Here is a 144179-nt window from a genome sequence, read left to right on the forward strand (position 1 = left end):
GTATAATTTCAGGTATGAAAGTTTTCAGTTATCAATCATCAAAAAGACAACATTCTTGAAAAAAAAACCTTACATATAGGTTATGATATCGATTGAACATGTTTTATTATGCTGCCGTTAATTTTAATCTTTAAAAACTGTCATTGTGACTGCAAACCGAGCAAGTTTTCTTTTGTGTGGTCTGAATCCATAATCCATTAGTCAATCCTGTATTTATAAACACTACCTAATGTATCAAGAGAAATCGAGAATTCTATATGCATTTTTTTGTAAAAATTATGGCTAACTTCAGCAGCTGTCATTTTTTGCATACATAATCAAAAATCAAAATCAAAGTAATATGAAAATCTCTGATATATGACCAATTAATCTGCAAAACAAAAGTATCCTATCTTGAAATTTGAAGGAGGAGTTACATGTATCAGTACAATAGGGGTACCTTATATGCAGTTTAATGCACACAAATGACTAAGTTCAATTTTTTCGCAACAATAAACAAACAAAAAAATCCAAGTTATATACTAATCTCTGATATATGTTCAATTGATCGGGCCCGCCCGCCTTTTTTTTTTATCTTTCAACAACTTGATGTTTCTAATGGAAAATCCGGTTAAAAATTGAGACTTTGAAACTAAATTTAAATGCAAAACGGCAGTCAATTTTTTTTCAGTTATGTTTCTTTTTTCTTTAGAAGAAAAAACAATTACAATTCCACGTACGACATTTAATGCAACGAGTTTGCATTTGACGACTGTTCCTTTTGGGTTACTCGAGGAAGATGATACAGACAATAATATTCGTATTCCGTATAAATGGCTTTTTATAACAACGTTCCCTTTGTGCATCATCTTCGGAATTGTCATTGTTTGTTTATCGTTTCAAAAATATCGAAACAGAAGAGACATTGACACCACGTACATTGAAAACAGCACACCAGCACATCAAAATGTTACTCATGTCTACGATTTTTGCACTGAGGAAACCGAACATGAACGACGACAAAGTCAGAGTGACAACTCACCGACGACTACAAGTGAAAACATTTATTTAACTGTTGTAGAAAGAGGGGATTCAAATGTTTATGATTAGAGTTATTCTGTAACATGATTAGATTGCTTGCCAATGACTTAAATATTAAAAAAAATAATCATACACTGTGGATTTGTCATAGTTTGAAATGATCCAATATTCGTGGATTTCTCTGAAGAGCAGATCAAAATGACATGTCAAATGAAACAAGAAACATAACAATATTAATTTTATGAATCTTAAATACTCAAGATCATTTTGTGCTATGAGCATCCTATATAGCAGAATACAAATTTCAGTTCAAAAGTTTACATTGAGAACAACCAAACAAATGAGTGTGGGTGTGTTTGTTTCTTTATTAAATTGTCTTTGAAGGAAATTTATAAAGTGTACATATTTTACAAAGATATCGTGCGCGTCATATTTCCGCTGATGCTAAATGGATGGGGACCATATTTCCACTTGGTGATCTTTAAAAAAGAAGAAAAATTACATCGAAATTAAATTATTGCGTCATAGCTCAAATTGTAAAAGATAAACATATCATCATATCTTTAAAAAAAGAACAGAAAATGAAATTTAGATAAATCATTGCAAATATTTTCCATAAATTATGAATAATGGAAAAGGTCTGTTAGAGAAAAAAAGCATTATTTAATTTTGCTGGTATGATAAACAGAAAATGCCAAATTTTAATCACACTGTGGTTTGATTTGTCAATTGAGGAGTTTAACATATAGGACGGAGATGTTGAAGGAATTCAGAGAATGAACATTTTACGTCGGAGTATGTCTGATTGAGTCTTGGATAAGTCGTTTATGATGCTAAAAATAGGTGTTTATTTGGTATGAATGTGTCAATGAGTTAAATACAATGACTTTTTGTTTATGTAGCTGCAATCTGCCGTTCTGATACGCTAACATCTGAAACAACCCACTTAGAAGTCACGTCCGAACGACCTTTCGATAAGCCATTCAAATTATGGCTAGCAGAACTCTGCCAGCAGATGATTTCCCATAAATCCGTGCGGTTATATATACATTTATCCAAGATGGCTGCTCCGTGTAAAGAGACGTACACTAAAAAAAAACAACTTATAGTTTATGCAACATGTGCATTATATTTGAGTTCACATTTATCCAAACAAATAAAGACTCGTTTGGAAAGGAGATCACAAAAAAAAAATATTTCTCGGTGTTGAAATCTAAAATGTACATGTAGGTAACGACACAAGAGTCTGTCAGAAATATTTCCGTAATGTTAAAAAAACATGAACTTGAAAAGGAATCGACAGACACCAAAGATAAACTCAAACAATCAACACAAGGGGTGAAGGAGAATTGTTTACTTTCTCTTCCGTCACCCATACAAGCAGATATGTATAAAACTAAGCAAATGCTACCCAGTCCTGGCTTAAACTTTTGAGAAATTTTCAAAAATCTTCTTTTTAAGAACCATTAAGCATTGAAAGCTGAAACTTGTTTGGAAGCATTCTCAGGTAGTGTAGATTCAAAGTTGTGAAAATCATGATCCCTGGGGGTTGGGCGGGGCCACATTGTGGGGTGTTAAAGTTTAATATAGGAATACAAAAAAGTATTTCTTTAAATGTCTTCTTCTCAAAAACTAATCAGCCAGGAAAGCTGAAACTTTTTTGGAAGAATCCTCAGTTGTTGTGAAAATAATGACACCCCCGAGAGTAGGGTGGGGCCACAATAAATGTGGAGGGGGGGGGGGTGGGTGGGTGGAGTTTTACATAGGAAACTGTAGAGTAAATCTTTAAAAATCTAATCAGCAAGATGATTCTTTATAATTGTTAAGACTTTGGCCCCAGGACAGTTCTTCGGCCTCACAAGAAGGTTCAGAGTTTGATGTAAGTTTATATTCCATATATAAACAATTGTTAAGTATCTTTTTGAGAACAATACTTATGTGATATGACTATAAAATCATCCTGTTAGAAAATGGACTAATGATTATAAACATAAGAATATCCAGGGGGGAAATGGATTTTATTTATACAGAATCTACATGTATTATTGCACATTGTCCAAATAGTTTGTATTATGACTCCATTAAGCTGATTTTATCATTCCGATTGTTCCTCAGGTGAGCGATGTGGCCCATGGGCCTCTTGTTTATATTGTAATAGTCATTGAATTATTATTAACTGTTTAATATTCATATATCAGCCAATAGCTTACTATGTGATCATATCAAAGCTTGTAAAATTTTCAGTGAAGAAAAATTTTTCTTACAAATTTGTTAAATAAGCTAGCAATTAATTAACAAGAGGCCAATTGGCCCGACGGTCACCTGAGTAGTATATAACCCACTTATATAATAATAGTATATAACAAACTTGTCGGGAAGTCTCATATATGCATTTAATTAGGTTTCATTCTGGAGTAGAACAATTATAGACTAGTAATGACGACCACCTCTCTGCCTGGAATAAAAATGAACTGTGAAACTTATAATAAAATATATAAATATATATATATAAAAAGATCTGGTCTACAAAATCATAAATTCAGTTTTCCTTTCAGGTGTGTGGGAGTGAAGAAGATAATTTTTAACATTATATGTATTAATAACACATATACATCCATTTTGGCCCTGCCCAAGAGTCAAAACCCATACTCCAGGGGACATGGAAATTAAAATTTCAGTAGAAACTTCCTGGTAAACATAATTATAAGTCAGTTTTTTATATACCGATGTGTGAGAATAGAGAAGAAATTTGTAAATATTATATGCATTAACACCATATTGCAATACCCCCCCCCCCCTTCCATGTCCTGAACCACTGACCCAGGGACCATACATTTCACAATAAAGGTAGAGGAGTTAGTGGACATCATAACCATGTATTCAGTTTTTTGCCCACATGTGAGGGAGTAGAGAAGGGTATTTATTTTATGATTTTAAACATTTTTACTATATGCCCATGCATATTGACCCCACCCTAGAGCCTGAACCGCTAATAAAGGGGTCAAGAATTTCACAATTTTGTAAGAGGGCTTCATGGGCATCATAACCAGGCATGTAGTTTTAAACAAATATATATGGGAGTAGAGAAGAAGATTTTCCAAGATGTAATACATTTTTACTATATAGCCATATTGGCCCCACCCTAGAGCCTGAACCCATGACCCAGGGATGATGAATTTCACAATTTAAGTAGAGAACTTCCTGGACATCATAACCAGGCATTTAGTTTTTAACAAATGTATATGTGAGTAGAGAAGAAGAGTTTTCAAGATTTAAAACATTTTTAAATATGGGCATATTCGCCCCGCCCCTAGAGCCAGAACCCCTGACCCAGAGGCCATGAATTTTACAATTTTGGTAGAAAGCTTCATGGACATCATAACTATGCAACCAGTTTTTTCCTCACATGTGTGAGAGTAGAAAAGATTTTTGAAAATGTTGGCTTTTTTGCATATTTGGCCCTACTTGTGGCGCCCTGTGGTAGAGCCATGAATTTCACAATTTAAAATCCTATTACCATAGATATGCCTAAGATAAAAATGGTAACAATCAGCCTTGTAGTTTTTAAGAAGTTAGAAATGTAAAATTGTTAACGCACGTCGCAAGACGCACGACTACGGACGAAAACGAATAGCAATAGGTCAACTGAGTTTACTCAGGTGACCTAAAAATACAACCCATGACATGTTAACACTATGTTAACACTTGCACGTTGTTTTTTTAGAGATAGAGATTAATATCAGACACTATTTTATGCTGTATATGATCATATTTTGTATTATACCTCAATTTTAATACAATTTTACAGTTTTTATTACCTTTTTACAGTTGATTTAGATAGAAGATAAATATTTTGTGCAATTAAGTGTGACTTGTGCATTTGTATTTTCAATAATCGACCAAGTTAACTGATGTAAAAGAAGGCATCTCTACCCCCACCCCCTACCCACCATTTCCAATGTAAAGTTACACCCCCCCCCCCATTACCAACCTGTACTCAGAGGATAATATTTTTATATTAAAACATTAATTTTTTCTCAAATGATGAAACTATTTTAAAGCATGAGAATAAGATAATTATAAAATTCCCTCACTGAACAGTTTGAACAATCATTTCATGTGATGAATAATCTGTTTGGTGCTCTTGCATAAAATTATATTTATGATGTAACATTAACAAAATCAACTGTCAATAATCTAGGATATCTAAAGACTAACCAAAATCGGTCCGTGTGTCAGATCTGTGTCTGTACATAACAAGTTGGCATCCTTGATTGACAAGATTAGACAAAGAATATTCGTTTGAGAGAAGAATGGGCAAAATGAGGGCAAGTGAAGTATCCTTTGGTTTGAGACAACTGGGACCAAAACATAATCCAAGCTTTGAGGTAAATTCTTCTGGGTCGCATGTTGAGTGACGTTGTTGATACTTTTTGTTCGACCGTAAATACTCACCTAATTGTCTAAGTAATATTTCGCTTAATCGATTACGACAAAGAGCACACAGCGGATGTGACTGGTGTGACATATTTAAAGTACAAGTTAATTACATAATCACTGTCAACCAAATGTTTTATTATATGGTAAAATGTACTGTTATGTAAAACATATTATTGAAGCTGAATATAATAAACAGTCTACACACACACATGCGTTGTATATGACATGGTGTCAGAAGTGGCTGCCAAAATCGGCCAGAAACCCAGACCAAACGAAAACATCCTTCAAGGAAATTAAGTGTTCGACATTTACAGTGACCATTTGAAGTCATATTTCATGTCATTTTGAAAAGATGGCATCGGACAAGGAGCCAAATCCGAAGATGGCCTGGGAATCTCAGGACCTCCCGAGTGCATTTAAGTCATTCAAAGCTCACTGTGAATTTATGTTTGGTGGACCTCTCAAAGGGAAATCGGAGGAACAACAGTGCAATTACCTGATGTTATGGGTAGGTGAAAAGGGCAGAAACATTTATTCGACTTGGAATCTGCAGGGTGATGACAAGAAAACTTTAAAAGTTTATTTTGACCGTTTTGAACAATATTGCAAGCCTAAATCTAATGTGATATATGCACGTTACAAGTTCAAGTGTCGCACTCAAGATGAAGAAGAAACTTTTGAACAGTTTTATACCGATTTGAAAGTGTTGTTCAATGACTGTGGTTATAATCCTGATATTGAGGATGAGATGTTGAGAGATCACATTGTGTTTGGTGTGAAATCAAAGAAAGTTCGTGAAAAACTCATTAGTGAAGGATCAGAGCTGACCCTACAGAAATGTACAGACATTGTAAGAACATTTGAGCTGTCACAGAAGCAATTGAAATCTATGAATTCATCAGGGGAAGACCCTAATGTGAATGTCATTGTAAAGAAGAAGCCGCAAGCAGTCAAACCTCGCGCATTCAAGGCAAAACAGAAGAAGTGTTCCCGATGTGGATACGAACATTTCTATAAAGATAGATGTCCTGCTATTGGTCAGTTGTGTAATTTGTGTCAGAAGCCTGACCATTTCGCAAGTATGTGCAAAACTAAAACACAGTCATACTCCCACAAGCATGTTAAAACCAAAGAATATCATAAACAGAAGAAGAAAGTGAATATGGTACAAGAAATATCATCAGATACAGACAGTGAAAGTGACGAAGAAAGTGATACATCTGCTGAAATATTTATGGGCATGATACATGAAGTTAACTCTGTAAATCCAGAATCAGACTGGACAGTAAACTGTAAAGTGAATGACCATAGTGTAACAATGCATGTGGACACTGGAGCCAAATGTAATGTCGTTAGCCGGAATGTTCTACAGCGCCTGAAATTCAGTGAAACAATACAGAGATCAGAAGCCGTATTGAAAAGTTTCAGTGGACATACCATGAAATCCACAGGATTAGTAGTACTTCCATGCATATTTCACCATGAAACATTCAACATTCCATTTGAAGTTGTAGACATCAAAACTCCAACAATACTTGGATCAGAGACAAGTCAACAGATAGGACTAGTTCAGAAGATGTTTAGTGTGGCACAATTTGAAACACAGGCCTCACAAAACCTTACCGAACAGTTGATACGCAAGAACTATTCAGATTTATTCATTGGTGTTGGTCGTTTACCTGGCAAACACAAGATACACTTGAAGGAGGATGTGCAACCAGTCGTCCATCCACCGAGACGTATCTCAGTAGCACTTCGTCAAAAGGTGAAGGACAAACTTAGAACCATGGAGAAAGACGGAATCATTATTCGGCAGATAGAGCCAACTGAGTGGGTCAACAGTCTTGTTACAGTCATAAAACCCAATGGTTCAGTGAGACTTTGCCTTGATCCTAGAGATCTCAACAAAGCCATAAGAAGACCCCATTATCCTATGCTTACCATTGAGGAAATTGTCACTCGCATGCCAAATGCCAAGTACTTCTCCAAGTTGGATGCAACTTCCGGTTTTTGGCAGATTCAGCTGGACGAGGACAGTTCCAAACTTTGTACATTTAACTCACCACTTGGAAGATTCAGATTCTTAAGGATGCCATTTGGTCTAAACTGTGCATCGGAAATATACCAAAGTGTGATGTCACGAATGGTGGAAGACATTGACGGTGCTGAAGTCATCGTTGACGATATTCTTGTGTGGGGTGAAACTCTAAAAGAACATGACGAAAGATTAAAGAAAGTCTTAGAACGAGCAAAAGACTATAATTTGAAATTGAGTTCCGAAAAATGTGAATTCCGCAGAAAGGAAGTGACCTATGTTGGACATGTTCTCAGTAGTGAGGGTCTCAAGGCAGATCCAGAGAAGATCCGGGCCGTGACAGAAATGACACCGCCAACTAACAAAAAGGACCTAAGGAAATTCATGGGATTCATTCAGTATCTTGCAAAATTTCTTCCAAACTTGTCTCAGGAATCGGCACCCTTAAGACAATTACTCTCTAAGGATGTTGCATGGCATTGGGATGGAAACAAGCAGAAAAGTTTCCAGAAACTGAAGGAGATGGTAACCAATACTCCAGTTTTGACATATTTTGATCCTGAAAAACCAGTCTTACTTACCGTGGACAGCAGCTCAACAGGTCTTGGAGCAGCAATAATTCAAGATGGTAAACCAATTGCATTTGGATCCAGAGCTTTGACTACAACACAGCAGAAGTACTCACAGTTGGAAAAGGAGACCCTAGCTATAGTTTATGGCTGTCAGAAATTTCACCAGTATGTCTATGGAAGACGAATTCAAGTTGAAACTGACCACAAACCTCTTCAGTCTATCTTCCGTAAACCATTACATGACATTCCAGCCCGACTGCAGAAAATGGTTCTTACATTACAATGTTATGACTTGGATGTAACATACAAACCTGGGAATACTCTTGTTGTAGCTGATCATCTATCCAGAAATTACTTGAAAGAGACAACAGAGAAGTTAGTTGATGAATTCTCCGTCAATGCTTTGTCGTACTTACCCCTATCACCTGGAAAGTATGCAGAATTACAAAAATCAGCTTCCGCAGATCTTGAAATGATTCTACTCAGTAAAGCTATTCTAGAAGGATGGCCAGAGAGTCGCGATCAACTTCCCGTGGAAATACGCACCTACTGGAATTACAGAGATGAACTTGCATGCATAGATGGCTTGATCTACAAAGGTCTTAGACTAGTGATACCACAAACCTGTCGTAAGGAAATGTTAGCGAGGATACACGAATCTCATTTAGGCATTGTAAAATGCAAAGCAATGGCACGTGAAGTCATGTTTTGGCCATCAATGGGAAGTTACATTGAAGATATTATCTCCAAATGCAGCATTTGTGCTACCCATCAACGACAAAATCCAAGAGAAAGTCTTATTCCTCATAAAATACCAGACCGACCTTGGTCTAAAATAGCCATGGATTTGTTTGAATTCAATGGACACCAGTATCTCCTGTCAGTAGACTTTTATTCAAAATGGCCAGAGATAGCGAAACTGGAACAGCCTAACTCCAGTTGTGTGATTCAACATCTAAAGAGCCTGTTCGCACGATATGGTATTCCTGATGAAGCCTTGTCTGATAATGGACCTCAGTTTGCTAGTGCTGAATTTAGGAAATTTGCCCAAGAGTATGAATTTCGCCACTTGACGTCTAGTCCCCATTTTCCCCAATCAAATGGACAAGTGGAACGAATGGTTCAAACAATCAAACACTTACTCGAAAAAGCAAAGGATCCTTACCTGGCAATCTTGGATTATAGGAACACACCTTTTGAAGAACTTGGATTATCGCCAGCTCAGTTATTTCTAGCGAGACGATTAAGGACAAAGTTACCTGTATCAGCAACACTTTTGAAACCACAAAACGCTGAATTTGTCAAAGAAAGCTTAAAGACTCGCCAGGCCAAGCAGAAGAGGAAATTTGATAAACATGTTCCAAAATCTGACTTGAAACCATTGATTCCAGGAGAAAAGGTTTTGATCAAACACAATGATCAGTGGATACATGGATCAGTTGCAGAGAAACATGAATTGCCACGTTCATATGTAGTTAAGGGAAACAATGGCAGGAAATATCGCAGAAATAGAAGGGACTTAAGGCCAACGAACTCTAATCCTGCAGAAGTGAGGGAAAAAGAAGAAAACCTGGAAATTACACCATTCCTGGATCATGCCGCCCAACATGGATCGATGGATCGTGTGGATAGGAAACCCGAGAGGAAACCTACTATTGGTAACACAGAGGAGATACAGAAGGACGCGCCTCAAAAGATTCAGAGTCCAGTGAAGACCAGGTCGGGACGTGAAATCAAACTTCCATCAAGATTCCGTGATTAGTTGTGAAATCAGTGATAATGTGTTTAATATTTTATTTCTTTATTTGAAATTATCAGTGAAAGTTGTAGTGGCTCAGACAGAGCATCGGTGCAACTTGTGTATTGATTCATAAGGATTCAGAGATGGAACCTATGACAGCAGAACAATTTACAGAATAGTAAATTTTCATTTATTAGACTTTTAAAGTAAAATTCGAAATTCTTTTCGTTTAATATAATTGTATGTAGATTGGCTTAAACTAAATTCTTGAAAGAAAGGGAGATGTGACATATTTAAAGTACAAGTTAATTACATAATCACTGTCAACCAAATGTTTTATTATATGGTAAAATGTACTGTTATGTAAAACATATTATTGAAGCTGAATATAATAAACAGTCTACACACACACATGCGTTGTATATGACAACTGGTTAGTTTGGGAACCTCAATCCTCCATGGCACCTTGTCTAATCTCTAATTGTTTTAAGAGGTAAGTGTCCTCAGACCCTGTTTTGTATTTCCTCTGAACTTTTTATTCTACACTTTTTATTTATACACTGTTTGAATTCGTCATCGCCACTTGTCACCTTTAATTACTAGTAACTTCTTGGATCAATAATGTCCACATAAACGTCATTAATATTCAATGAATACCAATATTTGGTCATAATTTTGAATTCTGTGATATACACTGTATTGTACTTGAGAAATGTGTGAACGTAGGTCTTACGTAGTAATTATTGAGTCGAACAATATGTTCATTCTGGGTCACTATGTTAAACAATCTACATAATGGACACGAGAAGAAAATAACAAACTAGGTTTCAATCAATTCATCATCATTCATTTTATAAATCGTACTTCACTTTTTTTAAAAACAAAACTGTAATATCAGATTAGTACCATGTGCATATCTCACCGGAAAATGTTAAACAAATATTGGTTATTAAATTATGCATCAATTTAGACCGAATTTTAATCAGATATCACTATGAAATACATGTATCTTGAGATCACATTTTTAACAAAACTGTAATATCAGATTAGTATCATGTGCATATCTCACCGGAAAATGTTAAACATTGGTAATTAAATTGTGCATAAATTCAGACCGAATTTTAATCAGATATCACTATGAAATACATGTATCTTGAGATTACATACTAAAAAAATCTAAACTAACTTGAATTCTTTTGAATAAATCATAGATGATATTGAAATATAATATTTAAAAAAAATCAAATTATATGCATTTATATTCCTTTTACATATAAGAGCAAATAAAGTTAACGTTACTATGGGTAAAAATTAAGTTTAATAGCACAAGTATTAGATTTTAATTTTTCAAATTTCGCTTGGAAATGTTCCCTCAACTAAAGAGTCTGCAGTCCGAAGTCCGCTGTTGGGTGTCTGGGTTCCGTAAATGTTCAGTAAGTCATTTAATGTTTGACAAAGAATAAAAACTGATCATGATTGCATATAAAGAAAGAAAATCTATCTATCCATCTATCAAAATTTTGAGGTTCATGTTTTCTAATGAAGGGTTGTGAATCTAGTGCGGTGCCAAATTAATCATATAGTTATTAGGGTAGGAGCTTTTAATGCAAGGTGCGGTCATTTAGTGTTATTGAATATAAAGTTTACATGAAGGAACTTGGACTGAGTTTCGGGGGGGGGGGGGGGGGGGTAATGGAGTTATCTTCCCTTACTTCTTCATAATGGAGTAATCTTCCTTTGCTTCTTACATGTGTAGTAGTTAATCAGTAACGATACACGATATTGTGTCAAACCACATTACAGTATATAATACTGTGGAATCATTAGATTTCGTGGTGGCTCAATTTTTGTGGAATTCGTGGGTACCTCTCATTAACACTGTGGCACGAATTGACATCCTCAACGAATTAATTAATTAGAGTAATAGTCACAATTCCTTTGTAGGTTTAAAAGAATACACGAAATTACGTCCCCACGAACCTGTAAAGTTTAAGCAATCCACAAAAATTGGCCCCCACCATATTTAATGATTCCACAGTATCCAAGATCATTAATTATGATCTTAATATTATAAAGGTGGTCTCATAAAAATGGTGCTTCATTAAGGTGTTGTCTAGTCTCGGTGAGCTTCATATGGGTCTCTTGTTTATACTGAAGTCAAAACAAGGTCGAGATCTTCGAAGAATGGGGCATAATGCTTGGCTGCTGTTTGTCGGTCGGTCAGTCCACCAACACTTTCCGTTAATTTTCTTCGCAGAGGATAAACATATTGAAATGAAATTGTGTACATGTATACAGGTTAATCATGATAATGTAATATCTAGGTCAAATTTGATATTTGGTAAGATCGAGCGGCGTTCGAAAAAGTTATGCCCCTTGGACGTAGATAATTCCAGTCATTTTGCAGTTTCCGCTCACTTACGTCACACAGGATGCACATGTTGTAATGAAATTTGGAATATAGCTTTGTTCTGATATTATCTAGGTCAAGTTTAATTTTAGGTTCAATTGACCAATTTTTGACAAAGTTGAACGCCCTGGTATTTTGGAGGGTGGGGGTAATCTTTACAATTTGTTTAGTAAAATCTACACGCACACACACACATACACACACACACACACACAGGCTGTTTCAAAATTGCATAAACTGCTGGCAGAAATTGATTCTAATCTCTGAATTTCATCAAAAAGGAGTTGACAGTTGTTACTCAGGTGAGCAATGTGGCTTATTGTTTTATCTGCGGATTGAGTTTTTCTTAGTTGCTTGTCCACTTAAAACGTGACATTAACTAATTTTTATTTGATTGTGCTACACAATATTATTTATCGTATGGATTATTTCCTCACAAAAGCAAAGACATTTCTACTTGTTTAATTTTAACTTAAAATGATTTCAAGATATATCAAATCTCTTTTTTTCGTTGGTCGTTAAAGATAGTCGGGTTTTTGAATGCTTGTTAATTTCCCAGTACTTAAAAAAGACGAATTCAGGCGCTTTATTTCCTTATATAAGTTGATTGTATTTAACAACGGCGGAAACATTTCATCTTCTACTTCTATTCAACATTTGCGTATCAAATCATAATTTTGTTGTATTTTGTAAACTACATAACTGCTTTTATTTAATAAATAAAAGATACACTATTTAATCAAGTTGAAAAAAGCCAGCTAAGGAAATTAAAATGTCCTTATTTTGAAACATAAAATGTTCAATGCAAAGATTATGCTACATGTACAAAGTTTTATAGATTTACCACCTTCTCAGTATTGCAGTACTCAGTATCTAAGAACAAACATTTTTTACAGTAACATTACAAATTTTTAAGCAAAAATCTTATACACGACCCATATTTTACTCCAATAACAAAACAATTCCTAGATTATTAAACTTAAACTAGTGGGTATTGTTTTTTTTTTCTACAAAAAAGACCCACATGTCTTCGCTTCTCCCCAAGGATTGTAATATGGGGCAAATTTAATAAATGAAAAAGAACGATGTCAGCTATATGTTACATATCATCCATATATGATACAAGTCATTATTGAAAGGAATATTTTCATGAAAATTGACCCCGAGATCTAAAAAGGTCAATGTCAAAAAGTTGGGTTTGGTTCACTTTTTCGCTAGATCATCAAACTTTGTTTTAAGTTTAAAGTCTCTGTGTCAAAGAATTTTGAAGTTATGGTCTGACATTTTTTTTCTTAATAATAACTACTCCATTTCAATAGCACCTACGTATGTTTCTAGTTTAAAGTTTTAATGACAAAGGGTATTTAAGTTACGGCGTGGACAAATTTACTATTCTTAATTTTTTGAATCAAGAAACCATACTATTATATTTTCGTTAAGAAGTCTAAACTGTGAAAACTACTTACGGAGTATCGGGGGAGAATGTTTCAAACAGTGAGAGTTAAATTTATTAGTAAACTATGTGCTTAATATAAATGTAAAATAAATTGACCGGATATTTTGCATGTTTAGAATGCACACATTTCGGTCTTATGTCTAAATTATTCTCAATATTTAACATAGGACTTTTTAGCGAAAATGGGATTATCATTTTCAATTTCATATTTAAAAACATTATCATTACAAACATTATGATACGATATTCTCTTAATTTTCAGCAATTAAAGCGAAACGCACAAGCCAACTTTTGGCTAAATTAAAACGAAATTGAACGGATTTTGTTGATTTTCTTCGCCCTAATAGTTTGGTCCTACATTGTATAAACTTATCTTGCCAGCCAGTGTATAGAGTAAAAAGATATTTATGGATCAAAATCAAATTTTTGGTAACCGATGCAAATTCTCTGACATAGAACATGAAAGGATTCCCTTTATATTTAGTTTGCAAATCATAATTTTAATTTTTTTGATTCTGAAATTCAAAAATAACGTCATCATAATACTTTAGATGACAATTGTGAAAAAAAAAACACCAAAGTGGATACTTATGTATTGGGCAATTGACTGAAGCTCTGCACATTGCTAAACCCGTTATCGGCTATTCGGTTGTTATTTTACATTCATACAACTGAGTAAATTGTTGCAAATGATCACCGTGGAGATATAAAAAATATTAATTAAAATTTTGACATGTCCGATAGGGAAGTAAGTTTATACTTTCACTTTCCCGAAATCATTTTACTTCCACGGGCAATCGGACAACCGTTATTCTCTCTCTCTCTCTCTCTCTCTCTCTCTCTCTCTCTCTCTCTCTCTCTCTCTCTCTCTCTCTCTCTACACTCAATTAAATTCGTTATTATTGATTTCTCAACATTTTAATGTTTATTCTGAAAAATTGTGAATTGTACAAGTATTTGTTATTGAACAAAAAGGGTATATCTTTGAGGAAAAAATTCAAACTGGCAACATAAAATAATTATTTTCCATTATACGAGTATATTTGTTGTCTTGTCCTGCCTTTTATCTCTTTACTTCCTCTAAACTATGTTTTTTTCAAAAGACATTTTAGCAAAGAATAATTTGTTCTTTCTCTTGGTTAAAAGCATCATGATATACAATCAACGTTCTTCCGTATGTGTTGAAAAATAGTAAACGTTAAGGAAATTATCGTTTATTTGGGTTTTTTTTTAAATAGTTTGCACTTAGTTAGTTTGCAAATAACCACATTAAATTTTTAATCTTTGTATATGAAACGCTTTCCTCTTATATAGATCTATGTACCTTATATCATTGTCAACAGTTAAAATACAGCTCATAATTCATTAATTAATTTTAGATTATTAATTTATAATAAACCAGGAATTTCAAATTTAACGCACGAAAAACGAAAACCAACATATTATTTTAAAATTTGACACTTGATAGTTGTTTAGCTATGCAGGTGATGGTTTTGAATTTTAAAAGCATGTAAATGCATACTCATGACATGCACCTCAACCTCTTGATTTTTGTTTCTGTCTGTCTGTTAGGTGCACAAAGAGAATAATGAAACCGAATTAAACTAGAATTTGTAAGCTGACATAATTATGTTAAGAAATTATTGATGAATTGTGATCAGCTAAAATAAATAAACCTTTTAAGTTGTATATTGTCATTGTGCAGGACTCTACTACTTGCACTGTCTGATATCAATGTTTGTATTAGACTTGGTAGCTTGTTCAAAATCTTCAAAATAGCTGTGATCAGCTAAAATAAATACACCTTTTAAGTTGTATATTGTCATTGTGCAGGACTCTACTACTTGCACTGTCTGATATCAATGTTTGTATTAGACTTGGTAGCTTGTTCAAAATCTTGATTCCAAAAGCTGCCACTAGCTTATTACATGTATAGTTGTGCTGTTGTGATTATTAAGCTTTGATGTATCCATACGAGTAAAAAAAAAACCCACCAGCGATGAAAGATTCCGCTTTTAAAACGTTTCATTGAGGTATGAGGCCTTTGATATTATTGGTCAGGATTGCACCACGCAGTAATCACATGATCATGAAATCATTTGGATTTCGTCTCATTACAAATGACATAGAAGTAAGCAGTGGTGAAGAGGTCAAAACTTTCAAAGGTACACTTATGTAAGTACTATAGTTTAATTTTTTTTCAATTTAAACATTTAAACGGGAAACAAACTATACTGTTTTCGTTCAAAACATTTTCATTCTGATTATGGCTTTAAAAAGCATTGTTTGTCATATTTTCGTTACCCGTGTCTATTTCAACAACCGATTTGTAATGCTAAAATACATGTAAAGAAAAGAAAATTGGGAATCCTCGCAGAGCTTGCTCTTCAAATTCTGAAAAGCGCTTTTGTGTAACGAATGCTTATGGCTTTATATCCACGTACTATAACTAAAAAGCGTACGTCTATTTATCATACACCCATCAATTTACAGTCATTTCATGCATATATTTTACAATTTTATGCTATGCTATGGTATGCGATTTTAATGGTATGCTATGAGATTTGTCTGCTTTGCTATGAGATTTGAATGCTATGCTATGAGAAATTGAAATGAAGGGCTTAATGATATGGTATGGTATGCTATGCTATGGTATGCTATGAGATTTGAACAAAAAAACCTCCATACACAGAAGAGTTCCACACATTTCGAAGTACACTAAGAAGCCAAAGTTTATCACAAATTAATTATGTGAACATTTATTTGTTCAAATAAAAACATTTAAAACCGAGTTAAAATAAAGTTGTATGGTATGCTATGATATGATATGACGAATGCAATTCTATAAGATTGTATGATATGGTATGAGATTACAATGCTATGCTATGAGATTTCAATGCTATGCTATGAGATTTCAATGCTTTGCTATAGCATACTGAATGTTGTAAAAGATATGCTTGAACCGACTGTAACTCTATCCCTCATACTGTCCGATATGCTTGGTGTAGAAATCATGGAAAATAGAACAATGCAATTCATTAAAAAGACACTTTATTTTTTACAGGTAATAACTTATAATTTAAGGGGATTTAGAATGTCTCTATCAAAACACAAATCTACCCCGGAAACTACAAATTTTGCTCGTGTAGCGCGTATTATCTCGGGTCCTTGCACAGATGTACTGCGCGCTGTTCTCACAAAGGATACAACCCCACCTAACTTGATTAAAAATGTTAAAACTTATATTGCACACAACAAAAAACCAACTATAAGCAAACAACAAGAAAAGCTAATAAACCAAGGAAATTTCTTTGAATTCGACATCACATTGCTATACTTTCTGTTTCGAAATATATCTTCTATCAAACCACATTCAAAGCAGTGGGGAAACGAGCCCGATCCGTCAGATAGGAGTGTATCAGCAAACATAGAAAGGATTCGCCGTATAAGAAATGATTACGTACATAAAAGGCACCCTTCCATCTCCAAATCAGATTTTGAACGGGAATGGAAAAACATTTTTCGAATTGTAAAGGAGTTAGGGCGTCCTCTCGAATCCTCCACTGCTCTCCAGGTTGCTATGGCAGAAATAAAGATGTGCTCAATGGACCCTGAAGCAGAACAAAGCTATATACAAAAACTTGGAATAGTTGAAAATCTACAAGAGGATGTAAACATTTTGAGAGGTAAAACACTTTTAAAAAGACACATCAATTTGCATTGTTACACTTATCTAATATAATATCTAATTATTCGTTTATTGTCAGTCAAATCTAATATATAGATATTAAGCCAGAAAATTGAATTTATAACGCACTAAAATGTAACGAGTTTACTCCATTATTTTCATTTATTTTCTAAAACAAATTACGAAACATGTTTTATCGTAATATATATCGTTTTATAAGATGAAAACTTAACCAACTCCGCAAATACACTCTCTCATCAGATACGGTATTGTTATCGATTTTATCAAAATGATTTCAAAATTGAGATTGTTGCTTGCAACGCGATCGATTAAGTAATATATTTACATATAAATCACATTTTTTTTTTTCAAATGTCATAATTACTACATAAAAATATTTTCATCCTGAATGTAAAACATACATGTAATCTACTATACAATGATTGTTTTACAGAACAATTGATACAGGTGAAAAACAAATGCGTTCAAACGCGTTCGATAGGTAAGTAAATGAAAAAAAATGAGTACCAATATAAAAATTAAATAAATGCAAGAAGAGAGCAGTCTGAATTTCATTTATGAACTACATGTTTGTATACTTTTATACACTGTTAGGCCGTTAGGTCAGGTAATAATATTAGAAAACAGAATACGCATTTTGCGCCAATGTTTCAATTTATTCAAGATTTAACATTTGGACGTGGACCTCTACTTATAGAGCTACATCAATGTACAAACAATCAATTTTTTGTTAAATAAACTGAAAGAATACGCGTACGTTTTAAACAATATGTTTCAACATGTTTAGCGTTATATCACTGGATTTTACTTTTGAAAAATCACACACGCATTTTCATACATGTATTCAAAAAGTACAACGCTTAATTGATTTGCCGGCAGGTACTTTTGATTCTCTACATTTTGTACATGTACAACTTGTAGAATTGCGTGAAATGCATAAAGTATCACGTAATGCGCCGAATATTAGATAATTCCCAAGTTGCACGTACTCGTTCAAATGATTAATCTCAGAGTCTTTAATATTGTTTTATTAAGTTTTTATCGGTTTCGTTTGAGTTTTTTGTTGGCTTTTTATAGCCACAGATCTAGATCTATTGAGACATCCTAAAAGATATATATGTATATGTTAAATATCTATGACTTGGGTATTTCTTCTATATACATTTTTGACATAAATATGCTATATTATTTAGACAACGTTTACCGTTAAACGTACCATGTATTTTGCCCATGATGTTAAGTCATCGTAACTTTTCATCAGCAGTATAGGGACTTATTCAAGAAACTTTTCTGGTATTATCCGGGTCCATATATACAAATCAAACTTCTTCACCATTAACACAATCTGCCGAAACAAATATTTTCTTTGTTATAATAATACACCTATTTGCCAACCTTTCGGAAAATAGTTGCTGTCCTCATAGAACTGTTGTTAGTGTTGAGAATAATTTCGTCAAAATTCTTTGCTCTCGTTCAAGGTTAAAATACATTTTTGTAGTGCGTTTAATGGCTGATCCGATGAGTCTTAGAATAATATCAATTTCTCTCTACTTTCTTCTTCAATGAAGCAAATTACTGTTTTTGTGGTTTTCCTATGTCTATCATGTGCGAATTCTTTGAAAAAAGGACTTCGAACTTTTCATTCTTGATTGATAAAAGTTCAATGCACAAGTTTTTTTGGCCGAAAACCATGGCCTGAGAGGGGGAGAGGTGGTACACGCAAGTTCGTAAGTCATGATTTACGCTTTCTGATCGTTTGGAAAGAGTCAATCACTATATTTAGAGCTTGCTGGTTTTTTGGTTAAGCTTAGTGCATGGACGCTTACTAGTATATCACGAGTGATTTTTGAAATAGTCAAAGATGGGCACTAGTTTTTGCACGTTTGCTGAGTGTGTCTGCAAGCTATTTTTAAAAGAGATACAAAGGATTTGTTTTATCTTTAAAATAGTAAATCAGGTTACAAATTGAATTAGTCATTATTAAAATTGTTTTCTTCAAACTTCAAAAAAGTAAATAGTATGTAAAAATTAATAATTTTTTCATGTTTAAAACTGCTGGAAAATAATAAGAGCAACTCGTTAATTGTTTTTCTGTCGTAATTTTAATTTTATTTAAATATGAAGCAAAGAAGATACAATCGATTCAGAATGCAACAAATAACTTTATGTACATATTTTAATTTGGTTGAATTGAAAATAAAATGTAATTATAGTCAAATAAAGAATGAACTAGAACCCAAACTCCCAGTTTATCTTTCCTGCCTGTACATATATACGAATATGATAAATGATAATTAAAATATACAAATATGATAAAATGTAAACCGGACACGAAGGTATACATCAAACTAAAAGAGAAGCATCATGTACATGATCTATCCCCCCCCCCCTCCCCCGAAAATTCATATATGCATTAAAATTCATACTAAAAGTTAGATAAAATAAAAAAAGTTGAATATGAAAACTAAAAGATAAAGATAAATAATGATAAATAGTGTGCATTTATCAATATTCTAAAGAAGTTATAAACTTTATTTCAGAGATGAACGAAAATGAAATTTCCAAATGGAAAGAAGATGAAACTATTTTTCTAGAAACACACAATTTTCCAGCTATGCTAGAACAAGTAAGAAAACAATCGTTTGTGACGGCTCGGGAAAAACAGTCACTGCCCGCCACATTGCACTAATTCTGCAGACAGAAGGGTATGACATTTTACCAATTAAAGACATAAGAAAGATTGAAACTTTCTCCAATCCAAAACAACCACAGGTTTTTGTTTTTGATGATATGGTGGGAGTTTTTGGATTAATCGTCGGAGAGATTGATGTGATGGACAAGTACAAAGATTTACTTGAACATCCATCACATTCAAAAACCAAAACTATCATGACTTGTCGAGAGGTGATTTACAGAAATGAAAGGTCTTTAAACTCTTTTTTGTTTAAAAAAGAGAAAGTCATTATGCTGCATAGTGACGAAAACGCATTAAATGATAAAGACAAGTTGGATTTATTTGAAAAGTACAAACTAGGCAAACATATGTTATCGTCAGTCGATCTCTCATCGGTATCGAAAATGTTTCCCTACTTATGCAAACTGTTTTCAAGGGAAAAAGAATTCCTAAGATATGGCCCAAAATTTTTTATCTGTCCATTGTCTTGCATTTTAGAGGAACTAGATGGAATGCAATTGAAGAACAAAGTACAGTATGCCTCGTTGGTCCTGCTAATGGCATCAGGCGGCATACTATCAGAAAAAAAATTAGACAACATTGACAGTGAGAATTCAAAATTTAATGAAATGAAATGTCAATTCCTGAGACGATGTAAAGTAAGACAGAACACGGATTGTTTTGAAATAATTGATGCTTTATCCGAAATGGAGGAGACGTACACAAAAAAGCGGGGAAATGAGTTCACCTTTATTCACAACACCATGTTTGAAATTATTGCATATCATTTTGGTCGTAAATTTCCGAAGTTAATTTTGCAGTATTTGAATGCTGATTACATTGCTCATTACATTAAAGTAGAAACTATAGGTATAAATAATGAAAAAGCACACAAAGACCAAACATACCGAGAAAAAAGTGCAAAACAAGAAGGTGTTGTTGACTTAAATATAGAATTGGACGAATCCTATTGTAAGATGTTTGCTGAACGTTTATTTCGAGACGTAGAGAATGGGGAATTGCATGCTGTTTTCGAGAATGAAGCGTTGAAAAACTTGTCCGTTCTTTCCCATTTCATCAGTGTGATGAAACAAAAGTCATATTCAGATTTGTATTCCATATATCTTTCACAACTGAAAGAAAATTTCAAAATAAGTAGACACGAACTTGCTTGTGTTCGTGATAGTAATCATTTTTACATACATATGCTTCTATTAAACGAAAGAACCACACGATCAAATTATAAAAACAATGTCAGGGCAATTAGCTGGGTAATATATCATGGCCATTATCAAATTTTAAAGTTTATAATCGAAAATATTATGAAAGAAAAAGGAGAAATAACAGACCTTTTTCAAAATTCTTTCAATAAAAAGCGCCGACGTCATTCAGTAAGTGAGTATGACACTGACAAGAGTGCAGTTTCTGATGATGCAAGCGTTTTAAACCGTAAATCGGAAATCCCTTTTCGCAAAATAAGGGGAGCTAGTGATATAAGAAATGAACCGGTGACAGAAGAGCAATGTCGCCTGCTTTGTCTTGGTTGTTACAGTGGTGATCTAAATACCGTACAATTATTACTGGAATACATTCAAGATGATGCTATTAACAAGGAAGAAACACACTGGAATATCAAACCGCTGGTAATTGCGTGTAAATTAGGGCATTCAGACATTGTCAATATATTGTTAAATGCTGGCGCAAATGTTAATCAGAATGATGCAACGCATACACCTTTAACAGCTGCATGTGAAAATGGGCATTATGTTGTTGTGAAAGAGCTGATTAAAGCACGGGCTGATGTCAATAAAAAATATATGCATAAAACACCACTTACATCAGCATGTTACATGGGACATTTAAATGTAGTTAAAGGGTTGTTAAAAGCAGAAGCTGATATCAACTTAACTGATGAAAACTCAACGCCACTGGCAGCTGCTTTAAAGAAAGGTCATTTGAGTGTTGTTGAAGTGTTAATTAACGCAATGTTCAACGTCGATCTAAAGGCAGACGGTAAAACAGCTTTAACAACTGCATGCTGCAAAGGTAGTTTAAGTGTTGTAAAAGAGTTAGTAAATGCAGGGATTGATGTAAATCAAAGAGACAAATATAAAACACCACTTAATATTGCATGTTTCAGTGGACAACTTGATATTGTGAAAGAGTTGATAAAATCGGGGGCAAATGTTAATCTGAACGATTTATCCTATACTCCTCTAGCCGCCTCATGCGACAAAGGGCATATAAGTGTAGTTGAGGAGTTGATAAAAGCCGGCGCCAACATCAATGTCAACTTCAGATACAACACACCACTAAGAGCTGCCTGTTATAGGGGACATTTGAGTGTTGTCCGTGTGTTGTTAAAAGCGGGAGCTGTTGTCAATCAAAGAGAAAGAGATAAAACACCATTAACAACAGCATGTTATAGGGGACATTTGAACGTAGTAAAGGAACTGATAATTGAGGGCGCTAATGTCAATATGCATGTTACATGTGACAAAATATCAGTTATATCAGTGTGTAAAAATGAACATTTGAGTAAAAACCCACACATGGTTAAAGTGTTGGCTGATATTAATCTCAAAAGAGTGTTCAAAACCCCATTAACAGCAGCATCATATATGGGACATTTGCATGTAGTTCAGGAGTTGATAAAAGCGGGGGCTGATGTTAATCTTAACATACCAATAACAGCAGCATCTTACATGGGGCATTTGGATATAGTCAAGGAGTTGTTAAAAGCAGGAGCCGAAATCAATTTGAGTGATGAAAATTCAACACCACTGGCAGCTTCATATAAACAAGGTCATTTGAGTATTGTCGAAGTGTTAATAAACGAAATGTTCAATGTCGATCTAAAGGCAGAAGGTAAAACAGCTTTAACAATTGCATGCTGCAAAGGTAGTTTAAGTGTTGTGAAAGAGTTGATAAAAGCAGGAACTGATGTCAATCAAAGAGATAGACATAAAACACCACTAAATATTGCATGTTACAATGGTCAAACAGATATTGTAAAAGAATTAATAAAGGCAGGGGCAAATGTGAATCTGAATGATTTATCTCATACCCCACTAACAGCATCATGCGATAAAGGGCACTTGAGTGTAGTTGAGGAGTTGATAAAAGCCGGCGCCAACATCAATGTCAACTACAGATACAATACACCACTAAGAGCTGCCTGTTATAGGGGACATTTGAGTGTTGTTCGTTTGTTGTTGAAAGCAGGAGCTGTTGTCAATCAAAAAGATAGAGACAAAACGCCATTGATAACTGCATGTCTGAAAGGACATTTATGTATCGTTAAAGAATTAATAAACGCGGGCGTTGATGTTAATTTAAAAGGAAACAAATCACCACTAAAAATTGCACTTGAGAACGATAATTGGAGCATTGTGAAAGAATTACGAATAGCTGGGGCTAAAGATAATGGAGACTTTTGAAGTAAAACAGCATTAACAACCTTGCAAGCAATTTGAGGCTTGTTAAACTTTAAGTTATAATGTGTTTGCATCATAGAACTTGTTTTATTATCATAAGAGTAAAACAATTGTGTCATTTATCACTGCATCATGTATTTTAAATTGAGAATTTTATATCATTTTTTTCATTTTAAAACTAAATTTTTTAATATCATTTACTTTTTAAAAAATATTTTTTTATCGCCCTCTGCGCTACATGCATACACCGAAAATTTACCTACCCGTATGCTATTAACTTCAAAGATGTCTAATGAAATTTATTTCACACCCCATTCCGTCAATCATCGGCTATTGTGGCGTAGAGTTCGGTTTGTTTCGCTAAACTTTGATGTCTGAGTTTGACGTTAAAAAAATTACTTCGACGTCCACTTGATATACATACAGCTGGTGCAAACTGACAAGGAAAGTTTATACAAGTAGACATCGATCAATATGTTGATATTAATCATGCATCGTATGACATTTTTAATGTTTCTTTGATATTTTTTTTTTTACAAATATAGGATATTAGAATCATGACATAACATGTTTATATCGCATCCAATATTTGCCCTTGGTCACTGTTCATGAGTCCTAGAGCCTATTGGCTCGTGTATTGAATTACAGTGACCTCTAGCTAATATAGGATGCGATATAAAAAAAAATGCCATGTAATAATCTCTAATATTTTTCTTCGTATATGTTTGGGATATTCTTGTATATGAGATCTGTTTGATTGATTTTTATATGTAAAAGGAAATATACATGTTCAAAATGTGTTCTTTTGATTGTTTTCCTTTATAATTGACTTGATTTAAATGTATGTAAATTAAGAGTTCAAATCCGTTCTATGTATTGCAGAGAGTGGGTATTTAGAAGTATTTTAGTTTTTGTGTTAAGATAAAGACACAGAGAGCCATGATATAAAAGATATAGGAACTCGATGGAAGTATCATGTTTTTAAAGCTGCTTGGTCCGATTTTTTTGTAATTACAGTAGTAATTTTTTTGTACTCACCGTAGTAAAAGTAAAATATTTGAAACCATGATTTCTTATTAGGACTGTTGTCTCCTCGAGAGTCTGATATTTCCTAAAAGTACCAAATATGATGCTAAAATGTCATAAAACTAGGCTATTTGTGTAAACAATATAAAACTAAAAAGACTTATTAAATATTTATAATCCTGATTTGTTTGTAATGGGTTAGCTGGTCAAATATGTACATTTGTACGTACATGCATATGTTAATTAATAATAAATTACAATAAACACATTTGTTTCGTTCTATAATTGCTAGGCAATGTCATTGGCTTAACATGGTGTTTTAGACCAACACTGAGCCAGAGACTCAAGTTTTTTAAAAAAAAATTTCTTGTCTGCCTTGGCGTCGTTATCTTTTCACATTTTTCATCTAATTGAGCACAACTAAACCAAATTTGCCGTAATGTACATGTATTCTTTGGAGAAGAGCTGTCAAGTTTGCTCAATTAAAGAGATGATCTCCCTACATGTAAAAGGGGAGAAAGAAAAAAGAGTGTAGGTTATAAAAAAACATTCTCAAGAACCAAATAGCCTGCAAAATCCAATCATGTTTCCAAAGGGACAGGATAGATCCCTTAATGAGTTAAAGTTTATTATAACATAAAGCATATAAACAAAACAGATAAGTCGACAGGCTCTATATGTGCAAATGTATTGAAGAAAGATATAAGACAAAATTCAATGTTTACTATTGCTTTTACCACTATGTTCAGAAAGAGGCGGATTCAGAAAGAGGCGGAAGGCTGGGTTGATGGCGGTGAATTTTAGAACTATTTGTAAGTCACAACCAATCGATAAACGGGGCGTGTAGATTCTGTAGAGCTATGAATTAACAAGAAGTTTCCGTAAGAAATAGAGGGATTCGTACTTGGAAAATGCAAATATATTATAATAAGTAAGGAAACAAGGTATAAGATTATTACAATCGGGTAGGTATTGAGGAATTTATAGTGCTATATTATATATATATACATAATTACAGGTTAGAACACATGTTTTTCTTAAAACGGACGTCAAAATTGGGGCCAATATCCCCTAATGCAGAGACTGTAGTAAGAACTATTGCAAGATGCCACGATTTTGCCTGTTAAAGTAGTTCTTATTGATTTCTCTGATGGCATTAAATGTACGCGTAAGTCCAATCAACTTTTTGCAAAAGCTATTCCCCTTTGCCGGGTCAACCCAAAGGTCAAAAGGGAAAAAAGACGTGTCCTTTCTTTACGCAACCAAAAATGTGGGCGCCCTGTGAAGAAATCTTTCGGAATTTTATATATTCCTTCGATGTGTGGGTTGCCCCAACTTTGGGCAATCCAAATTCACAGGGGAAACGGATTTTAATGTCAGATTACGAAGTTTCAACCCTCTAAACTACAAAGGCTATTGTGAGATATATATGGCTCTTTCCCCAAAACTGGCGGCCGAGGGACATACTTTAAGTTAACGAAGAACACGAACTGTGCATACACAATGTATACAATAATGTTGAAAAATCGGCGGAAGTTGATGTGCGTTTGTTTTGGAAGTACTAAACTAAACGCAAGAAGCCCAGATCATTGCGCATTCACCCTGACGATCGCGACAAAAAGGGTGTGATCCACACAAATCCGTGTGGTGTAGCTTAACCGTTCACATTATTTTATAAAGATCTATACACGCCTCTTCAAGATCACATTGTTGACCAAGAACAATTTCCAAAAGCTTACAACAAGCAAATATTATTCAACTTTAGTACCAGCTTCAAGTGGCCAATTCAAATCGGAAATAATGTCTGCTATAAAAACGTTAAAGCCTAACATAAACGCTTGGAGAGGATTTGATTACTAATAAACACTATATGCATGCGTAACAACACTCGCCTATTGGCTTTTAAACTTTTTCACTCCTGTTTTTGATCATATATTTTACTCGTTTTGTTGATAACATGGTTTCAAAGTCCCATTGTGCACAGGCGGTGTTAACCCGTAAGATTCCTGCAGCAACTGTAGGTCATTCGCTTTACTACCATGCGTTTTTAAACTTTTTTAATGTAGTTCACAATCGTACATATTTATTTTCAACAGAAAATAAATTTTCCACATGCGCAACAACGTTTTCAGAGAGGACGAGGCTGTCTGACAGCATCATTTAATCTTTAAGAAACTATTATACAAAATTTAGAGCAATGTTGTAGAGTATATGTATGTTTCCTTGATACCGTCTGAAGATCTGGACATAAACTACGCAAACTTGTCATACCTGGAAAATTATGGTCGCTTATCAACCAGTTGCCACTAGAATGGTGTGAACTTAATCGTATTGAACCAGACCCTTTTAGAATGGTTACCGATAGATCAAGGCGTTAGACATGGTGGTGTCATGCCTACCTTTCTTTATCTTGTTTACATCAACGACTTTATTCAAGCGTTACATTTTGGCAGTCCAAACACAGGTATACATAACATACAGCAGATGGCGCTACTTAGCAGACGATTTGTCTTTAATTACTGTCACTCTGCTTCATAAGGCTTCAAAACCTGTTAGACTTCGAATATAGGTACGCATTCAAGTGGCAATTCATGTTCAACGCATCCAATAAATCGTACATGTCGCAATTCATAGCACAAGGAGCTAAACTAGATACATGTAACATATCCTGGCATCTTGGTCCAGCGATGGTATAATGCGACCGTCTTTCAACCATCTAGGGATAATCATAAATGAAAAGTGAAAACTCTTTGACCGAATACAGGAGATTAAAAAAATTAACAAAGGGCGAAAGTCCTATTTCGCACTATCCGACCATGGTATAGCATTCCTAAACCCTAGAACACTGACTTATCTGTGCAAAGTAGTTGTGCTACCATCGGTTCTTTATCATATGGTTGCGAACTCTGTAACAATATGTCATTAGAGACAGAAACCAGCTGAATACAATTTTCCTTGGCCAATTGTGTCGTCTCAGCTCAAAAAAGCTAAAAAAAAAAAGAACATTTTCTTCATAAGATTATTTACTTTTTTAAACGATCTTTGGACAAAATAGTTTGGGCATATACTGGATATTCTGGATGTTCTACGATTGTTTAATCTAACTGATCTTCTGTTGACATTTCTGGACGAATGATTCCTTGAAAAAACTTCCTGGAAAAATATTGAACGTGACAAAGTGACTGCATTACATGTTTGCCAGAGACAAACACTTATGTTTCACGATCATGACTTTCACTTTTCATATCATTAAAATATTGGGTTCCAGGGAATTTTACTTTAGTTTGAGCACGCATTGCGCTCGCACTACTCTGTTTCCTTTGCAGTGACAGCTTAAAATAAATCTTTATTAACATGATTTCTTTTTATGAAATCATTGATGTTTTATTTCAATGAAAGCTCAAAATAGTTAATATGATTATTCTTATCAGTGTTGTGCCGGATTTGTCTGGAATTACTATTGGAAACTGTACAGGTGCTTCAGTGTTGTCTTGAAACCACTATTTTACAATAATGTTGTATATCCGCTAAATATTGATCGTCATTTGTTTCGATGTTTACATGTAAAAAGCTGGCAAAGATGGATTAATCGGAGATAACTGTGAACTGTGTCCTGAAATGTACTTTGTTTCAGGCTGTACATTACAATTTAATTGTACGAAAGGTCAATGGTACCACGTTACTGGATGTTTACAATCTCCTTCTAAAAGTACATGCACGATTTTGTTTAAATTGTTGAAATTAACTTCATTCTATGTGTAAGAGGAAACACAACAGAAAGGGGCGATTTTACCTAAAAATCCTGAATAAAAAATTCATGTTAAAGAGGCATAGTCACGATTTTGGACATTTTCTATTTTTCTTTTTTTTTTCTTTTTTTACAATGCTTTCGGAATGCATTCCTAATGATCAAATGAAATTTGAGAGTCAGTCAAAGAGCTAAAAGAATGACACAGGGTTCACAATGTTTTGCCATGTAAACAAGGCTCGTGGCCTGTTTTTTGTTAACATCGGTTCAATATACCAGTAAGATTCTTTTTCTAGCTGATTTGTCTATGTTATCATTCATTTTAGGCATAAATAAACAACTCTTTATGATTAACATATTCATTTTAATTCAACAACTGCAATTTTTGCTTTAACGTTCAGAATGTAAACAGAAACTGTTGAGATAGCAGAGAATTGTAACTCGCTTATAACTGAACGAATGACACCCAATCTTAATTTTCATTCTGAAAATGCTGAACTGAAACATTGTACACATTAAAATCGAAAAAAGTAATTTTTGAGTAAAACCGTGACCATGTCTCTTTAAGTTTATATTGTAATTCCTTATGAGTCAAGGCGGTCAGAATTCCAATGTGGATTGACAATTTAACGCTCAAAAGGTCTCAAATTTTGCATAAAATTACACCTTATTTTTTTAAATTTTTTTTTGCCTAAGTTAAAATATTTAGCATACCTATTGCACAAAGAAAGGCGAATCGGATACGAATATTACTCTTTGTTTTCTATTTCATTCTTTCTCTCTTTCTCTCGGTACAAAATGTACATTTAAAAAATTTACTTTTTGCTGACTGAAATATGTTTTGTTTTAACTTCAAATTATGCAATATCTCACATTAATGTTTTAAGGTTTCAAATTGATTTGTGTGAATAAAGCTGGCTTCTTCCTCGTGCTTAGACGTTACGGAAATGTCTTCAAGTGAATGGAAAGGAATGGGAAGTATGCAACCACCTTGCCCAACTTGAAATATACTTAAAATTGATTAAGAGCTCTCACAAATATAACTGATATAATCATGAAGAAATATTCTCTGACATAATAGAGATAGAATATTGATACAGTGTTTTCCAAAATGTTATATGAAAAACGTATTCTGGTATCCATCTGGATTTGCCTTCTTACCTTTATGTTCAATGTTTCAGATGTGTGCTATGTAGGGTATGTATCTTAATACTTTTCTTTATATAAAAGAGTAAGATGAGAAACTTTGAATAGAGTCAAATGGCATATGACTGAGTGTTAAAATGAACTGAACAAGTTTTCATAAGAGTCACATCAAACAATAGTGTAAATTATCATGTGATGGAAAAATGTGATGTTAGAACAATTAGAACAATAAAAGACTGAGTTCGTAATGATAAATTTATTTTATTAATTACAAAATTTGGCCAGTTTTGTACAAAGCTAACAAACTATGACTTTTACCCGACAAATGTCATCATTAATCACTACATACGATTGTTTGGTTGTTACATGATAGCCCTGAGAAGCGATTTATTGGCATGATTTACAATTGTAAACTTGCAAAATGCATTTCAATTTTTTTCTTTAAAAATGCATTATCATGTAGTCAGTTATTTCGTCGTTACCTTTCCACACTGTTCAGTTTACTAATCATAACGGACTAGTTTCATGAAGTGAATACTACTGTCATTCTGGGAAATGTTAAAACAAGTTAAGTAAACCATTTTCTGAGTCGATCATTTTAAACGCTAGTGCTGCTAAAGTTTTACAAGTACAAAAACTGACAGAGAAAGTTTAGCTAATCAGAATCCAACAATTCGCTCATCTTAGTGAAATTATATCTTAAACATATACTTTATCGTATGACTATCATTAAGATATTCACTTGTGTGTCGAACCACTTTCATTTTTTCTTAAAAGTGTAAACAAATCGTAGCAATGCAGTGGGTTTTTTTCAAAATGAAAGAAATAAGCTATAGGCTCGCATAACCTACGCTCTCCTGTTAATTGACAATTCTATTCATAATGAATGGTAGGGTACGTATTATTCAATAAAGGGGCATAACTCGCACAAAAACATCAGATCAAAAATTTCTGATAATATGCACATTTATACTTTGCATTAACATCAAAATTCATTACATCATAAAGATCTGAAGTTCCAAGAAATATTATGGAATCGGAATTTTCTGACAAAATGCTCATACACGTTGTGTTCTAACTTTCTAAAGTTTTACGAAATTCTGTGCGGCGATTCAAGAAAAGTGCATTAACACAATGTTAATCACTATATTCAATACATTGCCAAAGTTCAAAAGTGCCGAAATTTCCAGAAAAAAACCCCGTAATCTAGTATTATGTATGGTGGCATATCTCTGCCACTTGTGTGCAAGTTATTTTTCTATTAATTATGTGGACATGCAAGATAAATATGTTGACATGCAAAATAGTTATGTCAACATGCAACATAACTATGTTGACATGCAAGAAAACTGCAATCAGATAAGAGTTATAAAAAATCTCAAATATCGCCAACATGTGACATTCAAGATGCTAGATACGCTATCTATTGATGTCAACATGCAACTTATTTATGTTAACATGCAACTTCTTTATGTCGACATGCAACTTATTTATGTCAACATGCAACTTTTTTATGTCAACATGCAACTTCTTTATGTCGACATGCAACTTATTTATGTCGACATGCAACTTAGTGATGTTAACATGCGACTAAGTTATGTTGACATACAACTTATAAGTTGCATGTCAACATATTTATCTCGCATGTTAACATAACTAAGTTGCATGTCAACATAGTCATCTCGCATGTCAACATAAGTAAGTTGCATGTTGACATAAATAAGTTGCATGTTGACATAAATAAGTTGTATGTTGACATAAATAAGTTGCATGTCAGCATATTTATCTTGCATGTTAACATAAATAAGTTGCATGTCGACATAAAAAGGTAGCATCTAGCATCTTGGATGTCACAAGTGGGCGATATTTGAGAATTTTTGAGATTTTGTAAAATTCTTATCTGATTGCAATTTTCTTGCATGCCAACATAGTTATGTTGCATGTTGACATAATTATCTTGCATGTCAACATATTTATCATGCATGTCGACATATTCGATGGAAAAATAACTTGCACACAAGGGGCAGAGATATGCCACCATAATTATGCACATCTACACTTTGTGTTCTAAATACCTACAAACTTTTACGAAGTTTAAGCAGAGTTGCGCTTACAAAAAAAACGGAACTAGCGGATCAAAAGCATTATATCCCACGCAACATTTTGCCTGGGGTATAATTAAAGATGTACTTTCATTTCTATCCAAAGAAAAGTGTATAGCTACACATGCAGAGAATAGATTGTGTGAACATAAAGCAATTTTAAAAAGGAAAATATTACGTATCGAAACACTGAGAACTGCTTTACAAACCTTATTAGTCACGATTACAAATATACAATAATTAAGTTAAATGATACCTAGCTCTGAGAGACATACGCTAAAAAATCAATTAATATCGATTTTTTTAATGCCTAGATGATTAGTGAAAATGACTGTTTGTCTTAACATTGAAGATATAATTAAAATTGTCTTATATAATGATTTCAAACATTTCAACTTGCATTCTTAATTTTCATTTCGTATAGATCAGGAGTCCTACAGTGCTGTTTTTGGATACGTTTGGAATAGGATAGAGAACAGATGTATCCGTGAGAATAATCTGAATTTTTTTTTATTAAACCTCTTTTTTTATTATTATTCTTCTGAATATATTTTTTTTCAATGTCTAGCATGTGAGGCTGGTTATTTCGGACAAAACTGTAGTGATCCCTGTCCTCCACCTAATTTTGGTCAAACCTGTCGATCAAAGTGCAACTGTACTGATGACCAATATTGTCATCATGTGCGTGGATGTATTCAACCACACGGTAAATATCTGATTATTAAGTGGATTCGTCGAGTTTATTTAGCAACACAATTTTGTCATACATGTATCAAGTTCATTTTTAGCATCCGATTCGGTAGTTTACGCGCAAGAAAAAGAATTATTCGTTGTGTAACAGCATTGTTGTTCTTGAATTTTGATCGCCTTTGGCTCTGTATTTGTTTGTATTTGCATGTACATGTAGATAACATAACTAAAATACGGTACAATATTATTCAAGGTGCAGTTGATTCCTGTCAAAAACCAATGCTTAAACCAAAAGAAGACTCAAGTTTCACGTCTCTTCTGTGGGCTGCAGTAGTTTGTCTGTTTATCATATCTGCAATTTTGTTCACCTCTTATATGTACATTAAATTAAGAATAAAACCATATGTAGATGTGACACAAGCTTTGTAAGAAAAAAAACTTGCCCCACTTTTTTTTTTATTATTATTTATTCATGCGGCTGATTATACAAGCAATTAGCGTTAAAGAGAAAAAAAAAATTTCCAATTTTAATTATCGTTACTAAGCTTTTTTGCGAATTTTTGAATTCTGATCAAACCATTTTCTATTATATTTTTTTAAAAAAGTGTCTTTGTTTTAAGCATGTTGCAGTTGTGTCTGACACACAATACTGAGATTACATGTAGAGATACCATTTTTTAACTTAATCAGAACTGCATATTCAGGAAAAGCCCATCCAATTGAATGTTTACAGTACTGTATTGAGTGACGGACATGTAATTTGTCATGTCGCGTACAATAACAGCGACTGCTAGGGCTAGGTTTGTCTGTCACTTTAATAGGTAATTAGGAAATTGCTAATATTGATCAATACTATATTCAGTTTGAAATTCATGAAGTGAATATACGAACTTAAGGATCTAATTTTAATCAGTTTGCAATGACCAAGAGGTCATAAAATACTTAACTTGTGTAGACTTCATTGCTAATCTAACTGTATATTACAATAAACTTACCTTGAATTAATGATGACTTGTTCGAAAGGATGTTTTGCAAATAATAAATACATTAACTACATGTACATGTATAGACCTACGTGCATGTTTCGCGTCTACTTCAGTAGTTTCAGCATCTGTATTCCATGGATAATCAACGTTAAAGCTAATCTTCTTTAATATGCGGTTCATTAACAGGTTCTATAATGACTCCTGCACCCATGTGACTAGATCAGATCACGTATTATCATTCATTTTAATGAACACTTCAAAATGTTGTACTAATAAGTTAAGAAAACTGGATGGCCGTGGCCATTTCTATACTTTATAAGTATTCTTACAAAGATATATAAAGATATCGGAAAACATCAAGATTTTAAATTAAAAATAATGAACTTTTTCTTAATAACAAAGTATATCTAAGCAAAACATTTTTGAAAATATAAGACGGATATGATATTTACATTCTTGACCAACGGGCCCCCTTAACCAAGATCAACCGAATTTAAGTTATTGCAAGCTGATTTAAATATATCTTAAAGTTGATTTAAATATATCGTATATCTGATATTGAACATCGGCCCTGATACACGTGGTCCGGACTAGGTCTGACAGCAGCTTGCCCTTGGGAATCTCTGTCCGTCGTTAAGGGCCTGTTTAGAGAGTTTCTCGAATTACCTTTTTTTCAATGAAAGATTATTCACTTTCCACACAATCCTGAATAGACCAAATCTCTTCAAGAGATTCTTCAAATCATTAAACATTTTATTTAAGAAATAAACAGCAATTTAAAAAGTTCATCGGGATATGAAGTTAGTTGGTCACGTGATCAAATCATGTAGAGCCCGAAGGGTTTCTCAGCAGATTTGATCATGTACCAACCAACTTCATATCCCGGTGAACTTTTCATATTGCTGTTTATTTCTAAACAAATAAAAGACAAGAATACCGTATAAATTGTTGATCTCTTACAAAGTTCAATTTTTCCCAGCGATGAGAGAGTTGGGAGAATTTAATATGTATTTGTGGTACCTTATCCGATTTAATGGTGTGTTTTTGTATTGACGATGTTCATTTCTTCCTAAATTATGGATTTCATAATTTGATAGACATGGACTGTAGGCATCTTCAGGCATTTTGTTATTTGATTAATAATTTTTTTAGTTAAATCTTACTAATCGGCTGATATCCGACATTCTAGCAAAAGTCAATCGTTATATTTACTACATGTAGCACGTGGCCTACAAGGTGAATATCTGAAATTGTACAACATTTGACATGGTGTAGACCCAGAATTTTCACAATGCTTCGGTAGCTTACCATTTTTATCTACCACTGAAATATACGTTTTTCCTTGTTTTCCGTTACTGGGATGCCTTAAACATGACATTTAAACAATCATCGTTTAGACCTAAAATCAGCATCTATCGTATGGTATCGTACTGGCCTCTATCATCGACGATTTATAATAAGTATGTCGCTTTGAAGCATCGTTGTTTTAAACATTTACCAAATATAAAGCTATTTTCAATCATTCGGAAATATATACTGCACGCGTACAAAAGATTATGATGTAATATTTATTCATTTTATCGTTCAATTTAAGTGTTTAATCTCATTACGTTTACATTTCCTTGTTTTATATTAATATGTTTATTTATGTGCAGAGTTTTCAACGGAAATCAAATTGAAAAATTATACTATTTCAAAATCAACGAGGAAGACGGAAACGATTAAAACAATATTCCACATTCATTTCACTGCAAATATGCTGATAGTCGTCAACATATATCTTGTGTTTTTACATATTATTTATACCTATTCACAAGTGTGTCAAAGGTAAGTTTATATTATTGTACTATATTGACCAAAACCTCTTTTTACTCTCGATATTATATTCTAAGACAAAACAAGATGCAAATATAAATAAAGATTACCATAAATATAACAGAAGAAAAATATTTTATTCATTTTCTGTGTGGTTTTTTTTTAGTCCAAATGGTCCGATATGTTGTATTGGATATGTTTGGAACGAAACCCATAAAAAATGCACACGTTAGTATCTTTTGTTAATTTTCGTTTTCCTAACACCAAATTCATCAGATTAATCTGTGCTATTTGGTAAAAGGAAAGGTTGCTGAAAAGCATTTTGCTGCCCTTCCAGGCCCCTCAGTCAGTATTCAGTTGTCTTAATGGCACAGCTTAATCCTGTAGTTATTACTAAACAAGATATTTTTTTAAAAGGTTGTATGGACGGGTTCCATGGAAAAGACTGTAGTGAACAATGCCCAGCTCCTACGTATGGAGTCAACTGTCAGTCCACATGTAATTGTAGTAATGACAAATGTCACCATGTATATGGATGCTTACGTTCATTATCAGGTAATTTGTGTTTTAGACTGTTGACTTTTGATTTTGATATTATGGTTATTTATTTCCCCTATTCATTTTATCTATTACGCTTTCAAAGGATGATTTTTAAACATGTATCTAATATAAAAACTAATTTTACTCTGAAGAATGTGATATCGGAAGAATAGGCTGGTATTGTGAAATACTGTGTCCATACCCAAATTACGGAAAAGAATGTCAGCTAAAATGCAAGTGCAAGGAGGATCAGTGTGATGCTGCTGATGGATGTTCAAGTAAGGCAGTTTAAACAGATATACCTCCTAAAGTAAAGATATCATTACCTAGAAAATTTGAACACGTATCAACCAATTGCAAGTTCATAATCGTGTGACTTTTTAACTTATCATAACTATATAATTATTTAATTTATTTTGAAAATGTCGTCAGAAATAAAAACAGAACAGTGATATAACGTTTACAGAATTGCAAGTTCTGTCAACGTAATCTACGGGGCGTCATGAACATGATTTTTTACCCGTTAAAGAAAAATTCAAAAAGGTATCAACATTATTTTCCTTTCAGGGGGTTCATAAAGAGAGATATTTGCAAAATTAATGCATACCTTTTTATTATGTTAAATGTTGTCTTCATAACGACGATAACACAAATCAATACGTTATGCAAAATAATATTTTGTTTTTCTTTATAGATTTGACTAGCACACCGAGTACATCGTATCTGAAGGAAAATACTGGAATTTCACATTCAACTACTTCAACACATCTATTCAGAAAATATAGTAAAAATCTTACATCTCTGTTAAATTACTCTTGATAAATATACGATAGGAAATATTTTGATTGACGTTCATTAAACTAGGATAAAAGCATTTTAGAGTTATAACCTTGAGCGTTAAAAGAGTTACAATTTTTATTTTATCGAGAGAGTACCAAACTGATAATCAATACCAGTAAGAAGCCATCTTTTCAGATTTCTATGTCAACATACGTTTATCATCTAGTTGCAGGAAACAGTAAGATTTTTCATTTTGTCAAAATTAGTTTTGTTAAATCGCTATTCTGTGGTACTTTGTTTTTACAGGGTGTATCATTATCAAATAAAGAATCACTTCACATATATAGGCAAACTATTAAACTTTCTTTAACGTCAATCTTTACTTTTTTATTAGGGCCCCACTCTGTGGGCGCCTTATAGTAATCAGTCTGTCCGTTCGTCAGTCCATCCGAGATCTCTTGTCTGGAGCATATCTTCTTTTCCCTTGGCCCAAACTGGCTCATACTTCACCCACAGAGTGCCTTTGGGTAAAGGGTGTGCAGTGACAAACACACATCTGGCTTTTAAGCTCGTATTTGCAAAAAAAAAAAACATATCCGAATAACAAAGCAAAAGTGGCTGCTATAGGACATATGCTTGATACATTTATACCTTTTTTAAATTCGTTGCCCCGAAATGAAAGTAGTTTCCACGGAAAAAGTCGTCCCAACGAAATAAAGGTCGTGGCCACGAAAAAAAAGCTCGTTCCCATCAATTAAATTTTGTTTCCACTTTAATTTGTTCTAACAAAATGAGAAATGAATGGCTTTGAGAAGTGTTGGATTCTTTGAAATCAGCGAACGTCCTTTTTTGTTTTACAAAATGCAGTGCCTCTATAAATACAATCATCTTATGTTTAATTTGGTGAATAAATCATAATTATAAATATCATATCTATTATATCTATCTATCTATCTATCTATCTATCTATCTATCTATCTATCTATTTATCTATCTTATAAATGGTACATCAGACGAAGTTTTCGACAAATCCCTCCAATTGTCATATTATTTGAATATATACGATTCGTAGGAAAGAATTATTTTTCATGTCCATGATTTTGTGGAAATGACTTATTTCGTGACAGAGAATTAAACTCACGAGTTATATCAGCCACCGTGACCAGCCGAAGTTTCGGCAGCGATGATTTTATTAAAAGTAATTAAAAAGTTGCTTCGAAATGCCCCAACGGTTGCCGTTCAATCTTTTATAGCGTACCACAGAATATAAATTTAAAAAGTCATATATCATAATAATTGATGTTTTTTTTGTTTTTTGCTTCTTTTTTATGACTTTATTTCTGGCCGTGATCGCCATGTCATAAAGTTATTTAAAGAGTCACAATTATTGATTTCTTAGATTTCTTAATCATTTTTTCTACAAGTACACTTATATCCAATATCAATACCAACTTTCTTCTTCATTGTCAGAATGATTTTATTATTTCAATCAACAGGTCTGTCAACACCCTCCAGTTCCAACGATGGTTCAGAGAACAGCTTTTGTAAGACATCTGAAGGGTCTAATGCTTTGCTTTATCATGCTACAATCAGCTTAACAGTTCACAGGATGAATGACCATCTTTAAGTCCTCCTTAAAGACAGCTTAAAGGTGTTTAAAGGTAGCTTAAAGACGATCTTTAAGCCACCTTTAAGCTACCTTTAAGCTATATGTATTGCTTAAAGGTGGCTTAAAGAAAGCGTAAAGATGGCTTAAAGGCAGCTTAAAGACTATCTTTAAGCCACCTTTAAGCCACCTTTAAGGACAACTTATAGGTCCTTAATGTCCAAACTTCTTTAAGCCACCTTTAAGCCACCTTTAAGCTACCTTTAAGCCACCTTTAAGCCATTAAAAAAATTTAATTCAATATTGTGCCTAATTTCCAACAAAATGTATTAACTTTATGAAAGAAAAGGTATTAAAACGGTTTTTGTTTGAGAAAGAAAAATGAAAAAAAAAAAACACAAAAAAAACCGGCATCGGCGAGAATTGAACCCGCGACCCTTACTTTACTAGCATCACCACACATCCTCTGCGCCACGGCAACTTACATATGTATGAGTGTTTTTATATCCTATATATCAGTGGATATTGAATCACTGCATATGTTTACTTAAAAAGATTTTGACAAACTATTTTGACAAACTATTCATTTTGTAACAATCAATTATATCTAATTTATAAATTACATGCATGCATGTATTTAGAATGAAATACGGAACTTGGTCTTCAGTGAACAAAAATACATTATATCTAAATGGAAACCGTTAGGTTCACTATAGTAGGCTTTCATAGTTAATAAATTTAAACCGAGTAGATATACGTTCATCTAATTTATAGCTATAAAAATGTAAGAAAGAAAATGGAATCATTTCTTTTATCAAATGCATTGATACTATTAGGGTATTAATTTTGTTCAATTTCCCGCAATTTCCCGGTTTTCATGATCGCGGCGCCGTTCCAATACGTTTAAATATTTACATGTAATTGTATGTACATGATTTTTAAACTATCAATTCTATAACAAACAAAATTACCAATTACCGGTGACGTATTTACTGCATGTGGCAATTGCAAATGACTTGTACATACAATTGTATGATGTGCCAGGCCGGGTATATTTGACATATTTACCCTTATACATATACAAATGTATTTAAATAATCAACCCCTATTTATGATCACCGGTACATTAATTAATTAGCCTCAAGATTTTACTCTTACATACATGTATCGTTAATTTGTAGACGTAACATTTTTGAAACCCAGAGCTAGGAAATAATACTTTGAAAATGAATTACAAATGTAAATTAACTTTTATTCACTAGACTTATCGTATACTCGTACATACTAAGATTCAACGCCTTTAGAAACCCTGACGTGCACCTGGGCACACGACACACCTGTTGTGTATATCTTGTATATTCTGTGTTAGTTCCAGGGGTTTTCTTAAGTTGGACAAACAATAGACTTTAATTAGATATACACAAACATGCACCTGGGCACACGACACAACTGTTGTGTATATCTTGTATATTCTGTGTTAGTTCCAGGGGTTTTCTTAAGTTGGACAAACAATAGACTCTAATTAGATATACACAAACGAACAAAACTATGTCTAAACAAACACAGCAGTAATATCCTGCCCGATATAACAAAGGCAGATGAGAGTCTTTTCATCTTTAACATGTATCTAGCAGATCTAGAGTTAGAAATAATGAAAATTGAAAAAAAAAATACAAACCTTAAACCGATTAACAAATTAAATCATGCATTTTTGGTTCATTATCTTTATTTTGTTTAATAACCGGATAAACTGAGAGAGAGAGAGAGAGAGAGAGAGAGAGAGAGAGAGAGAGAGAGAGAGAGAGAGAGAGAGAGAGAGAGAGAGAGATATTTTTTTCACCGATTAATTTATAATAGGAAACAAACATACTTTAATTAGTTTTATGCACATATTAAGATACAGAGACTGCGCTCATCCCTACAATAATTTTGAAACCCCCAAAAAATTATAAAGAATTTTATAACGGCAATCTGTGTCCATCGGAGCGGTGCTGATGATAGCGATCTGTGTTTAATGGAGCGACGATTAAAACCGCCTGGAACACCCCCCCCCCCCCTTCCTTGGAAATTATATTATCACTCGGATGACCCCCTCCCATCTCTATAAAAGAGCTTTTGCATTTAATAATATGTTTTTATTGTTCAGCTTGATCAATATTGACTTAAAGACCACTTAAAGACAGTGTAAAGGCAGTGTAAAGAGAGCGTAAATGCCACTTAAAGATGCTTAAAGGTGGCTTAAAGGTGGCTTAAAGAAGTTTGGACATTAAGGACCTATAAGCACTTGCTTAAAGGTGACTTAAAGGCGGCTTAAAGGTTATATAGCCTTTAAGCTCCTTTAAGTCACCTTTAAGCCACCTTTAAGGACTTGCTTAAAGATGGTTTTTCGCCCTGTGGTTGTCGCAGCTGTGTTTCTTATATCGTACCTTGGTTTAACTATTTATCAATGTATGTTCAGAAGTTCTTTATCAAGTACGTTGCTATATTCTGAGGAAGTTTAGCTGACATGATTCCTCTTTTATTATTGTATTTACTAAGACTCGAAAGCCAAAGTTTATATAGTTGTAAATGTTTAATCATTTAAATAAAATGAATTGTGTAGTAAATTGAGGATAAAACTTTGTTGATTAACAAATATGATACACATTTTTTATGTTTTAATAAAACATCACATTATAAGATAAACTATAGAGTAAAAATCAAAATGAATGTGAAATTGTAAGATGAAATAAATATTTTGATTTAAGTAAAAAGCTGATAGACTAGGATAGATTAGGAAATCTCAAAAATGTTAAAATTTCACAGAGATCACACACGTTTAGTGTTTGCATCTATTTATTGAAGCATAGTGGGCAATAGGAAGTAACCAGTTACATAAGGGATTTTGTTTTAAGTAATTTTATTAGTAACGGTTATTGTTTGAGTGATTCAGCGTTGACAGTTCACTACTAGCTTTAACATCTACAGATATACCAAAATCTTGACTTTATATATATTACTGCTGTTCTTTCTCCCACCCTCATTATATGCCTTCGGTCTCCGCGTTTTAAAGGGGGAGGGGTTGTCACCTATCTGCGATGGCTTAGATAAAAACTAAATTCGAATGTTGTTTTAAATGCATGTGTTCTTATGTGTTTTACAATGTTAGGTTTTAGTGAGATCAATAAATGAAAACAATTTTGCAACCTCCTCCCTCTACCCAAATCCACGCATGATGACGGGTGCAGTTCAAGTTATACCTGTGGTCTTCGCACGGAATGTTTTGTCCTCTTTAAGACATCCTTTTGAATGATAAGCCAATTGCAACCGCTATATGCAAATTAAAAACAGAAAACGTGGATCCGCTCAATTAACTTAACAACCCAAAAAAGCTAACAGTCAAGAAGATTACAAAGTTAAAATAAATAATGGTTCCGATTCTAGATTGTGATAAGTCATTTTCATCGATAATAAATTAATGAACACTGAGATAGAAAAAAATCGGTGCTGATTGGCTAAATCAGTCAAATATTCTTAAACAATAAAATGCTTTCTTTTGTGATTCATTCGGGATATGAAGGTAGCGACATTGCAGGAAATATACATAACCCGCGTTATCGGGTTATGTAATTTTTTTCTGCGATGATCGCTATCTTCATATCCCGCATGAACCGTAAAAGAAAGCATTTTTTTGTTTATATTTACATCTTTCTTTAACTAATTAATAAATTGATTATGAAAAGTTAGTAAAATTCACTAAATTACTGTTAATGTACATAAGTGCGTAAGCTTAAAGAAACAGACAAATTGTCTCTTTTGAGACTCTGAGTCTGGCATCATCAAGATTATTTCGTGCAGTCCGTGATTTTACTTAGGTTGCTGTAGCTTCAGACCAATCGATAAATAGGGCGCGTCAATTTCAGTCCTGTCACTTTCAGCCGCTGTAGATTTCGACCAATCGATAAATGGGGCGTGTAGATTTCAGTCTGGCTGTTTCTATACAGCTATGAATTAGCTATAACTTTCCGTAAGAAATAGAGGAAATTATACTTGGTAGATGTAAATATATAATAATAACATCATTCAAAACAATATTACCTTTTCTGCAAATATACCTGTATTGAAGCACAAGAAGTGAATCCATGATTTTAATATCGTGGTAGAGATAGTAAAATATCTATACTGAATTGTTTACTTTATTTATTCTCTAAATGATGCATACATGTATATGTTTTGGGTGCATTTTACATATCACTTTATTAAAGTTTACACGTAATAAAAGAATTATACCAAACAGAATTATTAGAAAGAGTTTTGTAATAAGCAAAGAAAATTGAAACAGATAAAAGAGAAATGAGAAGAAAGAAAATATTTCAGATTTGTATTTAAATTTTAGTTTCTGCATGTAAAATTACGACTATTTCTCGGTTACAGAGATTTACTTTGTTTGTACGCAGTATATGTAGAGAGAGGAAGAATGAATAAAGCAACTGTTAAACTTTACGGAAATATTTGTATTGCTGGCGTGAGCTATAATGAATTCCTTACACCTTCATGTGGTTTTTATCAATATAATCTTTTTTTGCCAACATGATATTTCCTCAGACACAAATCTATGTGACGGGTAAGTATTGTTTCTTTCTTCTTATGACGGATTTTTTCCAATCAATATAAATTTACTATGGTGTGCAAACTTGTATTTATATTAATGACTGGAAACACAAAATTATACTGTCAATGTCACTGATTTATAATCATCCTTGTGATTTCAATTGACATAGTGGTTTGAAATACGTATGCTGTGACGGATATATTTGGAATGAAACACTAAATAAATGCATAGGTTTGTATGCTTCAAACATTTATAGTGAATCTTGGAATTGATTCTTATTCAAAAAGAAATTCATTTTGAACAATGATGAAAACATTGCATTTTAAGAGTGTCTCGAAGGATTTTATGGACGGAACTGTAGTTACCGTTGCCCTGTTCCTTCTTATGGTGGGAAATGTCAATTCTTATGCGAAAACTGTAGTATTGACGTATGCGATCATGTTCATGGATGTCCTCCTTCAGAAATTGGTAAATATAACGCCAGTTTCTATATTTTTTTTGATCATTTCGATTGCTTAGCCAATATATTTCATATCAGACTGTTTAGAATTAAAATATGTTCCGTCAATTATTGATAAAAATAAAATGCTGCTTTTACCTGCGGTATGCAAGCTTTAACAACAAAAGCAAACGAACAATTTCAATCATGACGATATCATGTTTCATTTAATAAAAACTTAATTTATTTTTAAAAAGTCACAAATCGTAATATATAAGTATACGTTTACTCAGAATGAAAAAAAATCCACATATGATGATGAAAAAACATCTATTGTGTGTTAAAGACCTACAACGGTATTGCTATTTTTCACTTTCAAAAAAGTAGGTCAATGAACCCAGTACGTTAAGAAAAATCACTAAAAATTTTACACTATGATTAAGATTTTCTTAATTGTGAAAATAATACAAATTGCTAGACTCTTTAAAAAAAGAAAAATAGTTAATGAATGGCAGTGACACAAAACATTAAGTTTTTATTCACATTTTTTTCATATAATTTATCTAGTCCGAATTTTGTCCATTAGGTTTAAAATCCCTAGCCATTTTTTATTCCATTTAACAAAAAACTGAATGATATTGATACTAAAACATGTATAGCATTAAGAAGGGATATTGACCTTACTCTGCAGGCATAAAAGTTATATAAGGTCAATGATCAAAATTTTGAGATATGGTGTCTTTTATCGTTTTTCAGCATTTTCGAATATTTTTGTATCGTGTGATATTTGATTGTCTAAATGAAAAAGTGAGATAAAACCAACAGAAAATATGCAAACTTATGTTGACTAACAAATAAAATCTTAATTTTGAATATAACAGTACTACCAAAAATATTTGAGTGAAAAACAATTTTAGTTTGAATTTCCTCAGTTTTGCTAAAAGTCCAACTGTGTTTGAGTCTTATTCCAAAAAAAGGTGAAAATGTTGAATGGTATGTCAATAATTAATTCATTTCATAAATACTCCCAGTGTTTGGAACAAATATTACCCATGACATTGAACTTTATAACAATCCGAATTTGAGAACTGTAAGCATGAGTAAACAACGTTCTTAAAACTGTTTCTAACGCAACATTTAGTGTGGAAATATAAAACGCACATTGGTAGCTACAATTTAAAGTAAATAAAATATAGGATGAATTGTATATTTATAAGGTAATGATATTGAAATCAAAATAGTTTACTGTTTACATCTTGTATATATGGGAAATTGAATTAAAAAAGTTCTGACATGAACAAGGTTTCGTTCAACAAATAGTCAGAAGGAAATCCGTTCCGATTTCAATTAAAGCTTATATATTCTCCTTAATAGCTAAATACAGTTGAGTGATGTCTCTAAAGAAAAAATTTCCTGATGCATCTATATATATATTTTTTGCGGTACAAATGACAAAGTGCACTTTTCATATAATATTTAATCAAAATATATTTTTTGACATTCAGGAATGCAGGCTACTACCAGCCACAGTAATACATCTATCGCCTCAACCCAGGTCAAAATTCAAAAAGAAAATAGAGGACACTACATGCAAATCATAGTTGGTCTATATATTCTAGCAGTGTTACTTTTTATTATATATATATTACTTATTAATTATCAATATTAATGTTCAAGAAATGGGTTCTGTCGGAGTAAAGGACCGTCCAATTGTGTAGATGTCTAAAACATTCATCATTATAATGTGTTTCATCATAGATTGGTGATGAAATATATTGTACATATAACTTATTATGAATAAATGTAAATGTATGTAGAGTCTGTAATGGGACTTGTGTTATTACTATAAACTAAAAACTGGTTCTTCATATTTGCAAATATTGTTCTTCTTTTTACATTTGTTTGCATTTCTTGAATATCTAGCAAATGGATCCAATGACTTTGGCATGAATCCTTGTCATTATAATTGATGTTGTATTAAAAAACATACCTGATTCCATCACATACTTTTTTTTAAGTGAATGTACAAATGTGATAACAGCATTTGACAAAATAACACTTCCTGTATGTACATTTATTCATAGTTTAAGAATATCGGTTTCAATATAGAAACCTAAAGTTATCAACATCAACAAATTTTCACCGATATCAAGCGTTTTTAACAGTGATGGAAGTGAGTGGACCCAATCTTTCTATACGGTATTCAAAATAATAAACAGTTTCAGCAAAAATACTTATGAAGAATCTCTCCAATCAAACTTACGTTTATAATTTTATTATATCTTATTATGATGCCTCTAAAATTGCAAAGTTGAACATTCAAAACCCAAAATGTTCTGTGATTATATGATGTGTGCGTGCTTAATATTAGCAGTAATATTATATACTGTAGATTCCTTATTTTACGCGAGTACTTAATTCCGCGATTCAACGATTTTCCATCAAATCGCGAGAACATAAAATCGCGAATGCCGAAATTTTATCTTAGTTTCATGTAGTTTACATGTGTCCGAAAATTAAAAGCGAGATTTTAGAATTCGCGAGACGGGCTTCTCGCGATTTTACGCGGATATTAATTCCTCGCGTTTAATTAGGAATTTACAGTAATCAACGTGTAACTTGAAACCGGAAGATAAATACTGGAAATATATATACATTGTATACAAATTAAAGATATATAATACTTCTTCTGATCGTTTTTTTTTCTTTCTCAAGTTAAATAACGACTTTAATTGGAACGCAAACAAAATGTACTATTCATATTAAGGACGGGGTCTTTTATGGTTTTCGACTTGTCGAACGTAAATTTGATTAATTGGTCATTAAATCAAGATGAAAGAAAATAAAAATAATATATTTTTGTTTCTATTTTACTATCATACAACTTTGCATAGAATGTTTAGAATCTAACAAGGACTATATTTTCCGAGAAATTTTGGCATAGGAAAATATCACATGTTTCGCAATTCAAAATTGCTGTACATCAAGGAGTCTGTTTTAGCACTTTTAAAACAATCACATTAATGTTGGATTTCTTAACTTATGTGAACTAATGAGAAGATAATTGGTTTCAGAATCTATGTTCATAATATGATTTGCCAATTAAATTTATTTACATGCTTACAAGCATTATAAATTGCCCATTCTATACATTGATTTGTGTGAAAAAATCAATAAATTTAGTTCTTCACTCTTATAGCTTGGTCAATATGTTAACTATTCTGTCATTTTATATCTTTATATAAAGTCTTCACTATACGTAAGAATCAGAACTATTTAAATATTGGAAGCATAAAATAAATAATCAAAATATCTTCAAAGTTTAAGAAAATTAGAAGAAATACGGGCTAAGTGTAAGTTGATAGATATTCTGATATTCTATCATTTCATTGAATATTAATGTCTTAAACAAATGTCTACATAACTGCTAAGAACTACATTGGATTTTATCATTCTTTAAGGTGAGGAAAAAGGTAGTGACCTTGATCTGCAAAAACAAGGAGGTCAAATTTGATTAAGATAATTGAATCATTTGGTTATGCGACCTGTTTCACTGTGTCAAAATTTCATGAGTTTCTTATCATAAGAAGTATGTTTGAAAACGAGATGACTCCTTCCTTAAGTTGTTTAGTTTTTCTACCACATTTTGGAAAAAAAGATCGTAATGATATTAAAAATGCAAGACATAAATGTTCTTCCTGCTCGTTATTCCTTGCATATAATGAATACAAGTGCCAAAGACGGTAATTGTTTTGAAGTCTTTTTAAACTGTCCCGATTCATGCAACATCGATAATAAACATGCCCACACTGCAAAACTGATAACCGAAGAAAAAAAAACGGAGACACCAAAAGACCATCAGTTCCATGTGCATGATGTACAACCACGATACGCATTCAAGTTATAGCAAACTTTTTTGATATACAGGCACCGCCAACATGTGCCAGAACGTTTGCGATATGTACCCCATACATGCTCTTGTGTCATCATTAAACCATAATATTACATCCAAAATAGAAATACAAAACTCCTTACACTTAGTCTTAATGAGCACAAACTGGTGTACAGTGCTTAATTGTGTTTTAAATATGAGTTTGTGGTCGGAGATTTGCGGTAATGGTCAAATCATTATATCTTTTTAGAAAAAAAAATGTCACATCAATAGTAAGGTTCAAGATGCGAATGATTTTTTTCTCTAGCAAGCGTTGTAAAAACCCTGTTTTAAACCATGACCCAAAACGTCATTTACTGTTTTGTGGATTATCGTAAATGAGGATGGTACAGCATATTAAATCATTTTTTTTTCTTCGTAAAAAAGGGCATGATTTACAATATTATTTTTGTTATGTTTTTGTGTTTTTTTCTGGGAGTTTTTATTGTATATTTCTGTGTTTGTTTGTTTGAGATTTATTTCAATTGTTATATGTTAAGGTGATTGTTTATACTCAAATAAACTATGGACACCAATTGATTTTATTTCCTTGTTTGGTTACAAATTTAGCAGTGTAATAGTTTAAAAGGGAACAGAATTAGAAAACATGTGAAATTTCAAAGATGTAACTAAAATCAGCTATGAAGACGGAAACACTGACCGATTAAAATATTCAGTTGCAGACATGTTCAGAGTAAGCACCATATTGTTTGTGATCCTACATGCCATTGATACATATTCACAATTATGTGAAGGGTAAGTTTATTTCATAATACCAACTTGCTCGTAAAATCATCAAACTATTAATGATTCAGATAATCTAAACACCAGTGCTGGCTTTTTTTGAAAATTAGATTGACTTGTTCTTTAAAAATCATTCATTTTTGCTGTTCTTTTTGAAGACCAGGTGGTTGGAAATGCTGTTCTGGATTCTTTTGGAACAACACCAATAACAAATGCATTCGTTAGTATTTTAAAATAAAATTGATTTTCTGCATGATAGAAAATTATATTTCTAAAAGGTATTGTATTCAAAGCTTGCAGTGATGGGTTTTATGGTAATAGCTGTAGTCAACAATGTCTATTTCCTACGTATGGAGCCGGCTGTCTGTCTGAGTGCAACTGCAGTTATGATAGCTGTCACTTTGTGTTTGGTTGTAAACGGTCAGTCACAGGTCATTGAATTTAGTATTTATAATCAATTATCAATTTATTCGTTTATCTATAATATCTTTAAAAAATATTATTTGTTAACACCAACAATGTCATCGATAATTATACTTTCATACACTGTACTTTTAAGATTGTGCAATTGGGAAAACAGGATCGTATTGTGAATTATTTTGTCTATATCCAAGTTACGGAAAAGAATGTCAGCTAAAATGTCATTGCAAGAAGGATCTATGTGATCCTGCAAATGGATGTAAAAGAAAGATAGTGCATATTAAATATTTAAAACATATATTAATTAGAGTGATATACGAAACTATTCTATAGAATGTTTGATCACGAATCAACCAAGTTTATATCCTTGTGAACTGTTTACATGTACTGTAAAAGAGAATTTTTATTTCAATGCGCGAGCACGTCAGACCGTAAACTTAATAACATAATTGTGTTCTTTTAAAGTATTCTTGCTGTGTGACTTTTTTTTATAGATTTAACAGACACAACAATACCATCACACTTTAAGGAACATACTGGTATTTCACATCTACCGTTTGAATTAAGAAAATGTCACAGTAAACATCTGAGATCCAATTTCAGTTGATTCTAAAGATAAATATTATGAAAAATTATGCTGTGTATTACTTCAGGAATTTGAGCTAGAACACGGTTTTTTAAAATCTTTTATTCATGTTTAATGTGTTCTTCTTTAATCTAGAGAGTACCATATTTACCATCATAGCCAGTAAGGAGGAAGCTTCTCAGATGTCAAGGTCAAGATACAATACTAATCAAGTCATGATGAACAGTAAGATTTCTAGTTATTGACAACCAGATATTTAAAAAACAACTTGTTTAATCACTACATTTCAATAGGCTTTTGAAGGTTTAATAGTATCTCATTAAGTTAAAGGATAATCCAAAATTACAGTTTAAGCTTTATGCATAAAACTGATATTGACGAGTTGTTCAATTTACGTCACTTTAGGATGTCTTTCAATTGTTGTTAATAAAGTCGATCCGATATTTTTTTTTTATCCATAATTCTTACTTACAACAAAAAACAAGTGATTATCATTTAAACATGCACTTTATCATACACTTAAAACTTATCTCATCTCTAACAGATTCATATTTTCAAAATAGAAGAGTTTGCCATCGATAATTTTTTTCGGTAAAAAGTTGATCTGCAATGTCTCTTCAGTTGTTTTTGTCAGATAGTGTTTAACATACAAAATCAATATTGGTAGTTTTATATATAATTTTATAATCAATTTCCGCCGATCACAGCTGTGTCCGTTTGATGCATCCTACAAACTTTGCACACTTTACGCCTCCCACTACTTTTTTTAACTACGTAGTGACAGTCTAATTTAAATCTTAATTGCTTATTTATATTTTTATTACTATGAAACATTATTTTAAGCATATGGTTTTAAAAGATTTAAACATTTAAGCATTTATACTTGATGAATTAAGTAATTAGAATCAATTCTTTCCTTTACATTACTTTAAACTTTTGTCTTTTAATCAACAGGTCTGTCAAAACAATCCATTCATAAGTTCAATATATCAGTAAAAAATCTCGTCAGGCTGATTTGTCTTTGTTTTCATTTATTTTTGCATATATAAACAGTTAAAAACGTATAACACACTCATTTTAGGTCAAAAACTAGGATTTTCACTTCAGTATTCAAAATATAAACAAAATCTTTGTTAAAATAGTAACGAATTGTAAGCTCTGTAACTCGTTGATAACTCAACAAATGACACTTTAGCTATAGTTGACAAATGAAAAATGCCTTACTAAAGCAATACAAACATCAAATCCGAAAAGTAATATTTAACCAAAAATATAACGATGCACCTTTCAATCTTACAAAAAAATCTTTTATTACCGAGTTTTTGGGGGTGGGAGCGACTGTCATCTTACTGTGGGGGCTTATATGAAAATTAAATTCGAATGTTGTTTTAAATGCATGTGTTGTTATTTGTTTTACAATGTTAGGTTTTAGTGAGATCAATAAATGAAAACAATGTTGCAACCTCCTCCCGCTTCCCAAATCCACGCATGATGACGCGTGCAGTTCCAGTTATACCCGTGGTCTTCGCACGGAATGTTTTGTCCTCTTTAAGACATCCTTTTGAATGATAAGCCAATTGCAACGGATATATGCAAATTAAAAACAGAAAACGTGGATCCGCTCAATTAATTTAACAACGTAAAAAAGCTAACAGTCAAGAAGATTACAAAGTTAAAATAAACTATTGTTCCGATTCTAGATTGTTATAAGTCATTTTTATCGATATTAAATTAATGAACACTGAGATAGAAAATATTAATGCTTATTGGCAGAATCAGTCGAGCATTCTTAACAATTATATCATTTAAAACAAAATTACCTTATCTGCAAATACACTGGTATCAAAGCACAAGAAGTGAATCCATGATTTTAATATCGTTGTAGAGATGGTAAAATATTAATACTGAATTGTTTAGTTTTTTTATTCCCTAAACGAAGCCTATGCTTTTTTTTGGTGCATTTTATTAATCACTTTATTGAAGTTTACACGTTTTAAAAGATATACACCCTAACATATTGACCAGAGAATGTTTTGTAATTAGCAGAGAAAATTGAGACATAGCGGAGAAATGAGAGAAATTAATATATCTTGATTTTGAATTTGAGTTTCAGTTTCTGTATGTAAATTACGACTATTTCTCGGACACTGAGATTTACTTTGTTTGTATGCAGTATGTAGAGGCATTGTGTACGTTAAATTGAAATGGTCTGCTCTCTAAGTTGGGCATTGCAGAAAATGAACAATGCTTGTATGTATATTAAAAGTAAGAAATCATAACAAAACTGTTAAACTTTACGGAAATAATTTTATTGCTGCCATTCGCTGTAATGAAGTCCTCACATCTGCATGTGGTTATTATCAATATGATCTTCTTTTGCCAACACTGTATTCCCTCAGACACAAATCTATGTGACGGGTAAGTAATGTTTCCTTCTTCTAATGACTGATTTTTTTCCCTAGCAATTCGAATTTACTATGGTGTGCAAACTTAAAATTATATTAATGACTGGAAACACAAAATTATACTGTCAGTGTCACTGATTTATAATCATCCTTGTGATTTCAATTGACCAAGTGGTTTGAAATACGTTTGCTGTGACGGATATATTTGGAATGAAACACTAAATACATGCATAGGTTTGTATGTTTCAAATATTACATTGTAATAGTGAATCTTGGAATTAATTCTTATTCAAAAGGAAATTCACTTAAAACAATAATGAAATATTTGCATTTTAAGAATGTCTCGAAGGATTTTATGGAATGAACTGTAGTCATCGTTGCTCCGTTCCTACTTATGGTGGGAAATGTCAACTCTTATGCGTAAACTGTAGTGTTGACGTATGCCATCATGTTCATGGATGTCCTCATTCAGAAATTGGTAAATATAACGTCAATTTCTATGTATATTTTTTTCCCATTTCGATTGCTTAGCCATTCATATCAGACTGTTTACATTTGAAATATATCCCGTCAATTATTAAGAAAAACAAAATGTTGCTTTGCACTGCGGTATGCAAGCTTTAACAACATAAGCAAACGAACAATTTCAATCATGACGATATAATATTTCATTTAATAAAAACTGTATTTATTTATAAAAAGTCACAAATCGTAATATAAAAGTATACTTTTACTCAGAACGAAAAAAATCAACTGATGATAATGAAAAACCATCTATTGTGTGTTAAAGACCTACCACAGTATTGCTATTTTTCACTTCAAAAAAAGTAGGCCAATGGACCCAGTACGTTAAGAAAAATCACTAAAAATGTTACACTATGATTGAGATTTTCTCAATTGTGAAAATAGTACAAATTGCTAGACTCTTTTAAAAATGAAATACAGTTTATGAATGGCAGTGACACTAAACTGACACAAAACATTAAGTTTTCATTCACACTTTTTTTTATATTTCTAGTCCGAATTTTGTCTATTAGTTTTCAAATCCCTAACCATCATTTAACCAAAAACTGAATGATAATAATATTAAAACATTTATAGCATTAAAAAGGTATATTGACCTCACTCTGCAGGCATAACAGTTGTATGAGGTCAATAATCAAAATTTTGAGATATGGTGTCTTTTATCGTTTTTCAGCAGTTTCGAATATTTGATTATTTAATTGGAAAAGTGGGATAAAACCAACAGAAAATATGCAAACTTATGTTGACGGACAAATTAAATCTTGATTTTGAATATTATACTACTATCAAAAATATTTCAGTTAAACACAAAATCTGACAATTTTAGTTCGAATTTCCTCAGATTTGCTAAAAGTCCAACCATGTTTGAGTCTTATTCCAAGAAAAGGTGAAAATGTTGAATGGTTTGTCAATAAATAATTCATTTCATAAATACTCTTAGTGCTTGGAACAAATTTTACCCAGTACATTGAACTTTATAACAATCCGAATTTGAGAACTGAAACCATGAGTAAACAACGTTCTTAAAACCGTTTCTAACGCAACGTTTAGTGTGGAAAGATAAAACGCACATTGGTATCTACAATTTGAAGTGAATAACAGTAAAAATTCACAAACCCAAGAAAACATAGGATGAATTGTATATTAACTAGGTAATGATATGAAAATCAAAACTGTTTACAGCTTTTATACATGGGAAATTGAACTAAAAAAGTTATGACTTGAACAAGGTTTCGTTCCACAAATAGTCAGAAGGAAATCCGTTCCAATTTCAGTTAAAGCTTATATATTCTCCTTTATAGCTCAATATAGTTGAGTGATATCTCTAAATAAAACTTTTCCTGATGCATCTATATATATATTTTTTGCGGTACAAATGACAAAGTGCGCTTTTCATATAATATGTAATCAAAATATATTTTTTGACATTCAGGAATGCAGGTTACTACCAGCCACAGTAATACATCTATCGCCTCAACCCAGGTCAAAATTCATAAAGAAAATAGAGGACACTACATGCAAATCATAGTTGGTCTATTAATTCTAACAGAGTTACTTTTTGTTATATATATATTACTTTTCAAGTATCAATATTAATGTTCAAGAAATGGGTTCTGTCCGGGTAAGGGACATTGCAATTGTGTAGATGTCTAAAACATTTATAAATATAATGTGTTTCATCATAAATTGGTGATAAAATATATTGTACATATAACTTATTATGAATAAATGTTAATGTATGTAGAGTCTGTAATGCGACTTGTGTTATTACTATAAACGAAAAACTGGTTCTTCATATTTGCAAATATTGTTCTTCTTTTTGCATTTGTTTGCATTTTTTGCAAATCTAGCCAATGGATCCAATGACTTTGGCATGAATCCTTGTCATTATAATTGATGTTGTATTAAAAAACATACCTGGTTCCATTACATAATTTTTTCAAGTGAATGAACAAATGTGATAACAGCATTTGACAAAATAACACTTCTTGTATGTACATTTTTTCATTGTTATAAAAATATCAGTTTCAATATAGAAACCTAAAGTTATCAACATCAACAAATTTTCACCGATATCAAGCGTTTTTAACAGTGATGGAAGTGAGTGGACCCAATCTTTCTATCGGTATTCAAAATAATAAACAGTTTCAGCAAAACAACTTATGAAGAATCTCTCCAATTAAACTTACATTTATAATTTTATTGTATCTTATTATGATGCCTCTAAAATTGCAAAGTTGAACATTCAAAACCCAAAATGTTCTGTGATTATATGATGTGTGCGTGCTTAATATTAGCAGTAATATTATATAATCAACGTGTAACTTGAAACCGGATGACAAATACTGGAAATATGTATACATTGTATACAAATTAAAGATATATACAAATTTAATACTTCTTCTGATCGTTAAATAACGACTTTTATTGGATACGAAAACAAAATGTACTATTTATATTAAGAACGGAGTATTTTATGGTGTTCAAATTAATTGGTCATTAAATCAAGATGAAAGAAAATGAAATAGTAGATTTTTGTTTCTATTTTACTATCATACAACTTTGCATAGAATGTTTAGAATCTAATAAGGACTATATTTTTCGAGAAATAATGGCGTAGGAAAATATCACATGTTTCGCAATTCAAAATTGCTGTACATCAAGGAGTCTGTTTTAGCACTTTTAAAACAATCACATTAATGTTGGTTTTCTTAACTTATGTGAACTAATGAGAAGATAATTGGTTTCAGAATCTGTGTTCATAATATGATTTGCCAATCAAATTTATTTACATGCTTACATGCTTTATAAAGCGCCCATTCTATACATTGATTTGTGTGAAAAAAAATCAATAAATTCAGTTTGTCTCTCTTATTACGTGGTCAATATGTTAACTTTTCTGTCAGTTTATATCTTTATAAAAAGTCTTCACTATACGTAAAAATCAGAAATATTTTAATATTGGAAGCATTAAAAAAATAATCAAAATATCTTCAAATTTTAAGAAAATTAGAAGAAATACGGGGTAAGCAATATAAATTTTAGTTTGACTATTTAATTAAATTAAGTAGTGTAAGCTGATAGATATTCTGATATTCTATCATTTCATTGAAGAATAGAATATTAATGTCTTAAACAAATGTCTACATAGCTGCAAAGAACTACATTGGATTTTATCATTCTTTAAGGTGAGGAAAAAGGAAGTGACCTTGATCTGCAAAAACAAGGAGGTGAAATTTGATTGAGATAAATGAATCATTTGGTTATACGACCTGTTTCACTGTGTCAAAATTTCATGAGTTTCTTATCATAAGAAGTATGTTTGAAAACGAGAATACTCCTTCCTTAAGTTGTTTAGTTTTTCTACCACAATTGGGTATAAAAGATCGTAATAATATTAAAAAAGCAAGACAGAAAGGCTCTACCTACTCGTTATTCCTTGCATTTAATGAATACAAGTGCCTATGACTGCAATTGTTTTGAAATCATTTGAAACTGTCCCGATTCATGCAACATCGATAATAAACATGCCCACACTGCAAAACTGATCAAAAAAAAAAAAAAAAAAAAAAAAAAACCTGGAGACACCAGAAAACCATTCAGTTTCATGCGCATGATGTACACGTATGATACGTATAAAAGTTAAAGCAGACTTTTTTTGAAATACGGGCCCCGCCAACATTTGCCAAAACTTTTGCGATATGCACTCCATACATGCTCTTGTGTCATCATAAAACTATAATATAAAATCCAAAATAGAAATAAAGAACTCCCTTCACTTAGTCTTAATGATCACAAACTGGTGTACAGTGCTTAATTGTGTTTTAAATATGAGTTTGTGGTCGGAGATTTGCGGAAATGGTCAAATCATTATATTTTTTTTAGAAAAAAAATGTTACATCAATAGTAAGGTTCAAGATGCGAATGATTTTTTTTTTCTACCAAGCGATGTAAAAACGCTGTTTCAAATCATGACCCAAAACGTCATTTACTGTTTTGTGGATTATCGTAAATGAGGATGGTACAGCATTTTAAATCATTTTTTTTTCTTTGTAAAAGGGCATGATTTACAATAGTATTTTTGTTATGTTTTTGTGTTTTTTCCGGGAGTTTTTATTGTATATTTCTTTGTTTGTTTGTTTGAGATTTATTTCAATTGTTATATGTTAAGGCGATTGTTTATACTCAAATAAACTATGAACACCAATTGATTTTATTTCCTTGTTTGGTTACAAATTTAGCAGTGTATTATTTCAAAAGGGAACAAAATTGGAAAACATGTACAATTTCAAAGATGTAACTAAAATCAGCTATGAAGACGGAAACACTGTCAGAATAAATTATTCAGTTGCAGACATGTTCAGAGTAAGCAACATATTGTTTGTGATCCTACATGCCATTGATACATATTCACAATTATGTGAAGGGTAAGTTTATTTCCTAATACCAACGAAATGTTGGACTTGCTCGTAAAATCATCAAAATATTAATGATTCAGATAATCTAAATACCAGTGCTGGCTTTTTTTTTTTTTAAATTAGATTGACTTGTTCTTTAAAAATTATTTATTTTTGCTGTTTTTTTTTAAGACCAGGTGGTTGGAAATGCTGTTCTGGATTCTTTTGGAACATCACCCATAACAAATGCATTCGTTAGTATTTAAAAAAAACGTTTGATTTTCTTTTTTATTTATATTATCATATTTCTAATTATATTTCTAAAAGGTATTGTATTCAAAGCTTGCAGTGATGGATTTTATGGTAATGGCTGTAGTCAAAAATGTCCATTTCCTACGTATGGAGCCGGCTGTCTGTCTGAGTGTTACTGCAGTAATGATAGCTGTCACTTTGTGTTTGGTTGTAAACGTTCAGTTACAGGTCATTGAATTTAGTATTTATAATTAATTATCAATTTATTCGTTTTATCTACAATATCTTTTAAAAAAATTATTTTTAACACCAATCATATTTAATTATACTTCCATACATTGTACTTTTAAGATTGTGCGACTGGAAGAACAGGCTCATATTGTGAATTATTTTGTCTATATCCAAGTTACGGTAAAGAATGTCAGCTAGAATGCCAATGCAAGAAGTATATATGTGATCCTGTAAATGGATGTAAAAGTAAGATAGTGTATATTAAATATGTAAAACATAAAATACATAAAGCGATACACGACATTATACTATAGACGATCGAGTGTCAGCTAAGTTTTTATTCTTGTTAACTGTTTAACTTACCGTTGTAATTCAATGTACAAGAAAGTTAGGCTGTAAACTCGCAAAGATACGTTCTCAAAATACATTGACAGTTCGTTATTATCATTTTATATTTTAGCTGTGTGAAGTTTTTTTCATTATAGATTTAACAGACATAACAATATCACCACACTTGAAGAAACATATAGGTATTTCACATTCACCGTTTCCATTTAAAATATTATAGTAAACACATGAGATCTATTTCAGTTGTTTCTTAACAGAGATATAATTTTTAAAAAATATGCTGCGTGTTTCTTCATGAATTTGCGTTATAAAATGTTTTTTCTAAATCTTTTATTCATGTTTAATATGTTCTCCTTTTATCTAGAAAGCACCATATTCACTATCATAGCCAGTAAGAAGGAAGCCTTTCAAACAAGTCTGACAAAACCACCCACTTCCAACAATGGCTCAAAAAACAGCCCATGTACCAAAGCTCCTGATGGGTCAAATACGTTGCTTTATTATATTACAGTCAGCTTAATGGTTATTGCAGCAGTGTTTCTTATATCGTACCTTGGGTTAACAATTCATCATTGTATGTTCAGAAGTCATTTAACTAATAGGTCGTCTTATTGATAAGTCGTCTAGCTGACACAACTTTTCTTTTGTTTTTGTGACTTTCAGAAAATCACATTCTAGTTTTTAGATATTTCAACTTTTGAAAACGTTCAAAACAAAGATATAAATAATTTTCTATTGCATTTTTTTATCAAAATAGCCATAAAAATTGCAAAATATAAACATTGCTCATACACATTATAAAATACACCATAAAATACAATTTAGAAATTTTAGGAAAAAAAAGTAGTTTTTCTGAAATAATTATCGAAAGTTAGATTGTTCGGTCATTTTATATTTCTTCTTAATTGTTTCTTCTCAAGTTAAATGTTTGTATTTGTCAACTATTGTGAACTCTTGGCGCATTGTTGGCCATGAGAGACGTTGCACAGCCAGTCCTGGGCTGTGTGGATTTCAAATAATGCCGTACACGAAAGTCCAAGTCTGTTCAATCAGAAATTAAGGATATATGTGTATACACCGAAGAGAGTCGTCAAATCAAGAAACCAAAGATTAAATGAAAGACTAGAAAAGCAGTTGAAACCTTGTTTTCAATATGACTAATGGTTCTTTCATATATTTCTATCTGTATGTACACATTTTAACAATGCAAGGCTCGTAAAGATGAAACAGGCAGCTATATTGCAACCACTATTGACAAACAGCTACTATTAAAAACAAATTCGTTCTATATTTTGTGATTGGGAACATATTTTGTTATAAGGATTACAATGCAACCACTACTATTGAAATACACCCACTATTAAAGTTTATTGTCTGTTTGAATAGTAGTTGGAAATGTATTTCGTTATATATATATATATATATATATATATATATATATATATATATATGTGTGTGTGTGTGTGTGTGTGTGTGTGTGTGTGTGTGTGTGTGGGTGTGTGTGTGTGTGTGTGTATTGTCTACTGTTTTCACCGAGTGGTTGCACCACAGCTATAATTATATTCCATTTTAATTTGTATGTATTTTGGATAAGATATTTCCTTTTGGTGTTTAAAAATTATGATTAATGATTCCTAATTTCATTTTTTTACTACATATATGACTAATACGTTTTTATCAAATAATGAATATTGTTTGTTGGTCATTTTTATTGAAATAATTTAATGTGATTCCTGAGTAAATTAATTGTTTAATTTTTACTGTTTGCACTTCATGAATCATTATAGACCTCCAACTATGCAAAGGATGGCCATGGGTTACCTGTGTCAACAACAAAACTTCAAGTAACCATTTTGCACATTCCATTGCAGTTTGATAGTTACAAATTTCTGGAAACTATAAATGTAATAGACTAAGATATTGGTAACTGTAGGAAAATGATGGCATGTTACCTCTCCTTGTTAACGTTTTGCATGATTAGTGGGAAAATACACTACGTAATTAGACACATATCTTCAATTAAGAAAACGTACGATTTTAAATAAGTTGTGGTAAATACCTAATCATTATAAGTGATTGGTTTCTATTACTATCAGTAAGGCACGAGAAAGAAGTTTAAAAACACTTCGCAAAATACCTTTCAAAAATCGAATGACCCACACATCGCGTAAAAGACTATTCAATAAAATGACAGTTTATGGTTTTGTCTCATTTGATGATATTGATGGTCGTTAATAATATCATATATATATCTGCATGTGAACATATGCTAACAATTGTGTTCTTTAGTTGAATTCACAAGTTCGGTGACACTGTAGTTGGGATGTTTTCTTCCACAGACTGAATATATTTGTCATTGTCTTTTTACAAAAATGTGCTGATTTGATTCATAGAACATAAAATATGAACGTTTGTAATATTTAACATCTAAATGTTTACCGGCATCTTTGCACATTATCTCTGTGAGACTTGCTGTACCTGTTAAAACACTTTAAAAAAAACTTAAACTTAATGTCTAGTTTGCTTATAAGACCCAATCGTCAAATATTGATTTTGTTTCTTCGGAAAAAAGGTATTTAATGTATTGTTTTGATTTAAATAAACAACCCCAAGACAACCCGGTTTCTCGTGTACCACCCAAAATTCTTAGTCTTGTTAAAACGATTTAAAGTTAAAAAATATACAACATGTATTGATCTTTTTTTTAATTTGCAATTTTCTTTGTTATTGGGTATTTCAAAATGAATAGTTAAGATTAGTAAACGTTTATCAACATCTCTTTCCTCACGGAGTGCAGCGTTTCAGCTGTATCTGCGCATTCAAAATTGTTTTTGTTAATCTAAAAAACATGGCCATTTGACGCAATTTTGAACCGCTTGTGACAAAGGGTCATGTTGAGTACTTTTATTTTGACCAATACTTAAGTATTTTCTTTATTTTCTATAAAAAATCAAATACCAACGAGTATGAGTAATGGATAACTGTATCAAATTTAGATTAAGAAAGAAGGAAAGATCATGCCAGGAACACGTAATCATTTGTAGTCCAATTATGGATCAGTAGTGAGATCTTTCTGATCAAAGACAGTGTTTTTTCGTATTGTTTTCATATTGTCGTTACAAATTCAAATCTTAGTCAATGGTAAGCGACTTTTTAATCCTATTTGACAGTCTGCTTACACGTAAACTGTTATTGATAACATAAAATTGTTTTAAAATATATCGTATGTACAGATATATATGATAAATAGATGGCATACTCTCTTTTTGCTGTAACATATGATATTCAAATGAAAATAGTAATTCGCAGTTCCTAAAATAAAAAGCACTGAAAAAGTCAACATACAGGCGGAAATTATATAAGTTATTTACATTTTCTTTGAAATATTATCAGACAAAAAACTCTATTTCTAATCAAAGTTGAAGGAACAAAACAGTTTTAGTTAATTCCTGTATATACAAGTGTAGAAAATTTAGTTTGATACCAAGAATTTAACATCTTACGGCAAGGTATTTTCAATATAGATATTTATCATATTTTAGATATTGTGACAAAATAATTTATCATTGAAAATCATTACAAAGATTATGAATCAATATTACATATTCCGTTCATACATTAACACAAACCACGCATTAAATCTAAAGAAACAATAATTATTCACGAAATAACCTTACTAGATAGATTTCCTTATGTTTGCTCTTTTCAGGAAATTTGACAAGTGACTGAAAATCATTAACTAAGTTCATTAATAGACGGAACGGTGGTGGCTACCATTTAAGACTACTGCCAATGCCCGAACTTCGCTGTTGTCAAAAGAGACCTGCGCCTGCAACGCTTACACTCTCTAAAGATTTTCGGCAAGGTTAACTTTATCAAGCGACTTATTGCAAGAATTTTATAAATTGCTATTTGCATCTATAAATACAATTAAATGTATGTACAAGTAAAAGTCAAAAGAGCAAGTGAGGGATGTAAACAACTTTTTAATTCCACGTTTTGAGTCATTCGGGTGACATGAAAAATGAGACTGTTCCTCTTGTGACAAAGAAAATATGTCCGATTGTTGTGAAATTCCGCAAATCATGGCAAAATCACGATTGTAACGTGATTGTTTATACTTCCCTGAAATTCCTAATACGGTATTTGATGAGGCTTCATTTTTTTCCTTTATTATAAAGCAAATTAGAGGAACTGTATCTTGTTCGTGATGTGTTTTAATGGAGTAAGTATGTTATCCCATATGATATAGTTGCAACGTATTTATCCGAATAACAATTGCCTTTCACATCAGTGCAAAATAAATATCATATAATTATAACAGATAATAATTATTATCTAATTTTTTGTATAATAGTGGATTAAAAAGTGATATTGATAATCAATACGTGACTTTGAATAAAAGAAGATCGGGTATTTCCAAACTAATACGGTGAGTTATCTAAATTCAACACTTTTGTCATTGAGTTCGAGTATGCATACAATCGCACATTGATAAACGTGAGAGTAATGATGAAGGTTTCCTCGGTTGATGATGTACAATTTAATACGTCAGTGACAATGTGTGGGGTTGAGGAGTCAAATCAGTAATTATAATACATGTAATTTAGCTACATTTGAAGTAAACTGTTCCCCTCGATCTTCATGCTTGTTGAATATTAAAATTCTAGTATAGAAAAATCATCGGTTGACGCGAAACGGCAATAATTGTATGGCATTGAGTTAACCTTAAAGAAATCGTCAATAATATACGATTTATTACAAATATGTTTGTATTAAGCATTAATTGTTTATAACGATTAGAAACATATGTTTATTTTAAATATTATAAATGATGTTAAGATTCAAGTGATTATGATGCAAGATAACCTAATGTTATTGATTATTAAAGCGTTCAGTTCCTTTAAGTTTACATTTATTTTTTCCTTGTTTTATATGAAATTGTATAAATTGAGTATAGAGTTTGCAACAAAAACAAAATAATCAGAAAATATATCCAATTCCAAAATCGACAAGGAAGACGGAAACGGGGACGGCAGTTATTTACATTTATTTCGTTCCAGATATGTTAAGTGTATACATCATATATGTTGTGGTTTTACATATCATTGTTACTTCCTCAAAAATATGTCATGGGTAAGTTTTTATCATTCTATCGAATGAAATAAAATTGATTTTACTTTAAATCTATTATCTAAAGCAATATTTTATGCCATTGATTCAGACATTCCAATGAACATTCAAATCTGATTTTAATGCTAAATAGTGGACAAACTTTGATGTTTACTTTTTTTTCTAAGACCAAATGGGACTGTATGCTGTTCTGGATATACTTGGAACGAAAGCCTTACAAAATGCACACGTAACCATATTTTAAAATATGTTTCATTGTTTAAAGAGAGATATTACGTTAAAGTATTTAACAATAGTTAAATTAAAGGTTGTAGGGTCGGTTTTTTTGGAAAAGACTGTACTGAAAAATGTCCAGTTCCTTCGTATGGCGCTGCCTATCAGTCCATATGCAGCTGTAGTCATGAAAATTGTCATTATGTGTTTGGATGTAAACGCCCAGCATCAGGTAATATATATTTATGATCATTCACTTTCGATTTTATTCATTGTTTTGTTTATACTGTCTTAAAATAGTTATTTTCTACATGTCTCCTTTATATATGATTACAATTTACTTTTAAGATTGTGAGACTGGTAAAATAGGCTCGTATTGTGAACTACTTTGCCAATATCCAAGTTACGGAAAAGAATGCCAGCTAGAATGTCATTGCAAGAAGGATTTTTGTCATCCTGCGAATGGGTGTAAAGGTAAGAGGGTGTTAATTATTATTCATTGCTTGAAACGCTCTTCTTATCTATCTGTTATATAAGGTATGATTACGTATCAACCTATTTAATACCACCACTGACTTTTCAGTTAAACATTGCTTTATTTTCATCTTGCATGTTATAAAAGCAACTGCCAACCAAACGCTCCTACGATAATTTGTGTGACGCCAAAAATATAATTTTTTGACCCGTTAAAATGTTCATACAAATATTGATTGGTGCTGCTCTTTAGAAATTTAATTTACTAAAGAAAATAACTGCAAATGTAAAGGAAATGTTTTGTTAAACGTTTTCTACAGAAGACCCCGAGTATGAAATATAATGCTATGGAAACATTTTTTTTAGATTTGACAGACACAACAAAAACACCACTCCTGAAGGGAAATAGAGACATTCTACATTTAACTGATTCAATGATTTCAATAAGAGATAACAATTATAGTAAAAATCTTATTTTAAGTGTTTCTGGAGTTAAATACATCAATTAAGTATGCTTAAATGATATTTCATGAAATTGTGTTATAATGCAGTTTGATATAATTCATCATCATTTATCTTTAATGTGTTCAACTTTAATCCAGAGAGCACCAAATTCACTACTATAACCAGTACCAATGAAGCGTCTCACATCCTTAAGTCAACATTTAAGACTTCTCCAATTATGGCATACAGTAAGATTTCAATATACTAGTATGACAATCCTCTTAAACTTGACTTGTAAAATTCAATGGACTATACAAGCTTAACTATAACATGTCCCATAGAGAATCATTTAAGAGCATAATTATTTCAAAGCTGTTCGCTCATAAATTCTATGAGCTTAGTGTTTTTCGTCAATGTTAGTGTTATTTTACTAAGTTCAAAAAGGCCGTCCGATTAGAGTTTTTTTAATGACTTCTACAAACAACAAACACAAAAATCTAGCATCTAAACCAATTTCATAAAGTCAAACAACTGTTCTGATACGCTATCGCTATCGAACATACGAAGCAACTCGCTTAGAGCTCACGCCCGAATGACCTTTTGATAAATCAAACAATTCAATTGGCCGACAGAACTCTGCCAGCGAAATTTGAAAATGTATTCAAGGGGGCAGCCCCTTCGAAAAAAGTAATACTCCCCCCCAAAAAGTATTGGTATGTAAAAGCTTCTGCAGACATTTAAAAACTCCACTTAAACGTTCGAATACACGGCCATTTTGTTTTTGCTGTTTCCGTTCAGAGAGTATGTAAGAAAAACGAGTTTTGATTAATTGAAAAAGACAATTACCTCATTTTTAGATATTGAGATTTTCAAGTCGTTTGAGCTCTAAGCTGATTGATTTAGATGTTCAAGAGCAGCAGCTCATAAGAACAGCTGGTTTAAATTAGATTGCAGATAAGCACGCACTTAACCATGACTTTAATGCTAGTATCCACAAGACACACCCTTGGCCTTAATATTTGTCTTTGAAAAAACAAACGTTTACAAACTTAAAGCTAAGATTTTGGTAGCGGTGATTTTTTGGATAATTTCAAATCTGTATTTTCGATCAGTTGTCATTAGATCTTGCATGAAGTACCATAGAAGAACGATTGTTAATTGTCTTTTTAATCGATTTGATTTTTTTTGTAGCTGAGATCACCATGTCGAAATATATATATATATATATATATATATATATATATATATATATATATATATATATATATATATATATATATATATATATATATATATATATAATGGTCTAAAATTTTACGAATAATACAATATATAAAATAGTAGTATTACCTTTCGCGTTCATTACCCAAATATGTTATTGTTTTAATCAACAGGTCTGCCAATGCACCCCAGTTTCAAGAATGATTCTAATAAAATTATATGTAAGAAAGTTCATCTAGGCTCAAATGAGTTGATTCGTCATGCAATAGTTAGCTTAATAGTAATTTCAGCTGTCCTGCTAATATTGTACAGTTGTTTAACTATTTATCGATGCATGTTTGGAAGTCATTTAACAAATACACATTATTCTGAAAAAGTTTAGCTTAGCGAATGTCGCTTTTGTTTGTGTATCATTTAGAGAATCGATAATTGTTGTTTAATTCTTTGCAATTGCTAAATCATTTTAAAAAAACATTTTATGTGCTTAAAAGAATATCTTATCTATTGGTCAACTATAAATCAGACATCTAAGAGAAACAAAAAGATATATTTATTGGTCACAAAAGTTCTATTTCATAATATCAATCGATCATGCAAATATGTTGTTTAGGAATCTTCATCCATCAGTAGTTCGCTGGGACATGAATCAGGCTGATAATGTATTGGAATTTTCGAATTTGGAGTTGTGAAATTTTATTATTTTGTCGAATTTTAACGAAATAAAAATAATAAAAAATAAACTAAACTGGCTTTATATAACTTTTGCGTTTTGGTTGTCGAAAAAGCACGTTTGTTAATATCATACCAGTGAAATCCCTTGAGAATTCAACACAGTGTGTCGGTCATTTTATTTCAACTTCGATTTTAATTTTTTTTTTTCGTTATGGATTTGCGAATTAATTTCGAACTTGTGAATTGACTTAACGTTATATTACAAGAAGGAAACATTATTTAGAGGAAACTTCAAACTACTCTACTAGATGCAAGCATACTTTGAAGTGGTTTTGAACCGGACTTAATTAAAATCTATTTAAATATATAGAAAATATTTGTCATTAAATCAGGTTTGTAAACAGTGATCAGATGTTTTCCATCTACAATGTCCTTTTGCTTCTGCGATTTTTTGTTTTCCTTTTATCTAAGGAGTTACCTGCCAGGTAAAAAAGTATTTTTTTACTAACTGCATTTTTAACGTCACCTGGAACGCTCGGTTGGCGTATTGCAATTTTTAGTGTCGACCTTCCTGCGTTCATAAATCTTTTTAACTAAAACGGATATCGATGATCCCTAGAATAAGGATTCTGAATGCAGAATGGGGCGAAAATGGTAAAAACGTATAATGATGTATAATGTTTAAAAACCGTCGTCTGTACTTCTGCTGACTCTATGAGAAACCGACTACGTATTAAGAAATGAAATTCGATACAGCTGTTTTCTTGAATTTAGTTGTTTTCCTAAATTTAACTATCTACTTAAACTTAGCTGTCGTCTTTAATTTAGCTGTATACTTAAATTTTAAATTTCATGATATCTAGAGCAGTATGGGATTAGGGTAGTCATAGACTATAATTATTATGTTTAAATATCTTCTTTTTCTCAGCTGTTGAATTTTCTTTGGAGCTAAGTAGATATTCAAAGGAAAGAATGAAGCTGTTTATCAAAAATAAAGATATCATGATAGCCCTTGGGGGATTTAGTTTTGGGTGGATGAAAAAGGGCTGGGTTTTATAATTTAAATACCTTGATCCCAAAGTTGCATATTATACTGTAATACATCATTTTTAAATCATTTTCATTAAAAGCCAATAAACACTCAGTAAAAGTGCTTCTAAAGATGAAAGTCATCATACCTTTTAAAAAGTAAATTTTAAAAAATATATATTATATAATAGGACAAGAGTCCTTGTCATATGAAAAAAAATGACAATAACAAACTGCAAACCATCTCAAAAGTCCATAAAACGAAATTCAGATTCAAAGCAGAGCAACACAGAGCTCTAAAAATAGAGGTAAGATCAGGTGCCTAGGAGGAGTGAGCATCCTCTGCTAACCGGTCGCACCCGCCGTGTGCTCCTTGTCACGATTGGGCATGTTACATGTATAATCGAGGTAAATATCAAAATCGGGAAAATGTCATTATAGGGAAAAACGAAACGTTGATGATTTGGTTTGTTTGTGTTGGTCAAAATACAAACCTTGAGCCAACACGGACCTCAATTACATCGAAGGTAGGATCAGATGCCAAGGAGGAGTGAGCATCCTCTGCTGACCGGTCATACCCGCCATGTGCTCTTTGTCGTAATTGGTGATAAAACGAAAACGTAGTTTAGGTGATTAGTGGAAGATTGTATTTGCTGACAAGCAAGGTCGTTGTATTGACCATAGAGCTTACGAAAAGATATCTGAACCTGAAATATAACGGCAGCTATATCCTTTTGAGCTTTAAAGTTATGCAACGATACTCTTTGAAATGATTTGTATCATTTTAAAAGAAATTGTACATGTTAGTAAAGGAATTGAGACACAAATATAAAGTACCATCTGTACTAACATTGAAAAAAATTATATCAACTTTTATCAGTCTTTATCCAATTCGGGAAGTATGCAGAAAAAAACAATACTTTGAAACAAGTATTAGAGAATATTGAAATATATTTATATTTTTATAAAGAATAATTATTTATATTTACTTTCATTCAATAAATTAAATGAAGCAAGTACTTGTGAATGCATATATATGATAAGTATTTTGTTTACATTTGAAATTTATTAATGATTGATGTAGTGTAGAAACATATTTTTATGATACAAGTCATTATATGTTGGTAAATTTGAATTAAACAGAGACTTCTCTGGCTTAAATATCATTATGTCAGTTACCGTAGTTTGAAATTGTATTGAAAATTCCTCAATTATTTTTGATACTGAGTTTACTAATTAATTCCTTTATCACGATTTCTGCTTTGGTTTCCGCAATGCAGATAGCATTAGAATTCTAAGTCCGAATTTCCACAGACTGAAACTTAATTGAAATTTACTGAAACTAACTTTTATTACAGTTATGCCTTTATCATAGTTTTGCAATGTTTCTGCAATGCGGAAACCATCTAGAAATAAAGTATGCTGCCTTCGCTGACTGAATCTTGATGAAAAACTTCCTGAAACAATATTATTGCTTGTGCATTGCGGAAACCATACATAAAATACCAACGTCAGATTACACCTACGTTTCCTTATACATGTAGTTTCAGTTTTGAAGAATCTGGATTTGTCATCCAATGCTTTGCACCAAAATTATAAACATGATATCCAAAGATTTAATGCAAATTAGGGGACCTTTACCATACTTCCAATTTTCGGTGCATGTGATTAAGCTTGAATGCATATGTGTTTGGACTAAGATGCTTAGCTGAACATTTTGGAATGTGTGCCTCTTATTTGTCATTACCAATGTTAAATTATTTTTTTTTTTTATATTTGTGAGAAAATATCTTCCTATGTTTTATTCAGAAATGGTTCTACTTTTAATGCTGATGAAATGAACATTTTGGACTACATGCAAGAAAATTCTCAAGGTTTATAATTTCTATTTGAAATTTTTTTATAATATTTGTGTTTTTAAGTACATTTTTTAAAAATGAAGTTCTTTTTAATCATGCTTTAGTAATAAGAGTAAACGTTTTGATATATACTTCAGTAAATGCTTTTTTGACTTGTAACGCACTCATTAGTATTCGCGTATTCCTTTACCAACTCACATTGATATGGTGTATACAGGGTTTTTCTCGCCCGTGTTATTTTCGCCCTTCTTCGTTTCTTCCTACTGTCTTGAATTTTGCCCCCAAATTTTTTTTTTTCAAGGAAGATGATATGAGAAATTATAATTCGGCCAGTCTTATTATCAGAACGGATTTGGTATGTTTTTTTCGAGAGCGTCACGATAAACTCTGTCAGTAACGTCAAAGCAAAACAATATTAAAACACACCGCAGGTATTAAAACTTTATGATCGGTCAGCTCGTTTTTTTAGGCGGAGTTATCTATGCACTCTTACGCAATTCCAGAACTTATGGATTTCACAGAACAGTTCATTTTTCCCCAACATCGACTCTCTCCTTTTATTTAAATTATATGCAAAACTCACGTACATGTTGACCGTGGTTTGCGACAATGGCTTGAAACAAATATGAAGTTGTATGTACTCCGCGTTTATTTCATATACATTGTAATTAATGTATAATGTACATGTATTACCTACTTACTTACCAGAAATAAAAGACATGACTTTCTCGATTACTACACTTTTCCATCGGCAATCTACAGTCAATAAACGAAGTGAACGATGATATGAAATAACCACAGAAGTGGAAAGTGCAAGGGGGTATACCGGTATGTACATATGTGTACGTAGAACTGAGCCATCTTCGCTAGACAAGTGTCCGATTCGTTTATTCTCCTTTTACCCTACCAAATTATGTGTATATAATCATTACTAAAATATCCTCATACATTTTACTACAAATGTCATTTCTTCACTTGTCTCTGAAATTCTTTTAAACGCCATCATCAGTCCCAGATACAGTGGCGTGGTTTGTTTACATATAAAATGAAGACTCTTGATCCGCTTTCCGAGGTCAATTAGCCTAAAGATTGTTTATTGGGAGAAAGTTTGGGGCAAGTAAAGCAACAGCTATGAACAGAAGAAATTTTAAATGGATTATTTGCACTGATTGTGGTATGATATATAATGTTAATTTGTTCAAAACTAGCGTATTTTTGTGTGCCGTAAACTGCAAGTTTTTCGTAAGTATCGTATGCATTGTAGCTACATGTATATATAGTCTAGCCAAAATGTTCTTCGTAGAGCTATGTATACTGTATGTATGTTTTGCCACAAGGATACACTTTCGAAAAATACCCCAATTCCAACAGTCACGAGTAACTAGGTGAATTTTCATTCTCTAAAAAGTTGTTCTGTCCGTGCATAAGTTAGTCTGCACAAGCAGCCAATCAGCGGTAAGCTCAATACACCAGTAAAGCATTGTTTATGCATGACGTAGCTGACAGAATTGAACGTGACGCTATCGGAAAAAGCACACCAAATCCGTTTTGATAATAACTTCGTCCGCTGACAACGAGGCCGAAAAGGGCGAAAATTAGACGGGGCCAAAACTTTGTTGTTTCATAAGTGCATATGTACATGCATATCAGAACATTGTTATTTGATAACTGCATGACCATTTGGTAATTTTTGGCAATGATTGCAATCGCTTAATAACTAAGAGGTTATTTATTCATTTGGTTTTTTTTTATCTAAAGTGAGTGTGCATGCAAACCCATCATGTCAATAATTGTTTTATATAAGTGAAATTTAACATATAATTATTCACGCTACTATAGTTCATTCTAATCAAAAGCAACTTTCCTGCTTGAGTCGGAAACAGCCAATACAATACTTAGTCTATCGTTTTGTGGTTTGGTTTTCTTTTGTTGTTTTTTTAATTTTTTTTTCTTGTGTTTTGTTTTGTTTGTTTGTTTTTTGTTGTTGTTGTTGCTTTTTTTGGGGGGGGGGGGTGCTTTATGAAACGCAAACATTTCTTCCACAATGATTGCGTTAATTCTGATGAATGTTTATAAATCCTAATATTAACCTTGCTTTGTTTACTTCATACATCATTTTAATTTTTATAAAGCATGCAATGATGGATATACTGGTTCCAATTGTATACTTCGATGTCGCTTTCCGAGCTATGGGAGGAGATGTCAACAAGTATGCAATTGTGCAAAAATCCTCTGCAATAGTACAACTGGATGTGAAGGTAGTTTGACCAATAGTATAATAAAGTGTGAAGTTCATTTGTTTTACTCACACTAATTTTCCTTCCAAATTCAAAATGGGTCGCCGTCGTTTTCAGTGTCAAATGCAACAAACGTCAAGACCGACGCTAGAGTTCAAATACCCACAGATGCAACAGGTATGTGTAGTTGTTAATATGCTTCCATTTAATATGAAATATTTCAACTCTAATTGCTTTAATTTTTCATTTTATCTCTTTTAAAATATTTATTTAAAGCCTGCCAAATTGGATACACGGGACTAAATTGCGATAAAAAGTGTATATATCCCGGGTTTGGAGCTGGTTGCCAATCGGAGTGCAATTGCAATGTAAACCAATGTGACCACGTCAAAGGATGCATTAGTAATGATATTTGCTCAATGACATCATTAATATGCAGATATTTTGCACATGCAGTATTTGCCTAATATCTGTCTTCAGGTCTTTCTGTATCAATATTTTCAATACTTGGCAATCTCATGATCACTTAAAAATGATATTGGCATTTTTTCTAATGAATGTTTTATATCAAATCATAGAATTACACCTGGTATTTTTTTATTCCGTGGTGATAACGGTATTATAATCAAAATAAAAATGCTGACATTTTTTGGAACTGTTTCATGTTAAGTTATCAAAATTGATTTATCGTTTTAAGGCATGCATGGATTCAGTAGAAACAACAAAACGCTTGATATTGGATGTCTATATCCTCGCTATGGAAAAGATTGTCAAATCAGTAGCAACCACCACACTCGCTAGGCGGCGCTTCGATCCCGATATTATAAAAATGTGACCTCGCCATTCATGCTTTGTGTTACGTTGTTTTATGGACAAACCCCGATGGGTAACGATTGTAATTTATGCCGGGCTATAAGGTGAAATGTCTATATTTGGAGAATATGGTAATTTTACGACTGATCTATTCTGAAACCATCTAACATAGCACGTGGAAAGATTCAATGGGTAAGTAAATCCACAATTCATTGGTATTCACGCATATTTTCTACATTAATATGTTTCATTAGCACAACTGTTACTAATAAAAAGAAACTTTTGATTAATATACTGCGTAACATTACGAAATCGTTCAAATTCACTGCTATTTCGAATTTCCTCTGTTTTTTTCGCGCCTTTTGTCAAATGTTAAAACTGCCTGTTTGATGACGTCGATTGCGAGTTATGGTTAAATTATGGTTGTTAATTGTGCTTTAGATAAATCTAAGGTGTTACATTCAAAGAAAAAGCTTGTAAAGGTTGAAGAAACCGACTCGGAAGAAACTCTACCTCCCGATTCAGGCGATTGGGATTCCCTACACAGTGAGGAAGCTACTCAAGCTCCTTCAGAAATCGAAGACAGTCAGTATTTGTAAGTGAAATAAACTAAAAGAACACACTGTGTGATGTAAAATGAAAAGAACACAATGTTTTTATTTTAATAAGAAACAGACATTAATGTGTTTATACTATAGTTTAAGTGATTCAGATGAAATATATGTAAATCATCATACCACTATTTTTGCAATTTAATGTTGTAATCCAAAAAAATTATTTATAGCTTTGAAAGTGCTATACCACCAAGTCCAGTGAAGGAAAAGAGTATTTCATTTCGTGTAAGTTGATTTTAAATAATGTAGAGCATTTTTGGCAATAACAATTAAGTTAATTATATGACTTGGTTTTATTAAGAATATTTATTTTTATTCCTTGTAGAGTTTTCCATCTGCTGCCCGTTCATCTTCTCCTCCTCTTTTGAAGAAAAAGAAGACTGGACTTACATGTAAGTTTATGAATACTAGCACACAAACAATATTAACTGGAAATATTGCAGTCAGTTCATCAAATGTAAGCCTCACTGATGATTGTGAAGATTGTTTGTCGACAGTTGAAAAAGGTTGCCAGACAAGAATAACAGGAAATTTCTCAAACATATTTACTGGCACATTATCCAAAAGCTCAACATGTTTATATATTTAGAGAAACATGGTATAACTTTTGAAACTTTGACTGAAGAGAGCATAGAGTCTATACATGAAAAAGTTATAACAAATGGACTCATAGTAGATTTGTATAACTTAGCTAAACAAAAATGTGTTGAGGTGCATACAGAGCTCCCACTTTGGATATCTAAAATATGCCATTTATACAAAAACGCAATAAATTCTAATGCACTAATGTGCAAAATTCACAGAACCATGAAAACTTCCAAAACAAAAAGAGGAGAAAGAAAACGAGCATTTCTGGACATGAAATTTTCTGTACCAGTGCAAACCCAATCTATTGTGACTGAAACCACCACATCAGCTATATTTTCAAAAGAAGTAAATGAACCTGTAAACAACAAAGACATTAAAAAAAACTGAAGAAAAACTTTTTGAGAGAAGGTCTAAAGTGAAAGAACTTACAGAGAAAAACAAACAATTAAAGAGAAAATATGAACGTCTGTTGGGCAAACAAGAAGCTGCCACAGTTATTAAAAAGATGAAGAACTTTCAGAATCTAATAGTGAATTAAAACAGTTAAAAAAACAATTAAAAAATTCAGAGCAGAAAATCAAAATGTACAAAAAACAGAAGGATAAATATAAGCAATCATATTTTGAAAAATGCAGGAAAATGTCTCAGCTTGACAAACAGTCTAAGTCTAACAGGGCAAAAGTAGAAACTCTTGAGGCAAAGGTTGAAGCTAATGCAAAGTCAGAGTCTACTGTTGAAGCATTAAAGAGAGAAATAAGGGAATACAGTGAGAGTATTCAATATTTGCAATCCTTGTTAGATGCGTTAAGTGTATGTACACGACAGGTTGGTCCTGTGGCAACCCAAATCAATGCTGTATTAGGTGTGCACATATAATCTGTATAGTCTAAATAGTGACTTATATCATTAAGAAGCAGCACATGAAGTGTCCTCCTATTCCGGTGTCCGACAGTCAAAATTCACATTTGCAGGATTCAATATAACTATCAGCAGTCATTATTAAAAGTAAGGTTAACTGCTATAAATTTCTAAGTTAGAATCACTTTTATTGATGCCAGAATAAATGTTCAATGAAGTTTTTTTTCGGAAAGTCAATACTATGTTATTCTGGGGATTATTAAATACAATACAACAGTCAAATGTGCTACTCAACATAAAACATCAATTACCGGTATATTCAGGTATATTCAACTGTTAGCAAAATAATAACACCTTTAGCATTACATTAACAATAGTATAGTGCTAAGCATATACGGTACCTAGAAAATAGCTAGGATTTTTTTACATAGTGCACGAGCCTAAGGCGAGTGGACTTTGAATTATATCAAACTAACCGGGCTACTATTTAGACATAGCACATGCTAAAAACAACACTTTTTTATAAATAATTTTGTGTGTGTTTTTCATTACATGTAATTAAAAATATTATTTATAGTCTCTTGCTTTTGACAATTAAACTCTGGTTGCGGGAAGGAAATACTAGCAAAACTAAAAAAAACAACAACTAAAACAGAATTTCCACATTTAGACAGCTAAGGCGACAGAATTCACCTGTTAGGCTTCATTAATAATGTACATAGATTAATGCCCATTTGGTTAATCTGTTCAGAATGAACAAAAATGCCTCTACATAAGGGGTGATGAGATTTAACTATCACAGACTAAAACGAATCTTTCAACACTTGTGTTAATAACTTTTGTGCTAATCTCTACGTTTGAATATTTTTATGCAGGACTCTTAATGCATCATTTCAACGTAATAATCATAATGCAACAACTATTTTGGATTAAAAGTGTCAAATGTCAAACTTCAACGTACATAACAAAAAGGAAGTGTGGCAATGAAGTGTTTGGCACCGATTAAACTGTATCCTTTATTATCAAAATATAACACTGTATGGTAACATTTGTTTTTAGTCATGATGATAGCAATCATGTGTTGTTTTTTACCTTGTATTGCTATTTCATATTCGAAAGTTTGCACACAGTAAGTAATTTATTTATTTTATACAATATGCAGTGTCGAAAGAAGGTTTTTGAGATAGAATGATGCTTGAATTCATTTGCTTTTAGAATAATTCTTTTTAAATACGCATGTAGTTATATTCATTTGCAAAGCTTCTTTTTTTTTTAAAATTAACAGGTCACAAGGCGTCGTCATATGCTGTCCAGGATATGTGTGGAATCGTATAAAAAACAGATGTGTTTGTTTGTATTTCTACTGAAGCCTTTCGTATTCTTATTTCATTTTTAGAAAACTTAGAAGGCATACCATATTCTAAATTAATCCCATGTTTGATTTGCTGTATTAAAGCCATGCATATTTAATAGTATATGACATTGTATATACATTTCCATAATGTTACACGATAGACATTGATCTTATTGTAAAAAAAAAAAAAACTATCTGTACTTTTTTTTTTTAAATCCGATGTATTTTTTTTAATCAGTATCTACTATAAAAATATCTTTTGCTTGGTTCTAGATTTGGCTTATGATATCACGTCACTGAAACATCAAAAGGTATATTCAACACCGCAAACAACAAGTTTTAACAGTAAGAATAGTTTTCTTCCTCTGAAACTTTGCAAATTTAAATGTAAAAAAGGGCGTACAAAGAAAAAGAATTGATTTAAAAAATAAACGACATGGCAGTTCAAAGAGAAACACACACACATTAAACAAAAGCAGATCTATAGATGTATAGAATCAAGATGTTTGCAAACATTTTATAATCGTTGCAGACTTCACTCGGCAAGCCAACTCTAGCATACACTAGGTGAAACCAAATGAAAAGTCGAAGACTTATGGACTTTTGAAATACTTTATTTTAAGTCTACTTGTCATTACATTCATCTTGTGTTTGTTATATGTAAGACTTGTTTTTCGGTGTCGTTTTCCACATTCCTAGTGTAAAGAATCATAGACAAAGGAATTAGGCTGAAACGATACACTTCCTTTTCGATACAATACGTACATGTATTGCAAATATGCAATACTTGCGCCACGATTCAATACGATACATGCATGTTTAAGAAGAAACAAATCAAACAGAAAAATAACAGATATATATAATTCATGCAAGTTACACTTTTATTTAATTAAAACATGTAAACAGATAATTCAATAACCAAAGCATTATTTGGGTCAATAAATCATGATAATACAATTAAAAGAACAAAGTTAACTTTCGTTTACTCTCTGTCACAATAGTAAACACAGAAAGTATGGTTTAGTTAAGGTTTAATTTCTGTTAGGTTGGGTCTGATCGGCACTGTAAGCATATCGATTTGGCTGATAGCGTGCAGGGGGATTCTGTAGTTTGACATGTTTCATGAGCCATTATTGGTTGCATCTGTCACAATAGGATAAACAGAAACATCGCAATCGCCAGACCAAACCCGATGTAATAAACCGAACCCGATTTTAAAAGTGAATTAAACCGAAAATCGAAGCAGTGAATCGAGAATTAAATCGGACGTAAGTATTGAATATTATCGATATGGTGATTCGTTTCAGCCCACAAAAGAAATAAGCATGTAAAAAGGCTATATATTGAAATTGTGTGTGTGTGTGTGTTCTACTTACATTATTGAGAGCGACATTTTTGATATCGTGTTTTTAAATGTGATCAATAAATCACTATTTTCATAATTTGTAAAAACGTACATATTTTAGTTTAACATTATGTGTAAACAAAAATAAAATAATATGCTGTTATTATTATAGAATCTTGATTCGATTTTATTGAGTACAAATGTATGTGCATTTTACATGTTCCTTAGGCTAGTCAAAGCCAATTTTCAAACTAGTCAAATCTTTCCCGAATCACATTCGCAAAATCAATATCTTTGCAATGAAAACTACCAGTCGTTACGAGATTTATTTGTGTCTATTGATGTACATTGAAGTTATATTTTTTTTGAAAAATATATGTAATTATATCTTTTATTAAAAAATGAATTGTTTGAACACCTAACGCACTTCTAGAATGAATTTACCTTTATATATACTTAAAGAACTTAAAAAACTTAAAACACTTCGGAGTGGTATAGAGATGGGTATCATATCCAACACAGATTAATTTAAATTGGCATCTTTTCCCTATATATTACATCAATGGGCCTCTGTAAACACGGATGTACTAAGTATAGACTGGATTTTTTCTTGTTCTATATTTCCTACCGAAATTCACTAATTTGTATAAAATATTACAGAAATTCTCGATATATTGCATGCGCATATGTAGAAATTTAAAGGAATTCTAAGTTTACTTCAAATGCGTTATATATATTGATTTTACAATTTTTCGCTCTACGAGTTATTGCACTTTTAAATGTGCATTATCAAGAAGAAGAGAGTGATCTAATTGGCCACCTAACGTTGGTGTCATCATTTGACCATTGAAATTAAACGCAGGAATTCTAGCGACTCTCTTTGTTTAGAAGGACGCGCTAATTCACTTTCTTTCAGGACGCCGCACGGGTACAGTGCTGCTATTGTGAAAGTATTTCTTACCGCTCCTTTTAATCATAGTTTCATTCATTACAACCAAAATATATACATATACTGAGTTACTTTAAGCAAATGACTGGAAATTATAATATATCATGTTTAGAAAGCATTAAGTGTACCAATAATTGGTGAACATTACGTGAGAATCTTGACGTAAAGGACGTTTTAAGAACAAATAAAAAAATAAAAATCCCCTTTAACACGGTACCATTTGAATCCAGAATAAGAGGGTTTTCTTTTTGTGCAACGCAATTAAAAATCTGCTATTCAGTCAACGCGAAGTATGTACGAAGCATAGGTTTTGAATGTGGTGTGTATGTGTGTGTGTGTAAGTGACATATCTAGCCCAAATCCTGAAAAAACCACAATTTAAACCATTTTACATCCCTGATTTTCAAAATCTTAATCTGTGTGTAAATTAGAATGAAGTGGGATTTCCATGTTTAGTTTCCCCATATTTATTTTACCACCGTCTCAAAAACGTTGTGGGAAGAAGTTCGTTTAAAACTAATTTGTATTTTATAATGCAAATTTAAGAAGCATGTTTATTTTAAAGAAATTGGGGGCTGAAGCTACGTGTCTAGAAAGGTGAATCGACTACCCAAACGTTCTATACAAAAGGGCTCTTTCAGTCATTTTTAAGACCTCTCAGTCAACATTATGTTACCTTAACTACATGGTACAGATTCCCGTGAAATTGTTTTGCCTGTATATGTCTACCCTTATATTTTACACCATTCTATTTCAACAAAACAAATTATTTCAGAGATTGGTAGTGGTATGTTGACGACAGTCCTTTTTGAAACTGACAACGCTGATACATCCACCGACACTCAAATTTCGTACAAATGGCTTTTTTTTTTTTACATGTACCATAGTCCCCCTTTGCGTCATTTTTGTGATCATCATTGCTTCCCTAATGTTTAAACATTTAAGGCAACGGTGCAAGTTTGTAACTATAGACGCTGCATATAATGTTCAAACACATCCAAATGGAAGACGTTTTTATGACATGTGCGACGAAGGTCATATTCAAGAGAATCCAACGAGAGAAAATGGACAGGATCAGGAGAATGTTCCCAATTCGATAACAGATGAAGATGGTTATTTAACAGTAGTTGTTTAAAAGGACAATGAATAACAATAAATAATATCGTGTTTATTGGTCATCGTCAAGTTTGATAAAAACCACCCTCGTCAAGGTCTGACATATTATGATAGGAGGTCAAATTTACACAACCTTTATTTCTTAACAATCTGGATTTCTGCTTTAGAAAATCTGTTTTTTTTTCTTTTTCTAAGATTTTAGATTTTGGCAAAATTCATTCAAGACATGAATAAGCTTAAATTTTAGTAAAAAAATTATACTTCCGGCAAGTATTCCTAAGCATACGTGAAGAAAAACGTGATTTGAATCATTATATGCTTAACTGTATTAATGTTTTATTTTCAAAGCAAACAGATATGAGTAGCGTTTTCTGTAAATCACGTGTAATTAAAAATTCAAATGAAGTTGCCATCGCCTAGTAATTAAGGTGGTGCAAGGCGCAATGGGGTGCAAATAGTAAAATTTGCCGGATGCCTCATATGGTAACATTTTGATTCACCAATGTACACTATGACTGCATATCCCCTTTTACAAGACCCTAGACCTTCGACAGAACCTAACTATCTAGTCCTTGCATCAAAACAATTAAGTTGAGTTCCAGTAGTAAAAAGTGCAATGTCAGCATTCCAAGTAATACCTTAAGGATGACGTTTACTCAGAATGAAAAAAAAAATCCACCGATGATAATGAAAAACCATCTATTGTGTGTTATAGACCTTTGCTTGTATTGTTATTTTTCACTTTCAGAAAAGTAGGTCAATGACCTACTTTTTGAGTTAATGGCTATTGAATATTTATTGAAAAATCAAGAAAAACCCCATAAAATTTTACACTACGATTGAGATTTTCTTAATCATAAAAATATTACAAATAATTAAACACTTTAAAAAAATAAGATACAGTTTATGAATGGTAGTGGCACTAAATAAGTACACAGCATTAAGATTTCAGCAACAATTTAAAAAAATAATCCAGTCCGAATTTCCTCTATCAGTTTTCAAATCCCTACCCATTTTTGATCCAATTTTACAAAAAATTGAATGATGATAATACGAAACATGTATGGTATTGAACTACTTATATTGACCTTATTCTGTTGGCATAAAATTTATATGAGGTCAATGATAAAAATTTTGAGATATGGTGTTTTTTATCGTTTTTAAGCATTTTTCAATATTTTTATAATTCGTGCCATAAGATTATTTTAGTGAACAAGTGAGGTAAAACAACCGGAAAATATGCAAAATTACAAAGTCTTAAATATAAAATCCTAACTTTTAATATTATACTACTGCCAAAAAACTTTGAGAAGAAAACAAAATCTGCAAAATTTAGTCCGAATTTCCTCTGTTTGGCTAAAAGTCAATTTTTGATTGAGCCTAATTCCATAATAAAGTAAACATTTTGAATGTTTTTTCAATAATAATTCATTTCATAAATACTTCTTGTGTTTAGAACAAATTTTACTCATTACATTGAACTTTATAGCAATCGGAATTTGAGAACTCAAACCCTGAGTAAACAACACCCTTAAAATAGGCAGATACAGAAATATTAATATGAGGCCTTTCAACAATACAGGAACAAAACAAAATTGGATAAAAAAGGATGGTGAATCAATAACCCGAGAAACGTGCAGCAGTTTACACTAGCGGCCTAGCGTCAACCACGTAAAAAAAGAAAGACAACACAAACGGTTTAACAAAAATGCACGTCTAAAGAAAACAGTTTATAAAAAAAAAACTAGTACCCTATGATGCTAAATGCAAGTATCATCCACTTAATAAAGGACCAAAATAGAATCGTAGGATCCATTCAAGGTTGAGAATGATATGCGTGAGTCGTTTCTGTGTAGTCTTATTTCAGTGCATTTTTGAAAAAAAATATAAGAATAGTTTAATGCAGTTTTTTAGGAATGAGAAAAATATGCCTTTTACACAAATTTTGTTTTAGACGTAGCAATACTGGAACTCCAAATATCAGGCGTATTACCAGTATTTTGAATTTAATGTTCGCCTGTCTTACAATAGCTGCATGTTGAAGATCTGCAAGCATTACGGGTTAGCATGATTGACTCTATTCCAAACACATTATGTAAAAATACTTGATACTAAGAATTCGGAAGACATTCTACTTCTCATGTCACTGATTAAGTATATCAGACCTTTTCTTAATTATTCCGACCTAAGGAATTAAAATGTTTTATTAACATGCAGATCACGTGAAAACGCACCACGCTGATTTACTTCAATTCGCTGGTAAAAGAGAAAATGACTAGAAAATCTGCTGCAGCCTTTTTTCCTTATTCTAAGTTTAATCAATGCAGGCGTTTTAATGATCTATAAGAAAGTAATAAAGGTGTTTTCCTTCTTGTCATGATGTTGTTGAATGTTTGGTTGACAAATGTATACAATAAACAATCCAATACTATAACCACTGGTAAAGCCAGAACTGTTGTTAAAGATAAACCATCTTAACTCACCAATACCTACATGCTCTAAGTCAATTTAGTATCGAAAAAAACTGGTAACTATTTAGTCAATCCCACAGCAGATCCTCTTGGAACTACAAGAAGAACTTGGCTGGTGATTAGATTTACAAGCAAATTAACAATATCTTTTTATAGACCTGTTATAATGGCCAACCACAGGTTTTGGTAAAGTAATTTTGTCAATTCTCAAACGGTATTATCAATTTCAAGCCCTCTGAAATCCGTTGTCGTTCCATAACGAATTACTACATTTTGGTATCATTTGTACATGTTACATGAATTATATACGTTGTAACGGTTGATGGAATATAGTCAACCATATTTATAGCTTTATTAGATCATTCTTTTGAACCAAGTCAAGACACGTTTGAATATAATATTGTTACATGTATCCGACTATAGATGAATATTTGAACGTCAAATGAAAAGAAATTACACCATGAATCCAATTTTAAAATAAAACGTGAATAACAAAAATTCCCCTTATTTGAGAGGAAAAAACTGATAATGAAAAACGTCAAGCCATATATTTTAAATTTGAAATGAAAACAATAAGGAAATTTTACACGATCAAGTTATAAACGGAAATTCGTAACCATGTTATTTACAAACTTTATTTATATTGAACTGGGAATATGAATTCAATGATAACGATTCTAATTGTACTGTGTTACTTATTGCAATTCATTGCCTTTATAAACTCTGATATCTGTAGAAGGTGAGATTTTTGTTGTTCCCTTTCTTAAATGATGTTTAAAAAGAAATAGTATATTTAGATCTTGCTAGTTTCTTGTTTATATCTTTTTCACTTAATTGCATTGAAATTGATTAAAATAAAGATCAATACAATAACTATTTTATTAAATATAATATTACAGCCAGGATGGGAATCTCGTTTGCTGCCCAGGATTTGTCTGGAACACAGAAGAAAATAGATGCACACGTTTGTAAACCTTGATAGTAAACGTCAAAGTACAATTTTTTTTTTTAAAATATTAATGGAATTCAGCTTCAAAGAGTAAACTATGAGTTTAAATGACGAACACTGCTATTTTTCTGATATTCTACAGCTATTTTTTTTAATATTCTACAGATTTTAAGAATTTTAAACCATGTATCTACTGTACACGAAAATGATGCTATCATTTGTTTATGGGAGAATTCATACCTTTCTTAACTGAAATACTTTGCATTGTTTGCTGGCTTTATGGAATGTGCATTTGTAGAATGTGAAGCTGGTACAATTGGACCTCGTTGTGAAATAGTCTGTCCGTATCCATGGTATGGAAAGCAATGCTTTTCAATATGTAACTGCAGTAAAGACAACTGTGATACTGCTAACGGGTGTATAGGTATACATGTATTTTATATACGTTCATAAAGCATTTTATAAACATTCAAAATCTTTAATTTGGAACGCAAATGACATATATTATCTAACTATTTTTTGTCATTTCAGGTTGGACTACACAAGACTCGCTGGCTGGACATTCACCGACTCCATCTCGTGCTGAAGGATTTAATGGTAAAAATCATTTCTAATTATCATTTAAAAAAATAAATCAGATTTTGATGACATGTTTTCATAGTTACAGACATAACATGTAATGCCAACACTAGCAGACATAAACAGAAATCAAAGGATAACAAACACGAAATTGATGGATCTTTAACATACTTTATATTAAGCCCTCTTGTCGTGGCATTCATTTTGTGCTTGTTATACGTAAGATTTGTTTTTCGTTGCCATTTTGAACATTCCTAGATTAAAAAATCCTACGAAAAAAAAATTAACATAGAAAGGAGATTTAGGTGAAAAATGCTACCTGTTACATGCTCTTGTATATATATGTAGCAATAATTTATGTTCAACCTCGAATAATGTGACCATGTATTGTTAAAAAAAAATTGTTTTTTTTTTATTCTTACATCATTGTTTTCAATGTATCCAGGACATTTTTATAAGTAAATAAAGACAATTAGTAAAGCATAAAAATCTATTCAAAACGGTACTGTCCAAAAGGAGGTCTTCTTAAAATCGAGCTACTTCTTTGATTCTTATACCAGTGAAACTGGAGAACTACATTTTTCTATCACTGTCTTTCTGTTGTTTATTCTATCCAAAATGATTTTTAGCTCAGCTGAGCTGAAAGCTCAAGTGAGCTATTCTGATCACATTTTGTCAGTCGTCCGTCCGTCTGTCCGTAAACTTTTCACATTTTCAACATCTTCTCTACTGAGCCAATTTCAACCAAACTTGGCACAAATCATCCTCAGGCAAAGGAGATTCAAAGTTGTGAAAATTAAGTGTCACATCCGTTTTCAAGGGGAGATACATGTAATTAGAAATTAATGGAAAATTTCGATTAATTTTAAAAAATCTTCTTCTCAAGAACCATAAAGCCAGGAAAGCTGAAACGAGTGTGGAAGCATCCTTAGGTAGTGTAGATTCAAAGTTGTGAAATTCATGACCCCCAGGGGTAGGGTGGGGCCACAATGGGGGCTCCAAATTTTACATAGGAATATATAGAGTAAATCTTTAAAAATATTCTTCTCAGAAACTAAATAGCCAGGAAAGCTGACACTTGTGTAGAAGCATCCTCAAGAAGTGTAGATTCAAAGTTGTGAAAATCGTGACCCCCGTTGGTAGGGTGGGGCCACAAAGAAGGGGGGTCAAATTTTTACATAGGATTATATATAGTGTAAATCTTTAAAAATCTTCTTCTCAGAAACGTATCAGCCAGGAAAGCTGAAACTTGTGTGGAAGCATCCTTAGGTAGTGTTGATTCCAAGTTGTGAAAATCATGACACCGGGGGTAGGGTGGGGTGTTAAAGTTTTACATAGGAATATATATAGTAAATCTTTTAAAATCTTCTTCTTAGAAACTAATCAGCCAGGAAAGCTGAAACTTGTGTGGAAGCATCCTTAGGTAGTGTAGATTTTAAGTTGTGAAAATCATGACCCCAAGGGTAGCGTGGGGCCACAATGGGGGGTGGGTGTTAAAGTTTTACATAGGAATATATAGAGTAAATCTTTAAAAATCTTCTTCTCAGAAACTAATCAGCCAGATGATTCTTTATAATTGTTAAGACTTTGGGCCCAGGACAATTCTTCAGCCTCACAAGAAGGTTCAGAGTTTGATGTAGCTTTATATCCCATATATTAACAATTGTTAAGGATCTTTTGAGAACTGCAATACTCAACATGTGATATAACTATAGAAAAGGGACTAATGAATATAAACATAAGAATATCCAGGGGGAAAATGGATTTTATTCATACAGGATCTACATGTATTATTGTACATTGTCCAGATTGTTTGTATTATGACTATTAAGCTGATTTTATCATACCTATTGTTCCTCAGGTGAGCAATGTGGCCGATGGGCCTCTTGTTTATGTTATGGTTTTGGGAATAATTTGAAGCTTACCATGTAGCATTTAAAAAAACCCGACAGATTTATTTTTTAAAGATGGATCAACAGATGGAAAAACACCTTGATTTTAAATGACTATTTTTTTTTCCTAATCTAATTCGTAATTCATAGAAGATCTTTTATCAAAACATCACAACATGTTTAACATATTAATTAACACTGTAAGAGTCATAAGAGCCTATGTATTGCTTATACAGAATACTCAAAATGCTTGTCCCACCAAGTGTCGAGCAAATTGTGACTAATACGAACTAGTACATGCGTCACAGTATTAATTAACACTGTAAGAGTCATAAGAGCCTATGTATTGCTTATACAGAATACTCAAAATGCTTGTCCCACCAAGTGTCGAGCAAATTGTGACTAATACGAAGTAGTACATGTGTCACAGTGTTTCATCGTTACTTGTTTCAAAAATTATTCTCGGCATAATTGAAGTTAGAACCTAAACAATTGTCGCTATATGGTTGAACTTATGTTATAACGTGAGCAAGACTTTTAACAAAAAGCAGAAAAACTCTCCGAAAGATGAGAGTAGGATTCAAGTATGAAAATCGAATTATTTTTTCCCTTTATTCGATAGTGAAATCACGGAACAAAAAAAAATAAAACAAACCTTAAATGAGTTAGGCCAGAAATGTCTTTTAAGTAACTGATAAGACATTTCTGGCCTGACGCGACAAAGGAACATGAGCAATGACACTCTCCTCAATCGTTAATATTTTCTATGTTCATACCGTGATATAACGATTTTTTTCATACATTGCGCTTGAAATGAGATGCAAGAAAAAAAATATTATTGAGAAATACTGTACGCAAGGTTTCATGTATTGTACGCAGTACATGAAACCAATGAGAACAATAAAACACAAACCAATGAGAACAAATAACTCGCAAAACTAAAAAACGTTCTTCCATGTACTATTTCAAAAATCATTTAATATTAATTTGATCTACATTGCAGCTGCAAAAACAGAATATTTCCTCATTAAACAAAGTAAAATTTCCATATCGATTGCATTAAACCACATCGCTGGCTTATTTGTACGCAATTTTAATAGTATACTTATAATTGATCATAAAATGATTTGTAATTCATTAGAAACTTACTACGTGGCACATGATATTGAAATAAAAAGTAAATATCAGTCTTACTTCAAAAATTTGATTGGAGAGTTGAATATTGGTTTGATTCTAATTTACTCACATAACGAGATGAAAAAAAAATATTTGATATTGTTTTCATTTTTCACATATTTTTCTTATCTGCACATCAAAACAAATATATACAGACAAAAGCAGAAATGACGAAAACAACTAGCTCTTCTTAGCCAACAAATATAGACTGAAGGTTCCAAAAAGAAACGTCCCTCTTTGTATTTTAAGAAAAAGTATCGGATCAAAAGTCGTAATATTGTACAAGGTCACATTGAAACAAGAAAAGAAATACCAACAAAATTCCAACAAAATGAAATCAGGACAAAAAAAGGGTGGCAACTAATGAACCAGGAAATCGTGGTCCAAGAAAACGCAAGTGACCAAGCGAAAAATAAAGGTTTCTTATAAATGCTCAAATAGACCAAAAACCTTTATTTCAAATGTATCACATAATAAAGAAGACAAGAGCAGAGTTATGAATATACAGTGACAATAGTTTTTTTTGTTTCAGTGTTTACATGGTTTTGTTCATTGTTCATGGATATGGTTTAGGAGGTATCTTAAGTATGGCGTACGCCTTGCCAAGTTTGACATATTATATTAGAGACCGGTGTAACGAAGAATATTGACCCGGGTTGAAAATTGACCCGGGGGTCATTTTTCAACGTTGAATATGGACCCGGGGGTCATTTTTCAACGTTGAAAATTGAGACCAAAATCATGAAATTTATACCCGGGGTCATTTTTCAACGGTATGAGAAAGATTTTTCTAACTTCTGATGAACTCGACACGTTGAAAATTGATCCTGTTGAGAATTGAACCCAACCTCAGAGTTTTTATCTGGAACTTACTCTACACAGCTTAAATGTACTATCATGCACACATTTGAAAGTTTCAGTTTTTAAATGTTCATACTGTCCGATACATATGCATCTTTGCTAGCCAAGTGTCCGATTCGTTTTTCCATACCCCCCAAGTCTCATTTCCACCTTGGGGGAGATGAGAAAAACGAATCGGACTCTTGGCTAGCGTAGATGATACATATGCGAACATGCCTAATTTCTTTTAGGTTGATATGTCTGATTAATCATTTAATTTTGAGACTGAAAATAGTATATCCATTTATTATTACAATACTATGTAAATAAGGCTAAGAAGATGACCGTTTGCTTCAGAATGGACCAGGCGAGTAGGGCTAGAATACTTTTTGTCATAGAATTGGTTTTCATTCCCTCGTGTGAGAGAATTAAAAGTTTAAACTTGTCGTTATCTCTGATAAATATATCTTACAAATGTTTTGCCCGTTATCGTCACTTTTCAGGCAATTAACAGGGGCCCGTTTCAGAAAGCATACTTTGGACTAAGTTATATGTTAGGAAAGAACTTTTTCCTAAGTTCATTACTTATCCGTTTCATTTTTCTAATCTTATCTTATGGAATTCCTAAGTTATGTCTTAACTTTAAGACAGGTAAATCGATGTATTAGGAACATACTCAACATGGCAACCGTTTATGTTTTATATTGAAATTAATTACACTGTATATGCACATTAAAGTTAAACAACAATACTGAAATACACGCGTACACGTTATTAAGACCTTTTTCACTTTACTTCTAAGCTGAATACTTTAAAACTACGAAGACGTACATATATTTCTTAATTAATTTCTTTTGGTGAAAACTTTGAATTTCTACAATTTTTTTCGATTATCTGGTTGCATGCGCAGATGGATAGCGGGTATAATTATACCGGTGGTTTGTGCACTGCATGATTTATTCATGCCCGAGAATCACTGATATCTTAAACAGGAATAAATACTAAACAAATACTCAATTACAGAATGACTGGATGATTTGTCCTATCCCTCCATGAAGTAAACTTTTTTTTTTACGGGAGAAATTATAGATGTTTTCTTTGAGAGGGGGTGGGTGGGTTGTTCTTTTGATTTTTTGTTCGTGTGGATGCTGTTTCATTCAGAAATTGTTGCATTTTATCCTCACTTCTTCTCTCACCCGATATACATTTATTTGCATTGTTTTCTTTTAGTAAAAAAACAACACATTTATATAACAACCATTACAAACAAACATTAAGAATTACATCAAACTTATAGTCTGAAAGTTCCATATCTCTCCATTCTAAATGCTAATAATCCCTGTCTACTTGTGATTATTGTATTCCGTTTGGAATATACCGTATGATTTAGTACAATCATAAAATTTTGATATCTCAACGAACCTTTTTGATTTAGGATTACGCATATCTGTATATGTTTACATGGGCTATTTATAATGGACCAAACTAGACAATAAAATACACTCGAACATTTATAAAGAATAAAATAAAATTCTAGCAGGAACCAATGTTTTCAATTGATCGATCATGTGGTCATATTCATATATTTACATTTTCCAGTGTCTTTTGCCTGTGATAACACTATGAATCGATTTTGTACTATATAACCCATAATACAAATGACGCCAAATTGAGGCGCCAGCGGGGTTTGCTTATTTATATTTAAATATTTTATCGTACGATGGCTAAAAATTATATAAATATAAGTACTAAGGAATTATTCTTTGAATATTCTGAGGTGATAATTTCGGTCGGGGCGTGATCAAATCTATCATAAAGCCCTTCGGGATTTTATCACGCCCCAACCAAAATTATCACCTCATACTACTCAAAAAATGATTCCTTATTCCTTATAAATATTTACGATAAAGAAATATATGCATATGTAGCAATAATCAAGAAAGACACTATGATCAATTATTTGAAAGGGATACAATGTCATATACCTATGTTTAATTTGAAGAGGTCAGAATATTTCCCTGACAAAATAATAAATGAATGGTTGTCATCTTTTTATCTTTTTTTATATAAACTGTATTATACATATATACACAGCATATACATATTTACACAGGTTTTTAATTTTTTTTTACGACTGAACAATAATTTTTCATAAACTTGTCTGATTAATTTTATTGAAGCACCATCCAATTTTTTGCATATGCAGAGTCATATTTCCTTTTTATCGATTATTATTTATTTTAGAATCAACAATACGTTATTTTGCATGGCAAGTAGTTTCTTGTTTTTATTTCAATAAGGCACGTTTTTTTATAATATGAATACTCGGACTTTTTCGAAAAGAATTTCGAGAAAACCCCATATAAATCATGTCGTGTTATATTTAAAGATACTATTAATTCCATGAAGGTAGGTATCAGTAATCGAAATATTTCTGAAAAATTGTATGGATCCAAGCATTGTTGAACTCCAGTTTCGTTCAACCAGACGCTCGGCTATCTCCGTTAATCCCCGAAAAGCAAGAGAGATTCTCTAGCTGCTTGTTGAAGATTTACGGAAACCACCGATCGTCTGGTTGAACGAGACTATGGTAAACTCTAGTGTGTATTCATAAATAAGTTTCCTTGAAAAACAGTGTTCAGTACAGCGAATTTATCGATGATTTCCGAGAACTAGGTGTTGTCAGCGGTGATGATTTGTGCTTAGGTCCAAACACTGTTTCACTTTCTGTTTGCCAGAGTAACTGCATAGGAGAGTTGATTAAAATCAACTCCCAAAAAATGCAATTTATTTCTATTATTTTGAGTTTTCAATTCCATTATTTACCTGTAAAGAAACACAGGCAACTGACGTAATATATTTTCTCAAAATTAAAAACAAATACCAATACCCTCTACAGCAAAAATGTTATCAATTTTAAAAATGTAGGTTTGCATCTAAATATACATTCGGAGGATGGTTGATCTAATTACGGTATATTAGTGGTATACATGAAAAGTCATGCAAAAAGTTGAATATATTAAGATTACTCAAGCATGCAATTGATAGATAAACACTTGTTAAAATTCGGCTTTTATCAGACCTAGATTGGAATATGGTGATGTTGTGTGGAGCAGATGTATCAAGGGAAAATCCGAATTGTACAAATTGAAGCAACCAGGACAATGACAGGGATCAGAGTTAATTCTTCTAAAATCATTTAATATAGTGATCCTAATAATTCAGATAGTCACAGTTGTAACAAACTGAGTGGGTACAAACACTAAAATTTCAATATGATATACTGTAAATTTTGTATTTACATCCACCCAGTAAATTTACAATAAATAATATCAAAGTTTCAATTTACTGGGTGAACGTAAAACCTAAATTGAAACAATATGACGTATTGTAATTTTAAGAATTATTTATATTTGTACATTTTTCCAGGGAATTTAAAAAAAAGTTTTACTGAATTGAATAGTTTAACGTGAAACCATGTATACAAGTATTCTTAAAAAAACATATATTTTTTTAATATATAGGCCTAGATATAATACAAAACAGGAATTATACGCGAAAGTTTATTATGAAAAAAGTAGTTATTACATATAGGGATAATATGTAAATTCAAAATATAATCATATCAGTCTAATTTTAACCCCCCCCCCCACCCCTCTCCCGTTGAAACATGTAAATCTAAAGAATAAATATGTAAAAACTGATAATTTTTAATTAGATAATCTCAAGTTATAATATTGATTCGTTAATTTGTGCTTCTTTGCTGTTGAATTTTGAACCGGTTTTTATGATCAAAATTCCACGATGCGGGTCAATTTTCAACGGATTAGGGTCTTTATTCAACACCTTTGGTATCAATATTCAACGTTGAAAAATGACCCCCGGGTCAATTTTCAACCCGGGTCAAAATTCTTCGTTACACCGGCATGAAAATGCATTTTATGAAAATATTTTATGTTTGGATGTGTTCATGTTACGTTCAAGAAAAACAGCTACAAGTCTTCTGCATAGTCCAGCAGGTCAAGTGCAAACACGTTCCAGTTATATAATCTGATTCATCATTAGGCTGAGAAATATTCGCTTGGTACATCGAAAAGGGATAAAAAAAACTTTCCATTCCCCTTACGATCGACTTTTCATTCTATATATGATATCTTGTTCTTTGTGGTCATATTACAGTTAACCTTTGGAATGAAATAAATACGAATTGTTTAATATTTTTTTCAGGTGTAAGGAAATTCATATACATGTATAACGTACATTTTTGTACCCTCAGGAGGTCTCAATCAAGCTTAACATTTAAACTCCAAATGTCAGTGTTAACCGGTCGTGTATTTTAAATTATATGTTTGCAGGACTTTTATAACTGCAATTTCAAGATGTACAAGCAAATCTACTCTTTTATAAACGCGTAGACTAAATATAACATTTTTCTGGTATAATTGCTTCACTTGTTTAATACAATGCACATTTTATAAATTTTTTAAATTAAAGTATGTTATATTTACTTCTCCCAAGTATTATTCCCTCTATTTTTTACGGAAACTTATAATTAATTCATAGCTCTATAGAAACAGCCAGACTGAAATCTACACGCCCCATTTGTCGATTGGTCGAAATCTACAGCGGCTGAAACTGACAAGAAAATGACAGGGCAGATATCAACACGCCCTGTTTATCGATTAGTCCAAACCTATAGCGACGAGGAAAAATCACGGACTGCACGAAATAATCTTGACTTTGTCAGACTCAAAGTCTCACAGGACACGATTTGGCTGTTTCTTTTAGCTAACTTACTTACGTACATCAACAGTAATTTAATGACTTTTACTTACTTTTCCTAATCATTTTATCGATTAGCTTAAAGAAAGATGTTAATATAAACAATAAAATGCTTCTTTGATGATTCATTCGGGTTATGAAGGTAGCAATCATTACAGAAAAAAAATTTCATAACCCGCGTTAGCGGGTTATGTATTTTTTCTACAATGTCACTACTCCAATTGACATTTAAAGGAGTTTTGCCTGAGAGCTACATATAGGGTATTACAACAACAGTTTAGCCCTAAAAGATTGACATATGACGGTCATTATAACTACTACTTATAGGTAGTCACTTAAGCAGGTTATCAAAGATAGCCCACTGCAAACAACTGAAAGTATGGATTCAAAAATATTGAATCGTCAGGATGAAATACATGCATATGTAAACATCCTCCGACTCATGCTAAATACAAAATGTATTTCTATACTTTCGGTATACATCCTGTAATAGTCAAGTGCACGTCTAGTTGGCAGTAATCATTATGCAGTATTAATCGGTAATATTAATTTAAAAACCCGCTGAAAATCGTTTTCTTTTTTTTATGGATGGCTACTTCTTCATACTTCTGAAGAATGCTTTGGATCATATAGTACAAAAATACTTAATAATGGCCTTATGTCTATACTTATTGGTCGTCATCGCTATTATCTTAAAACCATGACAATGAAACGCATGTTCTCGTTGATATAAAAATAAAAAACGACTTATTAATGTAATGTATCGATAACTCCGACTATCTGTTTAAAGCAAAGCATCCCCAATAAAATGTATTATTTTTCTGTATAATAAAGAAAATTGAATATTGACTCACAGAAATATATGTCATTCAAAAGACTCCATTTATACAGCTTTTAGTAAAAACCGAACTCGATTAAATAACAGCGGAAGTCAATAGGTGCGCGCTTGTTCGTGTCGTATTACAAACATTTTACTAATGATCTTGAATTATTAATCAATTCAATATAAATTAATTTCCAAAGCAATGAAGGTAATTGTTTATTTATTTGACCTATTTCAATGTTCTTCATTGTAACCAACGTGCAGGAAGTTGTATATTTATCTCATCGTTCAATATGAGAAAATAAATGACTGTAACGTACTCTGTTTACAAATGTTCAATGCAAACAAAGAATGAATTCCTTGCTTACGACTTTGAACAATGATATTTCAAAAGAAACCTTACAATTTCAAATTTGTATTTTTGTCCAAAAAAATCAACAAGAAGCAGTAGTATGTAGTCAGTGTGAAAAATCATAATTAATGTACTCTTTATAAAACTGTCTATTGTAAAGTTCAATTATATTATTATTAGGTGCTTCAATCTGCAGTCAAGTGTGATAAAGTTGAAAATTCTCTTGTTAATGATAAAACACACACGATTTGCTTTTTTGCGTTATAAGTGCATTATGAGTTTCTAAATGTGTTGAATTAGAATGCAACATGGCGTATATTCACTGCTTTTTGCCGAATTACAAAAGAATTGTTTACCATTATGACTCTCTTCCTGATTCCTTGTAATTTGTGACGTAATTATTTCTAATTAAATATTTCAATAAACCCTTAATTAAATGAACTGCTTACATTTGGCAATATTTCTCTTTACCACGGTTGAGCCAGTGATTGGGTATTAATGTAACGTGTTATATATTTTGTAATTGTTGATGAGATTATTCAAATAATGGTTGTATTGCTTTCTGAATTACTCTTTTAAACCGAGTCAAAATCCTTTCTAAACAATATTGAAGTTTAACTTTATATAAATATTTGAACAATGAGAAATGTATTTATCATTAGGGATTTTACTTTCAAAACTAGAAGAGATAAACAAAATTTACTCGGTTTAATAAAAAAATTAATCAAGTTATCATAACAAAGTTAAGGGCATCAATTTTAAAATTAGAAATAATAACAAAGAGGAAGTTGTACACGTCCAAGTTGTATACGGAAGTACATATGTACATTGTAATTCACAGACCTCAATTAAATAGCAAAGATGAATCCAATGATTACAATTCTGCTTTTAATATGTTTCCTAACGGAGTTTATTGCCTTTACAAACTCTGATATCTGTAGAAGGTGAGATTTATTTTACTATTCTTTTAAAAAAAATAATGGCTGTTAAAAAAGATATAAGATTTATATTGCTATTTTTTGCACTCAATTGCAATAAATATTGATTAAAATGTAGATCAATACCGTTTATTAATATTTATTACAGTCAAGATGGGAATCTCGATTGCTGTCCAGGATTTGTTTGGAACATCAAAGAAAATAAATGCAAACGTTTTTAATTATTGATAATAAACGTCAATGTTATACCTTGCAGTATACATGTATATATTTTTTGGATTTATAGCAACACATTTTTAAAAGTTAACCATTAACTTAAATGACAAGCATTGTAACATTTCTATTGTTCTACAGAATTTAAGATTTTTAACTCATGATAAGAAGAATTGTAATCCAAAATGACGTTATCATTTTCTGCTGTATGGGTGCAATCATACTTTTTAACTTGCATTGCTTGCTGCTATTCTAAAACAGGTGTAAAAAAAAATAAAATATTTTTTTCCAGAATGTGATGCTGGCACTATTGGACCTCATTGTGAAATAGTTTGTCCGTATCCATGGTATGGAAAGCAGTGCTTATCAAAATGTAACTGCAGTAAAGACCATTGTGATCCTGCTGACGGTTGTATCGGTATATGTAGATTAATTGTAAAACATTATTCTATTATTTGAAACGCGAATAACATCTTTATCCGTGTTATTTTGGTCATTTCAGAGTGGACTACACAAGTCTTGCTGCCGAAACATACTTCAACTGTATCTCGTTCTGAGGGTTTAAACGGTAACATTTATTGATATTTGTAAAAAAAGTTTTCTCCAAAATATATAATCTTCTAATTGTTGCTATCATCTAATCATTACGTAAAAATAATTGTTTATCATCTTGAAATATTCTGCAAAAATACATGTAACAACAGGAGTATACTTATTTTATAAATAACTTTTTCCGCTTATCAAAATCATAGTAACATTTAGTACAACCAAAATATTGACATGCAATTGAATTACTTCAAGTGAATAAGAGGAAGTAATAAATGTTTATATTCAGAAAACATCTGCTTTCACTAATTGCATGTATAAATCACAAGTGAAATAATTAAATGAATCGTTTACATTTTAACTCTTTTGTTAATGTCGAATTCAACAGTTATTCAATTGGATATCGCAATGCCCGATATGCACAATTATTTCGTGGCGTTTTAGAAATAGGGCAATTAGTTTTTACTGGTGTCTGCATTTGTTAAAAAAACTTTTATTGAAATATTTTTTTGCATGAACAGCGAATAACTGGTTTAATTACCCCTTGACAAATTTATATGATTTAACGCCATTTTATTAAATCTTTCTGATATATATACATGTAATACAGTTGATTGCAGAAAAAAAGTTTTCTTTCCGTGCAACACATTCAAACTATGATTCAGTGAACTGAATCAGATACATAGTATAAATTACGAAAGTGGTTGGGGCTAAAGCTTCGAGTAAGTCTTTAGAAGGGTGAACTGAATATTACCAAATGTTGTCTAAACGGAAGGGATCAGTTTTTCCGTCATCTTTCAAGACCTCTAACTGAACATTATTTAGCTTTATGATACATATTTATTCTGTGACATTACAGTTCTTATCTATAAAATTAATCTGCCATTATTTTTGCACCTTTTAATTGCAATGAAAACTAAATGATTTCAGATATTGGTATGGGAATGTTGACGATAGTCCCTTTTGAAACCGACAACGCTGATGCATCCACCGACTCTCAAATTTCGTACAAATGGGTTTTTGTTACCACAGTCCCTCTCTGCGTCATTTTTGGGATCATCATTGTTGCCCTAATGTTTAAACATTTAAGGCAAAGGCGCGATATTGTAACTATTGATGCTGCATATACTGTTCCAACAAATCAAAATGTAAGACATATTTATGATTTGTGCGACGAAGGTCATCATCAAGAGAATCCAAAGAGAGAAAATGGACAGGATCAGGAAAATACCAAAGATGCTGCATATACTGCTCCAACACATCAAAATGTGAGACATATTTATGACCTGTGCAACGAAAGTCTACATCCAGAGAATGCAATAACAGAAGATGATGGTTATTTAACAGTAGTTGATAAAAAGGACAGTGAATAAAGTAGTGTGTTGTCAGTCTGTCCTTAAACTGTTCACATTTTCTACATCTTCTCTTGAACTACTAAGCCAATTTTAACCAAACTTGACAAAATGCACCCTTAGGCAAAGAGAATTCCAAGTTGTGAAAATTAAGGACCAAACCCTTTTACAAGGGGAGATAATTAGGAATTATTTTAAAAAATTAAGAAATATTTAAAAATCTTTTTCTCAACAATCTTTTGGCCAGGAAAGCTGAAACTTTTGTGGAAGCATCCTCAGGTAGTGTAAATTCAAATTTGTGAAAATTATGACCCCCAGGGGTAGGATGGGCCCACATGGGGGTCGTATTTTACATACAGTATCGATCAGACCCAACCTAACAGAAAGTAAACCCATTCTTAACCCTGGGTTTTACTTTCTGGGTTTACTAGAGTGGACCCAAAGTAAACCCAGAGTAAACCAAACGTAAACCCAGAGTGGACACAGTGAGTTAACCCGGTCAGAAGTAAACCCCTGAAAGCATACGCTCACTGTGTATTCGGAATATAAAGGGGGCAGAATTACAGGCCGTAGGATGGTAAGATACAAGACGGGTCTGCTTTACACTTCAATGCGCACAGTTGACCTCAAAAGCAATTTCCAAGTAAACCCAAAGTAAATCCCGAGTAAACCCAAAGTAAACCCCAAAAGTAAACCCGGGGTTTGTTTGGGGTTTACTCTGGTGTTAGGTTGGGTCTGATCGGTACTGTAGGAATATATTGAGTAAATCTTTAAAAAGCTTCTTCTCAGAAACCAATCAGCCAGGAAAGCTGAACCTTATGTGGAAGCATCCACAGGTAGTGTAGATTAAATGTTGTGAAAATCATGACTCCCATGGGGTAGGGTGGGCCCACAATGTGGGGGGGGGGGGGGGGAGGTCGAATTTTACAAGGGAATATATGAAGTAAATCGTTAAAAACCTTCTCCTCATGAAACATTTGGCCAGGAAAGCTGACACTTATATATGTGGAAGCATCCTCAGGTAGTGTAGGTTCAAAGTTGTGAAAATCATGACTCCCGGGGGTAAAAATGGGCCACAATGGGGGTCCAATTTTTACATAGGAGTATATAGTGAACAGTCTTGTGATACTTGTATGGAAGCATCGTCAATTTGTGTAGATTCAAATTTGTTCAAATCATGATCCCCGGGGGTAGGATGGGTTCACAAGTGGGGGGGGGGGTGGGTAAATTTTTACGTAGGAATATATACAGAAAAATCTTAAAATCTAAATACCATTTGCCTAGAAAAGCTGTAACGTAAGTGAAAGCAACTTCAGAAAGTGTGGATTCAAATTTGTTAAAATCAAAATTTTGAGGAGTAGGGTGGGGCCACATTGGGGATCTAGATGTACAAAGAAAAACATTTTAATTATTCACAAAACTGAAATGTTATCGTGTATGGTTTTACTTATGCAAGCACTTTGACACATATCTGATTCTTTAATCTTGTTTAAACTTTAGCCCCTGGACGATTCTTGGGCCTCACAATGGGTTCAGAGTGTGATGTAGGTTGACATCCCGTTTATAAACAATTGCTTAGGGTCTTTTTGAGAACTGCAATGCTCAACAATGTGATATGACTATAAAATCATCTGGGACTGGATCATAAACACAAGAATATCCCGGGGGGGGGGGGGGGGTAGACTCTCATTTATAGAGGATCTACATGTAATATACCATATTGTCCACACATTTTAATTATGACTGCATTAAGCTAATTTTATCATGCCTATTGTTGCTCATGTGAGCGATGTTGCCCATGGGCCTCTTGTATTAGACATAGTTGTTATTATTTGCATAAAACAAACTTTTGAAAAATCTTACACATAGAAAAGGACATACCGGAATGTACATGTTGATGCCTATCTCTCTTTCATTAAGCGCATTTGCAACCAAACTGATAACGGAAACCTTATCATTTGTAAATTGAGCATATGATGTGTCAATAATAAAAAGAAAATATCTCAGCAGATCTACACTTTTATCTCGTACGTTAAAAAACTGTAAATCACATAAGCTATCAAAGAGTTTAAACTGACAATGGAAAAAGAACGCTTTGGTTGTGTATATTTCCAAGAACTAACCGAAATAATGCCTTTCAAGACTCATTACACCATCAGTACATGTAAGCATCCTTATTCGATATTTTCAACTTCGAACCATATGCGTTTGTTCTATAAAACATCAACGACCGATCCTCATTCGATTCAATTCAAACCTACAAGCATTCGCAACGTGGTGTATGTCAACAAACTTGACTTTATATTCAAGTCTTCAGTATTTCCATTTAAATAAGTGAGTAAGCCCTGAGGAAAACATATTTAGAAAAAAAAGTTATTTCAAGCTTTATTTGAGTGAAATTGCATTGCTTAAGGTCATAACCACATAACACAACTGTGGATCAAAAGCTTCCTAATATAAATCAAATTGTATGAGATAAATAAAACATCTATTATTTTGTGATTTTATATTTGCTTTGTCAAACTCGTTCAAATGGCTATATTCGCTCGACAAGCCTCGCAAATATGTACACCATTTTTAACTAGTCGGATAAAGCAGTAGCACGTTTTTTCTTGCTCGATGGGAAATAGATATCGTCTCGGGCGACAATGAACTAACTATTGTTCTCATAGCAAGTGAAAAACAGTATTTTCTTACTGAGAAATCCCTGTTTTCAGTTGAGTTTGATGTCTGTCACTGTGGTATTGTTCTTTCTCTTTTCGTTTTTTGGTAGGGGGACCAGGGTAAGTAGTTAAACTTAAAATCTAATTTAAATACGTGCAATTTCTTTTGTCTGTACTGCCACACGATGCTGATAAACTGATTTTACAATCATTTACGCGTGTTCTCACGAGAAAATGTTGTTTTCATTGTTTTCCCAAAGGACAATTGATGCTCACATCTTCTTGTTAATATTGGTTCATGCATTAGTTTTCCTATATTGATTATTAATAATTTGATGAATTTCATTGAAAATAAAATCCAAGATGTTATTGAGTATGAATCATGTACATATATGCAATGAAAACCACAGAATTAGATATTGGTGTGTGTAAACAAATATTAATTACGTTTTTCAATTTCTAATGTATGCACAGGCCGTTGGAGTTATCAATCCATATCTTTCAAAAAAATAATAATGGTTCAATGCTTAATTTATGCCTTTCTTCAATGAAATATAATGGGTTAATGTTTTGAAGTCATCTAAAAAGCTATTGGAAAAATAGGGAGTTCATCTAATTCTAACACTCTAACCTACTGATACTGAAACATTAAAAGTATGTCCAAGTATACTGAGTATTAAGCCCCTACATATATGCCATGCGTCCCCATTCAGTGACAAGGGCTATTATGGATCGGATACCTTAAGTAAATTGTCCTGACTTTTTAGATCAATTTATTAAATTGTTAAAAGAAAAGTGTAAAATTAAACAATGAAATGCTTTCTTCAATGATAAATGCGGATTATAAAGGTAGCAATTATTGCAGAAAAAACGCCGTTTTTGAAAAATGTTATGTAATCTCAACATGCTACTCTGCAATAGATGATACAATATATAACCACTTACCCGGGGATAACCTATGAAAGCTACAATTTGTTTATTTCCTATGGAGTGCTTACATTATCAAAAAACAGCGCTACAACTACAAAAATGAGATTTCTTTGTCTTTACATTGATGTTTTCATACTTTATCATGTGCGTCTTCAGAACAAACATTACATCTTATTTATCACAGTAAACAAAAACAGAGCGCATATTGTTTATCAGGAAAATGTGTAAATATTCCTATCATTCAAATATTCAGAACATTTGGGAATGTTTGATTTAAAGAGCACAAAAGAATGCTCGCTTAATTTAATACACTAAGTTGGTTCGTATACTCATGTAAGCATATCAGAAGTATAACTCTAAGGAAGTTACATCTATATGTCAAATGCTCCTTTTTCGACAAAAACAACTGTGTCAGGTACTTTAGGAACAAAGCATACGTTGCATATATGCATTCAATATTGATAAGTTTCCTTTTCGACATAACAGTTGTGTCAGGTGCTTTTGGAACAATTGAATGTAGGTTGCGAATACGAATTCGATATTGATGATAATTTTTTTTTCTTTTTTCTACTTACTGCTGTTCTAAACTGAAGAAGTCTGTACAAGGTAAGATATTACATAAATATTCGGACTCAGGTTTTAATAGATGTCATTGACATTGGCTCTAGTCATAGTCCCCGTCAGCGTATTTCCAATTTCAAACAAAATGTTATCATTTCAGTTTGTTTGCATTTGTTGTAACAATAAAAAATCAAAAGTATTATTATGTACCCACAATTTTGTTTAAGAATTTTTTTCAAAATTGTCAAAAATTCAAAATATGATGTTTATTTCGATGATGCATATCTGAATTTTCACCATTCAAAAAACCGGGTTTCTTCTAAGGCTAACCCAGTTAAAGTAATTAGAAAAAGTTTGTTGACTTTTTTATTAATTTGCTGTGGATTTAAAACCAGTTGAGATAATCACCCATATATATATATATATATATATATATATATATATATATATATATATATATATATATATATATATATATATATATATATATATATAGATAGATATATTCCATTTCCGGTTGCCCAATAAATCTAACTTGTTTACCATCAACTAACTCAGCATTACCGTCAGGGATGGTTTTCTTTGGTCTAATAAAATATTTAAATACTGACTCTTAGAACAGTAGCACGTTTATTGTCCCTCTCGACGGGAAATGGTTTCCGTCTCGGGTGACAACTTCATATCATTCTCATAGGTTATAGGTTATACTATATAATATTTGCTTCGAAATTTGTTTTTCAGGAACAAATACAAGTAGTACAAAACTGCACTTTCCCTTTTGAGTTTGATGTCTGTTACTGCGGTATTGTTCTTTTTTTGGAGGAGGTGGGTTTTACCTAAAATGTAAATCATGCACGTTTATATATCTATCAAACACACTATTAAGTAGCTGTTCTTTATTTTTCATTACAACAAAATGTGTTAGAAATTACTCGTGGATATATAAACGTAATTATAATTACTTGTGTTTATTTGCCTTTGTGGGAAAAGAAATCTTTTTTTGTGAAGAGCTACACTATTATCAGTTTTGATATTATGTCAGTGTTTTGATGAAGTTTCATTTTTTGTTTGTTTCAACTGACTCCCTCCCTTGCGGGACAATTCTTAGACCACAATTCGGGTTTAATGTCAAAAATGAAATATGTGCAGAAAATCTATTTTTCTTTTAAACAGTATATATTATACTCAATTGTCCATATATTTATCATCATTAAACTTCATAATGGTGCTTTTGACACAGTAACTTTTATGACCATGCTCAAGTGAGGGATGTGGGCCCCTGTCTGGAACTCTTGCTGTTTCAAGTAATCACAACGGTTTTGTTATTAATGTTTACATGTGTATTGATCAAAGGAATCACATGCAGACGACAGGATTTCTCTTTGATTTTTTATACTCTTCACTTATTTATAACAAATCTTTTATTCATATTCCTAATATTTAAGGGCAATTTAATACGGTTATTATTACTACACGTTATATATTTTATGTAAAAAAAAAACACACAGTGAAAATGTGCTATGGAGGTCCTATATGTAGGAACAGTCGCATTGATTTCTGAAAAATAAACATTTCGGACAATACACATCGTTTTGACTGGAACTATAACACATGATTTTTAAATTTTTTGCGGTTTGAAGTTGTACTTTCATGATCAGTGCGAGACAGATAGGTATATCTGATCTGATAATTTACTGATGAAGTTCGTGGTACTTGTATATTGGAAAATAATGTCCGCAGCATCTCTTTGATCTCGGCAATAACTGTAGTAGAATTTAACAATAACTTAGTCAATATTACTTACATTTTAGACCAATTCATTAATTTTTTTAAGAAAAGTGTAAGCATAAGCAATGGAATGCTTTTTTTGAAATCCATGCAGGTTATAAATGTAGCGATCATCGCAGAAAAAAATAAATTTAATCTCTGTTAGCAAGTTTTGTATTTTGTCTGGAAAGTCGCCACCTTCATATCCGACTTGAATCATCAAATATAATTATAATACCGGCGTGATCAAGCTTTTTCGTGATAAGAGATACAGTTATAACATTTTCCATTTAAGAACAAAAAAGTTTTTAGAAATGATATATAATTTTAACATGCTACCGTACAATAGATAGTACACATGCATTATAGCCACAGACACGAGGATAACTTATAAAAGCTACGGTTAGTTTATTTCCGGTGGGGTACTTACAATTTTTAAAAACATCTCTACAATGGAAAACATTAGATTTCGTTGTCTTTACATCAATGTCTATCTACAAACTGTATCATGTTCGTCTTCAGACGAGAGCGACTTATAAACAAACATATTTATTTTAATTCAGTAAACAAAAATAATAGACACAGTTTTAAATAGGGAGAATATTGCATATTCCCATCATGTAAATGTTCAGAACATTTCGGAATATCAGATTTCAAGTGCACAAAAGAACTTCCGCTAAGTTAAACAAACTGAAGTGTTTCGTATACTCATGTAAGCGTATCATAAGTATAATTATGAGGAAGTCCAATGTACATATGCTCAAATATTCACTTTTAGACCAAACGAATGTGTCAGGTGTTTTGGAACAAATCAAATGGTTGCGAATATGAATTTATATTTGCTGATTACTTGTTTGTTTTTTCTACATATTGCTGTTTCAAACTGCAAAGTTTGTACAAGGTAAGATATATCATAAACACTCGGTAAAAAAAGTTTTAAATAAATGTATCTATCTTTCATATATAATTTGGATACCGCTTTCTGTCACAGTTTCTATTTGCGTAATTCAAGTTTCTGACAAAAGTATTTCATTGCAGATTGTTTGCATCCCTTGTGACAATGGAAAATTCAGAGTACATAGTGTATTACAGTTTCTTTAACTATTCTTTTTAATTATCAAAATATTAAAAGTACAGTGTATGATGCTAATTTCTATGGTGTATAATTAAACTTCCTATCTTGAAAACTGCAAAAGAAGAAGTTATCTTAACAAATGATGCACCCTGGGCAATATTATGGAAAAAAATGTACTAAGTGGAAGAGCTGAAACTTTATTCATTATATAGTCCACAAAAACAAAATATATTGCTTGTATGTTCAACTGAACTGCGAAACAAAAACGTTCTTATCTTAAAAAGTTAAATAAATTGGGCACTCTATATACAAAATTTGGTTAAAAAATGAATATTTAACGGGTATTTTTCTTATAGTTAAAAATTAACATCTAAGTAATATGTAACGTGCACGTCTCGTATATGCATACAACGGGTCTGCCAAAAAAGACCTTATCTTGAATATTGTAGGAAGAGTTATCAAGATAAGTGGGGTACCTTGAATGCAATATTATGCTAGAAATGCCGAAGTTTATCATCTTATATTATTTTCATGTTTTATCAAAAATTGAAATCTGTTTACTGTTATATGCACATCTCGGATACATATAAGCCACATATCTGTTAAAAAAAACCAGCCAAGATCTTATCTTGAAACAGTTGGGCGAGTTTTACTGACAGATGGAGTGCTCTATCTGCAATTTCACGCCAAGAATGACCAAGTTTAACAGCTAGCATTTTTCACAAAATTTATACAAAATTATCAAAAATCTAAGCAGTGCGCATATCTGATACATGTATCCGAACAAAAGGGATATCCATTTTGCAACCGCCCGCCATTTTCACCGTTTCAAAAACCGAATTTTTTCTTCAGAAAACATTGTAAAACTGTTTTGGAAAAAAAATATTTGTGACTTTTTTTTTGTAGAGTTAGCAATTAAGTCTCCTTAACGAAGTCACGAAACATTTACAGTTCTTTTTCTTATGTCATTTTTCATATTATGAACTTGTCTTTTGCGTTTCTCAAAGACGGCCAAATGGAATTTTCAAAACCCTACGGTATGATAGGCCTTCATGACTAAATGTGCACCCTTGTTTGATTTTTGTCATCTGTAAACCAAATTTTTGGAGAGACAAAGGGGAATGGGATTTAACATAAAATTTGGAATGACGAAATACTAGTTTCTCAAAAAAAAAAACCGGTTACGATCCTGACCACTAAACCATGGATATTCTTGACCACCATGGGACAACAAATGGCCAAATATCTTGAAAACGACTGAGATCCTCATTCCTAAGGCATTTATACTCTTGTTCCTAGGGTCTTTGGGACATCATATGTAGGTTAGCCTCTGGGTGGTCCTGACCCCATTCGACCAAACAGTGCCCACATAATCATAACAAAGTACTGAAGAACTTACGGGAGTTGATTTTGTCGATGTTTATTTATTTCAAAATCAATGATATGTTCTTTTGCATGACAAGTACATGTAGTTTCTAAATTGAATTACGCACATTTTTATAATATGAATGTTTGGACTTTTTCGACAAGAATGTCGAGAAACCCCCATATGAATCATGTTAAATACTATTTAAAGATAACATTAATTCAATCAAACTATGTATTAATAATAGAAATATTTCTCGAAAATTGTATGGATCCAAGCAATATTGAACTCTAGTCTGGTTCAACCAAACGCTCGGATGACACCGTAAATCTCCGACAAGGACTTACGGAGACAGCCGAGCGTCGAGTTGAACGAGACCATATTGAACTCTGGCGTAGGAATACATACGACTACAAAAATATTTAAATTGTTCGTACCATTTAAAATCTTACCATTTTTTAGGTATTTATAAATAAGTTTCCTTGAAAAACACTGCTTTAGCATACATTACATTGAATTTATCAATTATTTTCAAGAACTAAGATTTGTCAGCAGCAATGATATGTGCTGAGGTCTAAACACTGTTTCACTTTCGGTTTATCTGAGTAACTGCATAGGAGAGTTGATTAAAATCAACTCCCAAAAAACGGTTAAGATCCATATCCCTATACCATATATAATAGTATGTTTGTTCCTGGGGCCATATAGGTTTACCTGATGTATAGTAAATAACCCCTGCGGAACACTATGAATTTCCAGAAAAGAAAATCCATGTTATCAAGTATATAATCTTTTTATGTAAAGTTGCCCAATGTAGGTCTTCCCTTCCCCAATGATGGGCTCGCTTTGTTTAGAAGACTTTATAATAGTCCTGATTACGATAACATCTTAAGGACCATGGATGTTTCTGTATCATCTTTATTATTCATTTATCGGTAAAACCGGTAAACTGTTTACTTTAGAAACCCTGGTATTTTCGTAAATAATTTGTAAATTTGACTCTTTTTTAATGATCTGGTAAGATTATTGTTCCAAAATAAACGAAGGCAAGAAAAGAAAAAAAATTGCTTTTTAGGACTTTTTAGTGCTTATCCTAGTCGGTCATTCTCTCCAAAAAAGCAATTTTCACTCATCCAATTCGTGTAACTTGCGTTTCTTTTTCTAGTTGATTCATTTTTATAAAATCTCTTCATTTTGATACATGGTTGCCAATAAGTTATATAGTGCCATGCCGGTGCGTCTATATACCCGATTGGACAAAAGTGAACCCAACGATTTAGAAATTTAATTTAGACAACTCTTTATTTAATTACAAATTTGGGTTGTCCTTCTTGATAATATCTTTAACCAACCTTCTTCCAACCTAATGGGCACAATAAACAACAATTGTTTTAAAATTGAGGCACTGGTACTTGAAGAGGACATGTATTGCTTATGAAATACTCTCAGAATATTTTTTTTTTACAGTTCAGAAGGAGTCGTCAAATGCTGCCAAGGATATGTATGGAACAAAATAGATACTAGATGCATACCTATCCGCGGCCGTAAGATCATAAAAAGTTTTTATTAAGTAATTTTGAAAGAACATTACGAAAAATATGCCTATACTATAATATTTTTTCAATGTGTGTTTAAAGGGACTTGGACACGATTTGACTTAAAAATTTCAAATTTTGTTTTTCCAGTTTCAATGTTCATACTGATAAATATAGAAGTTCATAATGCTATGTCAAAATTTAAAACTCAAATATCAAGTTATAAGCAAGATACAGAGATCATAATTCTTTGTTTTGTAAACAAAGCTCGAATATTGTCATTTTAACATTTTCGTTGTATTAGTGTACATTTCAATCAAATTTAACTTTCTTTTGTTGATTAGAGTATTTAAGAAGATGTTGAATTAGTTGATATTGTTTTTACATGTCATTTTGTCTAATAAATGATAATTCTCTACATTACATTTTTTGTAAACATCTATAAGACTCGAGCTTTGTTTACATAACTATCAATTCTTACTTCTCTATCTCGCTTGTAACTTGACTTTAACATTTAATATTTTGGTCAATCATTTAAAATGCACCAATAAACCATTTTATACATAAAAAATAAAAATAAAATTTTTGATTTCAAATCGTGTCCAAGTCCCTTTAAATAGTCAAAAGAATACCCAAGCTATAGTGATCTGCTGTCATCGATATTCAATTTAGATTGATACATGCAATAACTACAAGAAATTTACTAATGTTTCCCTAGAATATCTTTGCTAATATATCAAAGTAATTTACAGATACAGAATGCGATGCCGGTACTTTTGGGCCTAAATGTGAACACGTTTGTACATATCCACATTATGGAAAACTATGCTTGCCAAAATGTAACTGCAGTAAAGACCACTGCAGTCCTGTCAACGGATGTGACGGTATAATGTTTTCTGCTAAAATTGTTCATCTTTTATAACTTGAACTAAACAGTTTAAAATTTCTTAAAAGACTCACCACATTCAAGTTGACGTATTTTAAAAATTTCAGAAAGGACAATTCATGGCTCGACATCCTCACAGACATCTCAGATTTTGCGTTCTACAACATCAGTGCTACATGATTATAGTGTAAATGGTGAGAAATGTTTCTCTGAATTTTTTGAAACTAAAATTTCAATCAGCTTATGCTTAATGAAAAAATATATACTGTTTAATCAATAAATTAGTAAAAATTCACACATAGCTCTCTTTGATTATTACAGGAATCACATGGCTTACAAATACTAGTGAAAGTAAAAGAAATCTGAATGATGGCAAGAAATCGACGTATTTACTTAAGTTCTTGGTCATTGGTCTACTTGTTTTTTTAACTTTTATGTTTATTTTATACAAAGGAATTGATTTCAATAAGCGTTGTTCAGCTAACCATAAATAAACACATCATCTGGTTTCTATACGAATTCCATTTGATAGGAGTGTTTTGAAATTATGTTAGATCTAATATACAATTTTCACTTCCCTCGTGTTTTTCACTTAAGATCATAAGAAATAAATTTCCATGGTTGTTGCAGATGAAAGTTTCTCTTTTGAACCAATTCTTTTATTAGATATTATGTACATGTACCTATGAACTATCTAAAGACTATAATTATCCTTTAAAAATCCCATTAAATTCAGTCAACAAATGTACAACAATAATTTTCTATATCCTAAATTACAATTTTGCAAAGGCTAGGATTGTTAATGCTATGTTTATCACAATTAGGAACTTTTTCAAACTATCAACTAGTATGTAATTTACTTATATTTAACGTTAATTAAGTAAAAAAACGCTGGAATTAAAATTTTCATTTAAATGATACTATTTACTATCAATAAAATATATTATATAATCTTAACGACCACCTTCTATAATACGGCGCCTTTGAAATGAGTTCCTCATTCTGTGAAATTACATTAGAATTGCCCTTTTAAATATGAAAACAGAAAAGTAATGGATTTTTGTCTGAATTCTTCTTAGGTTTCGGTTGATCCAGTCACAATGATTCAATTTTGCATAAAAATTTTTATTGTATTTTTTTTTTATTTCCATAAATGTTGATACTAAACATATGCATGGTTCATTGTCTTAAGTATTATATGTACCTCGACTACAATAGAAACAAAATAGGTCCTTGAAGTTGGCAATAATGTTGAATATGTTGAATTCAAACCTCAATTAGTATTGATAATATTCCAGAACTCCTTTGGATCGATTGTCCTTTTTATAATTGTTATATTATGTTAGAGCATTATTTTCCGCGTTTATCTTTCTGTTTAAAACAAATCAAGTCCAAAATTCTTCAAAATGTTATGGGTTTTTATAAAAAGTTCTGCGTTGTAGATTTGCATTCTTTTGTACACCATGGTTTTAAAGTGTATTCAGATATGTGAACCAAACACGTCTAACGCACTTTTAACAATTACATTTCAAGTTTCTCTTACTATTATTAAATTATCCAAATGTTCAGCTCTGCGACCTTTTAGTTGAGTTTCCGAGTAATTGAAACAATATGTTTTACTAGCTTTTATGATAAGTCAACTTCATCAACAATAAAACTTTTTGAGTTATCTGTATTCTTACATTTGTTTGACAAATCATAAAGCACACGTATTGTCAGCTTCTTAGCAGTTACAGTATGCGTAAATATGCGCCATGAGGATGAACTTTAATTTTGTCTTGTGTGTCGTATTTTGCCTCCACTTAGAATATAAAAAAACAAAACAAAACAAAACAAAAATGCCAAGTGGTTATCCTTTAAAAAAAGACTGCAATACGTGGACAATACACATACTTTTCTTACGTAAATGTAAAAGCCTTAGGGTTATCCTAGATTTTATCGATTCTAACCTCCTGCTTTTATGCTATGGCATATTTTGGTGCATTTTTTCTTGAGATTCAAAGTTTGATATACAGTCATATAATTATTCAATCAGGTAAACAATCACATATTACATTTATTAAGTTGTATACATTAATAGGAAGTACATTAGCCCTGTTTGTTGAAATTACAGTTAAGCGATTTTTGAATACAACAATCCATTGCGAGTTATGCTTTTAAGGCATGTTTTAGTTTTGGCAAAATAAGAACTCTTTTATGATGCTGATGCAGTTGATATCACATGCCAATTATTTCTTCAAAAGAAATGCTGTATACAATAATGTTTACCGATATCTTTGCACTCTTAACAACTTTGAACTTTAACATGTTCTCAGGGCATGGAGCCTCGATTCCATTTCAAATAAGCATGTGCTAGTCATGTTCTTTCCTAGCCTACCAATAATCCTGCGCAGAAACCAGGCTAGCTCATGCGCAAGCCGAATTTTCCTCATCTCATCTGGTTTTAACCTTGCCTTTTTATTTTTGCGTGGACTTCTTGGACCACGCAAAAACCAGCAATATCTATGTACAATATCAATGTTGTATTTGCAACGAAACATTAAATAAATTTGAGCTGTGAAGTAAATACTGTTTGAATCCGCCACCAATATTACGCGATATTTAATACATAAATCAAATAACAAAAATAAACGAAAAAAAGCAATGGTACAGGTGTTTTCTTGCCTAATGTATTGAGGTAGAATTAAAACAACATATATACCTATATATCAGCGATATATAGGTACATGTACTTGTGATTTCAAAGATTATTTATGCAACATTTCGTTTTCGGGCCAATTATTTAAGCAGATAAGTGTCACGGTGTGACATTCAATTTTTCGGACTATTTCTAATTATTGTGTAAATTAACTTTTTCGGACTTTGTGTTAATTGCTACAAAAACTTTTCATCTATTTCGACAACTGTTTTATAAACGTTATAAATTCCTCACAGCATTAATCCCACCTGAGGCTCAATCAGTGATGGACAGCTAATCTTTTAATAGACTTCTGTTTATGTTTATTGACACTTAAGCTTCTTTCATCTTATTAATCCTTTTATGTACATGCTGCTCAAATGTCCCGAGTTACTTAATAGCTGTCTGATAATTGATTTACTTACATCTATACTTTTTATGTTAATCCTTTGTTGTGTTATTCCATTGTTCATTATATTATTCGGAATTGTAAAATATAGTCAGTTGGAATCAGACGTTCGGTGCTGATGCATACCAAACTCACGTAAAAGTATATTTCATGTAAAGTCTATATAAAGGTCTGAAAACTAAAACGCGTGTTGGCTTGTTGGAGGTTTCATGAGGCTGGGTTCAACAACAAGAGAATAAGCTCAAGGTTGGCCCAGTATTAGTCCGGTACGGGAGCGGAGCACCCCGTAATATTTGGTGGAGAATCCGGGTAACGACACCCGGCACTGCTACATATATTTTGTAGTAGTCAGATCCTGAACCTCTACAACAGTTTAGCAAGTTTTCCCTAGATTCAGAGTCTACAGATGAAGAAGACAATTTAAACTAGATTCAACATGGAATATTCTTTCCGACCGCAGTGGAGACAGAAGAAGTTCAGCTTCCCCTCATGTCAACGTCCAGTGTGCGGAAGGTGCGGAAACGTGCATCCCAACGTTTTATGTTTCGCGTTCAACCAGAAGCGTTACTGATGTCACAGAAATGGACATTATTCCAGAATGTGTTTTACACAGATAAAGAAACCAACAAAATGTGTTGAAAAGGAAGCAGGTTGGGTCGTAAAAAGACGCGAGACATGAATCGACTGTGCAAATATCTTGAAAACAAACGTACTTTGAGAGAATTGCCGTTTAATTCACTTCGTAACAACCAATTTCATTCTTTGTTTGATATCTCAAGTATTTTACGAACTGAGCTACATAGCATTAAGATTCAGCTACGCAAGTCCGATCAACTTACGAAGAGTATGGCTGAAAATCTACGAAGTGCTGAGTCTGAGAACGCAAGACTTCAAAGTGAAAATACGGATTTGAAAACAAAGCTGGATCCAACAAGAGAATAAGCTCAAGGTTGGCCCAGTGTTAGTCCGGTACGGGAGCGGATTGCCCCGTAATATAAGCTCCATTGCTTCTTTTTCGAGAAGACATTGTCTCTCTCTTTTCTTTTTTTTACCTTTTCCCCATATTCAGATGTATATTAAAATACAGTTTGTATATTAAAAGTCTGACGACCTTAAAAACATATACGTGTATAAGATATCAACTAATTGTACGCGTACTTGTTCTATTTCTATTATGTTACATTTAGATAGAGTAGTTTTTTTTTTTTACAAATGTTGAATATGATTGTACATTAATAACCCGATTTCATTTGAAGTTTTCTTGCTACTATTGTTGAGATATTTATACGTTTTTTTGAAAAATTGGTATTTTTAGACTATAATAAACAAAAATACAGAAAATTATGGGGGGACCTGTGTCTATAGGGGTGTTGGTAACCTCTCCCCCGGTCTTGAAATGAAAAATCATACATTTACATTCTATTGAGGTTTGACATTTAATACTTGTGTCTATTGGGGTGATGGTAACTGCTCCCCCGATCTTGAAATGAAAAATCATACAATAATATTCTATTGAGGGTTGACATTTACATGTAATACCACATATAAGACAACCAATGACAAACTTTCCTGTTTCACTACTTATAGTTGCAAACATGGGGCAAACAGCCATCAGCCAAAAATTTTTAATTTTCAGTCAACTGCAACAAAACAAATTTAAGCCACATAAATCATAAACATTGAATTGTTAAATTTTCATTCTTGCGCGCTCTCTTTAACAAATCCTGCCAATTGTGTTTTTATTTCAAATTTTAAAAAATGGTCAAGATAAAATACCAGCAGTAACTTTAGAAATAAACGTTAAAAGAAATTACGTTTAAAATGCCAAGCCTCTTAAAGTGTAAAGTAGGAATTCCCGCCTATATACATGTACATTCATGTTTTAAAATGTTCTTCACTCCTGACACTGAATAAAAATTAATGCATACTAGTTTTTTTAAAGACAATGTAGCTGTCTTCGTAAATGTAATTAAACGACATCAGAGGCAGAGGTGCAGGCTCGGGGAAGGGAGGGGGCATCTAAAAATTCATTTTTTTTTTCTGCTGTTGGAAATAATGAAAGAGATAAATACTTATTTAGAGATGAGAATAAAGCTGTGTATTAAAGTTAAGATGTTGTGAAAGCCATTTCCCCATCGGGTCAATAGTTCAGTCTTTGAGGCTGTTCTTTAAATATTCGGAGCAAGGGCTTTAGATATGCTGACACACGAAAGAATGCAAATTAAGGTAACTTCATAGTCGTAAAATTCTCTGATGAAAGTTGACAAACAGAGCTGATTTCAACTTCTCAAAACCATATTTTTGTCTTAAAAGTAAAATATTTGTAGGGTTATACTGGTTTATCTTGTTTAATTTTATTGTCGACGGTGTCAGAAAACATAAACTACAAACATATTTCAAAATTAATCGTTCGGATAAAAAAAAATTATATAATTTAGACAAACAACTAAGAGAAATGCCAGAAAAAAAGTTATTTCCCCTTAGCATAGATAAAATGTATAAAACATTGGAAATTAAAAATAAAATTAAACTGCGAAAATATCTTGAACTCAACAATTACCTTCATGTGATTATATTAACATAAAATATATAAAACTATCTTGAACAAATTTTAAAGAATTCAAAGTTTTACAAAAATGTATGACATCACATAACACTGGATCTACTTTAAGTAAATAAAAGAGGCATTCTATCAATTTTCTTTTTATTTAAATGTCTGGGAAAAATCATGTCTTGCTTCTGGGGATTAAGGGGTCAGTTTAAATAAAGCATATATACTAGCTAACTTTTGTTTATATATTAAACATATAAAAGCGGTCTTCACAGTAAGTAAACTACATGTATAAGAACATAACCAATAACCAATCATTCTGGTACCTTTTCAATATTGGATCATATTTTTTAAAATTTCTTAACGTTTTTTTAAACTTAATTATATAATTTATAGTCTCTGCTGCACGATTTTAGGTATAAGAGGGGTCTATACCTTATTTTGTATAGTTTTTTCCCTACCGAATGAAGCTTTAAAATATTTATCTGAGATTTATTGATCGTTCTGTGAATAGGACATGGTACTTTTATCAACCCTAACCCATATGGTCATTTTTTAAATCAAGAAATAAAATCATTCCTTGGTGATCTAAATATACGCATCTTTAATTTCTAGTAGCTTTAAATGAAAATCTATCAAATCTTTGATTTCGATCTTTTTGTGAAAGTTATTGATCATTCGATAGTGATAATATATCAATTATAGTTATAGTTCTAAGCAAGTACTTGAAAAAAGCTAAACATAACAATGAGGAAGTTGTTTATTATATAGGGAAGCTTGACATTTACATATATAAAAACAGCATGTGTATATGATATAATTTGAAGGAAAATGCACAAATGTTGTGAAAAAACACACGATTGTCCTGTTTTCAAACATAACAGTGTAAATATGAATTTCTTGTTTATGATTTTGAAAGTAGTATGCTTCCTGTTACGTGTTTCTTTTTCAAATTCGGATATCTGTCAAAGGTGAGATGTTAGCCTTTACTGCTTTAAAAAATGATAATACTATCATATACAGAAAGGAATACTTATATCATATACCGATCTAAAGATTTTGCCTAAATGATATATTAAGATATAAAGATAAAAAAAATAATATTTTCTTAATTATATTACAGCCCGGAAGGATACCTTGTTTGCTGTCCAGGATTTGTGTGGAATGCAAAAGAAAAGACATGCAAACGTTGGTGATTTACATACTATACATATCTGTATTTATAGATATATTTGTTATTCCCATATCCCAGTACATGTATATAAAAAGCTACATCGAATTGATATTTGTATAATATAGGATCCACTTTGTGTCTCTTTCAAACAAAACAAATGCTATTCAACCTGTCTGACAAATTCAAAGTTTACCGGTCAGTCCAAAATCGAAATTTTTGGCTTGCTTCGTTAGACATATAATTAAGATTTTACTTAAATTTTCAGACAAATATCGTTTACAACGCCGTAAAGGTATTAAAACATGTTTGAATTTAGAATGTGAAGCTGGTAAAATTGGACCTCAGTGTGAAATAGTTTGTCCGTACCCATGGTATGGAAAGCAATGCTTATCAAAATGTCTGTGCAGTGAAAATCATTGCGATCCTGTTGACGGATGTATAGGCCTAGGTATTATCCTGAGATCAAGTAATTATTCTTCCATAATTATACTTTTTTTTTACTAAATTTAATATTTATGTAGGAATTTTTATGTACCCTTATTTGCTGATACATGTATGAGTGTTAATTTATTTTTTTAAAGAATGGAATGATAATGCAGCAACGTCAGCAAAGATCCCTCAGACCGATACAACTTATTCTTGGCATTCGGTTGTATCAAACGGTATGTAAATTTTTAGTTATATTCATATTTAAAAATAAACATTATTATGCAGCTTGATTTGATTCTTTTATTGTAGAATTCACAATGCATACCAACAGCAGCCAAGTTAAGTTGGGACCAAGCGAAATCAAGACTGACAACTATTTGTTTTTGTTTATCATTTTGGTATTCTTTTTATTGCAGTTTTAATGTTTATCATATACGTGGGAAAATATCTTTGTAATGCGTTAGCATAGAAAAAAACAGTAACATCTGCCAGATAAATGTAAGCAGATACTTTTTGCTTTGTGCAAATGCATGATAGAAGTAAGCAGATACTTTTAGTTACACACGTATTTTTATTTCAATTAACATTTAATATATAAATAGAATATTATGGAGACTGGGTATAGTTAACAAATTTTTCATCAGGTATACCCTAAGATTAAAAAAATGATTTGTTTATTAATAAATTTCATTTCGTGAAGAAAAGTATATTGCAAAGTTAAAGCTATACACGCTATAATTTGCGTCAATTTTGAATAAAGGGGAAAATGTTTGTGTTTGATTACTAATATAAGTTACCTTTATTCTGTTAATTATAATGCTCAATTCGATCACGTAACAAATATGTCAAATATTAAACAATAAAAAATATTTATTTTCCTGCCAGGAAAGTAATGCCTCCTCGTGAATATCAATCTATCACGTGATAGCGACAGCTAAATTTAGCCTATCATACCAAAACTGGTGAAGGGTTAACATCTTCATAATTGTGATAGTTTCACAAAGGAAAGGATATTTTCAGTAAAGCATAAATTTGTCCGATATACGAGTGCAAACAAAAGAAAAAATACAAGCCTGTGAGTAGATATGAATACTTCCTTTAAAAAAATGACGTAGACCTGTGTTTTTCCCCTGTGTGCTATTTATAGATCCTATAAGTGTTAATGCAGAATTAAGGGTATCGTGAATGAGAAACGTATTTTACTCATTATACATGTATGTATTTCAAATTAACAACTGTTAAGCATATTAAAAATCAATTTGAATATTTAATTAGGCAAACAATAACGACCACCTAGTTCTACGCGGACATGCGCAATGAGGTCGGTTTCGCTCTGCCTTCATCAATATTCATGAAAAGGTATATTTTCCTGGCAGGAAAATAAACAATTAAAAATCTACATCTTTGTAACGAGATGGACTTCACCATTGTAATTTACAGATTAAGGATAACTTTTATAAGTAGACAAACACATGCGTTTTCACTGTCATTCAAAATTGACGTAAATTATAGCGTGTATAGCTTTAATAGAGTTAAAAATCTGAATGGCTTTCTTTATCTTTATGCATATCTCTTCTTAAGGTGATTTATATAGTTTTATGGCCACTGCTATATTTGGTTTCCTTTCCGTTAATGTGTATTATTTTTAACGCTATTAAAGCTGTTTTATTTATCGAATACTAATAAAAGATGAGCGTGTGTAAAATGTCAATGCGCAAATCTATTTAAGGAGATCTACTCCAATATCTTATGCATAGTATACTTGTAGAAATAAGTTGTACATGTATGCATTTTGTGTGCATTATAAATGAAACTGTGAATATCAGAAACGCCTGACCATGAAATGCCTGCAGGTCTCATATTACCAAACATTTACAATTCTTGTCCCCTGAAGCTAAGGTATAGATAAATCCGAAATTACTCCAACTCTTGAGCCCCCTCCCCCTCTCTTCCCCATTTTCATTATCAAATGTTTTTGAAACATCAAATTATAAAAGTGGGGTAACCGTTAGAGGAGTCTCAGATTAGGTTTAAGACTTCAAAATGAAGCTTAAGGAAGTTGAATTGTCATCAAATTAACAATCTGCCTTAAACTTTAAAATACGTCATTTTGTCAATAAACATTTATTTAGTAAATTGAAAACTCAAATTATTATAGCTTTTAAATTTGATTTAAAAAATTAAGAAAACGGTGCGATGTTAAAATATCCTTTTAAAATTATTTTTATTTCATGCTTTCCAATTGCATTACCATAAAGCTGCCTAATGATAGCACATTCCGATCATTTCTATAAATAGAAAAAAAATGTTCTGTCCTGGATAGTGCTTAACTGCAGAACGGAAAAGAGGATACATTGTATCAAGGTATTAACTACTAGACTCTGACCCGTGCGTGCACGGGTTGACATTGCATATGATATCGGAAATTTACGAAATAGATACGTCGACACACCGTATTGTTGACATTTACAAAATCTAAGACGACAATAATGTCATTAATTTCACTACACTCTGCTTAGTTAGGACAATCTAACCGTGATTCGGGACAGACCTTCACCGCAGTTAAAATGCCTCCCATATACCCGGAATGTGGCAAAAATGTGTCATCGCTCCGAAACGATTTTGGAGGAAATTAATGGGGCTGCATTAAGAATAACAGTCAAAAAACTTAATTCATATTAATGAAGAATTAAACACGTTTTCACCAACGTTTTTACACACATTGAATTTACACACCATGTTGACATTCGGAACTCTCGGGATATTTCATATTACATTGTAAATGCACTGCGATAGAGTTATTTCCCGTATTCCTTTGATTAACAGAATATAAGACAACTTTTCAATGAAAATTTACACGTATTTGTAATATCGTTTTTGAGTTTATCCATGCAAATGTGATTTTGCGGAAACATAAACTAAAGAGCCTCTCGTGATTTACCGTTAATGTAATGTGAATGTGCAAGATTGTAAAATCCAAAAAATCCAGATGATTTCCGGAATTTTTAAAGTAGTCTTCGTTGATTATTATTTGGCAAAGCTTGATCGAGAAAAATAAAAACAAACTGGTAATCTTCAAATACCAATGGTTTTTAAAATACATAAAACAAAAGACAGTACTCTGCCGATTTTTCGGTATTAAAGCCCAAAGATTCGAGTCTGTTATTTTAATATAATAGTATGGATATAAACGTAAAATTTAAAACAGGTCAGACATAAAAAAGCTTGTATTAATTGTTAATTTTAGAATTGAAAGATTATCATCATCAAACTATTTTCTTAAATGCATATCGGCAAGCGATGATTATTAATATGATTGAATGGAAGGGGAAAAACAAGATGTACAAGGCAACTATGAACGGCGAACCGTCGATCTGATCAAATGATGTCTTTTTCATAAAATTTAAAATGACACGGGCATGGAACTAACCACAATCTTAATTTTCTTTTACATTCTTTAGAGTGGAATGCAGATACATGTATGACGTCATACAATATATAAGATCGAGAAAAAGATTCTGTTAAATGGAATGTGATAATCTTTAGAACAAAAATAGCTGTGTTATTTTATTTGGATGTAAACATTAATTTCTATTCTATTGGATATATTCTTGTGTTTCTATTTTGCATATGATAGAAGCAGTTTTTCTAAGCATATGGGTGGTCCTTAAAAGGACCCGGGTTTATTTTTTTAAGAAGTTTATTCCTCTGTCTACTAGTTACGCTCGTCCTTTGAATTGGGCTCTTCTTCAGCCAAAGGTGCCGTCGGTAATGTATGTTTGCCATCCCCTTTGCAAATTCCGGGGCCTAGTCAAATTGGACAGGAACACTGGAGTAGAGCTCCTTGGCTAGGGACTGAATACTGGAGACTCTGGGACTACTACCTTGCTGCTGGTGGTAAGGGTGGCCGCGGTGGAGGAGTTCTCGGCACGGGGTAAACGCAGTCGCTGGCGGAGGCATTTGGGTCATTTACAGGAAAACCTACGACAAAAATATTGAATACAAAACAAATTTGAAAATTGAATAAATGAAAACTATGTCATTGTTGTTGTTATAAGAAACATAAAAAATCTGAAGAAGTTAGAATTTTGCAAAAGAAACGATGTCAGACTTCCCCGATAATCGAATATCTCCACCGAAGTTTAATTTTAAATTAGGAGAATCAAGTTTCATTAAACCTAGCGGCCTTTTTTTTCTTTTCTTTGCATATTGCAGGGTTTTAATGAGTTTAAAAACCAATTTAAGATTTAAATACATGTATCAATAGGTTTTTCAACAAAACGTTCTTTGTCTTGCTAAAATGAGAATGTACTGGAAAATGTATCTGCTAATTGTTGGCATTATTTTATTGATAAACAACTAAAGATTACAAATATATACAATCAATCCATTAATTACAATAACACAGCAATCAAACTCGCCATACGAGGTAAACTGTACATTTAGACTTTACGTATAAACTTGAGAATGCAAATCATTAAAAAAACATAGTAAGCAAGTGCTGAACCCTACAAACTACATATTCAATGTGACCATGTATCAAATACTAAGCTTTGAACTAATGATAGTACGTTCTTCCCTGCCATTCGTAGTTTAGCACGACTGACACAAACCTCTTCCGCTAACCAACGGCTCTTCCGTTCCTCGAAATTGCCAAGCTAAACCTGTTCTTGGCTGATGTTTTTTGTCAGATATATGGCTTGGGGAACAAAATACATTAGTCTTGTACAAACCAACAGTGTTTTAACGACTTATTCGAAACTCACATTAGCGTGAAATAGCGAAAATTTTTTTAAAAAATGAAAATAAAACATGAGTTTCGATTGTTATGAATAATGATAAAACCGTAGTTACATGATTAATGTAGTTTATCAATAAAAAACTCTAAAGCCTCAAACCACAGCGTCATTTCACATTGTATGAAATAATCTGTTCTGCCATCTTCCATCATATTTTTACAATGTATTGATTTTAATTAGTAAACCTTTCTGGATTGATTTGCATTCAATATCTCAAACAAAACAAATGTACTTTTATAGGCAAAACATCCAACAAAAACATGTTCATATCTGGCATCATAGTTTTATAAGTAACTCTAAAAATCATCAATATCTATAATTATATTTTGTCATTTACTGTTCAGAATGTACATGTATATCTAAAATAATTTATTTTCAAATCCAACTTATTAAGTAAAAAAAGTAAGAAACAAAAGCCTTTTGGATAATTTTTTTTTTTTACGTTTGGTCAAAAATTCATAAATCATTATAATGCGCCAGAAAACTCTGATGAAAGGCTTAAATAAAGCTTTGCGTAAATTGGCCCCGGACCAACTGTCTTTGTAGCAATATAATTTTTGGGATGCTGACAGAAATTATGTTTATGATGTTTCAAAAAATGATTAATTTGTCCGTGAAATAGATTTGTGAAATTACAAATACCTCGTATCGAAAAAAAAATTTAACAGGAACTAATCCTAATGCTAATTTACACATATATGCGTTTCTCTTTTATGGCATAAAGGAAACAACATAGTTTTGTTTTAACTCGCATTGAAAAATCTGAGCGACCATCTCAGAAATGAATGTGTCAGTAGTGTCGGTTAACATAATTTGTTTTTCGGTGTTTTTTGTTATTTCAAATTCAAAGCTCTGTTCAAGGTAAGATATCGTAAATGTTTATCATTTTGACAGTGAACTATCAAATGTAATCTCATAAGAAGATGATGATTCAGTTCATTTAAAATGATTTTCATGAATGTTATTTAGTATATAAATATACATATTTCAGACCTGAAGGTGTCGTAGATTGTTGCAAAGGATATGTGTGGAACAGAATAGAGAATAGATGCATACTAGGTTAGTACAGTATACTTTTAATAAAAATGTTAATATCTATCACTCCTGGTTCCTGCAAAGACGCTATATTTATGCATTGAATGTTTATGTTTGTATATGGTTGGTCCTATAACACACCAGACTGTGGAAACAAATTGAATACCGTACGATTTAAAGCATTTGTTCATTTTTATGACAAATACTGCTTTAATCATGTCAAATGCTTTTACGTGCAAAGTATGGTAAAAAAAGCTGATAAATCTAGTTATTTGCCTCCAATGTAAGCAGCAGTTTGTTTTAATTTTTAAGCATCCCTGATTCAAAAATTAGGAATTTAAACTGTGTTTTCAATGTGAGCATCAATTTTCATGGATTGAGAGAAAATCACAGTTTTCCAAATCTTTTCCACTTGTTTACACTTACGTAACAAATGCACTTTAATCTACATTTGATCTTGAAAAGCGAGTGATTATGTGGGGGTATATATGAGAAAATATATAACTTTTTGAGATTATTCGTTTGTGTGGAAAAAAATAATTTCTTAAGTTCATAAAATAAATATGCTTTCATAATTCAGTAGCAATTCTATAACTTTGAAGACAAAGCTTCTAAAACATCTGAATTAAAAAAAAATAATGCGATAAACTGAAATAATTTATAACACTTAACAAAGAACGTGTATCAGACATTTAATATACATGTAAAGGTTTTTATTATATGGTCAATTGTGTGTTACACAGTGATTATTTTTGCCATAAACATTTATTACATAAAGAGTCTGTGATTTTTTTAAAGAGATTGTGAAAGAAAACCTGACAACTGTTTCTTTACAAGATGAAACCGACTCTCAATTTCCGTACAAATGGCTTTTAGCTACAATGGTACCTCTGTGCTTTATTTTCGGAATCATCAGTGTGGCATTTCTATTTAAACATTATAGACGAAGACAAGAAACTGTGAATGCAGACGTTATATACTTAACAGCAACTTCCCAAGGTGATAGTACTCGTGCTTATAGTCCTTGCAACAAAAAGCCTTATTCCATTATGGAATTTACAGAAAACGAGCAGAATCTGCAGGACAAGTTGCCTACTTGTACCAAGGAAAACGTGTATATAACAATTGTATAAGAAAATGACGTTGGATGATACAATATTTATGTTATTCTTCTTTAAATGCATTTTGGAATTTTGACACAAAATATATACATGTATTTTAAAAAATGAACAAATAGTTCTTGAGAACGAAGGAGTGAAAAAAAAAATTCAAAAAAATTATCTTTAGCAATTTGTATATGCTACAGGTATATCTGATGCCTCCATTGATTCATCAGAGTTGCAAACATGATTAGACATAAACTATGTACAATGTTACTATCTAAACCAAAGGATAACTGTTACATAATATTTATTTATCTCGATCTTGAGGATTTTTTTTTAAATGTTTATCGATCTGTAGGTATATTTGTTTAATAAAATAGAAAGACTTACTGATAAACGTAACTTATCTATAATTTGTAAACATATGGAAAATATCAAATAGAGTACTGTTTTTCCAACTTTGTTTATCCTGAAGAGAAATGCAATTTAGAATCAAAGAGCTTGTTATATTTTTACTTGGTGTTTTCTCCGTTATTTTATTATTTTTATGCATATGAAGGAAAATATGGCAAATCAGTCCAAAATAAAATCAACATTTTGTACGTCATGAAAAGCAAATTTTTGTATGAGAAGCGCTGTAGTTAAGTAGCATTTCAACCCGAGTTTTCCAATAGAACTGCTGATCAAACCATGGAACCTTTGTATACTAAAAAATGAAGATATACACAGGTACGTACCCACTAATGGCGATATTGTATCGCCTCCCGAAGAGATATTAATACATGTACGTATTTGTATACCTTGCAACAAGTAGCGGGGGAACATATTTGGACTTGTCTGTCTGTCACTCAATTTGTTTTATCGATCAGCGCATTTTCTCTAAAACCATGGAAACAGATTTCAGGAAATATAAAATATTACAAGGAAAATCCAATTCCTTTCGATCTTTGAATGTTTGTCTTTTTGAACATAGAAATTTGTTTATTAATATTAAATGTTCATAATGTAATAGTAATAGTCTGTCAACGCAACTCCTCTTAAAATACTGTACACAATTTTTTGAAATTTTGTACGTAAGAAGGATGCGACACAATTGGACATCTACAACTTGTGACTTGAATTGTTAATTTAAAAATGAGTTGTTGCTTTTTTCTGCTTGAGTTTTTACAAGTCTGGCTTAATAAGCGAGTGCAATGTCATCTCAAGAAATTTTGCTGTTTAAAATTACCAATTTACATGTGTAACGACTAAAATGACTGAATAAATAATCTCAATGTATTTTTGTGCATTGATATAACTATCCACGACACAAATTGTCCCAACGACATGTCTAGATCACCAACATCTCTTTGACTGCCGGACTCGGACATGAACACTCGGACATACATTCTTTATTGGGACGTATCCATATATTTACACGGTTACTTTCCCCTATCAACTTTCATCATGTTATTATAGAAACGATAAAGGACTGGGAGCTTCAGGACATGACTCTAATTTAATGGATTTATGTAACCCAATTTCAATGGATGAGGTAACTTATGCGATAAGTTTTTATAAGTTAAGAATTGATCCCGATTGTTAATAAATGTTAAATAAATGGGTTTTCTTCCTTTTATGAACATTGTACATGCAAGTACCTGCCATAATATACCAAATGTTATTTTTATTTCAAAAGACAAGGGAAATACGGGAAAGGAAGTAACTGGCAAGAAAGCGTGATTGCATTAATATTGTGAATTTTGGACATTGCAATGTATACGACCGTGCTAGATTGAATTTGAACCGGAAACCTTCTTTTAGTATGATGTTTAGAAAAATAGATTAATTTATAATATCTGAAAACGTTTAACTTCTTGCTTACAGGGAAATAATAAAATTAAATTTGTTTCTGAATTATCTCATGTTAATTGTCCTTGGCTGATTCATGAAGTTATAGGTATAATTTTGTTAATGGCTACGTAAAAATGCGACCAAAACTTAATTTGATGAAACACATATCGCTTATTTGTTATTTGGGGTTGATATAATCTAATGATTGTATGGAAACTGACATTACGTGTATATTGTAATAAAGAAATTAAACAGCCATGTTAAAAATTTCACCCGGATATAAACTTCGTTGGTCACGTGATTAAATCCTGTCAAGCCTGAAGGGCTTCTCGGAAGATTTGATCACGTACCAACCAAGTTCATATCCGGGTGAACCTTTTAACATTGCTGTTTATTATTTATACTTACGTTTGAGAATGGAAAATCGTTCCTAATATACGATGTTTTTACGTTTACAATTTTGCAATCGTCAAACGATAAACCTGTTAGATAATCAATGTGATCTCAAAAAAGTCCACACAGTATTGAACGTTTTCGCTTTCCTAAAATTTCATATAATGAAGCATATTTGAAAATGTAAGTATCCTGTCGTTAAGATGGTTTTATTCAGATATGGACTATACTGTTAAGTCATGTAAATCGTTTGAAATTATTTCAACTGGTACATGGAGTTCATTAGAAACAATCCTTTCATCAAGTAGAAGTTCTTTGCGAGAAATTATTTACAGTTGTGTTTTAGAAAGGCGTCAAATTGAAGAATGTCATCTAAAATTACATACAGGTGGATATTTTAACCCCGAGGAAATACCCAAATGATACCAAATAATAGGCCTTGATACACAAGGGAAATATTTTGTTCACACTTTGGCACCCCACGGAACCCTAATAATCCCCTGAGGAAACCCGTAGATACACAAACGAACCTCTATGATAACTACGCGAACTTCTTAAATACACTTAACGGATACTCCTATGAAATTGTGAACATAATAACATGCATTATATTTATTTTTCAACGCAAATGACTCCAAATAAATTCGAGAACACCAATTAAACAATAAGGGCTCCCGCTTTCTTTCTGCATTGACTGTAGTGGAAACAGGTATTATATTTCTTGATGTTGTTCTGTACAGTTTGAGAGTTATTCCTTTTTATGTGGAACTCTTCTATGTTCATTTTTTCTCGCTGTGTACGTGCGGTCCCGCCGCAGTGCTACACAGTTTCGTTCATATCATTTGTTCCATGTTGCATCCTTGTCCCCTCAAACTGTAGGTATCATATGCATTTACATATATGAACAATTCTGTTTATTCTTTGTTTTTGCCGTGACATGTTTATAAAAGCAAGCATAAAGCACCCTCGTAATGAAAAAAAAAATATAAAATGAATATACTTATTCCTTAGAGAAACATATATACATGTATCCTTGTCAAAACTATAAAATAATGTATAGTAATATATAGTGAAAAGCTGGTAAGCAAACAAAATACCACCAACTGTGACCTGTCAAATTATACCCTATTATCGTGTCAGCATACCATTTCCCAAAACTGTCTCTTCTGGTATTCTTTTGTGTAACTAATGAAATTTTTTGCACGCGATTGCTCGTTTAGATACGTAAAGTGCAATTTAAAAAAAACCCACACTTTTTTGTACCAATATATGTGAAATATACCTTCTTCTATCTTACGTGATGAAATCAAATTTCGACAACTTTCAGGTTAGAATACCTAAATGACAGACCTGCAGACCTTGTGGTTTTAATAGTATAAAAAAAATATTCATGAAATGGGTGTATAAGATAGCGAAAATGCCCAATGGTTCAATCATAAAATACAATTTTAAATTGGTTCAATCGTAAAATACAATTTCAAATAAATATCATTTTTAAAACAGCTGTTAAAATCTATTTGATAATATGATTAAATTTAGCAAAATCACAATTTCTACCTTACATCAGTTTGAATATTCTAATAAAGACAAGGATAAACAAAAAAAAATTGCCTCAAGTTTTAGTAGTATCGAACCATCAGCCTTAAAACCCCAGTTCTGAAAGGTCACCTAAGGTCTTGTGCACTAACTAATGAGATATCCTGCGAATATAACATGCTGCTTAATATTCAATTTTTCAATCTCCTTCCTTAAGTTACTCAAAAAATCTGATTGATCTGTATTTGGTCCATTTAACTTATGAAAATATTTTTCTTCAATCTAAACTTCTGTATTTAAATTGTGATCATTTTCATTGCAGTTGTTAATTTTTGCTTTGAAATTCAACATTGTTTATAAAACATATAGTTAACTACAAATGTACGAGAATTAAAATCTGACATAGCTGAAATATGTTTTACCACGACTTGGCACCATTTGTTTTTAATTTCTTCTCCGTTTAAATTATACAAAAACATATATTTAGATAAGCACCTTCTCGTTCAATTCCCCTTCGGGGAAGGGAAAATATTCATGATAAAGCTTTGAAATTATGTAGCAGACTCATATGTAATGATGTGGTTACATATATATTAATTAGCGGATGTATGGTATACATGTACAGTTGTAAATCATTTTGTATTATTTTACTTTTTTAATGCATTTATCTGAATGACTTACTATTCAATAGAAAGTATGCATTCACCAATTACACTAATTTTTAGCAGTCACGAATTGCCTCTAGGGTAGTAATTAAAGTCTGGTCAAGGTTTATATGCGTCCGTTCGTGTCCTGCTTTCTTTTCTCCTCACAAGTTGTTCACTCTTCGGTCAGTTCTTTGTTGATTGTGGGAAAGGGAGAGGAGGACACTGATACACTTAGTCTTGCTTATTAAGTACAAGTATTTAGACATACAATTCAGCTATATCCAGCAATCAATTTATCATTACTAATATTTCTATTAAACGTCAATCCATTAATCAAGCTCATATTTATTTTATTTAGCACTTTTCTGATACACTGTATGAAAATTCAGTGAAAGTTTGATTTAAGAAATAATGTAAATAATTACAGTCTCCCTGATATACGAGAATTGTATTCTTATCAAATCTACTTTTATGATTATATTCAAGTAATTGTATTTGTTACCAGAATAAACCAGCTACATGTACTGTATATATAGATACAGTTGACATTCCATATTCATTGTATAAAGCAACTATTTCCATAGAATGGTATGTTCATATAATCATTTAAAAAGAGGTATAGCACACTTAGTACACGATTTTGCCCACAGTATCGCGCTTTTGCAAACATAAAACATTTTCAATATTGAACACATAAATATTTAGTTCAATTATATGTTAAGGGTTACACGTAGATGGGAAAATAGTAAGTATGCAATAAAAAGTTACTTCCTTGAGTATTTGAGCCAATTTAAACTAAAGAAATATGTTTACAATTGTTCTACAGTAATTGTAGTACACGTTTAGATTGAATTCAATTTAGTTTAACATGTTCTTTGTACTCAAAATTGGACAAACATTTCAATCAGTGACTTTTAAAAAAAAAACATTTATGGATAGCTACATATATTTAACAAACCCATTAGAAATTGTGTAGACTGTGTGGCCTGGTGGTAATGTGTAAAATGACTCGCGGTTTCAAGTGAAATATGCACCTATTGCGTAGTGTCCTTTGCAAAAATTTAGATTATTGAGAATCAAAATTTGTGCATTGTCAGGTAGAAATTTTGATTCTCAATAATGTAAATGTTTGTAAAGGACAGTAGTCTTAGCTCAAAAACCAGACAAATCGTGTTAATTTTAAAGAGCCATGGCTGAGTGGCCAGCAGTGAAATAGACATGCCTACGTCACTTTGCTGTTTGACACAACTACCCAAAGTCCAAGGTCATGTTAAAATTGTTCTAATATTGGGGTAGCTGTACCGATTCCTCCAAGTAAATTCTTATTATTCTTTTCGCTTAGACCATGATAAGAATACGAATAGAACGTTTAAGTTACATGTATTAATCTGCTGTGTTACCAGCCCCTCTTGTATAATTCTGAGTTTGAGAACATCCAATATATATATATTAATATATATATATACACACTACACTCAGCTTAATCATAGATGCATTGCACGTAATTTCGGGTAAGAATCCAATTGTATTTTATTTCTCGATTCAGGATCCCTGAATTAATAACAAGTCAGTGGTTACAGTCACAATCATAAAATTGGTAGCTAGGTTTCTAAAATTATCGTTATATTGTACCTTTTCTTTTTTTATAGTAAAAGGCACTATACGTTTGAACAGGGGTGAAGACGAAATAATGGGAAAAGGCGCTACACCTTTTTTATGCACAACTGCAATTAATGCAATCTACATTAGATTCTGAATACTTTGTCTACGTATACAAAAGATATGGGGTGCTTATTTAATATTAAATGTAAAAATTACCTCCCTTTAAGTTTATTTAATTAAAAGCTGCTTAATCCAATATGTTACCCTTCTATATATATTTAACTCGAAAGATTCATGTCCCATGTGGCTGGAAAGACAAATTAAAATGAGACAGAATAGTATGTCGATCATCTGGTGGTGAAAGTCACCCCTCTGCCCCTCCCCCAAAATAAATATCTTCATTAATAGTTCAGACCAGATTTACCAGTTATAAAGCATAACAATCGAGTCCATAATTATTACATTTGTACTTAGTAGTATATAGCTGCAAAAGAGACAGATACATATTTATTGTATAATTTATAGTAGTGTGTCAATAGAAAAAAAAGTCTCTCACGGAAAACATCTAATATGATTTCTTTTTTATTTAGATAATAACTTGTCGATATAACGGTCACGCGAATGTGATTATTAAATAGCATAAACTTTTAGGTTTATACTTCTACAGCTACACTTATTTTGTAAAATGAAGATTTAAAATTAAGTGTATTGCAAAAACAAAACGTGTCTCCCTCCAGTGTCGTTTAAAGTGCTAAATTCATGTAGGTTTTGTGAAAATTCGGTGAAAGATCCTTCTTTTTTAAGGACGAACACAATTAAATTGAACAAATCGTCACAAATCAATTTTTCAAGCCATGTAGAGAAAAAAAAATCTGAACAACCAAGTTCAGACATAAATGTAATGAATGACAGACAAACGAAAATATATTAAGACTATAGTCCTCCAGTATCTCTGGTAGAGGACTAAAACGGCCGCAACATAGAATCATGGGGACTGACTTCAACTGTTCCACTACCTGCGTTAGTTAAGTATTATTTAATAGCTATTGGCATGCAATACTAGAGAGATTCGAGATCATGCCAAAAGTTTGTAAATTGTTTTCATTGATCATTTTAAAGATAATTTGGATTGCTGTCTTGACCTGACACGGAAACATGTGGTAAAATAACGTTACCTTCAATAAAACTTTGAATGAATCTTTCGACGTAACAAAAATTACGGAAATTGTAACAATTAAATACAATCAGACATCAAGGAAGAAAATGTTTCAACACATGTCAGCTAAATATTATAACAGGATTCGACATAATTGTAGTTTATGTAACGCTACATTCTTTTGCGTCCTGTTATTTCATCATTTGATGCCAAAAATAACCTTAAATGAACACTGCGGCTTTGAAATTAATTTGAATTCATTACTTGATAAACTTTTGTCTAACTCAAATCTCTCATAACGAGGCCGGTTTTAATTTGGTCTGCCATAGATTAAAAAAAATTACAAGAATTTCTACTGTATTAATTATTATTTTAAAATGAAAAAAATAGACATTTACTACATCGTTTGTTTAAGGGGTCTTTTCAAAGTTGATTAATTTTTAACGTAGAACCTTATGGGATTTTGCTTGAAATATATCAATTTTGCACATTTTCCCCTTTTAATAACTTCTGCCTTAGGGATTTTTTTTGTTCTAAATATGAGAGTTATTGCTAAAAGGCATCAAGTGGTCAAATGAAAAAAAAACCGTTTACCTCCTGGTTTGTCCCTGGGGTCTTATCAATGTTTTTTTAGTATGTCCAGTTTCACAGATTTGTCATATAATTTCTATAGTTTTGTTTTGTTTTTTTGCCAAGGCGGAAATGGCGAACTATGTAATGTTATTAAAGCATTCAGACATATTTAAGAATAAATAAATATATAACATCACATATTAAGGGTAATTAATATAAAATACATAGTTACTGTCTTGAAATACATGTATTAAGCTATACTGTGGTTTCATCAATATTCGTTGAATACCAATTTTCGTGGATTTCGTTATTCAGATAATCCACGAAATAAAGTGTTCGTTGAAATGCAATTTCTATGAACATTTTGAATTGATAGGGTCATTGGCCACGAATTAACGTATCCTTGAATCTGTGATACCCTCGAATATTAATGAAACCACAGTATTTAGGCGGCGTCAGAAAACTTTACAGAGGGCTAGCTAGACTTGCTTAACCCTCTTCACGTTTTCGACCCGAACCCAAATATAGCTTATTCTTCATGATGATAATGTCTATTATACAATATAATATTAATTGACGAGTTATTTTCGACAAATTTCGCAGAATATCTGCAGTTAAAACCATAATGCCATGGCGTCAATCAAGCAAAACGATGATATCACAATGTAAATGAAACGCTACCCGACAGCTTGCCCACTCAAACTGTACTCTGCCTCGTTAAACCTATGTGTTAAGTAAATCTTTAAATATCTATTATGGTTATTATCTTTTTCATTTTGTTAAAAAAATACTTCCTCATCTCTCAACAAGTAACTTCAATTTATTTCATGGATGCTACAGATTATTAAAAGGAATACTTACAAATGATTTTATGAACTTACAAGTAATATTTCAGCCTCTTTTATAACTGTATAACGCAACATAACACATCAAAATTAGATTACTGATTAACTTTTTTGCTACATTTCATCACAGATGTAAATGGATGCTACATATAGCACGTTGATCATAGTGTCACCATTTATCATCAGGTGATTTTTCAATTCAGTTTAAATGAATTTCATGAATGTAAGATGTGAATGATGATAATGATTATATTGTGATGAATTTGAATCAAAAAGGTAAGCCATACGCCATTATAAAGATTTTTTAAAAAAAAAAAAACTCTCTGATTTTTAAATGAATTGTATAAAGGAAATGACATGGCAATTAAACAGTCATAAACATAATGATTCATAAGTGAATATATCTGTGTCAGTTAGGGATCACTTTATTTTAAAACATTGATACATGTGTAAATATAGACACGATCTTGTTGCATGCAACTACAAAGTTTTCCGTTCGATTTTAAGGAGGTGAGATAAGACATTGGCTGGGATACATGTGATCGACACAAAACATGATCTGAAATATAGAGAAGGGTTAAAAAAATTACGGACCAGTCTTTCCCTATTAGGACCGTTTTACTAAAACTTAAGGGATGCAGAAGAGATATTGTTAAGAACATCATTTTAAGCGAATTATGCTCAATATCGCATGTTAAAATATAATTTAAAAACATCATACATGTACATGTAATAAGACTATTTGGTCCTTTAAAACCCATAATAGGGTAACCTTTAATTAAAATGTGTAATGTATAGATAAAAAATTGAAATGAACACATTATAATATTTCTCCTGTTCAATGTATGTATTACATATATGTACAAAATATTGATAGATACAGAGCTCTAAATCGGAAACTTTAGACTCTTCTAGGTTTCTTATTTCATGAACCAGTCCCTTTTCTTCATATCAAATAAAATTTCATATAATTTTAGACACATTTTGTTCAACAACTGGTTAGAAGTTCTTTATCGTTCTTGATATATAAGGAAACATTTTTTTTTGGACTTTTGAACCAATGAGCAATGAGCAATGTTTTATAATATACAAGTGAACAAGGATTCTTAGAGTATTGCATACGCAATCCCCCCCTCCCCCCGGGGCAGATTTCCAGGCAGATTTGGATGCCAAAAAGCTCATTTACAATTTTTTGACAATAATCCTTGAAAAATTTATCCCAATATTATTATTTTTATTGTGGAAGAGGAGCTGACCCTCTGAATACTTAATCGAATCAATATTTTTAAAAATGATGTAACAGAAGTTACATAAGGTTCTGATCAGTATATATCATACTGAGATTTTAAAGAAAATCGGCCGAGCCGTTAACAATAACTCGTATGCACAATATCGACAAGATATTAACCGATAATAACCGATTAGTCTTCCGTAACGGTTAGAAAAAGGCAGAAGATTACTGAAGAAACTTCCATACAACTGACAAATGATAATACACATACATTCTATGGAAATACAATTTACAGTCTATTGCATATTGTCGTCTGCGATTATGCGGACATGCAATTGCTAGACTTTAAGATATGACTTTTAAGGTTGCTTCCTATGTATATCGCACACAGTATAACTACAATTGCAGAAAGACCAACTATAAAGATGTTGAGTACAGCATTTTCATTTCCATTTCGTTTCCTTTTACATGTACTTTCCTTGGTATTGGTAAGCAATGTTACTTCTAAAACAATAAAAATATATCTATGTAAATTGAATCACCCAATATACATGGTACATGTATAAGACAGTACACATTGAAAGCAGTAACGCATGGTCAGTCACATGTTTACAAGAAACAAGAATTTTAAGCCCGTTAGCTGACTACCCATGATATTTTTCAAAAGGAAATGGTACAAGTGTGGTAGAAGTACTGCAGTTGTAAAACTTAAGGATGTATATTTATATACACTTACGGGATTAACAACTTCTTAACCGCCATGTTTTCAATTACTTCTAAAAAATATCATGCACGGTTTGAAATTTCTTTTGGTGTTATCCTCCCACATTACGGACCACATTGCGTACAACAGCCGTACAAACGAGATAGATTAACATAAGAACTTGGTTGTCAATCGTTGTGAAATTAATAAGTTTAAATTTGAAAAACTAGACATTGACCCGTGCGTCCACGGGTTAGGTTGACATTGCGTACGATATCGGACATTTACGAAACAGCCACATAGTCACACTGTACTGTTGACATTTAAATAACCACGCTTTAAGCCTATAATTCACTACGTTCTGCTAAGTTAGAATAATCTAACTTTGTCTCGGGATATGTCTTCATCACAGTTAAAATGCCTCCCATATACATGTAATGTAACAAACATTGCAGAATCGATTCGAAGCGTTTTTGGAGAAAATAAACGAAGCTGCATTTAAAATAACATTCAAATTATTCATAACAAACCATTTTGAGGCTGTAAATACCGTTCATCTATAACATTTAATTCATATTAATGAAGAGTTCAACATTTTTTCATCAACTTTTTTTTTACTCGCTTCAAATTTACACACCATTTTGACATTCTGAACTCTCTGGATTTTTCATATTAAATGCACAGAGTTTGAGTTATCTCCCGTATTTTCTTTGGTGAACAAAACATATAGCAAATTTTCAATGAAAATTTACACGTATTTGTGTTAACGTTTTAAGTTTATCCATGTAAATGTTATACTGTGGAAACATAAACTAAAGAGCCTCCATGATTTAGCGTGAATGTAATGCGCATGCGCAAGATTGTAAAATAAAAAACCCCAGATGATATCCGGATCTTTTAAAGGAATTTTCGTTGATTATTAATTAGAGAAGCAAAACCTAATTGGTAATCTTCAAGTACCAATGATGTTTAAGATATATTAAAAAAAAGGACAGTACTCTTCCGATTTCTTGGTATAAAAGCCCAAAAATTCGAGTCTATTATTTTTATATAGTTGTATAGATAAAGCAAATAATTGTGTTCTTCTTGTTGATACCAATCTGTTTCATGTATTTTGAATTATCATGTTTAAAACTAATTGAGATATAAAGAAAATAAATACCCGATTTTAACGTCATTGCGGACACGGTGTTTGTGAGAATTTAATCATCGTAATTATGATCCTATGACAGGGAACTTTCACGATGGGCAAATACGATTAGTCACGAAAAGGTTGTTCTAAAAAAATACTAGATAAATTTCTAACGGTTTCTTCAAGAAAATGAACAGATACATAATTATACATTTAATAATTATATTGTTATACACGCACTTATTCTTGTACTTTGGGTTGCCTTAAATTATCTTTAGGGGAGAATTAAAGTGAAAAAAAGGATCTAACCATTTACACTCGTTGTGAGCGACACGGTTGTTGAGCGTAAAATCTGAGATTTCTGTGAAAGCCTTGTGGCACCATCGCTCCATTCTGCAAATTAAAAACCCACATGCGTTTAAGTATATAATTGGATAACAGTAATGAAACGAAAAAAGGAGTAGAAAAAATAAATATACTAAGACATCCGTAAGCAGGACTGCAATTGTCTTCACTGCAGTGACATTCTGATATGCAGTTATTTCCATACATGGGGTATGGGCAAACGTATTCACAGTTAGGTCCAATATAACCAGGTTCACATTCTAAACAAAATACCGGTATTATTATTTGATTCTAAATACAATAATATTAGTAGTAAGCGGGAAACGGATATATATTTGATTAATAATTTTGCAAGTGTCTCAAACAAAAAATCGTTGCAGATAAACCAATAAAAAAATCGACCATATTATTGTTAAAATAGAGGATTAGGGTACATGCATATTTAAAACGTCAGGTATCTTTGTATAAGATATTATAAAATAAATGTTCGACCCCTGTTTGAACGAACACCATTGTTAATGGAAAAAGGACTAACAATTTGGCAAAATATGAAATTTTACAATTTTTTACTTCTAAAATTTTGGCAAAGAAATGAAACATTAAGTGTGTAGTTAGGTCATTGGTATATATTTACTTTTTTTGCTGGTCTGATATCGAGTGCATCTATTTTCTATTTTGTTCCACACAAATCCTGGACAGCATTCGACGACTCCTTGTGCTCTGTAAGATAATTCAGTAGATACATGTAATATCAAGTTTAGTAAATTTCGATGTAGAAGATACTATACAATAGTAACTTGAGGTACTATTAGAAGGCCACCTTAAAACAATTAAAATGTCCGACAAACCTAAGTCAAATACTTTACTTTGTTCCAAGTTTCTTCTTCCACTACTTTTTGCTAATCATTTACATAATATATCATAATAACAGTAGAGCCAAAATATTCATTCATTCACTAGAAGAAAACAAGAGGCCCATGGGCCACATCGCTCACCTGAGCACAATGGCTCACTACTTTGATAAATTTATAAAACGCTTTAAATAATTAAAAATATAAATGTTTAATATTTAGCAAAGTTAATTACCTTAAATTTCTGATGTAGGATTAAATATTTTATAGAGGAGTTGGGTGAAAATATGTTGCGATAAATAAATTATACATGTATACAACACCGCTATATGATTTCCTGTAGTTTTTTGCACATAATTATATGAATAGTAATAGCTCTTTAAAGATAAACATTTACACGTGTTATCATTATTTGAACAAGTTGAATCTACACAATAAGAGGATGCAAACATTTGTAGGGCTCCGCTCTGCGGGCGCCCTTAAGTGACAGTCTGTCCGTCCGTCCGTCCTTCCAAGACGGTTTGTCCAGGCCATATTTCTTTCCCCTTGGCCCAATCTGGCTCATACTACACCCATAGAGTGTTTTTGTTTTGGTAAAAAGTGCACAGTGACCTTGATGTTTCTAGGTAAAAGGTTAAGGTCATAAGAGAATTTTAAATAAAATCCTATCCGGAGCATTTCTTTTTAATAAATAATATGTTACAGAATTGATTCCTTTAAAATTAATAATACATAATAAGACATGTTTTAAATGCACAAATTTTAGGGAGTTAGAGAAAACACATGCATCGTATATACAGTACAGTGATTTAAAAACTCTAACTTATGTTATGATCTAAAACGTCATGTAAAAGTCTATGACGTCACAATTTTATGACGTCATATTACGCCAAAAGTATTGTATAAATTATGGTATAGTTAAGAAGATTATCTTTCCTTGTACATTGAATTTTGTACAAAAAATATATATGAATTAAACACTTTTCGTCTTATTTGGGTACATTTTTATTATACAATAATAAATAACATTTGTAATTGAATTAAATGAAATATGAATGAAACTAAAATGCCTCGTATTGTATATTAAAATGAAGATTATTTATATTAAATACCACATGTTTTTGTTATTAGAAATATTCACTATATAATACACGTATATGCGTTATATTTCTTTGCCTTCACAATACTTTTATAGCTAAAGAAGACTTGAAACACGAATGTGCGCCAAGGCAATCAAATTTCACCACATTTTCGGGTACAAACTGTTAATTAACTCATTGCAAAGTAATTATCAAAGGCATTTTCACTAAAAGTTTAATTTACAACTGTTGGCCTTTGAAGCTACTGTTTATATAGTCCGAGTATATTCCGAGTTTCTCAGACACCACACACCCCTTTTATTAAGTGATGTTTGCAAACACCAAATATTACATGTGAGAGGAGTGTGGGGGAGGTGGGAATTCAGAGGGTTATAGGATTAAGGTTAAGACCCTAAATTGAAGCTTAAAATGCAAACATGAGACTTACTGACAGGTCATTTAAGGGGCTACGGTGCACAAGTGACCGTCAAGGCCTCTGAGCCTGTTGTAGCTGTTAATATATAACATATTTTAGTCGAATGTATAAAGAATACCATTGTGTATAATACGCTGTAGTTTGACGTCTAAGGTCACCATAAATGAATAAACAGTGCCAAATGTGAAAAGGTCATTTTATAATGAAATGTTTAAAATTTACTAGATGGAATAGAGTATGGATGGGAATTACCGCCAAATTGCTATTTATCTTGTATTTTCTCTTATTTTACGGGCTTTTTTATTCTTCATTTCATTTTTACATATGTGCCATTTAATTGTTTTCGCATCAATGCTAATCATATATCACTTTCCTTTTTATTCTTTATGGTGTGCATACAATGAGAACGAATTAATGTTGTGTGAATGTATTAATGTAACATTATAACGCCAGGAGGCAGTTTAATTTGTTGCTGCTCTCCTTTACAAAAAAAATGTTAGGTGTTTCGCTCCGAGAGACGTTTCGCACCGGGACTTTTCTCTCTGTTTGCACGCGGAACAAGAACATTTTTCTGGAGGAAGATCCGAAGGATGATTTATAATTTCGTTTGCCAGGGAGGAATAGTCCTCCTACTTATTCTAAGCAATTGTCAATTTTAAAGGATTTTCCTGAACAAAGGGGTGTGTGGACCCCTCAGTTATATTTAATAGATAATGTGCCCTCATTGCTATAATAATTAGCACCCATATCACAATCATTATCCTTACAAGATTGACACCGAAGTAAGTCACGGTAGTTTTAATTCTTTAAAGCTAGGCAGGGACACTTAATTATAAGATTAATAAATAAAAAAACGCCAACAAGCCTTGCTATAAATAATACAAATGATTTTCAATCAATTCCAAAATTTATTTTTTTAATATTTTTATTTAGTTTACATATGAATGATATATAGTGTAAATTAAGATTCAAATTGAATTTGTTCCAGGTTCGAAACTCGTGTTAATCTATATTCCACGTTTATTACCGTATTTTATTCTTACATGTATCAGCGTGGTTTATTTTAGTTTACTTTGTAATGAGTACATGCAACTGAATGTGTAACGTCAGTTACAACGCACTTAAAACAATTACGCACTTCTATTTTTTTTAAAATGTGCGTTCATTTTTGGACCAAGTCAACGCACTCTGAATTTTTTTTTCAAAGTGCGTTAATATCGTCGAAAAAAAAACCATGCAGGGTTAAGTCAAAATAATTGATACTTTTATATACAATAAATGATTGTTTTATCCTTGTTTAGCTTAATGTGATTTATTTAAAAAAGAACCTATTGAGTTAAACAAGGTTGATTAACAGTTTTTAACATGTATTTTTAATGATCAAATAAAATTTGAGAGTCATTCGTAGCGTTAAAACCAAGATACAGGGCTCTCAACTCTTTGTCATGTAAACAAGGCTCGTGTCCTGTTTTGTTTACATAGGTTCAATATACCAGAAAAAATCTTTTTCCAACTTATTTGTCTATCTGTTTATTCATTTTAAACATAGATAAACAGTTCCTAACGTTTTAAAGATACGTTTTGGGTTTAAAACTCAAATTTTTACTTGAACGACAAACGCTTTGTAAACATAGTGAAGAATTTCAAGCTCTGTAACTCGCTTATAAGTCAACAAATGACATTCAAATTTCGGTTTCCTATTAAAGCATTGTGATTATTAAAATTGAAAAAACAATTTTTAACCAAAATCGTGCCCATGTCCCTTTAAGTCAAAATAATTGATACTTTTACATACAATAAATGATTGGTTTATCATTGTTTAGCTTAATGTGATTTATTTAAAAAGAAACAAATAGCACGTTCAGCTAACTTGGTCAACAGTTTCTAGATAATAATTTTTTTCCTTTTCGTTCTATGGGAGATTTGAATATCCAACTATGAAATTAACTTCATCGCTACGTTAGCTAAACACAGTTTCGTAATAAATCCAGGGGGGGGGGGGGTTTCTCTGGAGAAAAGGATGATGGGTGGTGATTTCCTTGCTATTTTTATGCGGTATACATGGAAATTAATTTTTTAAATATTCAATTGCATAATGTAGTGGATTATCTTTCGATTACATGAAAGAAGTATATAGAACATTTTTAAAAATTAATTTTGTGAGACTCCAAAATAAAGAGAGGTAACTCCAAAAACATCCGGATTTTACACATGCAAAATTCCATGAATTTTTTAGCTGGTAACATAGCTCTTTTGAGAAGCTTGCGAATGTACCCTTAAAATACTATAAAATGATGCCTAAGGACTTGTTCTTGAAAATGTACAGAAATTAAAATGGCTGATTTGGTTGCATTCTGCTTTTAGGGGGGAGCCTAAAAATGCATGGGTGTACTGCACTTTGAGGCATCCTTTTGTCTATTTTCCGCATGTTTTGAGTGCCAAATAAATTCTAGCATTAAGTTACATGTGGATTATTCTTCAATATTTTAAAAATTCACGATTTTATCTTTCTATTGATATATAGATTCATCTATATATGTAACATGTTTTTATAATTTATTTTTATAGTGGTCAGCTTTGCTTGCCCCTCATTTGAAAACCTCCTTATAACGTCACATATACAACTGTGTTTTGCACCCTAAGTAACTGCATTTTCCTTAGCAATAGATTAAATTTACTTCTTATCTGGTACATGTATATTGGGCTATGCCAGAACGAATATTATTTATGTATATTAATAATGGATATCAATGTACACCATATTTCAACTGGCTTATTGCATGTGTTTGTAAACAAGCATGATGTGAAAAAAGGATAGTACGTTAGTAATGTTTATCAAAAACAATATGATATTTTAGAAGTTCATTGCGAGAAAAAAATAATCAACATCCTAATGCTTAATTTTATGTTTAAAATAATTCAATGTTTGTTAATGTATTTTTTGTTCTATATTGAAGTATTCATTTGATTAGAATATGAAAAGAGGGTTAATGTTGAAACACTTATAGACTCTTTAACATACCAATGGAGAAATTATTGTTACGCAAGTTCAATTTTTTCAATATCACTGCATTTACTTAATTTACAACAGAGCATATTTCTTTTTCCGATCTTAAATGTTGCTGAAAATGATGTATTTGGGAAGGAAAAATGAGGGATAGGGGACCTTCCTCCTCCAATCAATTAAATGATGAACTAGTAATTGGCCTGTATCTTTGGTTAATCCCAACCCCGATCCCCGTTCTCAAATACGGTAAATAAGATTCACTAGTGTTACAAATCATCATACTATCAGCAAATTGGTAATTTAATTCGAGAATTTGTGATTTATACATATTTTTTCAAAGTGCGTTAGGAGTCTCGATACTAAATAATGTTGATGTACTTTCTTAACGCATTTTGAAAAAAAAAATTCAAAGTGCGCTGATTTGGTCTCAAATTCAACGCACTTTGAAAAGAAATTCAAAAGTGCGTAATTGTTTTAAAGTGCGTTGCCACATACGTTAGTTATGTTTATCAAAAACAATATGATCATTTAAAAGATCTGTGCGAGAGAGAAAAAAACCACAGCCTAACGCATAGTTTTAAGTTTATAATAATCTAATGTTTGTTAATATATATTTTTTTTAATTGAAGTGATTCATTTGATTAGAATATGAAATGAGGGTTTATGTTGAAACACTTATAGATTTTATAACATGCCATTGGAGAAATTATTGTTTGGCCAGCTCGTTTTTTTTTTCAATATCACTGTACTTAACTTACAACAAAGCATATTTCTTTTTTCCGATCTTAAACGTTTACTTTAAGTTGCTGAATATCATATGTTTTGGATGGAACAATAACAACAAGGGGGCTTTATATCTTTAATTAAACGATACACTGGAAATTGACCTGTATCTTTGGTTAATCTCAACCCCCATCCCCGTTATCAAAGACGGTAAATAAGATTCACTAGTGTAATAAAAACGTCATACTATCAACAAATTAGAAATTGAATTCTAGGATTTGTGATTTAAATATATTTTTGTAAAGTGCTTTAACAGTCTCGATACCAAAACAATTTGATGTACCTTCATAACGCAATGTGGTTTAACTTGGTCCCAAATCGGCGCACTTTGAAAATATTTTTTCAAAATGCGTAGATTTGATCCCAAATTCAACGCACTTTGAAAAAAAAAACAGATCAAGTGCAAAATATTTTCAAAGTGCGTTGCCACAAACGTCGCTAAAACGTTAAACTCCTAACTATACCGAAAATTCTTTATTTTGCGATTCCATCTTTTCTTGTCATATCAAGAATATGAAACGGCGAGCACTGAACTTTTGGTATAATTTCAATAACTTTTCTTTTATTAATCTTAGTATTAATTGTGAGAAGATTTTACTCTATTCTTATTTTTTAAACCAACTTTTGTGCCCCTCTTTTCTCTCAGAAATCATTGTTGGATTTAAGTTTAATCTGCACAACCTCTGCTTTCATACAATTTCAGCTTTATTAGCTGAATGCTTTTTAAGATTTTTAAAGATTTTTCTCTATATCTTTGGAAGTTCCTTTGCATAAATTTGACATTCCCCCAATTATAGCCCCCTTTCTACCCTCAGTAACCATGATTTGAACATACATATAACTGAATACACTACCTAAGAGTGCTTCCACAAAGATTTAATTCTTTCTGACCAAATTGTTTTAAGAAGAGAGTTTAACAGAAATCCTTTATATACTACTTTGTAAAACTTGCGCCCAACTTCATACACACATTGTTGATATCTTTTTACATGAAATATATTTAAAGTTTTTCTTACCCTTTACAAACTTCTGGATTTGAATCAGCAGTATGTAGAGATAGAAAACAGATTATTTTCATAATCTCTAATATTGAATTCATAATTGCAAGCAATATTTCAATCGGTAAAAAAAATCAACAACGTCAATACCTCAAAATCACTGCGAAATAAACACATTACTTCCTGTGTGTTTTATCATATACGTTGAACATATCTATTTATATATCGACTTTAGATACATGTACCTTCCAATTACAGACTGAAAATTTTTCCACATTTGTCATGACAATGTCTAAATACCTAATAAACATAATGCAAAACAATCGTATTTTATTTAATTCAGTAAACAAAGAAAAATAATATTGTTAAATAGTAGAAAAACTGTATATTCCTATTATACACATTTTCAGAACATTTCGGAATATCAGATTTAAAGAGCACAAAATAACGACCGCTTAGTTTAACAAACTGAAGTGATTCATATACTCATGTGAGCGTATCACAAGTATAACTACGAGGAAGTCAAATGTATATGCTTAAATTATCTCTTTTAGACAAAACAAATGTGTCTGGTGATAGGGAACAAATCAAAAGGTTGCGAAAATGAATTTATATTTGCTGATAACTTGTTTGTTTTTTCTACACATTGCTGTTTCAAACTGCAAAGTTTGTACAAGGTAAGATATTACATAAATAAAAAAATGTTTAAATAATTGTATCTATCTATGATATTAATTTTTGACACCGCTTTTAGTCACAGTTTCTAATGGCGTAATTCAAGTTTCCGACAAAATTATTTCATTGCAGTCTGTTTGCATCCCTTGTGACAATGGATAATTAAAAGTACATGTACATAGTATATTATTATTTATTTACAATTTTGTTTCACTATTTCTAAACTATCAAAATATTAAAAGTATGATGCTTATTTCTGTGGTGTATAATTGAACTTCCTATCTTGAAAACTGCAAAAGAAGAAGTAACTTTAACAAATGATGCACCCTGGGCAATATTATGGAACAAATGTACTAAGTTGAAGAGCTGATACTTTTCTCATTATATAGTCCACAAAAAACTAAATATATTACATGTATGTAAAACTGAACTGCAAAACAAAAACGTTCATATTTTGAAAAGTTATCCGGATAAATTGGGTACTCTTTAAAAAAAAGTTTTGTTAAAAGTTAATATTTTACAGGTATTTTTCTTATAATCAAAAATTAACATCCAAATAATATGTAACATGTCATAGCACGTCTCGTATATGCATACAACGGATCTGCAAAATAAAAACGACTTTATATTGAATATTGTAGGAAGAGTTATCAAGATAAATGGGATACCTTACATGCAATATTATGCCAGAAATGCCGAAGTTTATCATCTTGTATTTTTCTCATGTTTTATCAAAAATTGAAATATAATTTACTGTAATATGCACATCTTGAATACACATAAGCCACATATCTGTTAAAAAAATAGCCCAGATCTTATATCTTGAAACAGTTGGGCGAGTTCTATGGACAGATGGGGTACCCTATCTGCAATATCACGCCACGAATGACAAAGTTTAACAGCTAGCATTTTTAACAAAATCTATACAAAATCATCAAAAATCTAAGCAGTGCGCATTTCTGGTACATGTATGCGAACAAATGGGATACCCTTTTTGGAACCGCCCGCCATTTTCACCGTTTCAAAAACCGATTTTTTTCTACGGAAAACATTGTAAAACTGTTTAGGAAAAAATATTTGTTGACCTTTTTTTGTAGAGTTAGCAATTAAGTCTCCTTAACGAAGTCACGAAACATTGTTTTTTACAGTTCTTTTTCTTATGTCTTCTTTGAATTCTTATCATGAACATGTCTTTTGCGTTTCTCAAAGACGGCCAAATGGAATTTTTCAAAACCCTACGATATGATATACCTTCATAACTAAATGAGCACCCTTGTTTAATTTTTGTCGTTTATAAACCATATTTTCGGAGTCAAAGGGGAGTAGGATATAATTTAAAATTCAGAATGACGAAATACTAGTATCTCAAAAAATGGTTGGGATCCTGACCACTTAACCAATGATATTATTGACCCCCATGGAACAACGAATGGCCAAATATCTTGAAAACGACTGAGATCCCCATTCCTAAAGCATTTATTCTCTTGTTCCTAGGGTCAAGGAACATCATATGTAGGTTAGCCTTGGGGGTGGTCCTGACCCCCTTCGACCAAACGGTGCCCACATAATCATAAAACCTGTTGAGATCCCTATCCCTGTACCATATATATGTTTGTTCCTGGGGCCATACAGGTTCACCATGAATTTCCAGAAAGAGAAATACGTTTAATCAAGTATATACTCTTTTTATGTAAAGTTTTGCCAATGTAGGTCTTCCCTTCCCCAATGATGGGCTCGCTTTGTTTGGAAGACGTAATTATAGCGATTACGTTTACAACGTAAGGACCATAGATGTTTCTGTATCATCTTTATTATTCCTTTGTCGGTAAAACCGGTAAACTATGTTTATCTTAAAACCCGGGTATTTTCGTAAATAGTTTGTAAATGTGACTCTTTTTTTATGATCAGCTTAGATAATTTTCCCCAAAAAAACGAAGGCGAGAAAAGAGAAAGTTGCACTTTTTAGTGCTTATCCTAGTCGGTCATTTTATCCAAAAAAGCAACTTTCACTATTCCAATTCGACTTGCGTTACTTTTTCTAGTTAATTTATCTTAATAAAATCTCTTTATTTTGATATATGGTTGCCAATAAGTTATGTAATGCTACGCTGGTGCGTCTATATACCCAATTGGACAAAAGTGAACGCAACGATTTAGAAATTAGCTTTAGACAACTCTTTATTTAATTACAAATTTGGGTTGTCCTTCTTAATAATATCTTTAACCAACTTTTGTCCAACCTAATGGGCACAATAAAAGTACCAGTACGTGAAGAGGACATGTATTGCTTATGAAATACTCTCAGAATATTTGTTTTATTACAGTTCAAAAGGAGTCGTCAAATGCTGCCAAGGATATGTATGGAACAAAATAGATAATAGATGCATACCTATCCGCGGCCGTAAGATCATAAAAAGTGTTTATTAAATAATTTTTTAAGAACATTACGAAAAATATGCCTATGCTATAATATTTTTTCGATGTGTGTTTAAATAGTCAGAATACCCAAGCTATAGTGGTCTGCTGTCAACGAGATTCAATTTAGATTGATACATGCAATTACTACAAGAAAATTTACCATTGTTTCCCTAGAATATCTTTGCTAATATATCAAAGTAATTTACAGATACAGAATGCGATGGCGGTACTTTTGGGCCTAAATGTGACCACGTTTGTCCATATCCATATTATGGAAAACTATGTTTGCCAAAATGTAACTGCAGTAAAGACCACTGCAGTCCTGTCAACGGATGTCACGGTGTAATGTTTTCTGCTGAAATTCTTTATATTTTATAACTTGAACTAAACAGTTTAAGATTTCTTAAAAGACTCACCACATTCAAGTTGACGTATTTTTAAAATTTCAGAAAGGATAATTAATGCCTCGACATCCTCACAGACATCTCAGATTTTGCGTTCTACAACATCATTGCTACATGATTATAGTGTAAATAGTGAGAAATGTTTCTCTGATTTTTTTGAAACTAAAATTTCAATCAGTTTATGCATAATGAAAAAAAAAACATATACAGTTTAATCAATAGATTAGTAAAAATACACACGTAGCTCTCTTTGATAATTACAGGAATCACATGGCTTACAAATACCAGTGAAAGTAAAAGAAATCTGAATGATGGCGAGCAATTGACGTATTTACTTAAGTTCTTGGTCATTGGTCTACTTGTTGTTTTAACTTTTATGTTAATCATATACAAAGGAATTGATCTCAATAAGCGTTGTTCAACTAACCATAAATAAACCCATCATCTGGTTTCGATACGAATTCCATTGGATTGAAGTGTTTTGAAATTATGTAAGATCTAATATACAATTTCCACTTCCCTCTTGTTTTTCACTTAAGATCATAAAAAATACATTTCCATGGTTGTTGCAGATGATAGTTTCTCTTTTGAACCAATTCTTTTATTAGATATTATGTACATGTACTTCTGAACTATCTAGAGACAATACTTTTCCTTTTAAAATTTCCCATTAAATTCAGCCAACAAATGTACAACAATAATCTTCTTTATCCTAAATTACAATTTTGCAAAGGCTAGCATTGTTCATGCTATGTTTATCACAATAAGGAACTTTTTCAAACTATCAACTAGTATGTAATTTACTCTTATACATTTCTAACATTAATTAAGTAAAAAACGCGGCAATTAAAATTTTCATTCAAATTATATAATATATTTACTATCAATAAAAAATATTATATAATCTTAACGACTACCTTCTATAATACGGCGCCTTTGAAATGGGTTCTTACATTACAATTGCCCTTGTAAATATGGAAAAAGAAAAGTGATGGATTTTTGTTTTAATTCTTCTTCGGTTTTGGTTGATCCATTCACAATGATTCAATTTTACATAAAAAAGTTTAATGTAATTTCTTTTATTTCTATAAATCTTGATACAAAACATATACATGGTTCTTAAGTACAACCTCGATTACAATAGAAACCAAAGAGGCCCTTGAAGTTGGCAATATTGTTGAATTTAAACCACAATTAGTATTGATAATATACCAAAACTCCTTTGGATCGATTGTCCTTTTTATAATTGTTATATTATGCTAGAGCATTATTTTCCGCGTTTATCTTTCCGGTTAAAATAAATCACGTCCAAAAATCTTCAAAATTTTACGGGTTTTTATAAAACGTTCTGCCTTGTGGAATTACATTCTTTTGTACACCATAGTTTTTAAGTGTATTCGGATATGTGAACCAAACACGTCTAAATATCTTTTTACAAGTACATTCGTAGTTTCTTTTACTATTATCAAATTAACCAAATGATCAGATTTGCTACTTTTTAATTGATTTTCTGGGAATTACAACATTATGTTTTACTACGTATTATGATAATTCACCTTCATCAGCAACAACACTTTTTGATAGATCTTTTTTTTCCACCTATGTTTGACAAATCATAAAGCACATCTATTGTCAATTTCTAAGTAGCTATAGTATTTTAAAATGTATTTTGTATATATGCGCCATGAGGATTAACTTTAATTTTGTTTAGTATGTCATAATTTGCTTCAATTGCTTTTCAAACTGTATAATCAAACTAATGAAAATATAAAAAAGTAGCTTTTCTTTAAAAAATGACTGCAATACGTGGACCATTTGCATATGTTTCTTACGTAAATGTGAAACCCATAAGGTTTTCCTAGATTTCACCGACTCTAACCCCCTGATTTTATGTCATGGCATATTTTAATGCATTTTTCTTGAGATTCAAAGTTTTAT

At 31.8% G+C, this 144179-nt stretch overlaps 4 protein-coding genes, 11 long non-coding RNA genes and 1 other non-coding gene across 16 annotated transcripts; all 16 read left to right on the plus strand.

Moving 5' to 3' along the window:
• Positions 1–5812: 5812 nt before the first annotated feature.
• Positions 5813–9829, plus strand: LOC105335578 (retrovirus-related Pol polyprotein from transposon opus). The gene has a single exon (XM_066071529.1). The coding sequence runs from the start codon at positions 5813–5815 to the stop codon at positions 9827–9829; it is 4017 nt and encodes a 1338-aa protein (XP_065927601.1).
• A 10100-nt stretch (positions 9830–19929) lies between these two features.
• LOC117691926 (ankyrin repeat domain-containing protein 50) lies at positions 19930–24706 on the plus strand. The gene has a single exon (XM_066072392.1). The coding sequence runs from the start codon at positions 20174–20176 to the stop codon at positions 23495–23497; it is 3324 nt and encodes a 1107-aa protein (XP_065928464.1). The 5' UTR covers positions 19930–20173; the 3' UTR covers positions 23498–24706.
• A 6925-nt stretch (positions 24707–31631) lies between these two features.
• On the plus strand, positions 31632–32607 carry LOC136271144 (uncharacterized). The gene is made up of 3 exons (XR_010708989.1): positions 31632–32003; positions 32085–32222; positions 32460–32607. It is a non-coding gene; the product is annotated as an uncharacterized lncRNA (long non-coding RNA).
• A 2254-nt stretch (positions 32608–34861) lies between these two features.
• On the plus strand, positions 34862–38261 carry LOC105348175 (angiopoietin-1 receptor-like). Its single transcript, XM_066072078.1, has 7 exons — positions 34862–35019; positions 35174–35235; positions 35425–35562; positions 35700–35825; positions 36242–36331; positions 36476–36565; positions 37824–38261. The coding sequence occupies exons 1-7, from the start codon at positions 34949–34951 to the stop codon at positions 37952–37954; spliced, it is 708 nt and encodes a 235-aa protein (XP_065928150.1). The 5' UTR covers positions 34862–34948; the 3' UTR covers positions 37955–38261.
• Positions 38262–41603: 3342 nt separating this feature from the next.
• LOC136271955 (uncharacterized) lies at positions 41604–45570 on the plus strand. Its single transcript, XR_010709879.1, has 3 exons — positions 41604–42755; positions 42852–42992; positions 44469–45570. It is a non-coding gene; the product is annotated as an uncharacterized lncRNA (long non-coding RNA).
• A 1115-nt stretch (positions 45571–46685) lies between these two features.
• LOC117690641 (uncharacterized) lies at positions 46686–54058 on the plus strand. The gene is made up of 7 exons (XR_010709777.1): positions 46686–47650; positions 47797–47858; positions 47932–48069; positions 48198–48597; positions 48780–51283; positions 51387–51527; positions 53007–54058. It is a non-coding gene; the product is annotated as an uncharacterized lncRNA (long non-coding RNA).
• Positions 54059–55758: 1700 nt separating this feature from the next.
• Positions 55759–56451, plus strand: LOC136271782 (uncharacterized). The gene is made up of 3 exons (XR_010709778.1): positions 55759–56001; positions 56164–56225; positions 56314–56451. It is a non-coding gene; the product is annotated as an uncharacterized lncRNA (long non-coding RNA).
• A 2944-nt stretch (positions 56452–59395) lies between these two features.
• LOC136271664 (uncharacterized) lies at positions 59396–66050 on the plus strand. The gene is made up of 6 exons (XR_010709597.1): positions 59396–61938; positions 62103–62164; positions 62243–62380; positions 62497–62622; positions 63225–63314; positions 64461–66050. It is a non-coding gene; the product is annotated as an uncharacterized lncRNA (long non-coding RNA).
• A 4009-nt stretch (positions 66051–70059) lies between these two features.
• On the plus strand, positions 70060–70860 carry LOC136271264 (uncharacterized). The gene is made up of 3 exons (XR_010709177.1): positions 70060–70261; positions 70361–70486; positions 70782–70860. It is a non-coding gene; the product is annotated as an uncharacterized lncRNA (long non-coding RNA).
• A 2215-nt stretch (positions 70861–73075) lies between these two features.
• On the plus strand, positions 73076–75257 carry LOC136271655 (uncharacterized). The gene is made up of 4 exons (XR_010709591.1): positions 73076–74086; positions 74243–74307; positions 74585–74656; positions 74844–75257. It is a non-coding gene; the product is annotated as an uncharacterized lncRNA (long non-coding RNA).
• A 5572-nt stretch (positions 75258–80829) lies between these two features.
• Positions 80830–82471, plus strand: LOC105319439 (uncharacterized). The gene is made up of 5 exons (XR_010709598.1): positions 80830–80931; positions 81092–81156; positions 81440–81565; positions 81673–81738; positions 81803–82471. It is a non-coding gene; the product is annotated as an uncharacterized protein (transcript).
• A 9415-nt stretch (positions 82472–91886) lies between these two features.
• LOC105319438 (uncharacterized) lies at positions 91887–95503 on the plus strand. The gene is made up of 5 exons (XM_011416979.4): positions 91887–92529; positions 92672–92736; positions 93029–93154; positions 93239–93304; positions 94213–95503. Exons 1-5 carry the CDS (start codon positions 92447–92449, stop codon positions 94653–94655), a joined length of 783 nt encoding a protein of 260 aa, XP_011415281.3. The 5' UTR covers positions 91887–92446; the 3' UTR covers positions 94656–95503.
• A 5775-nt stretch (positions 95504–101278) lies between these two features.
• On the plus strand, positions 101279–105613 carry LOC136271159 (uncharacterized). Its single transcript, XR_010709009.1, has 4 exons — positions 101279–101456; positions 104464–104540; positions 105284–105415; positions 105525–105613. It is a non-coding gene; the product is annotated as an uncharacterized lncRNA (long non-coding RNA).
• Positions 105614–112145: 6532 nt separating this feature from the next.
• On the plus strand, positions 112146–113127 carry LOC117692129 (uncharacterized). Its single transcript, XR_010709090.1, has 3 exons — positions 112146–112242; positions 112545–112694; positions 112810–113127. It is a non-coding gene; the product is annotated as an uncharacterized lncRNA (long non-coding RNA).
• A 4990-nt stretch (positions 113128–118117) lies between these two features.
• Positions 118118–119713, plus strand: LOC136271193 (uncharacterized). Its single transcript, XR_010709061.1, has 3 exons — positions 118118–118317; positions 118448–118515; positions 119290–119713. It is a non-coding gene; the product is annotated as an uncharacterized lncRNA (long non-coding RNA).
• Positions 119714–139303: 19590 nt separating this feature from the next.
• LOC105319115 (uncharacterized) lies at positions 139304–142902 on the plus strand. Its single transcript, XR_004603561.2, has 5 exons — positions 139304–139421; positions 141744–141820; positions 142046–142177; positions 142287–142373; positions 142505–142902. It is a non-coding gene; the product is annotated as an uncharacterized lncRNA (long non-coding RNA).
• Positions 142903–144179: the final 1277 nt, after the last annotated feature.

The sequence above is a fragment of the Magallana gigas genome, chromosome 9, assembly GCF_963853765.1.
Source record: "Magallana gigas chromosome 9, xbMagGiga1.1, whole genome shotgun sequence".
Taxonomy (NCBI): Eukaryota; Metazoa; Mollusca; class Bivalvia; order Ostreida; family Ostreidae; genus Magallana; species Magallana gigas.

What these genes read in the sequence shown, in the direction of transcription:
- LOC105319438 (XM_011416979.4), top strand. Translation starts at nt 92,447, where the DNA reads ATGAATCCAATGATTACAATTCTGCTTTTAATATGTTTCCTAACGGAG. An exon ending in TCCTGCTGACGGTTGTATCG is followed by an intron (nt 93,155 to 93,238) that starts GTATATGTAGAT and finishes TGGTCATTTCAG; the next exon opens with AGTGGACTACACAAGTCTTG. An exon ending in TCGTTCTGAGGGTTTAAACG is followed by an intron (nt 93,305 to 94,212) that starts GTAACATTTATT and finishes AAATGATTTCAG; the next exon opens with ATATTGGTATGGGAATGTTG.
- LOC117691926 (XM_066072392.1), top strand. Translation starts at nt 20,174, where the DNA reads ATGGTGGGAGTTTTTGGATTAATCGTCGGAGAGATTGATGTGATGGAC.
- LOC105335578 (XM_066071529.1), top strand. Translation starts at nt 5,813, where the DNA reads ATGGCATCGGACAAGGAGCCAAATCCGAAGATGGCCTGGGAATCTCAG.
- LOC105348175 (XM_066072078.1), top strand. Translation starts at nt 34,949, where the DNA reads ATGCTGATAGTCGTCAACATATATCTTGTGTTTTTACATATTATTTAT. An exon ending in TGCTGCTGATGGATGTTCAA is followed by an intron (nt 35,826 to 36,241) that starts GTAAGGCAGTTT and finishes TTTTCTTTATAG; the next exon opens with ATTTGACTAGCACACCGAGT. An exon ending in ACATCTATTCAGAAAATATA is followed by an intron (nt 36,332 to 36,475) that starts GTAAAAATCTTA and finishes TATTTTATCGAG; the next exon opens with AGAGTACCAAACTGATAATC.